The 132,342-nt window shown below is 40.0% G+C and overlaps 5 protein-coding genes and 1 long non-coding RNA gene across 10 annotated transcripts; 1 reads left to right on the top strand and 5 right to left on the bottom strand.

Moving 5' to 3' along the window:
- Positions 1-13,715: 13,715 nt before the first annotated feature.
- zmym2 (zinc finger, MYM-type 2) lies at positions 13,716-43,074 on the bottom strand. The gene is made up of 26 exons (XM_025903922.1): positions 42,602-43,074; positions 33,896-34,588; positions 33,301-33,469; positions 31,844-31,998; positions 31,213-31,361; positions 30,854-31,016; positions 29,697-29,909; positions 27,048-27,198; positions 26,481-26,596; positions 25,744-25,869; positions 25,137-25,287; positions 24,596-24,768; positions 24,337-24,502; positions 24,112-24,140; positions 23,511-23,652; positions 22,401-22,522; positions 22,091-22,241; positions 21,782-21,913; positions 20,685-20,881; positions 20,484-20,624; positions 20,201-20,393; positions 19,906-20,048; positions 18,883-18,997; positions 17,805-18,047; positions 17,246-17,387; positions 13,716-16,882 (listed from the first exon to the last, which is right to left on the bottom strand). The coding sequence occupies exons 1-26, from the start codon at positions 42,818-42,820 to the stop codon at positions 16,660-16,662; spliced, it is 4,617 nt and encodes a 1,538-aa protein (XP_025759707.1). The 5' UTR covers positions 42,821-43,074; the 3' UTR covers positions 13,716-16,659.
- Positions 43,075-52,831: 9,757 nt separating this feature from the next.
- Positions 52,832-77,318, bottom strand: mphosph8 (M-phase phosphoprotein 8). 3 transcript variants are annotated; one of them, XM_005475317.4, is made up of 14 exons: positions 77,002-77,301; positions 75,359-75,520; positions 73,758-74,771; positions 73,463-73,559; positions 71,241-71,489; positions 70,988-71,110; positions 70,584-70,672; positions 60,820-60,960; positions 60,563-60,649; positions 60,221-60,375; positions 59,853-60,004; positions 58,361-58,485; positions 57,868-57,951; positions 52,832-56,146 (listed from the first exon to the last, which is right to left on the bottom strand). In XM_005475317.4, the coding sequence occupies exons 1-14, from the start codon at positions 77,101-77,103 to the stop codon at positions 56,105-56,107; spliced, it is 2,622 nt and encodes an 873-aa protein (XP_005475374.1). In that variant the 5' UTR covers positions 77,104-77,301; the 3' UTR covers positions 52,832-56,104. The 3 variants fall into 3 exon arrangements, with proteins under 3 accessions (XP_005475374.1, XP_019208652.1, XP_013120424.1); XM_019353107.2 differs by lacking the exons at positions 52,832-56,146; positions 57,868-57,951; positions 58,361-58,485; ... (2 more) ...; positions 60,563-60,649; positions 60,820-60,960 and adding exons at positions 62,416-65,915; positions 66,118-68,338 and having other exon boundaries at positions 71,241-71,477; positions 77,002-77,318; XM_013264970.3 differs by lacking the exons at positions 52,832-56,146; positions 57,868-57,951; positions 58,361-58,485; ... (2 more) ...; positions 60,563-60,649; positions 60,820-60,960 and adding exons at positions 62,416-65,915; positions 66,118-68,338 and having other exon boundaries at positions 77,002-77,317.
- Positions 77,319-77,716: 398 nt separating this feature from the next.
- ttf2 (transcription termination factor, RNA polymerase II) lies at positions 77,717-89,812 on the bottom strand. Of its 2 annotated transcripts, none has more exons than XM_019353399.2 (23): positions 89,685-89,812; positions 89,366-89,471; positions 88,995-89,093; positions 88,815-88,884; positions 87,427-88,296; positions 86,487-86,607; positions 86,024-86,206; positions 85,762-85,919; positions 84,935-85,016; positions 84,597-84,722; positions 84,330-84,480; positions 83,661-83,766; positions 83,303-83,487; positions 82,621-82,774; positions 82,350-82,441; positions 82,160-82,245; positions 81,786-81,928; positions 81,480-81,659; positions 81,052-81,110; positions 80,770-80,923; positions 79,128-79,210; positions 78,713-78,787; positions 77,717-78,562 (listed from the first exon to the last, which is right to left on the bottom strand). In XM_019353399.2, the coding sequence occupies exons 1-23, from the start codon at positions 89,710-89,712 to the stop codon at positions 78,418-78,420; spliced, it is 3,456 nt and encodes a 1,151-aa protein (XP_019208944.1). In that variant the 5' UTR covers positions 89,713-89,812; the 3' UTR covers positions 77,717-78,417. The 2 variants fall into 2 exon arrangements, with proteins under 2 accessions (XP_019208944.1, XP_003456658.2); XM_003456610.5 differs by having other exon boundaries at positions 89,007-89,093.
- Positions 89,813-90,214: 402 nt separating this feature from the next.
- Positions 90,215-103,845, top strand: cpap (centrosome assembly and centriole elongation protein). Of its 2 annotated transcripts, none has more exons than XM_005475315.4 (19): positions 90,215-90,359; positions 90,823-91,247; positions 91,893-92,019; positions 92,138-92,350; positions 92,952-93,096; positions 93,192-93,297; positions 93,506-94,249; positions 94,554-95,376; positions 95,554-95,686; positions 95,883-96,048; positions 96,292-96,423; positions 96,557-96,679; positions 96,930-97,029; positions 97,894-98,036; positions 98,304-98,393; positions 98,582-98,722; positions 99,540-99,624; positions 100,431-100,551; positions 100,948-103,845. In XM_005475315.4, exons 2-19 carry the CDS (start codon positions 90,864-90,866, stop codon positions 101,138-101,140), a joined length of 3,969 nt encoding a protein of 1,322 aa, XP_005475372.1. In that variant the 5' UTR covers positions 90,215-90,359; positions 90,823-90,863; the 3' UTR covers positions 101,141-103,845. The 2 variants fall into 2 exon arrangements, with proteins under 2 accessions (XP_005475372.1, XP_005475373.1); XM_005475316.4 differs by lacking the exon at positions 90,215-90,359 and adding an exon at positions 90,383-90,549.
- LOC102081869 (uncharacterized) lies at positions 98,819-99,636 on the bottom strand. The gene is made up of 3 exons (XR_269926.4): positions 99,504-99,636; positions 99,048-99,128; positions 98,819-98,945 (listed from the first exon to the last, which is right to left on the bottom strand). It is a non-coding gene; the product is annotated as an uncharacterized LOC102081869 (long non-coding RNA).
- A 74-nt stretch (positions 103,846-103,919) lies between the features above and the next one.
- rnf17 (ring finger protein 17) lies at positions 103,920-128,018 on the bottom strand. Its single transcript, XM_005475314.4, has 38 exons — positions 127,863-128,018; positions 126,394-126,506; positions 125,906-126,003; positions 125,127-125,205; positions 124,727-124,816; positions 124,140-124,243; positions 123,387-123,555; positions 123,140-123,216; positions 122,864-122,938; positions 121,154-121,437; positions 120,941-121,030; positions 120,592-120,753; positions 118,863-119,034; positions 117,888-118,029; positions 117,350-117,540; positions 117,083-117,212; positions 116,556-116,718; positions 115,371-115,486; positions 114,858-114,975; positions 114,638-114,755; positions 113,085-113,336; positions 111,997-112,144; positions 111,483-111,595; positions 110,982-111,072; positions 110,699-110,820; positions 110,230-110,416; positions 110,001-110,112; positions 109,539-109,702; positions 109,006-109,125; positions 108,676-108,756; positions 108,462-108,584; positions 108,320-108,376; positions 107,935-108,045; positions 107,688-107,811; positions 106,325-106,460; positions 105,549-105,735; positions 104,552-104,678; positions 103,920-104,163 (listed from the first exon to the last, which is right to left on the bottom strand). The coding sequence occupies exons 1-37, from the start codon at positions 127,927-127,929 to the stop codon at positions 104,583-104,585; spliced, it is 4,782 nt and encodes a 1,593-aa protein (XP_005475371.1). The 5' UTR covers positions 127,930-128,018; the 3' UTR covers positions 103,920-104,163; positions 104,552-104,582.
- Between the last annotated feature and the right edge of the window lie 4,324 nt (positions 128,019-132,342).

Raw genomic sequence — 132,342 nt, 5'->3', positions numbered from 1 at the left:
TGCTCTTTGACCTTCAATCCTCCGCAGTTCACTCCCTCACGCTGCCTTCCGACAGCAAATATTAAAAAGTGGCGCTGACTCAGAGTTACTTCATAACCACATCAAGACATAATTAAAATGGCACGGCTGTGTTAGTCTTGCACCTGAGAGTCAAACATCTACAACAAACACTCTCTGCACAATTACAAGAACTGAGGATTTACAACACTGTGCGGTGCATGATATTGATGGGTGAAATTTACAGCTTGGTGTGAACTTCCTTTGAGCACAGTGAGCATCAGCAAGCATCAACCCAAATATATGCACAGACATAAAAAGAGAAATAAGCAGACTTAACTAAATGTGTACTTCAAGTACTTTAAAGTAAATGTAAAGGAATGCACATTTGGGTAAATGGAGGTTGTATTAATGGCGTGTTCAGCCTTATATAAACCTTTTTACATAATATTACTTAAATAATAATTATTTTACAAAGAAACTCACTTAATCTCTGTGCTGAAATTTTAGTGGCCCTGAATAATTTCTGAAGGATTAATAGTGATGTCTAGTACCCAACGAGAGCCTTAGTACATATGTCAGTTTCTAAAAGCTTAGCCTAAGGAATAATTATATTAAATAATGATATATTAATGATATTTAAAAGCGTTAGTCATAGAATAAAAGCTGAATTGTTTATTTGGGACTCATGTCAACTAAATAAACAACAAGGGACATCCTCAAAACTGCCTGTGACATTAGCAAAAATCTGCCCATTTGGGTGGTTTTGGCACAAAGCAGTTGTCCAGTGAGAATTTCGGATAAAAATCAGTATATCTGATCAATCTATTGTAATAAAATAAGCAAATTCACATGTCTTTTAACATTTTTTAAAAACATTTGAGCTTATAAGGTTATAAAAAGGTCTGACACCCACACAAAGTTCTTTAACATACAGCTTTACTTACATATAAACATATCATGTAATATTAATATTAATGGAGCTACATTATATGGACGTGTAAATTATATTCCTGTTTCATTGTGTGTACTTATCTGTAAACCATGTAATCGGTAAAATCCCTTGGTGGAGACCGTATTAGTATGTTGGATGGTGCTTTGTGCGTCTCTTACGCTTAAACTTTTTCTTATTGTCTTCTAACTGGCAAATGGATGATGCAGTCTAATAAAGTTGTTGTAATAAAACTTCCTTGACGTTCAAGGTCGGATCGTTCAGTGTCAACATCTTTGATCTGATTTTTTCTGTGAAACTTAGAACCATAAACCAACATAAAACTGTGACAATGGTGAAAAGCTTTCTACTATAGGAGGTAATTCTGATTGCAACAGCTGATGGATAATTTGCAATGACTGCTGAGTGGGAAGCCTTCCTAAAGGGGCCCCACTCCAGCTTTGTGCAGCAGCTCATTGTCTTACTGGGGCTCACTATGAATTCAAACTGTAAATGTAAATGTAAAGTTATTTTGGATACTGATGTTAGTATTTTCAGCTATTTCGCTATTTCATCACCGTGGCTGGCTCAGTTAGCATCACCTCTGCTCGCTGGGCTCAGATTGGACCTTTGGTGGTTATTATATACACATGATTCATATCCTTAATGCTACTGTGTTTTATATATTTATTTAATAAATATTAGTCAATGTCTGTAATAATATCAAACCGGATTGAAGTTAAAGACTAGTGTCGCTGAAACATTGTAGCTAAATGTTGCCAAATCAGCTGTGTATTATGCTTACATGTCCTCTTCCTCCTTCCACAAGTGCAGTCGTGCTGCAGGCTACAATCAGTCTGTTCTGATGCCAAACCAAGCAGCAACCTCAGGCTGAAAAATCAAAGTGCCAAAGAGCTTTATAGTTTATGTTTCCCTTTTCATAACAACTCTGTGGGGGCTGAAGTTTGCTACCTTAACTGACAGGTGTCCAGATGCAGGCATCTATAGATGATTGCTGTGTGCTAAGCCTCACCACTGCTAATTCAAGTCACTGAACTGGATCTCTCCATCATGTTTGTGCCTTTTGAAGCATTTTAATGATACAGCCTGCTTCACAGGGGTGGGACAATAAAAACAGCCTTTCCAGTTTTATTATGCTGTTATCAAATGTAGGTTACTTGAAAAAAAAATGACAAAAAAGACAGAAAGAAAATAATGATATACCTAGTTTATTTCCTGCTATTAAAGTTGATATCACTGAAAATAGATGCATATAAAAACCAAATACGATTTTGAAATCTATAATAATCTGCTTTAACTGGCTGAATGATTGATTGACTGGAAGTCCCACTGCTTTAATGATTCTCAGCAGAGGTGAGCAGAAGCATCTTGAGAGTCACTCTTTAAGAGCAAAACTTGGTCAGGAAAGACAAATAAATATTTGTGTGAACGGTTGCCTGTGATCTGACCTGTCCAGGGATTTGAACCAGCTTTTCTGCAATTTTATTACATTACTACCAACATAGGACAGTCTTGGTGGCCAGGAAATTTTGAATGGTGGCCAGTGCCCCACCCCCACCCCCCTTGGTAGCGCTCCTGGCTGTGAGAGACAGACCATCTCTGAGGTGTGTACTTCAGTTTGGGTGAGTGAAATTGTAGTAATTCCTTAGACTGTTACTTAAGCATTCTTAAGCATATGTAAGAGTGCGATGCCCCCCTACAGTTCAGTGGTGCAGCTTTCTAACAAATCTTGCTAGTGTTAGCTGATAACGTTCTTTCTAATCTGTTGTCTAAATATGGTCACTTCTAGCTCCACAAACATGGAAGCAAAAAAAGCTAGGTTTCATGATGGAGAGGCCAAAACCAATAGGTGATATCACCGTGGTTACAATCTTCTAGGTAGTTGCATGTCAAACAAGCGTTTTGCCCGCAGACTGCTGTAACAGAGATGTCTGTAAAGTAGTTGATGGGACACTTCTAACTGCAATCAAAACAGTGCTTTTAATTTTGTTATGAACTTTTACGTAATGGAGGCTTCAAATATGCAAACGCCCACTAGCATAGAGAAAAGTTAGTTTTTTCATGATGAGTGAGGTCAACACTAATGAGACTATAAGAGATTAGACTACATTTTCTAAACCCTAATGTTTTCTTGGCACAGCATATTTCTGCATATGCATACCTTTAAAACGCAAATCCAAAACAAATTGAAATCGGATGTCTCTTTGAGCTCTGTAATTGTGGCAGTAAGAACTTTTTTTGTCTGTCAAATGGAAGCTATTCTTTATAAGACATATGTTTGTTTGTTTTTTCATTGTAAACACAAGCTCTGCAAAGCCAGTTATGTTTGCAGACACGGTTTACTAGTCTCTTTTCTTTATCTGTGAAAGGACTCCAAAAACCTCAATGAGTAAGAAAATGAGCACTGCGTTACTTAGTGCAGAAATCTGGCAGTGTGTCTAACAGGGGAGTGCAGTACATGAGTGCTGCGCTCTTGGGTCCAGTGGCTGAAGAGTGATGGGAGATAGATGATCTTTTGGCACGACTAACAGGAGGCCTCAACCCATCACTCACCAGTGGCTTTGTTTCCACTGCAGGGCCAAACAGACATTTTCTAACATTCGTAGCAGGATTCATTTGATTCACGTTGTTCCTGTTTTTGTGTCTGTTCTTCTGTAAGTTAATAATGCACAAATGGAAGCAAGGTACTATACACATTCATTTAAGTGTGTTCCTTCCTTCCTTCCTTCCTTCCTTCCTTCCTCGACCATGTCTTTGCCATTTTATGTTTCTGATCCCAAACAGTTCAAAGAAGTGTTTTTAGAAATGTTGTTAGAAAGAAATGTTTTTTTAAGTCATAATAAAAATAGAATAGAATAGAATGCTTTTATTGTCACTATACAGATGTATCTAATTGTAACTGTATAGTGACAATAAAGGCATTCTATTCTATTCTATTCTATTCTATTTTTATTACACCTTTTAAAAAAAGCTGATTGAATTTGTTACTTTTGTCTTACAAATCATATTAAGCTCACCAGCAGAAAACACAACATTTTTTGACTTATTGCAAACTACATTGGTTCTTTGTTAACTGGTAACTAGGCAACAATAACAGTCCTGTGCTTTTCAGCTGAAATCTTTTTGAGGGCGACCAAAGGCTAGCCTGTAAATTTAAATTACACTTTCTTGTTTCTTTTTTGTTATGATTTTCCTTTTTTTTTTTTTTGAAAAGGCTAGATAAATTATTTTGAGAAATCTTTTTATTTGCTCAAACAGCAGCTTTAAGATTTTGCACAGACTTTGACTAAAACCCAAACCGCCTCACACTGATTTATTACAAATAGCCTGTTAATGAAAAACATTTGTAGAATTTAACAAAATAATAAATAATGACGATCCATCCAGAAAGTAAATACAGTTAGACCCGTGGTCACGATAATGGTTTTAATCCACTCTGAAGCCCCACTTTGCCCCTGTGATGGAAAAGTGACTTCTCGAGAACGAGAACGTCTGTCACTGAGTCACCAGTCTGCAGTTCAGGGCAGACAGGAGGCTATATTTAGCCTTTAATCACCTAACAAATTCACACTCAGTCCACAGCACAAATACCTCAGGCCCTCTTTATGTATTTCAGGAGTGTGATGAATTTGTTTCTAGGAGGCCTGACCGCTGGCTCATGGAAAGATGTTGGTTTGTTTGACAGAAGCCTTTCTAGCTTGGTACCAGACTTATTGGTCTGACTGCATTCTTTAAAGTCTAGATCACAAATCCTCGGTTATTTTTAACAAAGAATTAAAAAATAAAAGGAATAAGCGGTCTTGTGGTTAAAATTTCATCAGAGCTCCATGCCGCTTCAGTCACACACATTATCTACACTACGTAATTAAGTAATTATAGTAGTTATCTTTTTAACTAATCTAAGCAAAAAGCCCCATGGTAACCAGCATCAGAAAAATGTATACACTATCAAATTCAGTCTGCCGCAGTCTCTCATTTAAATGTTTCATTACTAAAGACACATCAGTGATTTCAGAGTTAAGAATCCAAATGTCGTCTGTGTATCCTGGTTTCTTTAATACTTCTTTTTCTTTTGTCTGCTCTAAAACATCAATCTAAAGGTGATGAACAAATAATAGTGTCTGAATCAGCACATTAGGTGGATTTTGTGTCAATAAAAATGTACACATCATCTCGGGACATTTCAAAATCAAGTAGAGATGTGATGACCTTTGTGTTCGGTCCTGTCTTGGACTCGGTGTGTATCAGCTTTAGACTTCTGTTAAAACTGAAGTAGTCAGATAACAACATTTAAACTTGAAAGCCATAATTGGTTAAATAAATTCAATAACTTTTGAAAACTCCTTTTGATAACAAACTGTTTAACTATGACTTGACAAAACAAAGAATTTAGTCAAATCTGATGCAAACATTGCTGACACATGTTAAACATACAGTTCACCTAAACACAGCGCTTTTCCATAAACTCAGTGCCTCCTGATCACATATATGATGTAATGTTGCAGCACTTACTCTTTGTAGTCATGTGGGGTGGCTTGTTTTGACTGTCCATACAATGAAGGGAGGGGCTCCACAGGGAGAAAAACTATTATGAGAGTTATGTGAAGGGAAGGGGGGGGGTTCAGCTCTGCGGGGACACCTACAGGCCAGGCAGGGGCATGGACATGATACCCACAATGCAACTAGGTGACTCCACCTGGCTCCTGAATGCAGCAGGTTGCTCTAATCACCCAGTGACTGATACTGAAAACATATTTGTCTGTCCCCCTCCTCTAAATAATCAATGTTAAAGTTTCACTCAAATGGCCACATAGACTGCCTTTTTTAAGAAAAAGTCAAATGTTTAACCTTCAGTGACTGCGTGGCATAATTTGTGACCACAGCAGATTATTTATATGGCGTGTTCTGAGGATTTTCAACTATAAAAATATTTTCTGTCATGAATTTGTCATTTGTTTTGTGGAAGAATTGCCCCGTTGGTTGTCAGGAATAATAAAAAGTTGTGCAGATATTTAAACCGAGCATTAAAAGGGGAAAGAAAGGTGATTACGGTGAATTTGAACATTGCACGGTTGTTGGTGCCGGACGGGCTGCCAGAGCAATTCAGAAACTTCTGAGAAAATATCGAGTGAGCAGAAGTTCTCTGGAAGAAAATGCCTTGTTGATGTCAAAGGTCAGAGGAGAATGGCCAGCCTGCTTCGAGCTGATAGGAAGGCAACAGCAACCTGAATAACTGAACGCACAATACATCAAACCTACAAGCCTACAAAATGGGAGACCACACCGGTGCCACTCCTCTCAGCTAAACAGGAAACTGAGGGAATAGAAGACAATAGACAAAAACATTCTTTCAATAGCAGATTGCAAAAATGTTGTCTGGTCTAATGAGTGTCAATTTCTGGTGGGGGATGGTGTGGGGGACATTTTCTTGTCACACTTTGGACCCCTTGGTACCATTGGTTTTAATAGCTATTGTTGTTAACCATGTCATATCCAGTGGTCTGACATACGTTATGTCACGGAAAAGGTGTTAAAAATAAGAATGAAATGAGATATTTACTGATTAAAAACACCAGGATGTTTTCTGCAGCGCTTCCCTTGAAGGTCATCTGTGCTCTGTTGATGTACCCATTTTTGTATTTTAATGGTGTTTAATAACCTGCGTGTCTGACGTATCTGAACGGGCTTTCACGTAATTTATAGCAACACATCATATCTGGTGTGATTTGTTTGTTTCCGGCTGGATGAGCTTATTCAGACTGCATCGTCATGCTGCGTTTGTCATGTTGTCTGATCTTCTTGATTCTTCGCATGTGATATTAATATACAGCAGATGATCGGTGAATTCGAGATGTCCTCGAAATGCTTTCACGCTTTCTGTTGTCAGACGTTAATGTTAAAGTTTATATTGTCCAGGAATACTTATGCATTTAGACTTTCAGCTAGCATCAAACTACACTAAAGTCTCAAAAACAATTTACATGATCAACAGACCTGTTTCATATCAACTTTTACTGTGAGGAAGAGGAGAGTTGCTGCTGGCGACGATATGGGAGGTGAAAGTGATCTTGGCTTCAAAGGACAGTGGCGTACTGCATTACTCATGTTACGAGAACTTAAATCTGTTTACACAGTGACATAGTGGAGACTAGGCTACCTTTTGTGGAGAAAAAGCAAGTCCCCATAAAATAAATCTTCTTCGTCTTCTTTTTTTTGTTGCCACAAATGCCTTTAGAGACGAGAGGGTTGAGAGAGAAAGTGTCCGATAAATGTAGCAGACGAGGTGTTTTCAAAGACTACAAGTGTGCGTTCTGATACCTGAACTAATGTACAAATTCAAATCTGAAGTTCACCACCGATGAGCTGTTGGTATAATTAGCAACCCAGGAATGTGCCAAAGGTCCTTCTAAGTTTCCCTTTGGGCATTTGCTGCTTTTTCACTCATTTTCAGTCCTTCTATATTAACATTTTCAGAGGAATGTTTTTGGTTGTTAAACCAACAATAATGGCCAGTAAATCAATCAAGGATGAAAAGATAGCTAACTCAAAGGATGAACAAGTGTTGTTTCAGCACATAACAGACAACTTAGCAAAGGGCTAATTTTACTTTGTATCTTTAAGCACTTTGTCACTAACAGCCTGTCGTAAAAACATGTCATTTGTTTCTATTCCTTTAGTTGATTCAATAAAAAATGCTAAAGATAACATAGTTTCATGGACATAATCTGTCATAGTTTGGGGCTGCATTTCATGCACGTGGTGTTGGTGATCTTGTCAAAGTTGATTAAATTACAAATCCAGAGGATTTTTGATCCACCGTACAATACCATCTGGAAAGCATCTGATTGGCCGTGGCTTCATTTTTCATAATGACACCAAACACACTGCCAGTGCAGTAAAAGCAAACCTGGATAGAAAAACACACAACTGACAAATCAGTCCTTGACTGGCCTCCCCAGAGACCTCAACAATATTGAAGCAGTAAATGGGACAAAAGGCAGCCAACATCCATGTATCCTTCAGGAAATCTGAATATTTCTGAAGATTACTTAAAGAAATTACAGGAAAGCTCCCTAAGTTGAGACAGTGCTGAAAAATAAAGGAGCTCAAACCAGTAGTTAGATTTTCAAACTCCATTTTTTCCATACATCCTGAATTTCCATGAATATTTGCACCTGTTTCAATGAATGGCTACACCTACCCTCACATTTCCCTAGTTAAATACAGAGAAATAAGTGGTGACTAAATACTTTTACACAGTAATATATATTATCTGTGGGTTGATTCCTTTAAAAGAATGCTCCAAAATGGCTGAGAGGTCCAGTCGAGTGAATTGTGGAGAAGCCTTGCGGACAGTTGACTAATCTGCATTATTAGAAGCAGACTAGGCAGGCAAAGTAGCCATGATTCTAAGAATGATAACTTCAAGCCTGAATAGCTCCTGTACATTTTCATGAAGGGAGATCTTAGCCATAAAAGCCAAAACCATTACTTGTACAGGGCTGTAAACATGTTTATTTCTTATCTAAAGTTGGCTATTTTAACTCGGGGACGGGGAATGATTTCATATTGAAGTCAGCCTCAAGCGGCCATTCAAACAACTGCAGTTATTGGCACTTCCAAGGTGTCTTCTAAAAACTGGACACAAATAAATTTGGTAATTTCTAAAGAAAAAGGCTCAAGACTGTTCATGTACAGTGAGGCCATTCTGGGGCTGTTGGGGGGCAGTTTTAAGGTTAAACCCTACACTGACTGTACCCACCATGTGTCAACAGGTGGGCATTTGGGAAAAGAGGAGTTTGGTGACCGCACTGAGGGGATTGATGCAGTCAATGCCCACCATGACTTACCAAATAGGATTGAGCCATCTGAATTTTAGCCTCATCCGAGCCTCCGACTCACCCACAGCAGCAGTCGGAGCCATAATTACACTAATCTGTGTCTGTGTGTATGTCTGAAGCTGTTGTCTATCAAATGTATTCCAAACATTCCCAGCCATAGTTTGGAAATTTGTATAACAGTTAAGTAAAAAAGAATCAGTAGACGTCTTTTGTAGGTGTGTGAGTAAAATATTTGTGCTGCCCTTTAACCCACATCCAAGCGTTCCCAGCTAAACTCTTGCCCATCCCTCAGCCAGTCCTGTGCCATGTGTTGAGGCACACAACCTGAGAAATGCAGTTGTCATCCATTCCTTCTCTCTTGTCCTCTCTGCAGCTGTATACTACACACACATACACACACGCGCACACACAGAGCAGCAGCTCTTGCCTCCCAGGCGCTGTTGTTTTATCAATAAATGGCGACATTAGTTCATATCATGTGATTCGAAGAGGATTCGTTGCACATTAGAGGCCCTAATCGCCACCTATAGTCTACCCCCCGGGCCTCGCCCACATGACCCTGCTGAGCACAGCGTTTTCTTTATGCCCCCTGAAAGAGCTGGGGATTGAGCCCAAACAAAAAAACCCCACGAGGGTGAAAAAATGTTTTTACACCCACCACGCTCCCTCGCAGGCCTGGCTGTGTGGGCTCACCGAACCCTTTTAGCTTTCGATCAATGGGGCAAGTTACTGGAGTCTGGCCAACTCTGACAGATAGCACAGAAAGAAAAAAGCTTGCCTCTTCAAAAAATTTGGGTTTTTTGTCACTGTGTTTTGTACCTCCACCCATCCTCACTTCAAAAAAAGAAAAAAGAAAAAAATGCAAGGTGAAATGAGGGAATGCTTCTTTCATTTTCCCTTAAAGATTAGAGTTTTCTGTGTGGAGGGTGAGAAGGCGAGGCTGTGGGTGGAGGAACAGGAGGAAGAGGAGGGCAGAGGGAAAGCTGCTTTGCGTCATCCGCAGCAGATGAACGTGGGTTCCTGACATGGAAGCTGGACAAAGCAGCAGCTCGTCCCACAGCTAATGATGGGTGTTATAATTTAACAAAAGTCTGGGGGTGATTATGGGTCTGCTGATGAACCAGGAGCCGTGGGATACGCAGCAGTCTCTGGGGACGGGTTCAAAACGAGAGCGCAGTGCCCCCCATTGGAGTAGAAAACACATTGCTCTTTTCCACTCAGACTTCATAGTGCTGCTGATAATTTAGTACACTCCATGTAGGGAGTTCCCAGATGATATTGGAAATTGCTGAACTGCACAAAATTAAACTAATAGTACATTTGGCACTTTTATCATATTCATATACAGTCATTTCCACAAGTATTTGGACAGTTACACCACCACAGTGCATTATAAACCAATTTATTGATTTAAAATCAAGAATGAAGTGCAGAATTTGAACTTTGTACACAGTCCTCCATTTTCAGAGGCTCAAAAGGGATTGGACAGATGACCAATAAACAGTTTAATGGCTGGTTCCCTGATTATTCCCTGACAAAATGAGTAGATAAAAGATCTGAAGTTGATTCATGTGTTAAACTTGCAAGCGAACAAGGCCGAGGTTAGGCTGCAAAAACCTTTAACAGTGGCCAAATTAATAATCGGGTTCATTCTTAAAAAGAAGGAATGCTTTGGTCAGCTTAGCAACACCAGAAGGCCTAAAAGACCACAGATGACAACTAAAGTTGCACGATGACAGAATTATTTTCATGGTTAAGAAAATCAGCATCAAAATATCTAAACTGGTCAAGAACATTCTCGAGGAGGTCGACGTGTCATTGTCACAGTCTAAAGTCAAGAGACGCCTTCATGAATGGAAATATTGAGCATTTAGAACAAGGTGCAAACCACTGGTTACACTCGAGAAGTTTAGATCCTGGGATATCAAACTCATAACGAGGGCTGTCTTAATCAGCAGAAAATGCTGTAAAATTAAAACACATTTAACAGTCCAAAAATGTAAACCCTCCTTTACATTTTATAAACTCATCCAGCGAGCACACTGGAATCCTATTCTGGCCCCGCAAACCTAATGTTTCACACCTCTCGATTAGACTTTGCAGAAAAGATCTTAAAAAATTTGGATGGGTCTGAAAAAGTAGAATAATAAGAAGAGAACAGTATGGAGAGGAAGAGAAACAGGTCATGATCTGAAGCAGTTATCTATCAAACATGGTGGAGACTATGTTGTGGCATGGATATGTATAGCTACAGCCACTGGAGCTGGGTCACCTCTGTTTATTTATGATATCACTGCTGACAGAAGTCGCAGGATGTATTCTGAGTGTACACGACTATATTCTGTGCTCAGCGAGTCACAGTACGCATGGTTAATGATCCAACCCAAGAGTTTCTCAAGGTGTATGTTCCTGCATTTTTCTATTAAAATGATTTTATTTTAGATTAATGCATGATCTGTTGGCATATGACTGTGGTATTGCATTTTAGTATAGTTTTATATCATATGGACTCCAATCAGTCCCCATTATATTCTAGAAATAAGCTCGAACATACCCCCTGAGTCATGAAATCCCGTCTTATTTTTAATGGGTGGTCTTATTCAAAACAAAGTAAGTAAACAAGGAATATTGCAGAAGAAGTTCCCACGGAGGCAGATTTTAACATCAAAGTCAGACCTGAGACAGGAGACACTGGGACAGCCTAAATCTCCAGGCAATTTCTCCAGCATGCTTGGAACATCCGACCTTTCAAGTACCTTAAAAAGCTGCGCACAGAGTGCTGGCCGTTACGTCCTATGACCCTGAGGCTCGTCTCCCCGGCCACTACGCTGACCCCGGGTGCTGACAAGCCACACCTCCTCCTCTGCTGTCTGTCATCTTGCAGATAACTCTCCCTGCCTCAGTGTCATGTCCACCTGGCACCTTGTAAAAATGGGACATGATAGCGAAAAAGGTCAGAACACGGTGAAGAGGCCCCCGTGTAGAGCTGTCTGTTGAGCACAAACTACGTCTCTAGATAATGGCATTTCTAGGGAGTGTGTGGAGGCAGCGTTACACTTGTTTATGGAAGAAGAGGGTCTCTCGGTTGACATGCAGTGTGTTACATTTTTGTGTGGCTCCTCCACAAAAATGCCCAAGTGCTTTCATTTCTTAGGCCTTAATAGCTCATTAGGATTTGTAATGCAGGTCAGTAATTGGTCGGCTGACATTTCCAGAGCGTAACTCTCTAAACTTTGTGGTAAAAATCAAACTAACTGTGGTTTGTAGGTGACTGATGCCTACAAAGATATCAAACCTGAGACAGGTTCGAAGCAACATACGGGCAGGCTAAAGTTATTTAGAAACAAATGCTGTGGATATATTCTGCTCTTTAACCACAAACCAAAGGTATGTTGGTAATATTTGGTTTGAGTGCCAGCCAGTGGCAAAGGAGAAAGTGAGAATGAATTCCACTAAATATCAAAATTTTCTGGATGCAAAAGTCATCCAGTTGTGAAAGAAACTGAAAAGAGACGGACTTTTAGGAGAACGAACCAAATCAGAAGACCTCTCAACAACTGTCGGAGTAGCTCTCAGAGTAGCTCTGCCGAAACTGTTAAAGAAGTCTTAAAAGTACAAATTTCTAACTTTTTCAAACTGGAAACAGTAGTTCCTTTCTTCAGACTTCAGGTTTAGGTGACCATGATAGATATTTCAAGAATTATGTTACAAAAGAGTAACACCATGCATACAGGTTTCGAGATATCCACATATTTGTGACCCTGTAGTGTGTATAGTCGAAGGTTCGTCTGATTGTCATTCCCCTTTGCTCACTACTTGCTTCTATTTTGCAGATTTTGCAGGTAACCCTGATTCTTTAATAGGTCAGTTCATTAAGTTAAAATATAATATGATGTACACTGCTCAAAGACATTAAAGGATAACTTTAATCACACATCAGATCTATTTTCTCCTGCTTATCTAGATTTTGACTGTGGGGATAGCAGTTTAAGTAGTTTATGTCCACATCACCCTCTCCTCAGTCACCTCCTCCAGCTCATCCTGTGGGACACTGGGGGGGTTCCCAAACTAGCCAAGAGACATAATCTCTCTAGCGTGTCCTGTTGCTCCTCTGTGGCCTTTTATTAGTGATACATACCTGAAAAACCTTATCTAGGATATTTCCATGAAGCACCCTTGGTCAGATACCTGAACCATCTCAACTGGCTCCTTTCGATGTGGAAGAACAGTGGCTCTGCTCTGACCCCTCCTGAGTGACTGAACTCATCTTATCTCTATGGGAGAGGCCAGCCCAGCCCCGGAAACTTCCTTCAGAGGAAAGTCATTTCCGCTGCTTGCATACTCAGTCTCATTCTTCTTCAGTGACTACCCAAACCTTGTGGAGATAAGAAAAGGTAGATTGACTGGTAAAAGTCCACAGCTTTTCTTTTACACTCAGTTCTTTCTTTACCACAACAGGGTCACTGCAGATGCTGCACTAATCTGTAAATCTCCTGCCCTCTTTTCTCAGTAGTGAACAAGACCCCGAGATACTTTAAATCCTTCACTTTTGGCAGCAACTTACCCTAAATGAGCACTCCACCCTTTTCCGGCTGAGGACCATGGTTTCAGACTTGGAGGTACTGATTTTTATCTCAGCTGCAAACTGCCCTAATGCATGCTGAGCCTGAGGAGGCCAGAAGAACCACATCATCTGTGAAGAGCAGAGATGGGATTCTGAGGCCAGCAAACTGGAGATCCTCTGCCACTTGGCTTCGTCTAGACATTTTGTCTATAAAAGTTATCAACAGAATCAGTGTTGACTGAAGCACTTTTTCCATGAAAAATAAATAAATAAATAAATAAATAAAGTTTATAAAAGCAGTATAATACACTCTCTACATTTGGCATTTGTCTGTGTATAAATCCAAACACCGTCAAGAGGCTGGTTAGAAAATGACTTCTTTATTTAACATGACCGTATCAGCATATCAGCCCACACACATAGCATCAGACTCAAGTCACAGTCACTCACTTTCAGTATATACAGATAGGCACATTCACATTAGGCATTAAAGCCAGCCACAGCATCTTCTGTAGGTCCAAACCTGTGGCATATTTGGCTGCTGCCTATGAGTCAGCCATGTTAATTGGGGTCCTCTGATCCAAGGTCTGCTTCAAACTTTCACAGACGAAATTAATGTTCTAAACACACTGATCTGGAGTCAGAAAATCTGACCAGTGTTCTCCATCCAAATCCAAACAGTTCTTCCTGAAATGTCATGCTGCAGTTTCACCCTAATAAATGCAAACAGTTGTACAAATGAACAGGAACGCCTGTTCTTTTGGGAAAATAAAACTCTGGAAGTGTATTCCCTGACTTTGTTCACCAGTTAAATCCGCTTCAGTCAGGTGGGTGTGATGTGGATTGTGCACGAGGACAAGTTTTAGATTAGCAATACATTTTAGATGTTGATTGCATTCATGGAAAAGTCAAACTCCGCATTAAGAGGACATTCCTTAAATTTTGAGGAATGGCTGTGGAAGCTTTCACACGATCTCATATTCAACTCCAAATCTTATATTACTTGGAATTTTAAATGTCATTTTTACTTGATGAAATTTAATCAAACTTTAAAAAGTAAAAAGTAGGGGGAACAAGTAAAATGTAAAAAAAAAAAAAAAAAAAAATATGATAGTGTAACTTCAAAAACAAGTTCAGCTCACAAAAAAAAAAAAAAAAAAAAAAAAAAAAAAATTTAAAAGATCTAGCACCTAACTAATTATATGTCATGAAGCAAGCTTTTGCATTGCAGTGCTACCGCTCTACAAAAGCAAAGAACAGGACACTTAACACATGCTCATCACTTAAACTAAGTTAAATTGAAAGTAAACTACAAATACAAACACAGGGACAAACAATGGGTTGTTAAACTAATCCACGGCCTTCATCGTTCACCAAAATTCTTTTAACGGGCGAGGAGGGTGCAGGTCTGCAGCAAATTCTGAATGAACGGCAAGAGAAGGAAATGATCCCCACTTAAAAAACAAACAAGAAAATCAAGCCCATGTGTAAAGAGGATACAGTCAAACTAATAAAAAGAAATAAATAATCAGCTGTATTTAAAAAACAAAAACAGAACAAGGCTTCTCAGGAGGCGGGTTTTCAAATTCATTTTCTTTATCCCAAACTACAGTGTTCCTCTGCGTCGTCTCCATCTCAAACAAGCGCCTCGCCTTGGAGATATTTACACATCAAAGCAACCCAATTTGGGCTTAGTATGCATGTAATGCTACATTGCATGAATGGAGGTTTCCCTAATGTCCAATAAAGAAACGCAGCATGTTGGCAGGGTGCCTTTCCACTGCACCGCAGTGAGTCAGACCCTTTCCTGTCCTGGGATCAGTCCTGACTCCTTTCCCTTGTGAGCTGAAGTCCCCCTGTGGTGCAGCGGTTTTAGCCTGAGAGCAGTACTGACAAAGGAAGAGCAGCGTGTGGGTTCATGGGAGAATGAAAGCGGCCCATAATGAACATGTGGGATACAACAGGTCGCAGTTAATGGGACAAAGAGGGTGCTGATCTTGTGCTGCATTCTCACATGTACTGGAAATTCTGAAATTCCACTTTCCAAAATTTCTCACACCTAAAGTTTTCAGTTTGACATCATTGGTGGTACACATTTACAATACTGACAAAAACTAAAAAAAAAAAAAAAAAAAAAAAAAACCCCACTCAGACACATCTGCCCTGTCAAAGGTTAAGTCTGACCATCTGACCAGAGCTGGAAAGCAGGAAAGTGATTCTTGTGTGACACCAACTTAAATACAAGGAAGGAAACTGACACAGAAGTGCAGTCAGACACTATTTAGTCAATGTTCATTTCCAGAATGAATCCAACTTCCAATTTTTACCCCGTGTTTGTGTTTTGCACAAAATCTCAAGGTGTTGGCGATTCTGTCTTCTTGTTTTACAACGTGTGTGTAAAGGACTCGAGCAGCAGTGGGGATAAATGTTAGCGCTCTCCAGACGACTGCTGCCGTTAGCGATGTGATTGAATGGGTGAAAACAAGACTAAAAGCAGTCTGACTGCACTTTAACACCAAATTTCTACTTAAGCATGAGACTCCGGTCTAAACCAAATGTTACTTGAACACAAAAATGACACCCTTACTTTCACTGAAAAAATGTCTGCGGTCAAAGCTGCGATCTTTCTGTCAGACACGGAAATGCTAAACTTGAACCAGGAGTGTTTTTTTTGTTGTTTTTTTAAAGCTGAACTGCCAATTGCTTCAACGATGGGATTCTGAACAGCACAGCTGGGGAACACTTCTTCCTGCTGTCTTCCCCATTCTTGGTGGTAAATTTGGTTTCAACTGTGTGCCTTTGCCTCTGTGCTGCTTGGTACTGCCCTGTGGTATCCTAGTGGCTGCTATAACTTCTTAAAAAGTGGGATTCTGGCAAATCTTTAATGTTTTTACGCTGCTTGAGCATAATGGACACACTCAGACTCCATGGAAATGCACAACAGAAAATTCTGTCATGAAAATATAACTGTCAATACACGTTTTCTACCTGATTTAATTGTGACAGTGAGCTCTTCATCCCCTCTCATCCTCATATTTATCGGAGTTCATCTCTATGCCGGTCCTCCTCAAGCTTCCTCTCTGAGGCAGAAGTAAAAGTTTGGGCTGCTTTTTCACCACTACTTTTAATCAGCCTCTGCTTTTTCTGTTGTGGATGTTCCTCACCTGGAGGAAACAGCAAGTCAGTGAAGAGGGAAACGAGGACTACAAGATAAGACAGGTGAAGAGGACACATTCTACTATATACCCTACGTGTCCCCCTCCCCTCCTGTCTTTGCAGACTACCAACAGAAGTCCAAGCAACTGCTACTCCCCTCCAACTGTTTCACCCCCACCCTCTTCCTCCGTGTTTTCCTCCTGAAGTTGTTTGTCTGAGTAAATGTCCCTGACGAGGAGGACTCTGATGAGGAGGCTCTCCAGGATTCGTCGGTCCAGCGGTGTGGAGCTGAACCACAGCGGGTCATCTGGGCTGCAGGCCGGATCCGGCTGAACATAAAACACATCTAGGCTTTTCTGCAACGAGAGAGGACTGCAGGGAGGTAGGGAAGGAGGGGGAAACAAAATGGCAAGTGGAAGGAAGGAACAAAAAGAAAAGAAAAAGTATTAGAAACAAGCAAAAAGGGGGTATTGTAGAAAAAGGGAGAAAAGTGCAGGGAAAAGAGCACAGGAGAGAGGGAGAAAATGAATGTATGTATTGGTTGCAGTTTCCTCTTGAACAGTTAGGAGAAAATTTTGATGATGATTAATTTATAGCAAGTCCTCATCTTTAAAGAGTCAACACTGAAGTTCAGGATGTGAACAGCAATGAGTTCTAATCACAGGACTCGAGCCTTTACTTTGCAGCCACTCTTAAGAATTAAAAGATTTATTCCAGTAAAAACACTGAACCCACCACTTGGATCTGTAGAGTTCATAGAGGTGACACTCGTGCTTCTTAGCCGGGCAGCGTTGGGCGGAGTCTCCAGAGTTGCTGTCGCGTTCCTCCTGCTCGTCGTCCTCGACCTTTCGTTTTCTCTTCCTCGACTCTGTTTGCACTGACGGTCCAACAGACAGAAAGGAAATCTTTATAAAATTTTCTCAAGGTTTTGTGTCCAAAACTAAAATATGCAGAGACCACTAACACTACAGTAAAATTGCTTTTTTAAGTTTGAAATGTAGATGATGGAAAATCATGTTGAAAGACACAAACAGAGGTCCACGGGCATTTATGGTTTTTAATTGTTTGGCTCTGAATGTTAACATACTGGATATGAAATCAGAAAACTGATGTTTCAGCATCTAATGTGGACGTAAAAACTATGAAACACTGAATGCTAAATTATGCATCTTGTGTTAATGTGCATGTGTAAATTTCACAAACAGGAAGTTCAAATCGTCCATCACAGGTAGATGAGAATTTCTATGGCCAATATATACGAAGCATATTAACATGATGCATTTTCCAGCCTCACCATGGTGATCCTGAGAGATGGAAGGCACGTGGATGCAGACTGTGGTCTCCTTGGTAACAGGATGGAGTGTGTCCGGGCCGTAGACGTTAGAGAAGGAGAGGCGCAGGTGCTGCTCCACGGTGCGCAGGCCAAAGTATTTGGTGTTCAGGTAAATGAGCGAGCGCAGCAGAGCGGCGGGACTCTGCTCCCCGAGATGACGACTGCTCCACAGGCTCTGCTCTTCCACTCGACCCCACAGCGAGCCTAAAGAGAGACGACCCAATACCACAGTCAACATCTACAACACTCATCAGTTCTTTCTAGTCTTTATCCACCATTTACAGCTGCCAAATATAATTTTCTCCCTGGTTACTACTTGTGCAGACATGGAACCTGTTCGTGTTGGAGCGGTGTCCTCATATTATATCATAGTGCAATCACAACGTGTCAGGATGTGAACAGCAGAAGAGTTATAATCACTGGACACGGCTCGTAATATCGAGAAACACAACAGGTTGTTTAACAGCACCGTGCCAGTAGCTGGTGATGACAAGAATATATTCAAACACACTTTCCAGTGTCATCGTTATCAGTGTGGGATGAGTTTCTTAGCAAGCATCATAGCTTCCACATTCCACACTGCAATGAGATACTGTCTCACATCTGAGACAATCTGTTTTTATTTTTGCCTTTTTGTTTGTTGCTGCTGAAAAAAAATGAGGAATTCAGGATTTATCAGTTTATGTCCTAATACAATATTTAAAATCTTGAGTCACCTGAAAAACTAAGACCATCTTGCTGTGAAAGTGGCAAAGTTAATGAGCTTTCTGACCACGGTCATGTCCATGAAAGAGTTATAGAAACTTCATGAATACATAAAGAATGAGAAAGACTGCATGATGAGGACAAAGTTGGGATCACCCTGCTATTTGCAGTCTTTATTCAGTACTCAAACCTGTACAGTTTCATGATGAGACTATATCATGTTAATCAAAGTGTTTCCAGAAAGAAATATTAAAACTTGACAAAGTACTCAAAACTGTGCTAATTCCAAGTGGAGCAGGGACACAAGGAGGGTCTTACTAAGGATTACACTCACCATCAGGAAGTACACTGGGCTGCCAGTCCTTCAGGACCTTGTTAAGCTCCTCTCCAAACTGCTGGTAGCATGGATCACTGAACAGGTCATCCTTCCGGCCTTTGGAGTGAAGATGCTTTAAACAAAGAAAAACTATCAGTTAAAAAAAAAAAGAAGAAAAAGAAAGGATCACACAGCTTCAGCCTGTGGTTGCTTACACAGTTTAAAACCCTCTGTGTCCTCATATTCAAAAGCTCATCACTGCTTTTCAGGATGTGAACAGCAAATGGTTATAATCAATGGACACACCAATCTACAAAGTCAGACAGAGGGAAAGGAAAAGGAATAAAAAAATAAACTTATGAAAGAAGATGACCGCAAAGATGTAGTGAGCACAGAAAATCCTTAAATTCACTTTTTGAACAGTGAGGATTTTAAAGGAGGGAGGAACATCGACAAAGAAGAGGCCTGGAAAGAGGGGCAGACATTTTCAACCATTTGAAGCCAAATGTCCCAACACAACGATAAGTAACCCGAGTAATCAGTTTCCACAAACAGATAAAGTCAGCCTTACACTTCTGTGGCAGAAAAATCACACTCCAGAGCTCTCTGAATGACCCGGCTCTCCACTCTGCAGCCATGCTCGATGACTACTTGCATGTGAGAGGAGGAGGGAAAAGAATGTGCACCAGTACTAAGGGTCCTACTGGAAACCCTCACTCGAAAATCAGTTCCTACCTCTAAAATTACTACAGATGGAATGACACTAGAATTTAAAAAGGTTAATAAGCCGATTCTTAATTTTGTGTATATAATTTAAATATTTAGATTTTTTTTACCTGCTTTTGAATTCTGTTTGGCCACATTTTTTTAATTTTTTTTTCTGAAATGTGTTAATGACAGACAAGTTAAAATTATTACTGTGACAAACCCACTGCTAACATCTACAAGACATGAACACAAAAATAAAAATAAAATGTTCAGTTGTATTTTGCAGTTGCTGATTTGCTGCCTTCTCGAGAGGGGCAGCCGTTTCATACCAACCTGCTGGATCCCCAAACAGAGGTAGAGGATGCTGTCCGGAGAGTAGCGCTCCCCACTGGGCCTGCAGACCTCCCTGACAAAACGGGACAGAGCCACGTTCAGCTCCTCTGAACTCATTGACAAGAGGTTACTTTTTGGCCGGGCTGCAGGAGACAGGAAAAATCACCAACTGATGTTTTTTTTTATATTTTCCAACAAAACAATCAATTTTTCTTGTCCAGCCAAGGAATGCACCTGGACTCTCATAGTGTAACTACTGAACGGGGCAGGTGGGAAATGAAGAGGTTCAGTGTACCTGCTTTGGAGCTTTCCTGTGCTTTGGTGTCATCCGACTGATCAGGAGGAGACAGTGCCCAGCGTTTCCAGGCATTGATACCGTAGCGAGCTTTGAGAGGCAGTGATCGTCCTTCTGAGGTTCTGTTTGTTAAATTTGAAGAAGAGGACGACGCTACATCTGACTTCTCCTCCAGTGCCAGCTTCTTGTTCCCCTTCAAGGCAAACAAACCCATTACTAATACATTCAAACTAAATTTGCCAATGAAAATATTCTGACTGCACACATGTACGTGTGTTATTACTTTTCTCCTGGATTGTGGTCGAGGTGCCGACTCCTTCGGTTCCTCCTTCTCCTCCTCCTTCTCCTCCTCCTTCGGTTCCTCCTTCTCCTCCTCCTTCGGTTCCTCCTTCTCCTTCGGTTCCTCCTTCTCCTCCTCCTTCGGTTCCTCCTTCTCCTTCGGTTCCTCCTTCTCCTCCTCCTTCGGTTCCTCCTTCTCCTTCGGTTCCTCCTTCTCCTTCGGTTCCTCCTTCTCCTCCTCCTTCGGTTCCTCCTTCTCCTCCTCCTTCGGTTCCTCCTTCTCCTCCTCCTTCGGTTCCTCCTTCTCCTCTGTCAGAACTGGAGGTAAAGCAAAGCTCATATCCTCATCCATTCCCTCTGGAACAGGAGCGGGGTCTGAGGCTGAGAGAGGAAATAACACTCCTTCATGTCATATGTTTAAAAAAAAAAAAAAAAAAAAGGAAATCAATCATCCAGGAAATCAAAAAACAAAAACAACAAAACACTACTTCTCGTTTAGAGGACAAGATGTGTACGGGCAAACTAAAGCTGGAAAACGTGGAATTCTCCCAATATGCAGGTTTACATAAATCAGACAGAATCATCAATCCAAACTGTGTCCAGAAAATAGTGTAACGACTTATTAACACTCTTTAAAATATTTACATTAAAACCATCGATGTCAATGAGACACAGAAAAAGGAAGAAAGAAGGAAAATAAAACTTGGATTGCAGGGCCAGTCGATGACTTCATACTCCTCTGAACAGTAAGCCAAAGCTTAAAACCTCTACACTGATAGGCGTGATGACAGCAGCTCCAGGAATAACCAGAGGGAAGAATTTTAATCTCAATTACTCTACTGATCCATTAAAAACCCCATGCAGTCAGATGTTGTTACATAAGACAAGAAATAAAATGGCAAGATGAACACAGAGGACGAGTGAGCAGGTCAGAGTGGGCAACGAAGGCAAACCGTTAAATATACGAAGTCTTAAAATTTCACTAACAAAGTAATCTGAACACCCGGAATAAGGTTTAGAGGACTAGAGGTGGATCTTAACAATCGATCTAATAAAAATAGTTTGCTCAAGCTATGAACAGCCATTATTAGAAATTATCGTTAGGAATTGTATGATTTTATTTTTTTTGGCATCAGTAATTCTTAACAAGTGATGAAAACAACAGTTAAGAAAAAATGCAGTTATAGTTAATGCACAGAATACTATAAAACTGCTTTTACATCATGCCCAGGATTGCTCCTGACTCTGCATCCCTTATCCAGTATTCTCAGGTTTACAGCTACATGCTCAGAAGACGTTTACCTTGAGGAAAGTCTGCCTCCAAGTCCAGGTCAGGCTCATACTTCTCCTCCTCTTCTTCCTCAGAGCTGCTGCTGGTGCTGCTGGAAGACTCCTCGCCTTCAGGCTCCCTCTTCACCTTCACAGGCTTTACATCTGAATCATAAAGAAGGGTAGATCCTCACTGTCATGGTTTGCTGCAGCTTTCTTCCACTTCTCTCTTTTTATCAGCATATATAAAGAAACTATCAGAAGCTAGTATAAGGGCTGTATTTGGCACCTTTCTGATAAGTAATCTTTCAACCCGGATATTCAATCCTGGCGTGGGCTCACCTGGCTTCCGATCCTCTGTTATCACCTCAGCCATTGTGATCAGGTCGGCCTCCAGAGGATCAGAGGGCACCTTGTTTTTCAGTTCGTTGATGGTCTGGACGATCTCTTCTGCCCCCTGCAGGGTAGTGGGCAAGAACACAGGCACAGGAACCTGGAGGGGACAGGGTATGAAATTAATTAGTAATCAGATCACCGACTTGCAAGTTTATCTTTATAGCTTGCGCAAATTTTTGTTTTATTAGTTTCCCCCCCCATTCTAAAATCTAATAAGTTTAATTTTAAGCAAGGATAAATCATATGCAGGTCTTACCGGTACAGGCAGAGAGAGAGGAGTGGGAGTGACCTGTGAATACATATTCATAGGCATGGGAATGAACACGGGCACAGGTATAGGTACAGGCACGTACTCCCTCTTCACACCATCATCTACATCTGTGGGAACACACACGTCAAATCATTATGTAAGCCGAGTGTTTCAAACATATGGCTTGTGGACCAGAGCTGGGCTACCAGAGGGTCTAACCTTCAACCAGTGATACCCGTTCGCCTTATCGTATTCACAAGATTTAAAAACAAAACAAAAATACAAGAAAAACGTGCTCTGACCTTAAGGTCAAGGTCACCGGCATTCACACTCATCTGATTTTTTTAGTAGATGCAGCAGTGTTATCAATTTGAAGCTCCTACGTCACCACATTTTTCAGTTGTCACATTTACAAACTTGGGTGTCTGCGCCACCCACCATCCTGGTGGCGTGACGATAAAAATCCCATCAGCCTTTTACGGCGGAGGGGTAAAAATTATTGGAAGAAAAAATTCAATTCAATGTTTTTATTATCAGCCTGAGATCAAACTGGGCTGTATAAGACCTTAGAACTAAAATGAGCTATACGCATCTGCCATAAGCAAACTAGTACAGCATACCTCTCTAAAGTTGCGTTTCACAGTTCACGTCCTCGATCTTTCACGCATTTTCCCTTAAAATCTAACAAATATTTGTTCCCCCACAATTCTGCATAAACTACAAATATCCTCCAATTTAAAAAAAAATTTAAAAGAGGAAAACGCGGCTTGGGATGGTAAAATGTCCCTGTACTGAGAGGCGGGAGGTTTGAAAGTAGCCAATCCAAGAGCATTATTCATCTCTCCTTTCTGCATTCCCGGCATGTTTTACCGAGTGTTCCTGTCTCTCCTGTTTTGTTCTTCTTAAAGCCCTAAGATGCCACCAAAATGCATATTTATATTTATCATATTATAAAAACAGGCATTCATATTCATTTTTTTGACCACATCCAAGATTTGTGAGTGCTCTAGGATCGTAAACCCTGCAAATTTCAGGGGGTCGACTGTATTAATGGGTCACAACGAAATGATTTTAAAATTATGAGTGCCAGGAATTTGTTAATGATTGTGTTTTTACCTGTCTGTAAGAGCTTGCTCTGCATGTGTGGCTTGCAGTAGGTAGCCTTGGTCAGTGTGAGTGGTTTGCAGAGCACCGCCTTGTTCTTTACATCTCTCACCAAACCTCCGCCAGTGTATGCCGCTGTGCTCTGGTTTACCAGCTGCAACATGGAAGACAAAATAAATCATCAGAAGAATAATTGATTTTAGATGAACTAATAAGATCTGTGTTTTTCCAGGAAGTAAATCAATTACACATGCTACATTTCAAAACTATTAGGTGGCAAATACATGAGCCAGAACATTAATAACGTAGCTGCTCATCAGGCTTACAATTTATCCCATTTCGCAGGTTATGGCACATAAAGCAGCAAACATGAGCTTGACCACAGTTTGGGTGTAGATCCACTAGGTGGTCAGTGAGTATAGGTTTGATTACATTTTGGCCATTACCCTAGGAGGAGCATCAGTTGTTGTGGACAGATGGATAGCTCGCCATGACAAAAACTCACGAGTCCTTAGGCTACATGAGCTAAAAACGCTTTCAAAAAGGCAACTAGTGCTACATGATTTAAAAACAAGTGCTCTGATCAAGTCCCCTTTTAAATATTCTTACTTACCCCAAGTTTGGCCCCTGGCACATCAATCCCTGTGAGACAGAAATGGAATATATGTCACCTAAATAAGCATGACTTTATTTCCCTTTTTTTTGGCACTGGATAACATTTCCTGATACTTGCGCTTAAAAACCAACTTCTGTTACAAGGATGTAGATATGTCCAAGAGCAACACTCTGAAGCAAAAAACTTGGTTCTTTTAAGGACACACACACACACAGTTTTTACCTAGGGTCGTATTCTCAGGGCCCTTCTGTGTGACCATGATGGGCTCATTCTGCTGGCAGTAGAACCTTAACAGGCACTCCTGATCACAGAAATGCTTCACCTCTGACCTCCACATCACGGACTCTGTCAGGTTACCCTGCACCTTACAACAGTCACACCTCGCCGCCTAGTGGACATGACGACATAGTGTGAGAACATTAATGAGAGCCGTTTTTCCACATAGACAAAGACATATTTCACGGAGTGTGTGTCAGCAGACCTTATAGTACCAGTCGTTGAACTTCTTGGCACACGCCTCGCTGCAGAAGTCCCGGGTCATGCCTCCGAGCTGTCGGGTTACACCTCTCTTACAGAGTTGGTTGCAGTGGTTACAGCTCACACATTTCAGACCCAAACGCTTAATAAAATCCTGCTTGAATAACAACTTGCAACCTAAGGAGGGAAGAAAACAAAGAAACAAAACAAACAGAAAATGAATTAAAGCTTACAAACAGGATGGGGGTGTGTGTGTGTGTGTGTGTGTGTGTGTGTGTGTGTGTGTGTGTGTGTGTGTGTGTGTGTGTGTGTATATATATATATATATATATATATATATATATATATACATACACATATACACATATACACATATACACATATACACATACACACACACACACACACACACACACACACATATATATATGACTTCAGATATTCAAATGACAAATATGAATGTCTAAATGGGCCAACAGCCAGCATGGGATGATGTCAAATTGCCAATTCTACTTCAAGAACAGAAGAGGACAGGCGATGAGTACCTTCACTGCAGAACGGTCTCTTGACCCCCGAGAACTTGACCATCTCATGTAGTGTCTTCTCCTCTTGGCAGTACTCGCAAAATGTCACAATACAATGAAGCTTCTTGTAGTCTTCACAACACGTCTTACTACAGAACTGGTAGACCTTATCCTGAAGGCAGACACATTCAGAGAAACGTACTGCAACTATTCTGGATTAGGATAGATCAAAATTACATCTTCACACAGTAGAAATGCTCCCGTGGCTTCTGCACCTCTCCATCTTTTTTCACTGCACATGACATCACTCACTATATTACAGCAGTATTAGGAACTTATCTTTACATCATGAGGTACATACCTACACATCATGCTTTCTAATGCAAAATCTAGACGTGAATTTGTACAAACTTTAAAGTAAACCGTCTTCTCTTACATTCATCTTGTGCAGGCCTTTAAAAGAGATTGGCCGTTATGCTGCACAACGGGCAAAGAAAAGTTCAGTTCTCAGTCAAGTTCAGCAGATTTTAAAATAGTTTACACTGCTTTAGAGTGATATTTGTAGAAAACAAGAGGCACTCCGTGTTCCATCTTTATGAACGTTGGTTCACTTCAAGGATGGTCTCACCTCCCACTCCAGTATTTCAGGCTTCAAGCTGAACGCTCCTCGACAGTAGTTACATTTCAGCTTGACTGTGCTGTTTGTGGTGGACAAAGGTGCCTGTCCATTGGTGGCTGTCTGAAGAGTAGCATTCTGTTTGAAAAAAAACAACAACAAGTTTTAAACATGCATGCTTTCATAAACATCCTGATGGTTAATCCAAACACATCACCAGCTTCAGCTAGACCCACAAGCTCATCTCTACATGTGTTTGGTATTACAGAAAAATTTATATTATAAAAATACATAAAGTCACAGTAGTTTTTACAAAATCTGTTTCCTCGTTGATACGTAAATGAATGCAACATGAGTCTTAAAAACTAATCAGGCCATAGACGCCACAGAAGAAACCTGCGGTATTTGAGCTGCTGAGCTCAATGAAAAAAATAATCTTGGTTTTATTTTCTGCAACTTTGATTCTCAGCTCCACTGTTATGATTAAGATCCCACATGTATTCAATCTTCCTATAGATAAGTATGAACATAGGCGTAAGTATCATAGGCATCAGAGCAGAGTTTAATCAAGTTATTGAAAATATTTACAGAATGGTATTAATATACCCGTTTTCCTGTTTACCTCATTTCAGCAGCATGCTGCTTCATCATCAAACACATAACAAAAGGGGTTTCATTCAGATACATCAAACAGCTATTGTGCCAACATGTCTTCTAAAGAGCCCAGATTTGTTTGAAATGAGTCTCACCTGGAACTTGGTTACACACTGTGAGCTGCAGAAGTTAAGGACATTTCCCTCTGATAGCGTGGCCTGATACTGTGGTAAAGAATTCCTCTTACAGAAATGACAGGTGGGCTCTGTGCCTGCACACACAGGTGTTAGGCATTAAAACACAGAAATAAAAGCATATCTGAAATGCAGGTCTTTCTAAGTAACTCTCATACTCAATTCATTTTGTTGGTAAAGTGATTCGGTTTTCTGGTATAAAAACTAATGAGCAGGTGTGGATAAACTAGTTCAAAGGAGCCATTTTCTGCTTCCAGCAAACCAGTCAACCTAAATGCACTCGCACAGGGAGATCGTTTGATTGAGAACACAAACAATAAGCAACCCAGCACTTTTCAAACTAAATGCCTATTATGTTGCTCCCCACTTGCAGTGTTAATTATCCTAATGCCTGCTCAACATCTTATGGTACCTGTGCAGAAATATGGATCTCTAGGTTAAGTCTCTGGACTAAAAAAGCCTGAAAGTGAAAGCTAAGTTATGAGAGAGCTGTTTCAAAGTTACTGCTTGTGTATTGTGGTTACTCACTGATGAAGGATGTTGTTGTCAGCTTGCCCTTGTTCATACAATTAACAGAGCAGTAGGAGACCATGGTGCCACCTGCCCCGACGCTATGGAGTACTTCTCCCGTCTTAATCAGTGTTTTGCAAGACAGGCAGCTCTCAAGTTTACTGTGAGCCTGAGACAGACAGGGAAAGCACCGCAACTTGACAAGACATCGCTAACTGATCATGCTAACAAATTACAAAATGTGGCAACAACAAAATGTTTTGAATGTTTTGTAAACCTGGGAAGCTAGCATCTTAGACTTCTGTTGAATGCTTTCAACAGTCCACATGTTTATTTTGAGATCCATTTCCCACCGTTTGGCCCAGAGATTAGAACCATTTTTGAAACTTGCAGTGGTGACCGCAGGCTGTAAAACTACTCACTGGTTTTCATAATAAAATGAATGTTTAACCTTTGAAAGACAAAAAGAACAATATGTTCACAAATGTTGTGAAAATGGAATTGAATACTTGAGACTATGCCTTTTTCCTTGTTATTCGTTTTTAAAAACAGTTTGACAAAACAAACCCCCAAACATTAACACGATGGCAGAATAATAAGGTTTGGCAGATCGCAGGGTCATTCCCATTCACTCATTTGCTGGGGATTTATCCTTCAGTTGGACACCAACACTGAAACCCTACAATGTAATCTATAGTGTAATCTGACTTGCACCTCCCTAGAACAATAACTACGCGTGGCGTTGACGCAGCCTGCAACTATCGTGACTGGTCGGTTCAGTGCTGTTGAGTCCTCGGGTGCTTTTTTTGCTAAGAGAATATCACCATCATCTCATGCTAATCATAGCATTAATATACACTCACAAATGTCAACAAAATCAGAAACTCAGAATGAACATGAGGGAACGTAAAAAGAAGTGAGAAAACAAACTTCAAGACCAAATATATTTGCCCCCCAAAAAACTGACTGAAAACAAGGAGCAACGATCCAGGGGGAAAAGAAGACCGGGCATTTTATTTGTTTCTATTGTGTGGCACCGCGTGTAAAAACACTGGGACACAATCACATGGTAATTAACACATAATGCACCAGCAGAAGCATAACTAAACGTCCACCACTTACGTGGGTTAAATCATAGACTCACAAAGATTCCCCACAGGAGTCTAAATCAGGCCTCAGGTGGGGATTCTGCCTGAGTAAAGGCATGTAGGAGGCAGGATGCACAAATCTTCTGCACTCACAGCAGCAGTACTAAGACTAACTGGACATCACACACTTTGTATTAAGCAGTTGGAAAATTTAAATCTGTTTAAATATTTGCTATATACACAGCTCGGCTGGTTCAGGAATCCCCTGCATGTGTAAACAAAGCTTTAGTGGATTATATTCCACAGTGTGAAAGAACTGTAAATGGACTTCAATTCTAAAACAGACTTCTTAGCTGCATAAGAAAATTCACAATCTGTCTGATAAAGAAACAGTACAGCCCAGAATTGGACACACAGGCCTGTTATCTGCATGTTTTCTAACACTGACAGTGTCCAAGTGGTTTCCTGCAATTATTAGTGGAACGTCCAATAGGTTGCCGTTACCAAGCAACAAATTAAATTTCAACCTGCAATTTTTCACAAACATTTCTCTGCAACACAATTCAGCTGTACAATGTTCAGAAAAAATGTATTAATAATTATGAAAGCTTGAAGGAAAAAAAAGCACTGGCCTGCTCTGCTTGGATACTAACATACAACACAACAGATAGAAAGGACCGACCCACATCTCTGACCTGCCATTTGGTTAACGGCTGAGAGGCAAACAGCGGTTCCTGAATTCTCTAACTCTACAAAACAACATGATGAAGACACAAACTCAAAAAAATATCCTCCTAAGTATGTAAAATAAATATAGTAGAACTTTTGAAATGTACTCTAGAAATAACTGTGACACGACTTCATAAAATTCAGAAATCTCTAAAACGGCTGGTGGTGTAAGACAAACTAAAAGCACCAGTGTTGCTTCTGTCTGCACTCCTCCTTCAAGCCATGTGTGAAACATTTGATCACCTAAGCAGCCATTTTGCTTTCTGTACAAAATTTGTAGGACTGACTCACTCCTGCTTTCATTCATTGTGTGCCTCACTTGAATATTTATTGCTGATAGCACACTAGTGTTACTTAAATACCAACTTCTTCTTAAATAAAAGGTGGATGAGTAACGCAGGGTTTATACTTCTACATGGAATCTGCGACAGATGTAAGTCATGACTGAAAACACTTCTGAAACCCAACACCATGACTTTACGTGCGCCATACTAGGAATGTAGCACACATACAGCACACTGAATCAGCCTGCAATGACTGAGTATTCACTGCTATTTTTACATTTACAGCTATTACTTCTCTTGGTGCTATTTTTTTATTTATTTTTTTTTTAAATCTCCCAGAAGAGAACGGATCAACTCGAAAAGAAAACAGCTTCCTGTTTATCTATGTGCATGTGTGTGTTGTAGGAGTAAAGAGGAGTTTCACCACAGATAAATTAAAATTCCTCAAAGTTCTGGACATGAAAGCAGCACCATGATGTCCTAAAATCCACTGAATAAAATAAGAGGATCACAGCTTTCCCACACCACGAGGCTATGGTTTGGGCTTTTTTAAAATCAGGGCTCACCTGTTTGTACTCCCTGATGCAGTTCTGGCAGCAGAAGCGTTTCTGCTGACCGTCAACCAGAAGCGAGTGGTTGGCTGATGCCCGGCTGGGAAGGTAGTCACCACATTGCTCACAGCAGTTCATGATCAGACCGTTGGCCCTGCGGTAAACGTTGAAACATGCGTCGCTGCAGATCTTATGGGTCACAGTCTTAAAGCTAACCTCATGCCGGATCTGCAGACAGCAAAACATCAGAAGGATCAAGAAGAGATGTTCACATTTTAAATGACATTTCTCTGAAAAAGTACACAATTAGGATCTCCAACTTGTTTTTCACAAATAGCGGTGTTGCTAAAATAATCAACACAAATATATGATAAATCCTGAATTCAGACTATAAAATCTAATGGACTACTGTTAAACTAACAACAGACAATGATGGCAGAGTGCTCAAAAACAATCAAGAATGACATTTTTTTAATCTTTTTAACCAAAAAGTTTGTTTTTGGATGTGATAGTTATGAAGACTCAGGGAGTTGCAGAAAAGCAGGGTAGGTGTGAAAGGCTAAGCTTACAAACAGCAAAGCTAGGCAAGAGATAAATACTGAATGAAAGTGTGGTGAGGAGAAACATAATAAATCAGATAACGAGGAAGAGTGAAATAGTGAGAAATGGTGGTATGACAATGTTTATTAAGAGTCAAGGAAGGGGAGGGGGCTGATAAAGTGCAACAGGATTCAAGCATGAAATATTTATTTATTCAAAACAAACATCCAAGCCAAGGATGTAAATAATGAAGGGATGTTGAAGCCCAGCACAACAAGAGCCGTGCTAGCAGCCCCGAGGCTCCGTGTGCATAGCACCACATTACGGTCAAAGGTGTTTGGTTTTGTGGTGCTTTTTTTTTTCTTTTGCATGCTGCAGGAGCTTTCTTGTGGAGTTGAGAGTCCATCATCTATTTGGGTAAATGATGATGAAATTTACAGACCGTGGATACCACAAAACACACAGACAGACCTGAACCTTTCCACTGTGCAGGTGTACCAAACACACTGCTGAGTCAGTGTCAAATTCATGTGTTTAATCCCAGTGTTACTTTGGTTTTACTCATTGCCACTGAATTATTTATTCCATTGTTGTCATCAGAACCCAGTGCTAAGAAAGTTAGACAGACTGACCTCCGTGTGCTTGCCACAGACGGTGCATTTGGTTTTGAGGTTTGATTTGGGAGGATTTTGCTTGTTCTCGTATGCGCCTAAGCAGCCAGTGCTGCAGAACTCCTGGAAAGACTCGCTGGAGTCGACTTGGGCCACAATGGTACCCTTCATGTTTGTGATGTCCCTGGAAAACAAACAAAAGCTGTGCTCATTCATGTTTATGATAACTGGAAATTAGATTTTTTTTTTTTTTTTTTAAAAAACCTTAGCTTTCAATAAACTCTTTGTTGTTACGACTTTACTCCTTTTTAATGAACTCCAAATGCGCTGTATAATCGTAAATCCTAAATATAAAATATCTCCTTCAATGTGAGACTCACTTTTTGCACATGGTGCAGCTCTTCTTGGGGGCAGGTTTGTGTGAGAAGGCAGACAGACAGGTGGTGGAGCAGAACAGGTGTGTGGAGCCTTTACGCTGGTAGGCTGTTTGGCCTTTTTTCAGAGGCTTTTTACAGTTTGCACAGGTCACCTGGAACGAGCAAACATAGTAATGATTGAACTGCGGGATGTTTCTCAACAGCAATAAGTAACCTGTCCCCCTCTCTACATACCTGGATTAAAAAAAAACAGTACAAGAAATATAAAATTACAGTCCCAATTTTGCTATTACAAAATCTTTTCTGTAAAACCGGCTAATCTACTATAAACCAAAGCAATAAAGGAAGTAATGAATACAGGGAAATGGTCTTAAAAATGTCTAAACTAAATTTCAGTGCACTGTTTGCATAAATTACATACAGCATGTAGTATGAAGTGGTTAGCAGATTAGATTAATATACTTAAATATGTTTATACTTTAAACATACTTTTACTAAAAATATAAAAAGGGTAGACGCAAAAAGTTACTCTGCTCCAACCCTGGATTTAAAATTCTGAAATGTAAAATTTTACAGATTGTTTGCACTATAACCAACGTAATTGCACAGGACTTGAATGACCACAGTGGATCACCTTGACTGTCCTGGGCTGTGGCTGGGAGCCTGAGGAGGAAGTAGTTGAGGAAGACTGGCCTGGAGGTTTGGGCAGCGAAGTGGCTGGTGATGGAGAGTCCACCCCTGTCTGTTTTTGGTTGCGGGGGACTGAAGCTGACTGAGAAATCCAAGAATCTGCAGGGAAAGACAGAAAGAAAGTTACCTGGAATTCTTTTTTTAAATATATATAAATATATATATATAATGCTATGTCTGCACTAAACGTTGATCTGCTATACAGACATGAAACAATGACAACAATAATTTTAAGTAAATAAAGACATAAATGTCCAGAAGTCATATTTAGAGCATTAGCTCCTGACAACAGCACCATCTAGAGTCTACATGGAGGTTGACAGGAACTGCCAAAAGGCTGGCATATAAACTCAAGTCCAGAAAGTGTATGATGAGCAAACACCAAACTTCCTGTAGATCTGCAATAACGCACATTTTGTTTAAGCACCAAATTTTCCAAAAAGTAACAGAGTGTAGGAGGAGCTGTTAGTCAAGATGGATTTTAAAACTAATTTGATCAATTCTTACAATCACAACCTAAACAAAGATTCCATCAAAAACATGCTTTTGATTAGCCAATTCAATGCTTTGCTGAATGACACACTGTGCTGCTACAGACGTCGAGCTGTGTTAAAATTTTCATTCAGACGGATCTGAGTTTGAGGAAATCATATTAGACAATACATAAAGAAATGCAGTCTGAACAACAACTTAACTGTCTTTCTGGTAATTCCAACTGAGAAAAATTTGATGCTAATTTACATAAGGTTTACATATGAAAACACAGTGAGTGTGTTCACATGGACACTGTTATCCAGGTTATCAAGCTGTTGTATGGGTATGATTACTGTCTGCCGTATGTGCTGGTGTCTGGAAAATTTACAAACCCAAAATCCACACTTTGACATACATGGAACCATGTAATCAGAAAAATTCGTTGTGGTTGTTGACCTGACATTATCCTGTGACCCGTCTAAACAGACAAGGACATTTTTCTCCCACCTATGTATTATTTAATTCCATCATTAGTTAAGAGATCACCGATCTCTTAAGTTAGGAGTAAAAATGACTACAGAAACAGAAAACAGCGTCACCAATCTGAATAAAATCCATATGAACACAAAAGTTGTCTAAAGTTTCTGGCCAACAATATTAATCAACTTGACTGACTCTAGGATTGTGATTATATTAATGTCAATGAGACATCCGGTACCCATTTTCTTTTTTTATTTGAATTAGTAAGAGCAACCCTCCATTCTAAATGACTTGGTCATTAAGAACAGAGCTAAAGAGCGATTTCAAGTATTGAAACACAACAATTTCACCATACTACAGACACACCATACTATAACCAAATCCAAACATCAATTCCTTTTATGCCAATTTCAGCATTTTAACATGAGAAAAATGTTACGTTTCTACCTGCTCTATTGTGTGTGCCCATGTCCCCATTCTGTACCAGCTGGCCCATGGGACCTGAGCCCCGCCCAGGGTTAAAGGAGGCGGTTGGTCGACTAGATGGGGTGTCAGGATTCAGACTGAACGTATTGTGGATCTGTAGACCATTTTCTTCCGCCTGGCCCTCACCTGCCTAAAAACACAAGTTAGTTATGTTAGTGTCAAAACATTAGAAACAAGATGATGATGAGGAAAACATAACACAAACGGGTGTCGTATTCACTGCGATACACAAAACCAAAACTGAATCCAACTACATCAACTAGAGTAACTGCTGATGCATCTGATAAGTAGATACTGGCATAGCAGCTCGCTCAGGTGTCATTACAAAGAAATCATTATTTTCTTTGCCAAGAATAAAACCGCTGTGCCAAAAAGGAAAAAAAACACAAACACCTGCCTTCACCAACATTTACTAGTAGACATCATGAAAACTCGGCACTAAAATTAGGTGGAAGCAAAAAAATAAATAAAACTGAATTATACTAAATATTTTAAAAAACAACAACATGAAAACATAATGAAAACTTAAAAGAAAAAAAGTTGTGGGTGTTCTTACTGCTGCGACAGCTGCTGCTCCTCCTTGCAGTGATGTCACAGAGGTTATCATCAGGTTCATGTCTGGCTGAGCATCCTCTGGATGTGGAGGGGAATTTACTGTGGAGCCTCCTTTCTGGCTAGCAGACCCTAATGTAGTGACACTGGCTATCCTGATCTCAGAATCTGGCTCAGTGCTGCTGAGTGCACCTGGGGAGTGGGATGCAGATGTGCCTTCAGGAGGCACCGGAGTGGACGAGGACGTGTCTCTCTGTTCAGAGTCCTCCTCGTCATCAATGACAATAGGCTCGGTTGTTGTGGTTGGAGGCTTCGGAGGTGCTGCTGCTGTTGTAGATGCGTTGGAAGACGCAGGAGAGCCTGGGGTCTTTGCTGCTGTGGACGTGTCTACAGTTGCCACAGCAGCTGCCAGCTCTGGGCAGTCTGTGCTGGGCGTGTCTTGGGAGAGGGTTGTGGCAGAAGGCTGGGGAGCTTCCTCCCCTACGAGAACCACATCATCATCATTGTCCTCTGTGCCACCCTCCTTTGTGGCTCCATCTTCCGTTACCATGGAAACTGCCTCACTAGACTCTTCGGAAGGAGGCGTGGGCTTTTGCTGGGGAGAGGGAGTGGCATCCATGGGCTCCACCCGCTCCCCTACATCTTCTGCCACGACAGGGTTTGGTTCCGACTCCCCGTCCATCACAAAGGCAACCACCTGACAACGCACACAAAAAGCCAGTTAGGAAACAGCTATGCAAAGTTGGCGTTGCCAATTAGTTTAATGACGTCTGACAGCATTACAGGTAGTTCAGGTGTCCCCAGACGCAAGCTTCCCCCACACAGCCAACTCATGCCCTACAGCTGTAACAGTCATTGTTACAATCACCACCCTGCTTGTCTTTATGCCTTTACTGGCTTGCTTTTGGCATTTGTATTTAATGGCTACTTGACCATTCACAACATCTAATAAAAAGAAGAAAAAAAACAAGTCCGACCAGATTTTCCCTTCTGTGGGGCATTTTAGGTGAGCTCACTCTTTGAAATGCCCGCCTAAATGTCAACCACTTCCAGATGTGAGACCTTCATTTCACAAATACAGCCATAACTTTGATTCTCTGCTTACATCCACAGCAAAATTGGATGCCTTGCTGATGCTGGGGCAGTGATGTGAATGCTTCAGCTGTGTTGCTTCATTTAGGTCACGAATGTCTGTGAGCACATTTGCCATCAAGATGGAAAAACTGCTATTCCAAGAAAAAATAAAATAGAATAAAATAAAATAACTGCAAAGAACACAAAAATTAATGACAAAAACATTTCAATCAATAATTAGTTGGGGGGGTGGACCTGGTTAAGACTTTCCGTTAACTGGGTTTTCCCTCAACAATGACTCATATTGCTCCAGAAAGAGCACGTCAAGGAGTCATTTCAGAGCTCTTCAGCTGTACTAAACACAGAGGTTCAAATCTATTTATCAGTCTAACAATATGATAACTCCTATGACTTTTCTCTGCACTTCATAAAAATCTGTTCATAGTTTAACAAAGCATGTAAACAGAGCAGTCTTTCTTGGTCTTAATCTACTACATTTTTTCCCCTAATGATTCTAATACTGTCAGAAGAGTATTTAAATGATAGGGATGTAGGCCGGTGAAGGGCTTTGTTCTCTACAGATAAACCTCTCTGGTTGCATTTACCGCAAGAAAGCGGGAATCTAATGTTCAACACATGCAACGGCAGAGGTGACGTCTCCATGGGTGAGCATATGTGCCTGCCCAGCAACGGGGGCCCCTCCTCCTCACCATCACGCCTCTTCCTTTCATCCTCTTCTTCTCTCTTCCCGTTCCCTTAAGCTCCTTACCCAACTACAGGCAACTCTACTCCTTGTTTTCACCTGCTGCCTTTCACGTCTCTCCCGCCCTCCCTGCTTCTTACGCCTGTGTATCACTCAACACAGCTACTCTCTTGTTGTCCTTGGCAACCAGCGAAGCTACACCTTGGTTGCCGTGGTGATGGTAAGGCCCACCACCACCACCACCACCACCACAGGGACTTGTTTTGTGCACTACATCTGGGGTGCTCTTGAGTTGACCAACACAACGTTTAAATGGTTGTGCGCTTCATCTATGTGTCTCGTAAACTAAACGGCAGTGACGTACGTGCGCCTAGTGTAAAAACATACAAACCAGTTAATTCGTTAACCATCTTACCCAATCCAAAAGAGAAGAAATAGGACAGAATATGCAGTGATCTGAACGAGTGCCACATTCTGAATCAAATAATATTCAAGGCACTTTTGGGGAAGTCAGCACTCTGTTGATCCGTCTCTGTCAAAATCTCCTTTTCATGTAACACAGCAGTGAGGGTGGCTGTAAGCCACGTATCACATCACTGCTGACAGCTGCAGCATAGACACACACACACACACACGACACTAACAGATGCTCGCTCATAGACACACTTCTATGGTGACAATGATCTTTGTAGCTCTGCTAATTACTCCAACAGTTGCCCAGAAGAGGAAGAGCCTGAAAGCACCTGAACACACGATCTGAGTTGTAAAAGAGCTACAGAGGAAGCCAGACATCACTGTGGTGGCCATTTTGGTCTCAGCACTGTGGGGCGCATCAAATAAAACTCGCAGCAGTAAACAAGCATCTTTAAGGATGCAGGTAAATGACTTGTTTATTACAGTACATATGAAGAGAACTTTAGCTGTTGCCTCGTTAGCTTAATGAACAAGCTGATTTAGCCAGACTTCAGTATGAGCAGATTCTGCCCATATATTTTTACCCTGGCTTTCCAGATTTTAAGCCCAGTATCAGAAATGGCAAAGGTGCTGAGCTGTGTGACAAGGTCACCCTGACCTCCAAACATGCACCTAAAAACCAGTGACATCTCACAGCTTTGTATAGAAAAGATGTGCTTATAATTACCGCTTTAACCGTTTACAGCCAATTTGAATGGATCCAGACCAATATAGGCCTTTTAACACCGACACCAATACTGATTTTAAAATCTGATATATCGGTTGAGAGTCTTCTTTCAGACACATGAAACATAAATATTTGTTATGCGAGTTAAACTTGCTTCATTGTATACCTCTCAGTTGGATACACTATGCAACTTGAACACTCATAACATGGTGAAAGAGTGGTTTTATCCGCAGTTATAAATGCCAGTACAGATTTATTGATAAATCGCCAATATCCAATTTTTAAAATATTGGCACTGAAAACTCTTTCACTGCCATGTGTGGCTTATTTCCTTGTCATTTCATGTCAGCTTAAGGTGACAAAAGGTCATAAATGTACCGCAAATGTTGAATTAGTTTTTAACAGTGATTCATGGGAGCTCTCAACTTGGAGTGCAAGAGGTGTAGATTCAAGCAAAAGGCATGGTTTATTCTTACAAACAGTAAGACACTGTTAAACTAAGACCTGAGACCTAAGAGGCCACCGCAGACAACATTCGTGAATTTTCATTAGTGGACAGAACATTAGGAAGAAAAAACATAATTAAATAAATAAAACAATATAACAAAGCAACAAAACTTACAAACTCCGGATTTGTTAAGAGAAACCACCCTTTAAATAAGTGTTTGGCACAGGAGTAGAGTCATTAACGCTTTAACATGTTATGTTTTCAGGCTACTTGTGTCACTTTTGACACAGTTTTTCCAGTCAACATACCAGCTCCTTGGCTTTAATGTTCCCACAGGACAGCTGTGAAGTAAAGCACTCCATTTGGACATATCTTCCAAAGTTTGTGGCTGGAGTTATGTCCCACCCAAGAGACCGACAAAAGCAAAACTAAACAACTTCCAAACTGCAGACTTCTGATTGGCAAGAGTGCTTCTGGTGCTTTTTTTGTTCTTATATGTATTGCAGCGATGGAGCTTATCCCAGCCGTTAAAAGGCTGTCGTGCTACTGGGCTGCAACTAAAGATTATTTTGGTAGTTGACTATTCTGCCAATTTTACCTCAATTAGTCAATAACTACTTCAATAACTCATCTCTGCTTCCTGTGGGCAAACCTCCTATTCTAGGCTCCAGTGCCTCACCTGCTCAAGTCTGCCCACCTGTGAATATCACCATGTAGTCTCATCCCACAGGAAATTAAAATAATGACCCAGGAAACATGAATTTGAAAATAATCAAAATGTATGTTTAATATTACTCAAACCATCAGAATAAAAATTAAATAAATAAGAAATATTAAGTTAGATAAATTCAAGTGTTAGTAGTACTTAAAATAAAGAAAATTTCAAATAGGAAACTAAAAAAGGCTTCTGCCCATAAGTTGAAGTAAAGCTTCAAATTAAATAAAAAAGATTTTATTTTCCATTCCAAAATAAGTTTCCAAAGTTTACAGATGATTCAGTTCATGAATTCATGATTGCAGTGAACATCCTCTGGAGTAAGGCTTTCTCTTATCCGTGAGATGATGTTCCCAGCTGCTGATAACCATGCTAAAGATGACTCTGTCATGACTTTAGCCATTCGAAAGGTGCATGGGCCTCTTTACAGGACAAACTCATCTATACACCTGTGCTTAATACTAGTAAAACAGAACAAAATAGAATTAGAAAAGACCGTTACTAATTACAAATTTGGTTATATATTTTATATAGAAATATATAAAAACTAGGAGGCAGTTTAGCTACTCCTGCTTAATGGTTTGATATTGCATTTGACTCATTAGTTAACAAAACTAAAAAGGTGTTTGCTTAGCAAGATTCATCCTGAGAGGTTTTCAACAGGCAAGCTAACATAAACATTACTTTACAAACATAAATATTACTATTCAGACATTAACATAAACAAGGTATCAATGCAGCGCGATGACTTAACTCTCTAAAACTGGCCCATTCAGAGCTGACGTCACAGCTCTAGGGTGCCGGCGTTTTAAATGCTTGTGCGCTGCATTAATGCTGTTGTGGAAGGAAAGCTCTGCTTTCCACAATCTGCATTCAACTCTGTTTTCTTTGAAATGCTTTGACTTTTAAAAAAAATAAAATAAAATCTGTTTCCATTTTCTTCCATCCTCCTGTTTTGTGGGTCACACTACATTCTTCTTCATTAGTTCTGACTCCAGTCTCGACAGACAATAGAGGTGATACCGCCCCCATATGTTCCTGTAGTGTATTGCAGTTACAAAAACGCATTTACGTGGTATTAGTATATGACGCATTGACAATAAAAGTCAGCGATTATGCTGACGAATCACTGCAGCCCTACTTGCTATCTGGTTAGCTGGCATTACTCAAGAGGCTGTTCGGCAGTGTAAATTTGTAGAATTCCAATTATAGCGTTTGGGCATGTATGTCACGAATGGAACCGGGTCACCAGTTCTTATTGATGATGTGACTACTGATAGAAGTAACAGTGTACAATGCTATAGCCTGCTCCATTTGAACCAAATGCTAATCTCTGTAATAAGATTTGCATTTGGTTGAATTCATGTGCAGAAAAAGTAGGAAAGGGAAGAGGACTGCTGGGTGTTTAAAGCTTTCTGATATCCATTTGTAGTGAACGTAGGAACCCCTGGTACTGGGTATTAGCTGGCTACACCAGAAGCCCCCCTCCCCCAAAGATTGGCTGCTGCTTCCAGAGGCCCAATTAGCAGACGAGTCAATGAGTTAAACAATTGATCAAATGCTGCAAAACTGATTGGACAAAGAATCACAATAAAGAAGTACGATGACACAAAATATACAAGAAGGATCCAAGAGCTGCATAAGACAAAGATGTACAATTTTCTCAAATGAGTTAGTCCTCTGGCTTTTACCCGTCTCAGCCGGCTGTTAACATATTGAAGATGAAAATTATTTGAGGAAGGCCAAAATAACCGAAGCTACTGAAGGTGGCTGTAGTTTAGGCCCAGAAAAGCTTATGATCAATAAGAAGCCCACTAATAGATGCACAAATGCAAAGGTGACAAAGGCTGGAAGACAATGTGATTTCTGACCAAGAACATATGACAAGGGTCACCAAACCAGTGACCAGACTCAAGAACAGATCGATGAAATTAAGATCAACCTGTACTAGAATGATGGCAGATAAAAGTAGCGAGAAGCCACGGAACAGACGACAATCTGAAGTGAAAAATGGAGGAGGCAGTGTAATGTAAGAGCATGCACGGCTTTCAGTAGCAATGGGTGACCAGTCTTCCCTGAAAATGTGACAGAACACAGAAGCAGCCAGATGACGTTTACTGGGATACAGTGCTGCTCAGATTCAGCCAAATTCAGTAAAGTTGATGGATAGTGCTTCACAGTAACAATCTCCAATGACCCAAGACATACTAAGAAAACTGGAGTTATTCATGTGGAATATTCTGTAATAACCAATTCATTCACCTGATGTCAACCCAATCAAGCTGTACTTCACTTGCTGTAGACAAAACTAAAGGCAGAAAGCCCTATGAACAAACAGGAACTCAATACAGCTGCAGCAAAGGCCATGACAGAGGAGGAAACTCCTTGTTTGGTGATGGTTCCAGATTTCAGGTGGTTTCTCCCTGCAAAGGATTCTCAAAGTATCAAACATGAAACCCATCTCTGGGATTATGTTCAATTTTCCACTTACATTTGAGCCAGAGAAAATGTGTCAGGCTTCTGTCACATTGTAAGGAAAGACTAGTCACCCATTGCTTTTGGGAGCCATGCATGCTCATACAATACCCTGCCTCTACCACATTTTACGTTGACAACACAGCTCTATGAAAGTTGAATTATTAAATTTGGTCAAATATTAAGGGACTCAACAGTATATTGGTGCTGAAATTAAAAATGTTTGACCTGATTTTCAAATAAAGTTTTTTAACTATCGTTTTCAATTCTCTTAGCACCATATGCAGCACGTGAGACACATGGTCGTGATGTGGAGTCAAGCAGTGCGCTCACATTAAGTTTCCAACTAATTCAGGAAATCGGCTGCAGGATAATTAACAAAGACTGACCCCATCCCATGTCTTTCCAAGATTTTTAAGCAGATTAGCAGAAAAAAAAAACAAAAACAAATTATTTCGCCAAATTTCTTCATAAAAACTAAAAAGTGACAAAATATATTCCCGCTACAAATTCTCACAGTCTGCTCTGATGCTTTCAAATGCCCCGTTTTGTCCAGCCAGGCTGCCATTTTGCTTTACAAATGACTAAAGTGATCTCATGCTTATTTAAATTGTACTTCTTCATTGCAAGTGTTTTCCAAGCAGAAAAAAGACGAAGAAAAAAATTTCAATATGCAAAAACGGGCTGCATATCTGTCCTATACTTTCTATCAAGGTACAAAGACTCTCTGATAACTGTATGCTTGGTAGAGAAATATAGGAGTTCACATTGTTAAAAGCCACTGCTGCAAACTCAGCAGAGTCATTATATCAGAGCTGTATATGTTTGCTGCTAATAAAGAGCTGCTCCACTGTAGAGCACTAGTGCCGAATAAGGAACACTTACTTGCTGTGACCATGTGACAGGAAGTACAAGGCAAAACAGAATGACATTCAAGATCAATACAATATGCTTGACTGTTCAAAAGAAGGATTGAATTCCAAGTCACTGACTTACTATAATTAGGTTCTTCCTTTAGAAGCTATAACCCAAGCTAACCTCTACAAACACAACTTGTGCTAAGGTAATAACATATGTCCGTAACCATGGTGTTAACTGGAGTCCAAATACTAGCCAGGAGACCCAAAGGCACCCATTCCCCATTTGCAAGACCTCCCAAAAGCAAAGCAAAGCTGTGCTGCAGATAGATGCTTCATGCTTTTCTGGCCTGATATTCCACCAACAGAGGAATCTATGTGCAAAGCAACTCAATAGTGCTCTGAGGGGGGGAAAAAATAGCCTGGTCTAGACTCAGTTCAGACTGCAATGCAGAGCTACGAGACAGCCTGCATTCACGTGGATGAGATGAAAACGAGGACCCAGCATTAATGAGCTCTGACATGCAACCTTGACTCCCAACGTCAACACCAGGTGGACGGAGAGGTGGGATGGCGCTGTGGCCGAGCCTGCCTCCATGCAACACACACACACCTCAACAAGACTAGCAGTTTAAATCAACGCCTGCGCCACATCACCACCTCACAGAGGTGCTCATCTACCTTTCCAACTGCATCAGTTTGCGCATGAAGCCACAGAAGTTGACATTTTTTTCCCCCCTCTCTCCCCCCAGCAGGTCACAAGGTGGAGATGTGAAAGCTGTTTGCGCCAGTATTTGTGCAGACAACAGCCGATTAATAAAATATTCAAATTAAACGCCTGGGATTATTATATAAGACTTATGTCACTGAGAAGTGATGCGTAATGCGCAGCCATCAGAGCATCCCCAAGCCAGCTGATGGGCTAAAAAAAAATCAAAAAAAAAAAAACCCCAAAATCAAATGGCCCATTCCGGTTACCTGAACGCAAAACTAAACCCTGCTATACATAGCTGAGGAGACCTCCTGTGAATTATTAGAAAACACCCAATGAAGGACAGGCTGTACGAAGCCTTCGGGGGCCGCCGGAGTCCCACTGGTCGTGCCCTTGATTATCAACACCGCTTGGAAGGACCACCACAGCACCAAATCCGGCCCATGCCCCCGGCTACAACGGTGACTATCACTCGACCCCGATCTAGCTTCCATTTCTCTTCCCCGGCATTGATATTTAACAAACTTGGCAATAAAAAGCAGGTCCAAAACTTTGATCAGTGAGAATAAACGGAACCAGCACTACCTGAGCTGCGCAGCTCTTCCATAAATAACCCGGGAAAAAGGAGAGGCTAGACTGGCTTCCAAGTTGGGGTCCAGGAGAAACGTGGTTCAGGGTGTTCCGTTCCGCTCCCTCCCCTGCCGCAAACAGCCATTGGATTAGCGGCAGATCGAGGGGAGGAGAGCAGACACAGACTGCGCCATTGTTAAAATACCAACAAAAATCATCGCAATTTACTCGCATAAAACAGATTAAAATAGAAGCAAATGTTTCTCAAGATAGGCTAATGCAGTGTGCCACTGACAAGCACAGTCCCCAACACCTAAAAAAAAAAGGGAAAAAAAACGTGTTTCCCCCCTTCCACAACCCCTGTTCTTGTCCAGATTATCTGCTCTATAGGCGCACACATGTCCGTGCCAGCGAAACAGACCCGGGTTTCGAATAAAAAACCCGATTTCTGCGATACCTGTGACGATGGGGGTTTTAATTGGAAAGTTACCCTACGCGGAGTCCACCCTGGCGCAATCACTGGCAAAATATACTCGGCAACCGCAAGGGGCGCCCTACTCTCATATATCACATGAACTGGCTTCATTTGTGTCATGCGGTGGTAAACAACAAGACCCAGAGAAATTCCCTTACCGTGTTTTAAGTGAGCATCCTGTGAGTTGCCTAAACTGTAACTAGGTATGAACCCATTACTATAACAACCGGAGCAATTCTGTCCCCACCCCCCACCACACACACACCTCCCTCCTCCCCAGCGGAAAACAGCACTGCCTGCCGTCCGCCATTAGCCAACTGAACAATACTGAAGACTAGAGGCGGCAGTAGCTACAGCACGCAGAGACGGAGAGGACCAAATCTGTTCAAATTAACTGTTTATTCATCCCTTAATGAGTCTTCACGCCCCAGTGTGAGTACCGAGAAACTCCCTGGGCATCCGGCTAACCCCCCCGCACAAGTTCCCGAAACTTTGGCCAATTAGGCGTAAAAGTAGAATACAAAAAACGGCTGTGAAATTCGCTTACCGGAGTAGAGCTCAAAACGGTGTAGCGCCACTTTTGTGCCTTGACATTAATCCGCGGAAGCGCGTGCGCACAAGTTTATATCCAAGATCATCTACTGAGCAGAGCACTCACTACGCGTCATCGGCACGTTCACTCACGTACAAAAACAGGATTTCTGAGAACTCATTTATGGTTTGTGTCTACCTGCAACATATCTATTCACTGTTCTCGGTGAGAGGGGATTCAGAGGAGTGGTTTTATTAAGTCAGTAATTGTTACTCTGTGGACTCATGATAAATGTGAGGGAGGGTATACAGCCAAATGTTGGCTATTATAATGCTGTTGTTTTTTGTTTGTTTTTTCATCTTTACTAAAGAATGTCCTTCCACCATAGTTAATTGTGATGTAGCAATAGGCTGTTTGGGGCATCCTTCAATTTTGAACAGAATATGTAAGCTGTTATGAAATGTAAACCTCAGGATGTTAACATACTTGAGGAAAGCAGTTTAAAACGGCCAAACGATTTTTTGTTTGGCACATTTTCAACACTGAAAATGGGCATAAACTGAAACTACAAGTAAACAATTGCTGGTAAAACCTCAAATAAGAGTATAAATTCCATAATCACCCCTTAGTTTTTGCCCCGCTGTTAACCTTCACAGCTAGCCGTTTATGTAATTATAAATCTTATATTTAATCGGCCTGAGTCTGTAATTTTCACTATTAACAGTTATTACGTATTAAGTTTTATAGTGATGTTAGTCTCCGATATCTAAAACACAGTTGAGCAGAAATTAACGGCTGAAATAAAAATGATACACCGCGAGCTCAAACTTCCTAAAAAAACCCCAAAACAACTACTTCCTCTTATTTTCATTGTAACCGGAAGTAAATACGGAGTGAGAGCTCTTTTAGGATTCACCCTCTTTTCTTTTCCTCCTGCGCAGGCGCAGGAGGTCCAATCAGTGGCTGCATTGGAAGCAATTAAAAATCCATTAAGATGCTCGCACCTTATCCTCGAAGGATATCATGTATCCCAGGTCAAGTGTGGCCAGTTCTGCTAGAAATGCACCTTAGTTATTCTTGATTTTTTTTTTTTTCGGGGGTCCCCTTTCTCAAAGCTTAAACAAGCCGCATTGAAGTACACAGCTCGGATCCAATCAGGAGCAAGGATCCGGGTTGAGAGAGTTCATGTTCTCAGCTGTGTCGGCTCAACATGGGTTTCCTCTCATAATTTCACCCAGAGACTCACCAGAAACCAAACGGCGGCGGGAAATTAATGACGCCCACCAGAGAGTGTTAGAAAAATGCCGCACACACCTTTACAAAGCAAAATTAAGCCCAAATCAAATGACACTACTTTAAGTAACTACTGATTATAGTAGGCAGATGTGCAAATTATTACATGTAAAGGTGGGTAATCTATAGTTTAGTAGTAATTTTGTTATTACTTTTTAAAAAAAAATCGGGGTGGCTCAAAGGTGGAATGAGCCGGTGATCACGTTTGTTAAATATGGCGGATCAGGTGCGTTCAAATGTCACACTGAAACGTGCAGATCAGATTCACTAAAGGGTCGGCTGCCCAAAGAGATCAAAGAGAAAAATTACAAAAGGACCGCCACCTCCTTACCCTCCTTACGCGCAGGCTATCTCTGAACTCACGAGATGAGGGGTAGAAATGGATGGAAGATACACGGATTTATTTCTAAGTCAGTTTGATGAGGCTGAGTGTCTGGTTGCCAGATCCTCTGTCTGTGCGCCGCTGCACAAAATGTCGGAGATTTCAGTTTCTCACAGGCGCAAATCACACTGAAATGATCTCTTTTTAAATACGATCCTCGATAAAGATCGAAGATGATGTGCCACACAGGCTTTGTGAACTCACAGTGTTTATGTAATCAGCCTCTCTGTAACTCACGCGGTTTTAATAAACAATTGTGCGTTTTTTTGTTGTTGTTTTTTTTTGCCCTGAGTTACACTGACCAACCAGCAGTTTATTACCACTAACACACAGAGGAAATGACGCTGACAACTTTGTTAGTGGTGTGATTGGAAACCATCGGTTTGGAAGTTAAACTTTGTTGTACAGTGTGAATACATGCTGCATTTTAGCTGTAGGATTTTATGTCTCTACTGCTCCACTACTTATGAACACATTTCGTAAAAACTGCATTAATTAACAACAACTGGTAGCAAACTCCCTCCTTAAAACATCTTTATTTTAAAAAGTGCAAATTTAAAAAAAAGCTCCATGTCTTTTTCCAGGGCTCTTGGCTTGAAATCTCTTTCATAAGCGTGCAGTGTTGTTGGTCCTTCCTTCTCATATGGATTCACTCAAATAGCTTCCCAGAGAAGTAAAATCCATCATGCTGCTGTGATACATGCTGCTGGTGGTTTGGCATGGTCTTGCTTAAAGATGCAAGACACTGTTTGAAACAGATGTTGGATATTTTGCTTTAAAGCATGTTCATATGATAGTGATGATCATGGGTGTACAAGTTATATGTGCAGTAATAAACCTCCTTGATTAGTGATCTTGGGTCCAGCCTGTGGTATTAGTGGATTTTTGTTTAAATGTTATTTTTTCCCCCCAGTTTGCACTGTGGGTTGGGGATGAACTGTGGTCAATGATGATCCTTTTCACAAGTGTAGCTGAGCCCCTGCTGTGATTTCTGCAACAGAATTAAGTCTGTTTTTAAACTGCTGCTCGAAAGCCTGCCTAGTTTTCCAAGAATTCTCTGACTGAGCAGTGAACCCCTCGCCATCATGACCTCTGAAACACTCAGCTTGACTAGTATGCTCTGTTTATACATGCCATCACCATCGATAACAGCGTATGTCCCCCCCTCGGCCAACGCGGATGCAGCCTGTGACTCTCTCCACTCTGTGGTCAGCAGACTGCAAACACAATCTCCGAGAGCCCTTCTCATAATATCAGGGGACTTCAATCATGCCTCACTGGACTCCACACTGCCCACCTTCACCCAGTATGTGACCTGCCCAACCAGAGACAATAAAACACTGGACTTACTGTATGCCAATGCTGAAGAGGCATACAGTTCATCACCTCTCCCTCCCCTAGGCAGATCTGATCACAACCTGGTGCACCTTGTCCCTGTGTATGAGCCCTTAGTGCGCAGGGAGCCACCAGCCACCCGCACAGTGCAGAGATGGTCGGAGGAGAGCGAGGAGGCTCTTAAGGATTGTTTTGAGTCGACTGTGTGGGAGGTGATCTGTGACGACCACGGTGAGGACATCGACAGCCTTACTACATGCATTACTGACTATATTAATTTCTGTGTGGATAACACCGTACCTACCAGGACTGTACGGTGTTTCTCCAACAACAAACCCTGGATTACTTCAGAAATTAAAGCTGTCCTCAAGCAGAAGAGGAGGGCCTTCAAATCCAGAGACAAAGAGGAGTTGAAAAGGGTGCAGAGAGAGCTTAGGGGACTGATAAGGAATGGGAAGGACAGCTACAGGCAGAAGATGGAGAACCAGCTTCAGCAAAACAATGTTGGTGAAGTCTGGAGAGGCCTCAGAACCATCTCAGGCCACAAACATCAGAACTCTCTGCCTGGGAGGGATGTGAGGTGGGCAAATGAACTGAATCATTTCTTCAACAGATTTGATTCAGCCATGAGGCAGTCTCCAACATCGGCTGCAGACTCACCCACCCCCACTGCTGCTGTTCCACCTCTGACACCTCAGACACTTCACACCTCCTCTATTCACCCTGCTCACTCCTCCCCACCCCCAACAACAGCATCCAATACACACTCAACACAAGGCTCCAGCCTGTCTCTCTCAACCACCCAGGTTCGGAGGGAACTGAGGAGGATTAAAGCCAAGAAGGCAGCGGGTCCAGATGGCATCAGCTCGAGGGTCGTCAGGTCCTGCGCGGACCAACTGTGTGGTGTGATGGAGCACCTCTTCAACCTGAGCCTGAGGCTGGGAAGAGTCCCACAGCTCTGGAAAACTTCCTGTGTTGTTCCAGTGCCAAAGACTTCACGCCCCAAGGACCTCAACAGCTACAGGCCGGTGGCTCTGACATCCCACCTGATGAAGACCCTGGAGCGGCTGGTCCTGGCTCAGCTTCGGCGCCTTGTGAGCTCATCACTGGACCCACTTCAGTTTGCCTACCAGCCTGGCATTGGAGCGGATGATGCCATCATTCACCTCCTACATCGTTCCCTCGCTCACCTGGAGACCGCTGGGAGCACTGTGAGAATCACGTTCTTTGATTTCTCCAGTGCCTTCAACACTATTCTTCCCTCGGTTCTGAAGGACAAGCTGGAGAACTCTGGAGTGGACCATCACCTCACTACCTGGATTTTGGACTACCTCACCGACCGACCACAGTATGTGAGGACTCAGGGCTGTGTGTCGGACAGGGTCGTCTGCAGTACGGGGGCCCCACAGGGAACGGTTCTGGCTCCGTTCCTCTTCACCATCTACACTGCAGACTTCTCCCACAACTCCACCCAGTGCTTCCTGCAGAAGTTCTCTGATGACTCTGCAATAGTCGGCCTCATCACTGATGGGGACGACAAGGAGTACAGAGGACTGACTCAAGACTTTGTGGACTGGTGCCAGCTGAACTACCTCCAGATCAACGCCAGTAAAACCAAGGAGCTGGTGGTAGACTTCCGCAGGCACAAACATCCTCCACTGCAACCACTGAACATCCAAGGTATGGACATTGAGGCTGTGGACAGCTACAGGTACCTTGGTGTTCATCTGAACAACAAACTGGACTGGACTCATAACTCAGACGCCCTCTACAGGAAAGGGCAGAGCAGGCTGTACCTGCTTCGGAGACTCAGGTCGTTTGGAGTGGAGGGCCCACTCCTGAAGACCTTCTATGACTCTGTGGTGGCCTCAGCCATCTTTTATGGTGTGGTCTGCTGGGGGGGCAGCATCTCTGCTGGGGACAGGAAGAGACTGAACAGGCTGATCCGAAGGGCCAGCTCTGTTCTAGGATGCCCTCTGGACCCAGTGGAGGTGGTGAGTGACAGGAGAATGGTGGCTAAGCTGTCATCCCTGTTGGACAACATCTCCCACCCCATGCATGAGACTGTGACAGCACTGAGCAGCTCCTTCAGTGGGAGACTGCGGCACCCACGGTGTGGGACGGAGAGATTTCGCAGGTCTTTCCTCCCCACTGCTGTCAGACTCTACAATAAAGACTTTTGCAGCTGATCAAACACACAAACCCACACATGTGCAATAAGACTGCTATATGTGCAATTCTTCTTCTGACGAAGTTGTGTTTGTATTTTCCTACTCAGTTGTATATAGTATTTGTATTTCTATTTTATTCTATTGTATATATTATTCTATTCTATTTTATTCTATTGTATATATTATTCTATTCTATTTTAAAGCTTCTATTGTATATATTATTCTATTCTATTTTATTCTATTGTATATATTATTCTATTCTATTTTATTCTATTGTATATAGTATTTTATTTTATTTTATTGTATTTTATTGCATTCCAGTGTTTTCTAATTTCTGCTACATAACTTTGCACTTTTGCTGTAACAAAACAAATTTCCCACCTGTGGGACTAATAAAGGCCATCTTATCTTATCTTATCTTATCATTTACTCTGTGAGATGCCTGTTATTGTTTAGCGACTTTCCAATCTTATCATCCCCACCAGAACATTAAAGTATTTAACCATATAAACTTAAATACATCTGAGCTACTGTGTTGTACCGGTTTTTAAAACACATGATTATTAAAAAAAAAAAAAAAAAAAAAACAACACACACACACACACAAAAATCAAATGGTCCATTCCGGTTGGACCTGAATGGACCATTCAGGACCATTCAGGTAACTGTTGGCACGGTGATTAGTACTGTTGCTACATGCAGTTAGTGGGGATGGGTTAATTGGCTAATCTGAATTGCCCATAGGTGTGAATGTGAGAGTGAATGTCTGTCTGTACAGTGGCTTCCAAAAGTATTTGGCCCCCTTGAACTTTTCCACATTTTGTCACATTACAGCCACAAACATGAATCAATGTTATTGGAATTCCACGTGAAAGACCAATACAAAGTGGTGTACACGTGAGAAGTGGAACGAAAATCATACATGATTCCAAACATTTTTTTACAAATAAATAACTGAAAAGTGGGGTGTGCGTAATTATTCAGCCCCCTGAGTCAATACTTTGTAGAACCACCTTTTGCTGCAATTACAGCTGCCAGTCTTTTAGGGCATGTTTCTACCAGCTTTGCACATCTAGAGACTGAAATCCTTGCCCATTCTTCTTTGCAAAACAGCTCCAGCTCAGTCAGATTAGATGGACAGCGTTTGTGAACAGCAGTTTTCAGATCTTGCCACAGATTCTCGATTGGATTTAGATCTGGACTTTGACTGGGCCATTCTAACACATGGATATGTTTTGTTTTAAACCATTCCATTGTTGCCCTGGCTTTATGTTTAGGGTCGTTGTCCTGCTGGAAGGTGAACCTCCGCCCCAGTCTCAAGTCCTTTGCAGACTCCAACAGGTTTTCTTCCAAGATTGCCCTGTATTTGGCTCCATCCACTTTCCCATCATCTCTGACCAGCTTCCCTGTCCCTGCTGAAGAGAAGCACCCCCAGAGCATGATGCTGCCACCACCATATTTGACAGTGGGGATGGTGTGTTCAGAGTGATGTGCAGTGTTAGTTTTCTGCTGCACATAGTGTTTTGCATTTTGGCCAAAAAGTTCCATTTTGGTCTCATCTGACCAGAGCACCTTCTTCCACATGTTTGCTGTGTCCCCCACATGGCTTGTGGCAAACTGCAAATGGGACTTCTTATGGTTTTCTGTTAACAATGGCTTTCTTCTTGCCACTCTTCCATAAAGGCCAACTTTGTACAGTGCACGACTAATAGTTGTCCTATGGACAGATTCCCCCACCTGAGCTGTAGATCTCTGCAGCTCGTCCAGAGTCACCATGGGCCTCTTGGCTGCATTTCTGATCAGCGCTCTCCTTGTTCAGCCTGTGAGCTTAGGTGGACGGCCTTGTCTTGGTAGGTTTACAGTTGTGCCATACTCCTTCCATTTCTGAATGATTGCTTGAACAGTGCTCCGTGGGATGTGCAAGGCTTGGGAAATCTTTTTGTAGCCTAAGCCTGCTTAAATTTCTCAATAACTTTATCCCTGATCTGTCTGGTGTGTTCTTTGGACTTCATGGTGTTGTTGCTCCCAATATTCTCTTAGACGACCTCTGAGGCCTTCACAGGGCAGCTGTACTTGTACTGACATTAGATTACACACAGGTGCACTCTATTTAGTCATTAGCACTCATCGGGCAATGTCTATGGGCAACTGACTGCACTCAGACCAAAGGGGGCTGAATAATTACGCACACCCCACTTTGCAGTTATTTATTTGTAAAGAATGTTTGGAATCATGTATGATTTTCATTCCACTTCTCAAGTGCACACCACTTTGTATTGGTCTTTCACGTGGAATTGCAATAACATTGATTCATGTTTGTGGCTGTAATGTGACAAAATGTGGAAAAGTTCAAGGGGGCCGAATACTTTTGCAAGCCACTGTATGTGTTAGCCCTGTGACAAACTGGAGACCTGGGATAGGCTCCAGCGCCCCCTGGAAAGGATAAGCAGATGGATGAAAAATATAGTTTCTACTGTGGAGATGCATGCACAACTAATAAATGATGAAGTTATGATTTTACCCATTCTCAGTAACATTCAAAACAGTAGGAGAGAAACTTGTAATGCTTTCCAATGAAAGTTATTCGGGTGTAAGCATTACTTACACTTTATTTAGGTAAAGGATATGAGTTTCTCTTCTACCTCTGTCTGTATGCCAAAGAGGGATTCCAGAAATGTATTGACAAACAGATTAGCAGTTCAATACACACTTTTCACCTGTCATTTTTCCTTGCAAAGCTTTAAAATTCCATTATCTCTCTGGGTTTGGAAATAACAGGCGAATTATACACATAATGACCAATAAAATGATCTTACATTATTCAGTCTCTCTCTTTAAAAGTGGGAGCTGTTCTTTGCTACTCTACAATACACTTAGATTTTGTTTATTTGGAATTATATTACTCGATTTATTAAAATGTTAGAGGACACTACCCTACATTATTTAAATGAGCAACAGCTCAACCATTACGAGCTTTATACATGTTGATGCATATATACTAATAATGCTCCATTATTATCAACATATCATATTAATACGTAGCAGGACAAAGCAGAAGGTCTGGCGAGACAGCAAAAACACCCTTCAGCCATATTATGAGTGTTGATGTTGCATAGTTTGGCCACCGGAGGGCACTCTGCAACTTCCCTATTGGCAAGGTGTTTGGAATGCTACAAGCAATAACTAGCTGATTCCAGCAAAGCCGGTCAGATCATAAATTAGTAAATAAATAACTACACATAACAAAATGTTAGGGAAATCTGTTTATGTTTAATTTGCCTGAAAAATCGGCATCAAATAACATCGGCTAGGATGTTGGAATATCTGATTTTTAAGTCACCAAATATCGGTATTGGTATTGGTCTTAAAAATCCTCTATGCTCTGTTCAGCATGTAATTTTATTATAATTTTTTAAAATCTGTAACTGTAAAGTAACCACTAACTAAATTATCAGATAATTGTGGAAAATACAAAGTACAGTATTTCTGTCTGAATGTAGCAGAGTAGAATATGTAAATGTAACTTTTACTTGTTAAATAAATTTCCATCAGAGGTTTTGTTGAATGTTTTTGCTTAAAGACTGCCTTTCCAAGACAGGTTAAGCTTCATGTATCTTCTTTTAAAACTCTCAGGGAATTTTTCTATCCGCCCTCTGAGTGGTGCTGTTTCAATGTACTGCCATCTTGGATAAAAACTGGAATTTGATGGAGATTCCAGGTGCCTCTGACCAAAAAAGACACACATTTGAACTAAAACAAACAAACTGTCATCAAGTGTGAATTAGATCAATTTGTAATCATGTTGGATTTTAGTTTTACAGCACTGATATTAGCTGCATGCGTTTATACATCCCAAACCTCTATCAGTCATATACCTTCATCTGCTCATTTATGTAATAATGACTTATGAATAAAAATCTTAATTGAGATGACTAATCAATCAAAAAAAATAAAATAAGACTGCAAATAATGCAAGTCCATGGAAAAGTAAGAGAAGTATGAAAGGAAAAAAAAAAAACAACAACTTTCCATGTAATGAATGAAACCCAGCATTGTGTGCAAATGTATGCACACCTTTTATTTAGGGCAGAGAGATGGCCTCAGGTAAGCAGCACCTCTACAAACAACAGTGAACTCTTTCACACAAACAGTGCATCTATGTGTGGCAAACATTCAGAGCCAAATAAAAGAGTAAAAGTCAAAGAGAAGCGACTGTACGGGTAAAGGAAGGTGCTGACAAAGCGGTGGGAAAACCACAAGGTTTTTCAAACTGTTATACAGAATCAAGACACAGTTTTCATCATTAAAAACAATCTTCCCATTGCTCTAAAAAACAACTAAAAAACAACTCTATGGTTTAATCATTACTGCTGTAGTTTAAAATATCTTTAATGGTCTGAATCCTTCCTTTCATCTGCTACGTGAAAGTAATTTAGCACTCCTGAAACTGACCACAAATGTGTAATACATTAAAGTGAACACTTCTGCTCCAACACTGACTGACTGACAAACAGTCACAGTAATAGCAATACATGCATTTCGTCCTCATGTAACTTAAGTGATGGTGGACTTAATGTTCACTGAGATGCTTTACACATCTGAAGCGAGTTTATGGAGGCTGTTTTTTTTACTCCATTTGGCAATAAGTGGAAACCAATCACAGTGTGGGAAGCTGGGGGAAAAATATATCAAAAACACAAAACATCAGAATGCATTTCAAACCGTTTAGCTGAAATTGTAAAGCAGAAAACATCAGCGGTGATGTCTGAACTAGATCTGTCTTTGGCTTTTCAGATATTCCAGTTTCACGTCTTCCATCGTATCGTGCTCATCTCTGATATCCGACACCAAAACACCTACTCCATGTACCGATTCCTCACGCTGTACTCAGATAAGAACAGGCTACAGGTGTCTTAAGACAAGGTTTTAGTTTTGCTCCCTTTTAATGCCGTATGGTGAGATGCACTGCATCCATCCGCTGAGCAAAGCGAAAGTAGTCAAATTTGAAATCTTTTTACAGAGTGTCAGCTCGGTGTAAGGCTGCGCTTGATTTTTGAAGCACCTGCATGCCTGTTAAAAAACATACAGGGAGTCTGAAAGCTGTGACACCAGAGGAGCCAGTACGCAGCTCGATTTAAAAAAAACAAAAAACAGCTGACAAGTATATGGCCATAAAGTGACAGAAACACAGAGCAGACCAAAGTTTCTTTAAAAGCACAGATCAAACTGTAGCCAGTGGGATGAGCAGCTGAATGTGAACATCTATTTCCTGACCCGTTTACCTGGTTCAGGATTGCCGGGAGAACTGGAGCCTATCCCTGCTGTCATAAGGCGAGCGGTGCCGGTATCTCACATGGCAAAGAGAGAACCAGGCATCTCACAATCACACCTACAGCAAATTTAGAATCACCAATTAACCTGACATGCATATCTCTGGGAAGAGGCCGGAGCAACCGGAGAAAATCCGAGAGACAGAAATGCCCCAGCCAGCTGTCAAACCCACAACCTACCTACACTAACCGCACCACCAACACCACGCCACCCTGAATGTTAACATGCAACTTAAAGGTAAGTTTAACTACTAAGACGTTACCATGTCAACCCTCTTTTCTTACAGAGCCTGTTACAGTGCAAATACAGCAAATCCCTTTTGTTCTCTCCTAGCTACAACATCACCGCTAATGCTTTTTGTATCATTGTTAATTTAGTCCACAAAACTGGTAGTTACCTATAGGAATTAGAGATAAATATCAAGTGGAGACACCATTACTGTATATGCCATGAGTTAAAACACATAAAAAAAGTAAATCTGGGTATTTTCTTTACTTTCAGTCACTCAGCTTCAACCACAACGCCTCTAAAAGGCAAAGATCTACAAACTAATGTAAAAAGTGAACATTAAGGCAGCATGGAGAGATCCAATTAAACAGCACTGCTGCAATTTAAAGACATATTGCTAGCCTGAGCTGGGTTTGTAGACAACATCACGCAGCTAGGTGTGTTTATGTAGATGAATGTCAATGCCAGATACTTGGATTTGGTATCCTCCAGTTTGGGCTCCTTTAATATCAGATGATAAAAAACAAAGAAGACTGCTTGAGGAGACTGAAAAGGAGCAGTAAGCAGGCTCAGCACAGCAGTGATAGAGATGGTAAATATGGGGTTCTTCAATGTAAAAAAAACCCTTTACTGGCCAGGCAGTTTGAGACATTTTAGCCCAAAGCGTTTCCTGTACAAATGAAATAAATTAACTCAAAAAGGAACAAAAACATTAGCGGTCATCACATGACACCTTATAACTGCATTTATGTATGTATATATTTATATATAGTCTGTACAGAGCAGAAAATATAAACAGCAACTCTGTGCATGGAAGGCAAAAGTCTTCTTCATTCACTAAAAACTCTCTAAGTCACACTTTGAAACAACCTCACACTAGTGTAATGACAAGTGGTAAACGAGACAATGGGCCAGTAGATGGAAAATTTATGGATGCATGTAATGTGTCTGTGCCCCAGAATCCGTGTTTGAACTTCACACCTCTCTACTAAAGTGAAATACCCACCAACAACCCAGATTTAGCACAAATAAAGAGATGTTAATAATTAAGGGAAGAAAACTGAACAGAAATGTTAATATTATTTAAGGGTAGATATTTACAAATGAGTTTTTCATGGGGGGGGGGTTTCATGTACAGTTAGTACATGAAGAAAATCCATAAAGAAATGTGTTACCAAAAACAACATGCATGAAAAAGATTTCCATTGGTCCGAGTAAAATGCTAAAAACATGAAAACCCCCCAAAAACAAACTGTGATTGAAAATCCCCTCTTCATATTCTTCAAATTCACCAGAAAAGAAACAATCATCACACATGTACACACAATCATCACACATATCTAACAGATCCACCCCGACAGAAGGTGTAACTTGGAGAAAGGCACGACACAGGTGGACGTCCGTCTTCAAAGCTCCTCCGGTAACAGTTTCCGATCGCCTCTTTGACCCAGATAACTGCGTAGTGATGGCATCTCCCACAAAGGACGGACTGCTCAAAGGTTACGCAAGTCTCTGTAAGATCCTCACATTTATGCTGCATATGTTGGTCTGGAGTCAGATCTCATCGCTGAACTTCAGTTGTCAAGAATGTGCACTTGCATCTCGGGAAGCCAGCTTTAAATTTCACCTCACAACGACAACAATCCAACTTTTTTCCTCCTTCTCAGAGGGTATTGCGCTTGGTAAAGTATCTCAGCTGCTGCTCAGAATCTGCATGTGGAATGATGTGTTGTCCAAGCTTGGTATGACATTAACATAATCAGAGAGCGCATCACTGCAGCTGCACTCTGTATGCGCAGATGAGGAGCTTGACCTGAGGAGAGAAGATCAGACGGAAACGCTGCTGAGATGGTCAGACTTTTGGATCCTCTCTACTTATCAAAAGAAATTCAGCTTTATGATTGGATGACTGGCAATTCAAACCGTTTCCTGTTTTCTGCTGCAAAATGGTTTACTTTTTTTGACTCGAACAAATACAAAAAGTAAAGCTGATGATATTCTATATTTGAGTTATTAACATGAAAACCAGCAGTGAGGATATCCTATTGAAAAATACTGTGTGCGTTTCCAAAGTCTGATATTACTTTTTTGCCCAAAATCTACTAAAACACATCAAAAGCAACTGCAAGGTTACACTGACGTGTTTCTCCACTGACAGTGAGGGCAAAGAAAGATAAAACAGTAAGAAAACAGTCCCTAACAAAGGCATGCAACCTTAGATTGTGCCTGTTTTCATTAATGAAGCTCTTATATCTTTTATAACTTTCCTATGAAGGTAGTCAAGGCTGTGTCAGCATTTCTACACTCTCTGCTATGGGGAGGAATATCATTGTCATTTCAAAGGGAAGGATTGGCAGTTGGGGTTAATAAGGGAGCCACATTACCAAGAGCTCATAAGCAGATACCATTGCACTAATTAACCAAGTCATCGATAATTGAAAATGTAGGTGCTGATACAGGAAAAAAATAGAGAAGAGATCTGAAAACCTGGCTGCACATTAAAGATAGCTGTCTGTGTAGTTTGCTTCGGAGAAGAAAGCCGTCCCTGTAAAACTGTGTCAAAAATGACGCATTGGCGGTTAGACGCTAGGACAGAGGGGTGTGTGGGGGGGTCTATACATAAACCAGGAGTAAAAATAGGTTGGGCCTGTGGTTAGGTGTGTTACATTAGACTAAAAAAAATTTTCAACGTTAAGAAATTCTGTAGCAGATATGATAGATCATCAATATGGAAGTCAACAATAGCTGAGGACAGACTGAAGAAATCATTCTGTGCTTGAAATAATGAAATTTAACAAGCCAACAGATAACAATGAAATGAACTGAGAGTAACACTACAAATGAAACCCAGAGCATCCACTTCATTTATTAACTTACTTATAATGAAACTATATATCAGTGACCCACTTTAAAGATTTATACATGTTCTGGGGACAAACTGGGTTTGGATTGAATGCCAGTGAGAGTAGCACACAGACAGGCCCAGGTATCATCTTTGAGGATGAAGTGTCTTCTGTCACGGCTGAAAAAGACAAACCCACTCAGCCGCATGCAGTATCTTTTTAAAAATGGTAAAATCGGAGCATGAGAGCAAACGTTACAGGATTCTGGATGCTTGACAACATCAACTCTGACACAAACAGAAGCTTTGTTATTTGTGGTAGCTGGCTAAACTTAGATTGATGCTGCAGCCAAAAACCAAAGATTGCATTGAAAGGTTTCTGTAAAAAAAACAACTTTGTATATTTCTTTGGGTTGCCTTTAAGATAATGGACATGCCTGGTTCTACATGTAAATCAGTAATAATGACCGTTTGTGGTATTATTTATTCTTCTTTTAAATCATGAAAAATAAAATCATATTCCTCAGTTTCAAAAACATTTAGTCAGACTTCCCAATGGGCTGGTTAGAACCAGTGACCCTTGTATGCCTGATTAAGATGTTTGTGTCTCACTGTGTGTGTGTGTGTGCGTGTGTGTGTGTGTGTGTGTGTGTGTGTGTGTGTGTGTGTGTGTGTGTGTGTGTGTGTGTCACCTTGGCTGCTGGCGCCTCTGCAAGGCGAATGAAGAGTTTGTTGACGCCTGGATTCGGGCTGAAAGAGTAGATGAAGTGACTATCCTGAAACGTTGAAGACAAAAAGTAGAAGAGAATCAGCAACAATTAGCACTCTGGCCTAAATTTAAACGATTTAATGAAGTGAAGTACATTGAATCCAAACAGTGACATTAAACATGGCTGCATGGTCTCCTGTGAACTGCTTGTTCATTTGCTCAAAGCAGGAATAGTAAAAAGTAAAACACTGTAAAGAGAGACAGCTAGTGAGGGTAAAGAACAGACAAATGGCCACTGTGAATTATATCAAAAGAGGGTTTAATATAATAAAAATCAGATGGATTAAAATCGTTTTTCAGTTTTATTTTTGTTCATTTGTTTTATAGTATATCAAATTTCTTAATTTTATATTTCATTAATCACTTGGCACATTTTGTTTTTAACCAACTGTTGTATAATCATCATTTCAACCAACCAGGAAAATGGGCAGCTGGAACTTATCGTTGAGCACCACGGCGTGCACGCTGCAAGGTCCGCATAGCCTGGCTGTGATCTCATTCAGGAAGTTGGCATGGAAGATGAAGAGGAGGATACCTGAACCTGGAAGTAGGAGGGATGATAAAACTTTACAGAAAGGTTCGATTGGAATAGAAATTTATAGCCAACACATTAGTGGGATAATGTTCTAATGACATTTGAAGCCATTTTTGCACATCAACTCTGGAAAAACGTCGGGGTAATGTCCAGACCTTTCTCATACGAAGGCCCGGACACAAGTGATGTGCAGGAGGTACGATGTTTAGCCTTTGACCATGACCTCAAATGATTTCATTCTGGACTATAACCAGTGCTTGTCGCACAGCAACACAATCCATCATTACACTTTGTACTAGCTGAATAGCAGGTTCAGTTTACAGTTTAAGGTGAGACGGTGCAGCTAAAAACTGCAAACACTGGTCAACTTTGGGAGTTTGGGCTAATTTGCTTTCATAACAAGTCTTCTTACAGACTAATGGAAAGAAAATGTTCAAAATATGAATTTACATCTTTATTTCATAATACCTCATAATGTCTGCTGGAATTTACATTGTATGGTCTATGCCAGGGGTGGGAAACTCCAGGCCTCAAGAGCCAGTGTCCTGCAGCTTTTAGATCTCACCCTGGGTCAACACACCTGAATCAAATGATTAGTTCATTACCAGGCCTCTGGCGAACTTTAAGACATGTTGAGGAGGTAATTTATCCATTTAAATCAGCTGTGTTGGATCAAGGACACATCTAAAACCTGCAGGACATATGTATGTTCACTGGTAGCATCTGCTCACGTCCCTATTAATCTAAGCTGTTGCAGGTGTAAAACTGTCTTGTCCGCAGTTCCCTCATCTTTGGATATTTTCTCGTGTTTTGAAGCTAAAATTGAGGGTATATGTATATTTAGTTTGTAAATTACCTTTTCAAATAAATATGTATAAAACATCACAGTACAAAGGCAGTTTTATTTTCTCTCGGGATGTCATTTACAAAACATTTTATTAATGTTAACAGCCTAAAAGTTTAAGCTTTTAGATTTATGTTCTTGGAAAGACTGCAAATCAGCACAATGTTTAAAACAAATCACCTCATTTGAATATTAAAACGTACGTAATATGAATCAATTAAGAATTCTAATGTAAGTAGTGTTCGTCCTTTTCATCAGTACTCAGTATCTGATGTCTGCAGTGTTATCCTCCTTTTATCTAGTCTGTAACATCTAGTAAAGTTCAGTGCTGCATCGCATGTCTGTAAAAAACGTATCAGTAGCACAAAGCTACTAAAAGAGTAGCATCCTCGCCAAGCGTGGCCAGACATTGTAAAAACAAAAAATTCATGAATCTGTCTGGCAACAGAAAAACAGACGACCACGTCTCAAGTGAGGTGATGTATTTGCATATCAGGTAATGTAAAAATATGTAAACATTTGGGTTTACCCTCTGGTTGAGGCTGTGACTTGAAGGTAAAATCCATAGAGAAGTCCGGACCCTCACAAAGCCTGTGGCAGGCCAGAGGGAAGACGGGCTCCAGCAGCACCAGACGAGACTCAAAGTATGCTCGGATGGTGTCCTCCGCCACACTGGACAGCCTGCAACATAAATTAGTTTTAACGTGCTGTGTAACTAAATGTATTTGGTAGTAAAACTGGTCAGTATTACCACTACAGTGCAGGACAAAATTGACTGACATTCCCTTTGAGGACAGAAACCAAAGTAAATGTTTGTCTCTTTAAATATTAATTCACACTATGCTCTCTCCAACAACATCACCAAACTGATGAAACTATGATGTGGTTAGCACTCACATGCTGATGTGGTCCTTGATGAGGTCACACACCGTCAGGTTGTTGCTGTGCTTGGCGAAGTACATAGCTGTGTTCTGGTGTTTGGACAGGATGTTGCAGTCAGCTCCATACTCCAGCAGGAGGCGCACAACATCAGCATTCCCTCTTTTGCATGCCTAAAAGGAAGGACATAATGAACTTCTCTAAAGAAACCTCATACCTGTACAGGTAAGGACTATAAAATAAATATATAATTTCTGACTGAAGACCTGCTGTGAAACAGCACCATTTGTAATCTGCATGCAAATTGTAATTTTGTACTAATTAAAACCAAAGTGACCGTTAGTGTTTGTGTAGTGTTACCTTCATCAGCGCCGTCTCTCCACTCAGTGTCTGAGCATTTACATAAGCCCCGGCCTCCAGTAGGATTGCAACAGTTGTCAAACAATTCTGGGATGACACAAACACGAATCAAGTGTTTATAAGATGAAACAAAAGAGGCAGATGCCTTTATTTCAGAGTCTTTGACTGGTTTGGCTTTCACTGAGAATTTGAATTAAAATTGTATGCACAGCATAGTTAAAGGCTGCAGGATTAACTTACATAAAAGATAGAGTTACCTTTTCAGCAGCATGCATCAGGGCTGTAGTGCCATTCTTCTGTCGTTTATTCACTCTCACCCCCTTTTTAATCAGTAACCTGAGGATGTCATCCTGCCCCCCTATTGCTGCCAGCATGGTGAGGGTCATACAACTGCCATCCTGCACACAAACAGATAGACACAGAACTATAAACAAAGGCTGTAAAACAATACGCTTTTCACAGACCTGCAGTGGAGTCCATAATTTGCCCATTGCACTGTATAGAAATGCCTAAAAAATGAATTACCATGTACAGTTTTCTGGGCGAGTTTTGTACACAACACTGTGAAGAGAAGCTCCTTGTACAATGCCCCATTTGCAAACACAATGAAATCATTATTCGTATAATAATAAAGTTATAGTGATATCCCTGCTAAATACTTACCAATCCCGATTTAGGTACTAACCAGTGCAGGCAGTCAATATTCTGTAAGTTTTAGTTAGATATTTACCATATACCACAAACTGTATATAACACAGGCTTGGTTTCCTAATCTGAAAACAAAACTTAACACAGTTGTATCTTAAACCTGCATTCTTTTTAAAGACTTCCTGACCAACACGACCACCTTAAACAATGGATGACGTTACAGTGGCCATGTCTATCTTGGTGTCTTGAGAAGTACCACAGATATCATTGTTTACAATTTTACTTACAGAAGACTAACTGCTCAACTCCGGCAGCTTTTGAAGATGACAGTGTACTGATTAATAACCTGCTTATCAGTGTGCAAGTTTAATATCAAGTTTAATATCCTTGTGCAAAACTGAAGCCAATATAGTATTACGTAGTGATATATTTACTCGAACGTCTTCACAAAAATATGGGTAAGAAATAGAATTTTTTTTTAAATGTACTTGTAGTCTCAATATTAAAAAACTAAACAATAAACAAAAAAAAAATACTTGTGAAAAGGATAGTGAGAACCACATTTACATATGTGCATGACAACAATAATAATCAATATTTACTATTTAAAAAAAATGTATTAATTAATTATTAATTAATACAGCCTGTTTACCAAAGTAGCCTTGAGATTCTAGGAATATGACGACTTGTCATTGCACTGCTTTGGTGGATGAAATGTTTTGCATTTTTATACCATTACTTTTGCACAGAGTATAGATTCTTTTCACCCATATCTGGTTTCGTCTGCTGCTAGAACCACACACATCTACAACTACCTGAAGTCAGGCGCTGAAATGTGTAGGCACTGATTTGTGAGAATGAATTGGGCTTACTTGTTCTGACATTTTTTTTTTGCTAACTTTATCATCAAATCAGCATTTTATTACGTGGTTTATGACAAATGCATGCACCTTGAGATTTCCTGGAGTTTCAGCTATTTTAATGCTGTTTAGCAATAGTTACTTTGCTGACATGTCAATCTCAGATATTGAACATGTGTAACATGTTTGCACAGCCACTTTAAACATGGCTGTGCAAACATCAAAATATGTGACCAAGTATAATTTTACTGTTAGCATGAGTATAAAATAGTCTTGTTTATCAAATCAATACAGCTTGCAAACCTTCACCCACTAAATGGGAAATCATTTAACACTTTTCACCAGTTTTCAAATTTTAAGCCAAGAAGCATTTTATTGTACAAGCAGAGTTTTGATATGAAGTGTTAACTGAAGGCAACATGAAGACTAATACATAAAGTGCTTATACAACAGCAATAAAAACTATGTAACTTCTACGCAGGGAAAAACATTAGTTTTGCAACATTAAACAACAATGGTAGTGTCTGAACAATCATTTGTATACCATTCACAGATTCATCTTCCAAATACAGTTGTATATGTAAATACTGGTATACACTGCAACACAGATGTACCCTTTTTAACAAGGAGGCAACAACACAGGACAGGCGTGATGAAAATCACATGCCAATGTGCTATCTAACCTGGCTGTGTAACCTATCGCAGTCAGTCTTATGTGTGTCCAACACTAATAGCTTTGGTACGAAAGGGCGAACACTGGTTTCTTAAAAACAGGTTCACTACAGCTACTATTGATCTTAACAGAAAAGCTTTTAAATGTGAATGAAAGCAGCAATGCTGTCCAGTCTTTGAATATTTACTGGTAAAAATAACTCAAGATTAAATTTTCTTTGCAAATGTCCTGTCTATGGCATCTACAAAGTTGACTGACCTAAACAACAGATCATCAACACCACGACTCTTGTTGAATGTCCAGTCTGAAAGAAGCAACACACTGAACATGATGAAGTGCTTCACTAATTTCTTTTAACTGAAATGTGATCACTTTTTTTAGTCATTAGTCTCCAAACCTGTATCCATCACTCTGGGCTGAACTAACCAAGCCACAAATTCCTCCTTAAAATGAAATGCTAAATATACTTAGAAACCGTAAACAGAAACGAACATCCTCATCCTCTGTCTAATGTCTGCTAGACAATTATGCATACATTATATTGCCAAAAGTATTCAGTTACCCATCCAAATATTCCAATCGCTTCCACGGCCACAGGTATGCAAAAACAAACACCTAGGCATGCTGCGTCTGCAGGTATTATGACAAAGTGGAAGCCAGTGTGAACAACAGCAACCCAGCCATAAGGCAATTTGTTCTTGGCAACTGGATATTAATGTTATAAACATCTAGAAAATAAAAACATACTATAAAGTAATGTAAATGAGTCAAATGTAGTGTATTTTGACTAAAATTAGAGTACACTAAATACAATTAAATACTAAAATGCTTTACACAGACACTGTATGGGTATACAAAAATACAACACACCTTTTAGGCAGATTGTTAAAGATAAAGATAACAAAGGATAATAATAGATAAGTATTAAGTGGATCTTTAAAGAAAGAAAGTGCTTTTTATATTTCAGCTATAGATATACACACAGCTCCTAATTCTCTATTATCAGCAAGGAAGGTATATCATTACTGCTGCAAGCTATCTACACTATATGCTACTGGCTAAAGCAGGAATATAGTACACCTGGGCTTGTTTGGGTAAACAGCAAAGTAAATCTATCACGCTGGACGGTTTCACTGCAAAGGTTTGCTGGTAGGCTTTTGATTTCTAATCACCAAAACACATTAAAAAATGCTACTAAAATTGGTACAGGCAGTAAGACGGATGCATAAAGTACATGTCAAAGACAAGTAAAAATCCCCCTATAAACGCCCAGTCAGAGGCCATCTTTGCTCTAAAATGGGCTGCCCTGTTCATAGTGGAGGTGGGATTTCCAAACAACAATTGGTGTTATCATTTTTACAACTACAGTATGGGAAAGCATATTTGGGTGGCACCACTTGTCACCCAAACATGATTTCGCTAGTGAAACATTACAGGCAAAAAAAGAGGTTCAATCTCCTAAACGATCACAAAACCCAATTAGAATATTTCCTAGAGACAACCTGACAGTGTTAGATAGTATATGCATTCTAAGCTTATTTTCTTGTAAGCCAAAGCTACAGTACAAACATCCCTAATTCCACCCATTTAGTGTATATTTGTGCAATTGATTGCTTAATTTATACTTGAATGTGATCCGGGATACTCTGGGGTCTTTAATTTGAAGAATAAAAGGGCTGCCTATAAATGTCTTGTGGCTAGTGACACCAAGACTAAACGATGGTATGTTACACTAATTTCCATCAGTTTAATTTTTATTCCTTATACAAATTGAGGTAAAGTGATGTCCCTCACACATCTAAGACCTTGCTGATAACGTGTGGTTATACTGCATGTCAAATAACTAACATTTACAGGGACAGATAAACAGGACCATCCCACTCAGAGTTTGAATTATGAGTCTCTGGATCTTGTCCTCCACTTTGTTTGGATGCGACAGTATGACCTCTTCTTTTGAGTGACTGAATAGAATTATGTACAAAATATTTGACCTCCCTCCATGTTCTGCTGCTTAAGGCAGGTTCAGCAGCTAAACACGCATCACAGTCCTTTTTGCCCGGCACTTTTACCAGCTTACAGAAGTCTCCAAGCTGTCGCCTCACTGCTGCCTGTTCTTCCTCACTCCACAACCTTTTGTTTCTTTTTTGAGGCTTGACAGCTGGATTGATTCGTTTTCCTGCAGAAGACATAGGTGTGTTTTCAGGTACCACCGGACTTCTGTCAGAAAGACTGGGTCCGTGGATTGTTGGGACAACCTGTGCGGCTGCAGGGCCCCTCGGTGGGCTTAAGGGGTAAGGTGGTGAACTTGAATGATTTAGAGGTGTAAACGAAGACATAATAGGCCTACTTCCATCATTAAGTGTTGAGAATGGATTGACCATTGGAGAACTTATAGTATTTAACTGTGTGAATGTAGGAACCATTGAGGTACTTGGAGTATTAAGAGAGGTAAACGAAGGAATCATTGGTGACGTTGTAGTGTCCTGTGGTACATACACAGAAGGAGGTGGCATGTTTGTAGCATTCTGTGTATATGAAGGAGACAATGGCATAATTCTGCTGTTTTCTGAAGTGTATGGAGGAGGCATTAGGGCATTTGTAGTGTTGTGTGGGGTAAATGTAGGAACAACTTGCGTATCAGTAGCATTCAATGGTGTGAAAGTAGAAATCAATGGTTGACTTGAATGGACCATATCTGTACTAGATGAGCACAAGGATGCGTAACTTGAAGTAATCTCTTGGCAGAATGGTGATGCATCTTCCAAGTTGGCTGCTGGTGGCGGCGGCGGCATTGTCATGCAACAACTTGAACTTTCTCTCAAGTTATCTGGGTCGACTGCTGTCATAGTACACACAGTGCTTGTGTCTTCCAAAGTTGCCTTTGTGGTTTGGACTCCAGCTTTTGATCTCTTTGGATTCAAAACATTAAGGTTCCCCTCAGACTTCTGTATGTTATTTCTCCTACGTATTGTCTGTAGTGTGTTGTGTACATAGTTTTTAACGTCTGTCCAAGATCTTCCTCCGAGATCTGGCTCAGCAGCTATGCAAGCATTGCACTCCTTTTTGCCTGGAACCTTCATCCTTGTGATAAATTCACTCAAATAACGCTTCACTGCAGCCTGCTCATTCTCACTCCAAGGTCTTCTTTTTAAAGCAGGCTTCTGTGCAGTTCCTAAAATGACAAATATTGAGAATCACTGCAAGATAAAATCTTTATCCGATTTAGAATGCAGTTTAAATTTTTTTTTTGCTTCATTAAACCTGGTAAAATTTCTGATCAAGACCTTGTAATAGAGTAAAAAGTTCAAGAACAAAGTAAATTGACTCAGAGAGCAGCTATCAACAATATTTCGATAGAACAAAAAGGTACTTACCATCTTTTGCACTGCTGACTGGAAGTGATGGCAGCGTTCGATCCATCTTGAGCAGCTGTTTGCTCACTTCCTCTAGCTGGGATGCGTTTTTTAAGAGTCTGTAACACTCCTGGCTGCTCTTTCCCAACAACTTGGCCACTTGATCCAGTTCATATTCACTAAGGCTCATTAGCTGCCAGCAGCTGGCAATTTGCTCTCTTAGTGATGAAGAAAGAAGTGCTTCTGGGTTTTTAACTCCACATTCCACTGCAGCCCGTCGGAAACAATCCAACGCTCGGATGAAGGATGGACCTTCAGTCCGTGCAAAAAGGTATGGGTTTGTTTTTGACACACCTGCTCGTTCTCTATTTTCAACAAGCAAGTCAATAGACAAAACCATGCGTTCTGTTAAAAGAACCAGCATGTTCCTTCCATACTGACCTTCTAGTTCCAACCTGGTCAAAGCGGAACCAAGCTCCAGCTCTAATTTTGTGCTTTTCCTTATTTGATCTGCAGAGGGCACAAATATTCCTTTGCTCTTTCTCTGAATGTAGGTTTGCAAAAGCAGTCTACCAATATTTCCTACCCTTCCTCTGTTAAACAGACAGACATCAGCTAAAGTTGCTTCACTGAGCTTTTTCCACGTTGACAAACTAGGACTTTCTTTCAGCTCCTTTCTGGCTTCGTCTCCTTCCTCTGTGATAAACCTGTGAAGTTTCATCAAGTCTTCTGTCACGGTTGATTTGTCCAGTTCCACTTTCTTGACTTCTTGCTTTAGAGAGGAGGCAAGCGTTTTGCGAGAAAAACACTCATTCCATTTTGTATCAAGAAGTTGTATGAATTTTTTCACTTCGCTTTCTGATTCACTGTCCTCTGTCATGCGACTCTCACCAAAAGCAATTTCTGCAGCTCGTTTCAAAGAGTATCCAATCTTCGTGACAAGGGAAATGCTTTTAAACTTACTGGAACTGGGGTCAAATCCACTAATCCTTTTGACCCCTTGAACAGCTAATTCAAATCGGGATGGCAGACATATTTCATGCAAGTACTTTACACTCCTGTCCAGCTCATTTACGGCAAGCACAAATCTACCCAGTTCCCTCATTTTTTGTGCAATGTAAGCAAACTGAGACTTGTCATGCTCATATTTAACAGACAATGCATTGCCATATTTACAAATAAGGGGGTCATTTCTGATATGCCTCGAGATGTCATCTTGATGCATAATGTGGATGATTTCCTCACAGCCACCAGTTAAGAACTCTGACATTGGAAGCAGCCGGGAGGCAGCACTGTGACCTCTCGTTCTTTTTGTTTTCTCAGAAGATTTCTCGTCTCCTTTTCTAGCTTTACATGACCTTTCGTGTCTCCATAAATCAGTTTTGCGATAAAATGCAAAACAATGTTGACAAGGTAAGAAGTCACGAACTGATATGCTGGGTTTCTTGACCTGTTTCTTGGTCACAATTTCCCCCTCGCCACTTTTAAGAACCTGGCAATTATGTTCATAATCTCCTCTATTGCGAATTTGATCAAGCAACGCCTGTCTGACTTTGGAGCCTTTTGGAAAGTGTATTGCATGGGCAACATCCGTTTCCTCCGCGTGTTTCCTTTCCAAATGCTTTGCAAGTTGAGTGAAAGCCATTTTGCAGTATAAACAGAAGTGTTTCTTGCATGACTCTTTCTTCTCTTCATCCAATATGCGAGTTGTCATTTGATGCACTTTCTTACAAGTCCTTGATCTTGTTGGTACTCTCTTTTCCACAGTTTTTGTGCAGCGCCGTAATCTTTTAACCGTTTCTTTCGTACTTGATACAGATAGAACCATATCTGTAATACCTGCCCCTACATCTCCTGGCTCGTCGCCTGAGTCATTTGCTTGCTTAGGGAGGTTTTGTTTATTTGACAGTACTTGATCCGAATGATCAAAATTCAAACTAATTTTACTTGACAAACCACCCATTGTGTCATCTGACGTCTCGTTGTCTTCTCCATCCTTTTGGTCTTCCTTTCCTTGACTTTTCTGCTTGGTAGGTGAACCAAATGCTGTGTGTTCTGATTCAGTAATATCCTCATCATTTTTTTGATCATCCGAATCTTGTGGGATATTTTCTTTTGCAGTGCCTGCTTCATTTCTTGCACTGTCAGTGTTAGAAGTCAATCTAAGAGCATCACTCGAACTTCTCTCTTCAATCAAGTTCCTCTCTCCTTCAAATGACTTCTTCTCACCAATAGTACACGCCTGTAAAAGAACAAGTATATGTAAGACTCAGAGCCAAATCAGATCCCATGAATAATTTTGGTAAATTTGAAACACAGACTCTTGGGGAAAATGTAGAAGGGGATGCTTAAATTTGTTTTTAATTTTGGTAGATAAATGGTTCTGACATTTTTTAATCATTCATATATTTTTATACTCCTGTTTAGCACATCAGCACCTTGGCAATGCCCCCAACCAAGATCCAGGCCCATTCAAACAAGAGTCAATGTGATGGCCCAAGGTTTAGTAACAAAACTCCCTCCTGACACCTCAAGTCTCAAGTACAAAAACCACATGTGACCCATTCAAGTACAGTTAATGGCTTTATTGGATCAAGCAGCGTTTTGACATCATAAATATCTAACCAAGTATATGTAGTAATGGGGTGTTTGATGAAATGCTACATGAAGAAAACAGAATGTGCACTGACACTAGACCTACATCCCTGGTTTGAAATAAACAAATACTTAAAGATAAATTTTGGCTGGGCATACCAGTATTTTTTACAGAGCTCACTGGTAATTTAACACATCATGCCTCCAGAACCAGGCCAGGTACAAAAGTAAAATATGTTAATACCATGTCCAGCCATTCACATAATAACAGTGACGATGAATTTTGTCATCTATGCTTTCAAATGTTTCATCTAAAAGAAAATGTAATAAATGGTGGCTACAGGTGCATGCTGCGCATATTGTGTTATGGTAATGATGATGACACATATTCTGAAAGCATACATTATGTACCTGATTCAAAGGGTTCATCTTGTCCAAGTGCTTCATGTCTTCGGTGTTTTCAATCACTGGCTTGTTCACTGCAATGTAAAATGATATCACAGTCTCTAAGGTGCACACATTACAATTTACATAGCAATTAGTGAATGTTAGGTCTAAGTTAGCACAAATTTAAAGATTCATTTTAGACATCAAAATAGTGCAGGGTGGTGGTATGTAGGATTGCATGCACCGAGATTTTAACCACATAAAATACAACTTCAATAACAATAATTTATATACACTAATAATGGCTCTATCTGTCCTACCGAGCCTTGAATTAAGATGGTAAATTAAATAAAAAATGCTCCTGAACTTGCTGAAAATACCTAGCAATAAGAATTAATTTAATCACATCCACCTCTGTCATATTCTTTCTACTGTAACACTGTAGTTCAGTCTGAAAGTACATAACATGGCTCTGTAACTCAAAGCTACTCAAGTATAATTCAGCTTTAAAACTCTACTAATTACAACAGTGTAGGTTCTGCTATATAAGAAAACTTTTATAGTATACTTTCTAGTATTACACTAGCATTTCTAACAAGCCATATTTATGTTCACCAGCATTTGAGACCACATCCTTACCTGGCTTTGTTGCAGAAGGTGCTTGGAGTTCAAGAAAACATCTCAAGGAGTTGGATCATTGGCGGACATTAAAAAGTAAAGTCTTTGGATGCGGATCTTGAAGAAAAGATTACTTGGAGCACAATACGAAAAACAAAATTGTTCTTCCATCTAAAAGCGATGTATAGTTTTATCATTAGGATGCTTCAAACGCGATGGGATAAGCTATTTTTTTTCACGTTTTCTCATCAATATTTTCCTTTACTGCTGATTTACTAAAACATTTTACATATCGGACACAAACGTATTATTGTAACAGACAGGGAAAATTGTTAGTTTATAAGTAGCAGTTTTATGTCATAATAAATATCTTTTTGATATTTTTGTAAGAAGTGTAAAGACTGTGCTCAACAAAGCTAATATTAGTTTATATGTTAAACACTGTTTAAAGTGTCAAATATGCTTTTAACGATGGTTATGCCTAATGTTTTCCAGTTTCCATTTATTTAAAACAATGGTTCTTCTTTCGTAAAACCAAATGTAATTCTGATGCAATGCTAATTATGCATTTGTAACTAGGGGAACTATAGGGAAAATATTCATGTCTACAAGTGTCATATGTGACAGACATAGTGTGATGGACCATAGTCACCAACTGAATTCATATACATTTTTAATAACAGTGCAATCCCTTCAAAACACACACGCACACACTCACTCTTGGGGCCAACCAAGGTGCAAGCTGTGGAATTCTTTAAAATGTGTTTGTGTCTTAGATTTGAGTGCTCAAAGTCTTGAGATATATAAAAACCAAAAATATATTGAAGTAGGGCAGAAACTAGCGAGGAAATAAAACAGACAGCTGGGTAATGTTTATTAGAACATACCTCTTGGTCCAGATTGTAGTCCTCTTTGGAATTAAGTGCCAGTTTTACAGCCATGTAATCTCCACTTTTTACAGCATCTCGCAAGTCATCTGACAGAAACAGGTGAGGAACAAATGAAGTTTAGAGATGAAGTCTTTATAGAAAGATCTATAAATATAGAAAAAAAAAAAGCCTATTTATTCAAATCTCATAGATCCTCCTTAAAATAATGATGTGACCTACTGTGGACACAGAATTCTTTTTATTACATTAACGGACATAAAACAGTTTTTCCCTATATTTTTGGTAAACTGCACTCAGAACGAATAATTTGGATGGTAAACAAGTTGTGGTTTTCTCATGGCTTGTTGCAACTAAAAGCAAAAGTCTTCTAAATACCAAGATAGTCATAAGGAAACACTCACTTGGTGACAAAGGTGGACCTGACAAGATCTCATCCTCTCCGTTAAGATGTTTCTGGAAATCATCCAGAGTCATCCAGTCCAGATTAAGGTCCATTCCTAGACTCAAAGTGGCCTGGCCCTTGTCTGTAAAACAGACAACACAAAGTAGTAAACTGGGATTTCACTCAGAAAATAAATCTAAAATCAATGCATTTGACAAGTGAAGGGTGACTGTCATATTTGGAGGCATTTGTTTAGCCAATCAGAAACATACCAGATTTGTCAGTGCCCTCTGGTGGGTTCTGGGTATCATCACATGCCATAAAGAGTCTAGGCTCACTGTCCTCCCTTTTCTTTCTCCTGTCATCAGAAGGGGTTCTCCGCTCCCAGCTTTGCCGCTGTGGTTCATCCGTCTTATCCCTACGCTCCCGGGTATCATCGCCAGGCTTCGATTTTGCCACTGACTCCTCTTCCCGCTCCTCGGTGTCCAGGCTGAAGCCATAACTCTGAACTGGTCGGGAAACTGACATTGAGGGCGGCAGACAAGATAAAAATACTTTTTGAACAACGTGTCATAAAAATCTAAGACATCAAAAAAACAGCTTGTTCTTTTATTGTTCCTATTAGGAGTAGACCTAATACTCACTTATAACCCTGGACATATGTTGGAATAGAAGAAAAAAGGTTTGAAATCTCAGGAAAGTCCATACATGTCAGTTTAAAGAATAAAAACCTGCAAACATGGCGAGTGTGTGCGTTTGTGTATACGCACTCAAATGCTTTTGTTGCAGTTCCTGATTTTATGCAAGTTTGCTAACAAGGAACTACAGTGTGTCACAATTAATTAAAAATACTAATAATGAATGAGCTAAACATAGCTATTTGCAAGCTATTTGTGATTACTCTGATCATCACCAAGTCCTGAGACTGCTGTCAATCACTGCGACACACATTCCTGACACATTTTGTCTTCAGACAGACAGCTGGTCAGCAGACGAACTATATAAAATACACAATAATAAATAAAAAAATATCTTTTGATTGTTTGACAGATCAAATATTTGACCAACACATCTGATTTCAAAGAAAAGATGTTTCTAATGCTGCATGTTATGCTCCTGACATGCTGCAATGTGTTACATTTACTTTAAATCTTCTTACAATACAAGGAGATGCTGGATGATACTTTTTAATTACAAAATACTACTAATTTAAACCCTTTTTCTATGATGACCATTTATACAGCACAGTTCTTTGTGTTCATTAAAAGGCAAACTACACCCTGGCATGAAACACTTGGGCAGGAAGGGGTTAAAGATGCAAAGACGTGTAGACTTTGTTTTCACACACCATAGTCTATTATAGCTCTAGGTTTACATTTCTGTGATCTGCTCTCATCTGGGACATGTACTATGAAGCAAGTTTAACATATTCAGGATCTATTTTCCTCATCTGGCTTCACTTACAGAAAGTGAAGCCAGATCAGCGCTCCCACTAAGAATTCACTCGAAGATGATTATCAACTTGATGGGGATTCCTAATATGGCTATAAGCGTGTTCACATAAAAATGGTGCTGTTGGCACCACAAGACCAATGACAAGCATTGAATTAGCCTGCTGACAGCAGAGCGGCTGGTTTTACAAAGGAAGGATAAAACTATAATATTAGAAAATATCAAGAGGTGAGAAACAGAATAGAGACTGAAATCAACACAGCTGCTGCAGATAAATAAGAGACGTGTTTGAAGGGAGCAGTTTAGTATTAAAAGCGCTGTTTGAAGGTGCTTTGGTCGCAAAGACTGGAGCTACTACATTAATAAAGTTTAGCTTATTTGAAGCCAGCAGGAAAAAGCTGGCAAAAGTGTTTTTTGTAACTTAACTGAGTATCACAGCTGTGTCATTAAGACACGGGAGAATCTGACAGATTACAGTTTTTATTCCACTCAAGTAATTTTTATATGTGCTTAAGGCAATTTTAACTTTACTCAGTCAGTTGCAGTATAGTGGCATTTCACGGTCTGAGAGCAAATTCCCCCCCCCTTTTTTTGTTGCTTGCAGCAAACAGAAAAAGAATAAAGCTGCCTCTAAGAATCTATATTAGTCACTAATGCTCATCAAGGAAAGACAAACGCTTTAGCTGCTCTTACAAAGTTTTAGACTATGATTACTATCCGTGCACTGGGGTCTGAGCGATCTCGCAGGAATGGTGACACCATTTTCTGGAGAACTGACTGATTGGTATATGGTGGTATTTTATACCCTGGTATAAAAATGAACCATCTATTTGGGTTAAACCCTCACAGGCCTCTGGAAGACAGAGCTGTTATTAGAGTTTTATTGTAGGGCAGTAACCTCCTTGGCCCTTTAAGGTCAATTTTTGGAGACCGAATAGCAACTAGTTTTTTTTCCTGTCATGGATAAGGTCCTTTATGCCCAGCGGGATTTGTCTGAAGCCACATTGTGTTAATCTGATTTAAGTTCAAGTTTCATGCATACCATCTGATTGCTTGGTCCTCTCCGTCTTCTCTGGCTCTTGTTTCTGAACAGGAGACTCTTTGGTTGTTTTGGGAATCTTCTCAATTTTTCCCAATACCTAATTGTTGGAAACAAAACAACAACAACAACAAACTGTTAACACGCTGTATTTCTTCTTTAGAGGAAAACCTCTGAGTAGCATACCCTGTTTAAAATAGCAAAGAACATCATCTGAAAGATCACGTTATGTTTTTTGTTTTGGGTTCCATTTATGAAATACTGGATGAAAAAGTTGAAATGGAAACAAAGTATACACCTTTGTGGGTTTGCTGCTGCTCTTCTCTGTGGTGGGTTGATTCCTGCGGGGGGCGCGATCCTTGGCCTCGCAGTTTAACAGGAACTTTTCAAAAAGGTTAGTTGAGCCTGTGGTGTCCTTCTGTCCCATTATCTCCTCCTTGGTAACCTCCTCCTCCTTACTCTTGGTGACACCAACAGCTGTAACAGAGGACGAGGACGACGAGGACGATGTAGATGGGACTTTGGGTGGTGCAGACGCACTCTCCTGCCCTTTGCTCTTTGCTTTCTTATGTAGGGTGGAGCTGTCACTGGAGTCTGATTGTAACGCAGTATCCTCTTTTGCTTTAGAACTATGACTCTTCAGTTTTTGGAGGCTGCTTTCTTTCTGAGCAGAATCTGTCTTTTTGTTCTTTTTGTCGTGGATAAGGTCCTTTATACCCTGCAGCTTTACTTCCCACTTCCCCTTTTTTTGTCTGGACTTGTCGTCCAAACCGGCTTTTTCCACCGATTTTGTTAAAGTCTCAGTTGATGCAGAATCATCCATTTGGGACTCTGACGGGCCTTCGCTCACGTCATCTTCCAGCGGAGCAGCGGCCTCGTCTTCAGAGGTTTCAATCTTCCTCTCTTTCTTCCCCTTCTTTTTCCTCCCATTGTCACCCTTTTCTTTTTTATGCTTCCCTCCCTCTTTTCCCTTTTCCTTCCTGTGTTTCTTGGAGGGAACAGGGTCATCCTCTTCCTCTTCAGATTCAACCACACGTTTTTTTGATTCAGTCTTTCTCTCCTTGGGTGGAGAAGTTGGGGCTCTGTCTTCTTCCTCGTCGGTTTCTGGTGCCGGTAGGGGCCTTAACTCTTCTTTCCGCTTGTCCTTCTTCTTTTTCTTTTTTTCCTTAAGAAGCGATTCTTCTTCCTCCTCTTCTTCTTCCCGGACTTTCTTCTTCTTTTTCTTCTTCACGGGTGCCTCTGTTGGTCGGTCTTTGTCGCTGTCACTTTCCGAGTCAGCATCAAACACGTCACTCTTTGGAGGCAGTGGTTTCTAAAGAGAGAACGAGAAGGGTAATGTCACATTTTGGTAATAGAAATTACTTTTTGACCTTCTGACTTAAGGCTCTATAATAGTTTTTCATAAGCAATTAGAGGTCAATAATGCTGCCAACAACATTTTGCCCCTTCATTTTCAAAACGATGTCCAGACAGGTGGGAAAATAACATCGATAATAATCTTAATAACAGACAAAATTTGTTTTAATCTGTTGTGCATTAGTTCTATAATCGAGAAAGTAAAGATCAGATTACTTATATTAAAAAGGCTTTAAAAAAAAAAGTCAAAGTTACAGGCAGTTTGCTTCTGGCTTAGAAACAAAGATGTTTGCTTGCAACATTTAAAAGAATAACTATACCAAGAGTCAGCATGGCACTTCATAAACACTATACCGAAACCCAAGGGCGTAACTTTGGGTTCAACATGCGTAAAGCTACATCTGTGCAACAAGACCAACCAAGTCCCACATAGTCGGGTGTGCAAAAAAATGTATTTGCTGCTTGATGTGTTGGCAGTGGTTACAATGCCTCATGCCCCTGTAAATAATGCCCCTGCCTAATTGCTTGAAAGATCAGACTTACCACACATTTCTTGGTTTCTGCCTCTTTCTTGGCCTTAGCTTCAGCCTGCGACTTCTTAAAAGCCAAGAGGACTTCGCGACAGTCTTCTAAATGGGCCTCCGGTTCCCACGTGTCATCGTCAGAGCAGTAGTTCTTCCAGCGAACTCTGTACAGCACTTCACCCTGAGAACAAGAGAGCGAAGATGTAGTGCTTAGCATGACCTGCCCCACTGACCTGACCTGACAGTGAGATCACGAGCCAACAGGATCTATAGAAATCAGAAGACTTCCACATGACAGCTGAGACACAAGCAAACACGGCTGACAGGCTAGCGATAGTGTTAATTATGGTATTTTGAATGATCCTGTCTGTCTTTATAAGTTCTAATATCAAAACGTTTAGTGAGGAGGAAAAATCAAAACATAAAGCTGCAGTGAGAACTTGCTGAAAGAAAGTGTGCAAAACAAAAAGTGTAAGAGTTGCAAAACACTGCTAGTTTCACAGCTGACTTTTGTGGATTAAGAGTGACTGAACGTGAGCAAGAAAGATGCAAAATCCTGTAAAGCAGAAAAAGGTGTGAATATTTTCAGGCAATCTTTCCAGGGGGATGACGACAGCGCTGCATCAGACTGTACACATATGAAGTTAAAGCACCAGATATCTAAAAGGTGCAGAAGTGCCCACTGGGCACTCCGTACTGTTCAGACGGACCACAGCTTAACTTCCTGTGCATGTGTTTACTACGCAGGTGGCACAGCCCAGAGAGACTCCAGAGTTTACAAAGACCAGCGGCAACAAGTCTAAAAGCAAGGTGTTGATAATATCTTAGTAGAGATAGTATTACCTCACATACTACCTCAACAATCAATGTGCAAGTCACAGAATTTGATTCAAGAGCTCAACTGGTCAGTAATCCAGCCTGTACTGTCTCGCTGCTCTACTGTGAGTAGTGATTTCTCCTTTCTTTTGGTGCTATTCAACCAAATTCACTTATAGCTGTCTTTAAAAACAGTGCAATTTAACATTTGTAACAAGACCTGATACTCACAGCAATCTTCACAGCAATCTTAAAAAGAAAAGGTAAAAAGCCAGAAAGATAGCAAATGTAGCTAAATGTTAGCTGCTGGGGTCATCTTTGTTTATGCACGGGTCTAAAGCATGTTTGTCCGCTACTTTATACAGTTAGAAATGCAGCGGTCACAGGGCTCACCCATTATTAGCTGGTGTAAGTAAATTCAGTGTTAACAAACAGAAAATCCCACCAATCTTCTCACAAGCTGCGAGTCATGCATTATTCGGGGATTTAGACGATGTAGCGCTGCAGCTAGGAAAATACGATGAAAATATGTGAAAGCCTGCAACGGGTCCGTCCTTGGCCTCAGCAGGGGAGAGCCGAGCGGACATCATGGGACAAGTTGTGCTTGGAAAAGATGTTATGTATGGAGGAACAGCGAGCCACGACTAAAACCAGAAAACGCATGTAATAAAGTAACACACAAGCAATTTTGTGCATGCAAATCCACTGCAGAAACGCGATTCCGCTAACATAAACGGTCTGTCCGCCGTTGTTGGTGGGCTATGCCTCGTGAAAGTGGACTGAAAGAAATGCCAGCCATGTTTGCAAAGCTAGCCAGGCGGCTACGTAGCACTTAGCTATCTTTACCTCTTCCACCCGCATGTCAATGATCTTTTCCACTTCGTACACGTCTTCTTCCTCATCTTGTTCGCTGTCCGCGGGCTCTACCTTGTCGGTTTCAGCCGCCATGGCTGCGTGGTAGTGTTGGTTTACTAAAATCTGCCTGTTTTGGGTTTTGCACTCGAAAAGGCCGCCGTGTTGACAGAGGTAGGACGCTGCCGTACCTAGTGGTACTACGGTACTACAGACTGCACTAGCTCTGCAGCTCTGAGAGGGCTGTGCTGAACGCAGGGCAGTTACCGCCCGCAGTCACGAGAGGCGTTCAAATGCTGCTCTTAACCGTCGAACGTATCATTCCTAAATAGTATTTACCAAAAAAAGCAATTTATTTTTGCTGATATACTAAAAAAAGGCCGCTACAAGTTTAAAGAAATGTCTTGCATACATTCAAAAAAAAAAACAAACAATAATTTTAACGACATATTTTTTTTTTAAATTTTCTCTGTATTGTTCTGTCATTTCGGGCGATGACGCCCAAAAGTTCGAAATTTACTAAAGGCATCAAAAGTCAGTGATTGATTTTGTGTATATATTTGCGAGCACTGAAAACACGTTGCCTGGTGAAAACAGACGGTCAGAGCAAGAAGTCAAGGCATACGTCTGATAACTAATTATGCATATTTAAATATAGCACACATCTTTCCTGCACAGAACAAAACAAAAAACACGTCATCCACTCACGTTTTTAGTCTTCAATTTATAATATTTTAATAATCACAAGTGCAATATTGAAATGCCTTAAAAGCCACAATATTAGCAACATGTTTTTCAACTGAGTAAACTTTAAGCAGCTTTAGAAAATTAAGTAATCGTTTCAGTTTACTGCCTAAAACAGAAGTCACTTCTAATAACTTTAATCGCCTGAGTTTACTGTAACATTACATCACAAACAACACAAATACAGCAATACTAGTATAAAATGATGATGATAATAGTATTAATAATAATAATAAAAAAATGTATTTCTTTATATAAGTATAAAGAAATAAACTATCAGGTGGAAGAAACAGAAGACCAAAAATATACAGAGGAAAATATTATGTAATTTTACAAAATATAGTAAGAAACTGTTTAAATACTGTCCAGCTGTGTGTCAGCTGTGGCATTTGACCATCTGCAGTTTAAACAGTCAAAAAAAACAAACAAAAAACTAAGAAACAAAAAACTAAGAAACAAAAAACTAAGAACCCCCCCCCCCCAAAAAACAAAAACAAAAACATGGTACTTTTAAAGTAATGCATTACCCCAGTGTTGTTGTTATTATTATTATTATTATTATTATTATTATTATTATCATCTCAACATTTTCTAAAGTTACAGCCTAATACATTCACACGTGAATGCATGTCTGAATAGCTGTTGGTCAGCTGGTACAGCTCTTTTTCAGACTCCAAAAATGATCTTGAGATCTGCCAGAGAGAGTTTAGAGAGGGTGTTTCCGGTTCCCGACAGCACGTTCTGTGCCAGCTCCTTCTTCTTTGCCTGCAGTGTGGAAATTTTCTCCTCCACTGTGTTTTCACACACAAATCTGTTGACAATGCCACACACACACACACACACACTATTAGCACAAAGAAACGCAGTTTACACATCATTGTTACCAGTACATGCTTAGTAAAAATTAAAAATAAAGATGCGAACTAGAAATTTTGTGGAGATTCAGAAGCTGATGCGTCACCTGTGGATGGTGACGTCTTTACATTGTCCCACTCTATAGATTCGGTCACAGGCCTGATCCTCCAAAGCTGGGTTCCTGTTGAAGGGTTAAAGTTGAAACTGGACTTTCTTCTATCTTACGGAAATTTTTCTTAAGTTTGGAATAACATAATCTCTGCAAAACTTCTGATTGTGTGATGTGTGCACATGTTTGTTTATAACTGCCCTTAAATTGTCCTTTGCCATTCTTCATAATGCAAAATGTGAAGGCACAAGATATTTTAGAGGATAAAAATTAAATTAGAGAGGATAAAATGTGGAAAAAAAATCTTTGCACAACAGATAGATTTCAAATGCAGCTTGCTACATTAAACGGAGAACGGCAAACAACAGAAGTGATACTTTTCTGGCTCTTTGAATGACAATGTGGCTCTCACCAGTGCATGTCAATCAGGAACAGGTGATTCCCACCGATCAGATTCAGTCCAACCCCCCCGGCACAAAGAGAAACCAGCATCACCTGAAGCAAAAACCAGACCAATTAGGCAGCACTATACATTTATAGCTGTGCAACAAAACAGTTTGATTACGCTCATTTTCATCATTATGACTTCAAGCTTAGTACTCAGCTGCATAGCACACTTGGTATAATGATCACAGCTAATCTAGAAGTCCCATTATCATTATCATTATTACTACTATTATTTACATTTCAGTGTTGCAGCAATTTCTGTTTATCACATATATTTAACTTATTGTTGTTTACTTTTTATTTAACTGTATTCTTCACAAATGGAGCAAACATTACAAAAACAGGAACAGTTGGCCTTACATGTATGCACAGATTATCAGTGCAGGCACAAAAAAAGAAAAAGAGTAAAGTAAAAAGCCACTTTAAACACAACGCTGTTTTACATAGTGCATCAGTGTCTTCACAGTTTTTTGTAAACTGATAAGTTTGTTAGTTTAAAGAAAAGAAAATCTCTTCATGTCTTTGATATTGTTCACTGTGCCATCCAGTCATTCTTAATTAGGGGTTCAGGTTTTAATCATTTACGGGTTATTGCTTTCCCATTGGCTGCGCAAGCAATCTTCTTAATAAGCATTTGTCTTTTACAGATAAGTTGCTCGCAGTGTTACATAAATAAATCCTACAGAAAGAAAAGTCCATCTGTCGTTGTTTCTCCTATTTGTACACAGTTTAATTTAGGGGTTATAAAATATCTTAACAGGTAGATATTCTGCTAATCGTCATCTGTAATGGAAGATCTCAGAGTCTTTCTCCAACTTAGATTAGTTGAATGTTTTTCACTGACCGGACGTCTGAATAAATGAAACAAGTTTCTTATTGTTGTTGTTGTCTTATTGTTGTAAATTTTAGTCTTTTAGTATTTCAAAATTTTATTTCAATTGAGTGGTAGAAAGTGGCACCAATTTCATTCCAATATTTAAACCTCCCATTGATTCTTACTGGTGTGATAATTTTATCATTTTAAATATAGGTCCTCTGCTCTTGATTTAAAAAGTGCCATGGGGATTTTCCTTGCAGCTAGTTGTATAAAAGTTGTTTTCATTTTTTATAAAAGTTGAATACATTTATTAGTGAAACTCTGTTAAATGTGCAGAATGGATTTCCATCCTCATTACGATTATGAACATCTTAAATTCTATATTGTTTTCATTCATGTCAACCCCTTTACTTGGTGCATTACTGCCACCTGTTGGTTAGAAGTATGGAAACCATCCATTGTGCCACCTCATATTGCTTAATTTCTGCTCCTGCGGCTGTGTCTATTTGTGAAGGTAATTGCCTACAGGGAGGAGGTTTAAACATGCTCCTGTGCAGTTCTCCAAAATCTAAACTTCACATTGCTTGACGTGTATGATGATATGAGTCGTTCGAAAGGTGATTAGCTGAGAAGTGGACTGGAACAGGGAAGGGAGAGAGTGGTTCACCAGGAATGGGAGAAATGCAAAAAAACCCCATCAAACCCCCCCCCCAAAAAAAAAAATCTAAATCATAAAAAGCCCTCGGCTTCATTCAAACATGCTCCATTTGAGGAAAATATAGAAATTTACCTGTGGTCCTTTTGGGTTAGTGTTGAATTCTTCCACCAGGTCCATGCGGCGTTTAGGGTTGACGGTCCCGTCGATGACGCTGTACGTTAACCCCATCAGCTGAAGATGAACCGCTACAATTTGGAGCATGCTGGTCCACTGGGACACGATCACACTGGACAATAAAGGCAGGACACACTATGAAGACCACACATGAGAAGGTAACATAAAAATTGGTCTATTAATTGTGAAAAAAAAAAAAAAGACATGAACTCTGAGTTATTGTGATGTGTAATATTTTACCTTTTGTGATCATTACTATTCTCTCTGATTGCCTTCAGCTCAGAGATGATAGCAGAGATCTAGAAGGAAAATTCATCTTTTAATACTAACAAACAGACTTTGAACTGGACCACCGTGCGCTCTTATCACACACATTGTGCATTTTCCCTGGTCTCAAAGACAAATGGTCAGCTGTGAATTTTAAAACATTTAGCATGAAAACAATCATGTCAAATCACGATTTAGAGCTGAATCTGTGTGGCAAAGATCCAAAGGCTCCAACTGAGGGCAAACAATCCACACCCAGTGACTTCATTGCTGACTTTATTGTGACTTTTGATCAACAAAAACAATCATACCCTGATCCTATTTCACCATCTATATCAGACAGCACACATTTTCACACTCTGCCAGTAACTGTGATGTTAGTGTGCTGATCGTTTGCCCACCTTGGTGCTTTTGCTGGTGCCCTCAAACAGCCGTGAGGGGAAGCGTGTGCCATTGAGGGCCACAGTGTCTTTGGGATCAGGGCCAGATGGCGAGGGGCTGGAGGAGAGCGACAGAGCATTCAGCTGCTCCTCCAGAGATAAGACGATCCCATCACCCTGCAGCTCCGATGAGTCCAGAGTCTGAGCACAGGAGACACGGAAGGAAGGAAATACTTGTGTGCAGTATTCAGTTTGTATCATTATGTGTTTCTTTTTAAATTATAGACAAAGCTGGAAAGCCTCATGAGAGCATGTGAAAGTGTGTACCTTCTTAAGAAGTGACAGGTGACAGCAGCATTGTCGGAGGCGAAGCAGCAAGGACAGGATGTGGACCGTGCTGGACACCTGCTTAGCCTGCTGGGAGCTCGACAGAGCAGGATCAGCCTGGGACAAACCAAACTCCTGGGCCACTGGAGAGACAGAGAGAGTGAACATCATTTTAAATCACCATTACTGCTACTAGCAAACACTGATTGCTAAAAGAGTTTGACTCAAAAGGCAAAAGTGCCATCCCAGCTTCCAGTTTAATTTTTGTTGTTGTTTTCTACACACAAATTTAATTATGCACCTTGTATAATATGCAATTGTGACTGCAAAATAACCTTTGCACAGATTAAATTTATTTATTGGTGAGGCCCCACCTTTCTCAAAGGGATTAGAACTGGACGTGCTTCCCTTCTTCACATCATTTCCTTCATGTTGCTTTAGGTAGCTCTGCAGAGTAGATCTAGAGTAGAGAAAAAAATTAAAAAAAAAAATTAAACCCCTAACTGTAACACTGCCTTTGCATTTCACAAAGGTCCATGTATTTCTGAGAAGACAGACTTTTACCTGGACTGGGCAAATAACACATCATACACAGCCTGCTCATCCTCAGAAAGTTTGAGTCGATGCACCTCGGAAGTCCGATCAGGAAGAGACACCTGAAACAAAACTGTTTTAGTATCTGGTTATATTTTGTAATTAAACATACACTCCCAGAAGCTAACAGATACTTTACCACCATTAAATTAAAAAACAAACAAACTCTTAATAGTGAGTGTATTTCCTGATGTGCTACCAGAAAGACAGATGTTCATGGAGTCTGTGTGTGTGTCTCTACCAGTGGTTTTCCTTTGGCGTCCAGTTGGTCTTTGGTTCGTCGGAGCAGCAGAGTCCTGGTCAGGATGTTGAGTCGCTCTCTGCCTCTCTTGGAGCCGTTGTCCACCTGAGCTTTCCACAGTTTGTACTCGTCGAACGGAGAACAACGGAGAAACCTGAAAAGACAGAGGAACGCAGTGAAAGAACATGATCTCATTCATGAAATACATATATTATTCATAATGTATTTATTCCATTTGTGCTTCCTCGTCTCCTCCGTCTTCCATGCTTCTGCTCGTGCAACAAATATTAAGCTCAGTCCTCCTGACTGAAAACTGTATCTGGAGGACAGAGGAGAAAGAAGCCTTTCCAGAGGAGCTGTAATTGAGGATGCACTGGTGTATCCTTTGCATGTTTTTATCTTCAAGTATAAAACAGCCATGTCACACAGCTGAAGTACACAAGCCAAGGTGAGAAGAGGATTTGTCAGACGTTGTTTTAGTTATTTAAGATGCTCAACTGTGTGATCAAATATTCCAGCCTTCATGATTTATATGTAACTTATTAAAAACAGGCGTATTATCTTGTCAATCCATATTATTAAAATACTTAAAATAAATATTAAAAACGGACCACACATGTGCAGCAGGCTAACAAAACACAGGATGGGTTAAAAACTTGTATTCACTGTGCTGTTGTCTTACTTGAGCAGCGAGTACATGTCCAGCAGGTTGTTCTGAATGGGTGTACCAGTGACAGCCCAACGGGCTCCGGCCCTCAGCTGACAGACGGCCATGGAGGTCTGCACTTTTGGGTTTTTGATGCTGTGGGCTTCATCCAGAATTATGCGGGCCCAGGACACTCGCAGGAGAGGAGCTGAGCCTGGACGCTGAAGAAAAATGATGGGAAGTGTGTTTGTAAGTTATTTAGTTTTGCTGAAAGTGATGTTTCCAACACTTAGTAAGAAATCACGAAAACAGTATTTTTTTTTTGATGCTGCTGCCAGCATCTTCAGTGTTAACACTCAGAGGCTTTGCTTCCGGTCGTATATGTAGTATTTACCACATCGTCCTTATCCGGGTTGGGTTTATCAGCCTCTTCTTTTTGGACTGGAATCTCCTTGGACACTAGGCTGTAGGTAGTCACCACCACATCGTAATTGGCCAGTCTGGTGGACATACGCACAGCACTGTATTTAGTTTTTGTGACTCAAATGTCCTTCAAATGGGAAAAGAACAGCTGTAATGAAGATCTTTGACATGTCAAACAAACAATGACAGAGCTGCTCTTCACTGCTTTGCCCGAAATAGAAATAAAACATTTACTTTACACATATCAATTCCCCCGTGTGTATCATTTCATTTTGTCTGTGCAAGCATGTTTTCCCAAGAGGCGTGTTTTGCAAAAATAATGACAGTTATGACAGTGGAGCTGCTTTTTGTCCACATTAGTCACGTTTACGACTGTACTGAGTTTTGGCTTTTCCAAGCTTTCTCTTTTAAAAACATTTGCAGGACACTCTTGTTCCTACAGTGCTTTACTATGGCCTCAAATACCAACATTTTAACATGCAACTGTTTGGCATAAAGGTATAAAAAGGTCAACTGTCACTACGGGAACTTTGTGTGGCTTCAAAGAGAATAAGATGCGACTGCACCATCAAAAAAATGAGATAAAAGCAGAGCGAAATAAACAGCAATGTGCGTGTGAAAAAGTTTGCAGCTTTCTTACACTCTGGCACTTCTCTCACGGTTCGGGCCGTGGTACAGGTACACCGTCAATTTGCCCGTCTTGACATGTCTTTCAATCTCCTTCTTCCAGTGGTGCACCAGGGAGGCAGGGCAGATGATAAGAGTGCCCTTAGACAACACAAGGCTGCAGTCTGGACACAAAAAAAGGAAATAGGAAAGGAAATAGCTAAAAAAGGAAGAACTGTGTAATTTTATTTAGCTGGATTATATTTGACCCACTGAGTCAGTGACAAAAGGTTCTCGTTACCAGTTTTGGATAACCAGCTATCCTTCTTCTTCTCTTCCATCTCCTCCTTGTCCTTTTTTGCCTTCATCTTCATGGCCAGTATGAGAGAAATCATTGTCAAGGTCTTCCCCAGACCCATGTCATCCGCTGATTAAAAAGAATACAAATGAGATATACTAGAAAAAAGATGAAGAAATGATAAGAAGCGAGGTGTTCCTCTCTTTGTCATGTGAGCAAACTGACTGGCCTGAGGAGACCATTTCTGTACATAGAATAGCAAATTAAATGTAACAAACAGACCCCACGGGCTTAATTCCAACTTTAAACAGAGGAAGAAAATCACATGAAAAAACACTCACCCAGTATTCCTCCACAGGGACTCTGCGTTTCTCTCCAGAGCAACCAGGCCAAAGCTCTCCTCTGATGGGGCAGGAGAGGCACCTGAGCAACCAATCACAATGCAGCAATCTTAGACTAACATCATCGTCCAATCAAAAGAGGAAATATAGGCTGTATCATTCTAAATTGTGACAGTTTTGTGAATAAAAGAAAATGTTTTGATGCAAAAATGAAATACTCTACGAATTAAAATATATGGACACATAAAGATTATATTCAGATGCAATTTCTTAGAGCATAATAATGTAAAACTCTGAGCTAAAATTGGATGCTCTATTTCTAAAGCTGACCTTAAAATGTTGCTGCAATACTAGAAGCAGAAAACCATCCTTAAAATGAGGAGTAAATAAATGGCACTCAGTCAGACACCAGGTATTTTTTATGCAGTACAGCCTCAGTCTGAGCAGTCAAATCAGAGTAAAGATGGCGCTGAGTGTCTTGTAAAAAGTGCTGATAGATGAATTTAAAAGTGGGGTTTCATATCTTGAAATTTTGGATCATGCTTTTTGGTGAAACTATTTGTGTAACAGTTCAACCTCTCCTGCTAGGAGTTGTCTCTCATCCACTATCTTCTATATCACAACACCTTAAAACGTAACCAAAATGTAACCATTGACTGACAGAGCTGAGCACTAAAGCTTGCAGTTTAACTAAAGCCTTGTGTAATCAGTCAGAATATCTGAGTGCTGCTATGAGTTTCCTTTATTTTTGAAGTTTTTGTGAAAACGTAGCCGTTGTTGTCGGATTTTTTTTTTGCCACAGTAGTGAGTGAGGCAGTGTGTAACACCTTGATACCCTTGGGATCAGGGGCCTCAGCCTCGGCATCAGGACAGGACTCCAGGGACTTGTGGAGATGGTCGATGGCCTCACAGGTGGCATTTTTCACCGCCAGAAGACGGTCGTCGGTCATTCTACCCCCATAAAATGTCTGTGCCTGTGGGTATGCTGGAAACATTAAGGATGAGTGATTAGCAATCTATATTAATTTCAAGTTTTAAAAAAATGATTACACATTTTATAGAAGTGTTTCTCTTTCCTATTTGGCATACCTCCATACATCTGAGAGTATCCCTGGCTCAGCTGGAGCCCCAGAGAGCCACCAGAGGCCTGATGATGGTGCAGGGCTGGGGCTGGAGGAGCAGGGAGCAGGATGGTCCCACCCTGCCGGCTGAATGGATTCATCTGAGTGGTGCTGAAACCAGAATCAGTGCTGCTACACGCTTTCTCAGACTCTGAAAGGGAGACACAGACATCCAGCCAAATCTAAAAAACCTTGTTGGTTTTATTATTACACTTTCGCCTGCACGTGTGTTTTTCAGGGACAGAAAGAATATCAAAGAACATCAAATTACACAGCAACTTACTAAGACAACAACAACAAAAAAAAGTCTCTCAAGGTTTTGCCCATGTATGCATAAGGGCTTAACTGGGAGTATAGCTGGGGTACATAGTGGAATAACTAATAAGCAGTTGAATAAACCATCTATTTCTATTGTGCAGTGTGACTCCTACCAGGCTGAGAAGCAGCAGTGAGGCTCAGTGACTCCAGGGCTTCCTCCAGCTCTTTAACCTGTGTCCTCAACCTGTCTCCTTTATCTGGTAGCGCCTCCAAGTTTACCGAAGATAGAGTGGCCTGAGGACAGAGTGAAGACAAAGAGCTCTCATAAGCCTGAGTATTAAACTAACCAGCTGCTCTGTAGTATTTGTTGTTGTGATGTATACAGTACTGGAATGTGTAAAGTGAATTTTGATTTTGGATGTTGATTACTGACCAGCAAACTCTTAATCCAATTTTCTGTGTACTAGTTGACTGACCGATTAAGATACAACCCGACTGATGCAGGATTTTTAATGCTGATACTGACAGTTGGCCATTTAATTGTATTCTTTTCCAAAAACTCAACAGATTTTCCTAACATTAGTTGTGCCTGGTCATTGATTATCTTGTTTACTTTATGCTCTGTCCTGATCAACTTATAACAAGGTTGAAAGGCGTTTCTTCCATCTGGTCTTTTTTTCCCCCCACTTTTATTTATGGGCTGTTAGCAGTTAGCTAATACCAGCCAATTAGATATCAGCCCAATGATAAATCACATTGCTGGACTTGTAAACTAAACTGTACTTAACAGCTACCTCAGCCTACTTTGTCAGCTAGTGTAGCTAACAGTGTCAACTTTAACATTTAAAGAGAAAAGTACATTCTGAGAGCTTGCAGATTATTTACTATGATATAATTACAAGTACTACAAATATTCTTCGGTGTTTTGGGAAACGCAGCCTAAGAGTGACTGATATGAGTATATCGGGGCGGTTAATTAACAGATTTCTTAATGCGGACATGTTTGACATGCATATAATATATTTTTTTAAATATTATAATAATATTTGTATGTTAGGTTTTAAATCAATGCAGTGCTCATGCATGACATGTGTTGTCTCCTCTTCCCCTCACCTTTTTCTGCTGGAGCTGAACGGTGAGCAGGTTCTGCAGCCCTTTGGGGTTTTCCACCGGCTTTTTGATGTTAGAAGCTGGCTGGAATCCTGGGAAGTTGGTCAGCGTCTTTTGGACAGTAGAAACAGGAGGAGTCTTCTGCGGAGCAGGCTTCACAGACACCAGTACCACATCATCATCATCGTCGTTGTTTTCGGGACTGTTGGGCTGACTGGACTCTGACTGAGTTGGTTTGTCAGGTATGGGGCTCCTGCTGCTGTCAGAGTCTCTGGATGCATGGGTGCAGCTGCTCTTTTCTAGTATTTGTTTGGTTTCTTTCACCTGAGAGGTTTCGGCATCAGATGGTTGCTGAGTCAAGTTCCTGTGAGAAACTGGTGCAGTTTGATTGATTGTTTTGAGTTGATGTTTGTTTGATGACTCAGAATGAACAGTCTTGACGCTGGAGGAAGAAATGCCTTTTTCTTCTTCTCCTTGCTTGATGCGGTTCTGCTCGGGCGTGTCTTGAATCTTCTCGGTTCTTTTTTCAACACTGTTTTCTTTGGGACTGTTGTTCTCCTCATTTGAAACTCTCTTTTTTAACTTCATCCCCAGTGGAAGTTGTTTACCCCGGTAAGTATCCGACGACCTGTGCTTATCATCTGCCTTTTCTTCCACTCCTGCACCTTGTTGCCTTTCATTTTCTTTCTGATAACTTGCTCTTCCTTCAGCCTTGTGACTTGCTTCTTTCTCTTCATGTCTATTGTTCTGCAACTTTCTCCACTCAGAGTCCTTGTCTGCCTGGCTTGGTGCCTTAAAGGGGTTTCGTACAGGTGGAAGACATGAGGGCTGTAGCTGTGTGTCAGACAGAGGGCTTCTCTTTTCTGTTTCCGGCTGCAATCATGGAAGACAACACACTTTAAAAAAATATGTCATAGAAATTTACAGAAAAGTGTCTAATAACAGCTAATCCCTCATGTGGTGTTTAAAAAAAGTAAATAGTTCAGAATAGGAAAAATACTTGTTCATACCATTTAGCTACATCCTATTTAAGGCTGCAACTTATGATTGTTTACATAATAAATGTATTAATCAATGCATACGCCAGGAAAACCGTAAAACATTTACAGTTACACAGCATTAAAGAAAAAAACAACAAAAAACAACAAATACAAAAGAGGTAAGGATTACTTTTGTTTTGAGTGACTGACCAATGAATTGACTAATTCATACAAGCTTAATTATTAGTGGAGTAGTGAGAACACTAACTTAAAACTTTAACCGCATTTTTAATAACTAAAAACTATCTTTAATAACTGTCTCAATGCGATGGCCAGAAACCGTTGGTGATACAGATACTGAATGTATATAAAAAAACAAGTGTGTGTTGGGAAATCTGTGACAGCACTTACTGCAGTCCAGGGTACATTTCCACACCACCTCTGGCCTGCTTTTTTACCTACTGCACATCGGTAGAACAACCTGGAAAACGAGAAGGAATTTGCAGTTAAATACAGAGTCTAACCAACCTGGTATCTAGTCATATAAGCTGCGTATAAGCATGCAATTTCAGATTTCTTTCTAATACATACATACACACACACCTATAGCCCTGCTGTGGCTGACTGTAGCTGAGAGCCTGGAGTTCCACCATTGAATCTTCATGATGGAGGCAGTGTGATGGTGAAATGCTAGAGATATGATAATTCACATCAATAAAACAAATATTTGTGCAACACACACATTTGTTTATCAATAACTTTAACAATATGTCAGTGAATAACCTCAGATGTTTGGAGAGGGCCAGTGAGTATAGTAAAGTTGGCTACTGAGATGAATGGAACAAAAGCAATGTAAGGATATGGCCAGTGAATAGTTAAGAGACTATTATTTGGTTCAAACACAGTGTCAATGAATGGTTCAGGTCTGAAAATACAGAGGCCTATTGTCATCGGGGGAATACCTGGTTTGCTGACTAAAATCACAGCCTTGCTTGTCAACGCAGACGTAGAAGCTCTTGCCTTTATTGGGTCCGTCTTTTAATCCGGTTTTTAACATACACACGCCGCCTGTGACAAAAAGGTCTCTCTTTAGAAACACGTAAAAACTCGAAGTGCGGAATATTTAAACCGAAGGTTAAACTAATTATTAAACTATGTGGGCAGCAAACCTTTTTTGTCCTCAGGATAAAAACACAAATATAACCTCTTTAAATCAAACACAATATCCAGTTTACCATTTTATAACACATAATTAATCACCACTGACCGATTACCACTTACCGTGTATACTACATACAACCTTTTCCATTTTATCAACACATTTAGTTCAGTTCAGTTACTAGAACGTGAAGGGAAGGGCTGTATTTTGTATAGACCAATCGCAGCTCTCGGATAACACATCCGCTCTGCAAACGTCAGTATAAAAGTCAAGGTCCGAGTTATTTAGCAAAATTGTATTATGATGGACAAAGACATAATATATAATGATGTATTAACATTAAATACCGATAAATATTAAATACATAACAATATTAAAAAAATAAACTCAACAAACGCCAAATTGCATTTGCTTGATGACTGTTATTGTGAAATATATTTAACTTTTAACCGGATATAATATAAGCTAGTTCCGAGAACTTCCGTAAACCTGTTCCGTAGAAATTTTTTTTTTTAATACATGTATGCAGAAGTGACTTTTCTGTTTAAAAAACGTATGTTTTGTATATAAAAATCATTATTTATAATTTCTATGAAATAAAAAGACATTTAAAAAACAGTTAGGACCAGCGTGATGTAAGACTACGTTACCCACAATGCAACAACAACTTCATCGTTGGGTTTTTTGGTCTCGCGGGCTTTGTTTTGATATGGCGGCAGGCTTCGAATTTTTTGTTTGTTGCCTTTGTATAACGCCCGATTTCATCACAGTAAACCTGCTTTTCTCCTGAGTTACAGGTAATGTCGATGTGTTTTGCGATGCTTGTTAATGTTGTAGTGTCGTCACTACAGTGTAACATCCGGGAAAAGTTTTTATGAAATAAATAAAACGCAGCCTGCCAATAACGGGAGAGTGTCGACGAGGAAGCCAAGCCTTTTAAATAAAGCGACATTTGAGGAAAATGAAAAGAGCACTTCCACATTCCACGTGAGCCACATGTCATAAATGCCACCATTCTCTCCTATGTTTTTTTTTTAATAGACATTGTTAAGATTATTGTTCGTAACCAAATATCTGGAACTGACTTCTGTGTAGCAACCAGGACGGAAACCAATCTCGTATTAAAAAGGCAATGTCTTTTCTATATATAACGTCCCTATGTATAGCTTTATTGGACCTGGGCGTCAGCTATAGGGTGTTGGACGGTGTTTATTCGTGGCGTGATTAACCCTTAACCTGTCACCATAATCTTTCTCTTAGATCCCGGATTAGACTATCCTGCCTGCGACATCGCAGCCATCATGTCATCTCCAGCTGGCCTTCAGTACTCCCAGGCAGACTTGTTGGCCCGATGGATGCCAAGTAGCACCAGAGCCGGAGTGATCCTCAGTCCCTCTCCGGATTTGGCTGGACCCTTGCGGCACACCTCTGCCGTGGGATCGTCGCCCATGTTGCCAGACGATTCCTTCGCTTCCGACTTTGCCCCGTTGCCCGCTTCTACAGACAGCAGCTGCCTCGGTGTGGATGCATTTAGACGGGCAGCAGGAGGAGAGATGACTGAGTCTGACAGGCCGGTGAACGGTCTAAACTCTGTCCCGACGAGAATTGCAGATGGACAGCTGGACACTTTGGACGAGATGGCAAGCAAATCACAGGATCTGCCCCTTATGATGAAGCTTGAACAGGTATGGACATCAGTGCTTTTCAGAAGCAGTTGTCTCCTGTAACTTGAGACAATCAAGTTGTTAAAAGTAGAAAATAAATTCTTAGTGAAACCAAGAACATATGTTTGGCATATGTGACTAGCCCTGCTGTGCATCTGAGGAGATGGACTTTCAATACCTAACATACATGACACAGATACTGGGAGGATCTTTAGTTTTACTGGTTTATAGATACAGGGGTGAGACAAAGCAGAAAAAATGAACCTATAATTTATTTATTAATAATGTAAGAACATTTGGACACTATAATGCCACAGATTTCCTAATATATGCAAATTTTGGGCCCTGCGTGGACTTCATTGTTGATTACATCACTGCTTCCTGTATACTTAATGCACCTCCATCACACACACTCCTTTACGTTTCTCTGCTATTAATAGAGTTTTTCCCTAAGGCAATTATGTTGGCTGGGACACAGATGCAATTAAACACTTAGACTATATGTCAAATGGCAGTATGTGCAGCGCATGTGGATTGACACTGAGCTGAAACTAGTGGTACTCAGAAACATCTAGGTTAAATGTATCTTAAACCATCTGAAAAACATAGTGGGAGCTAAGCTAAACTACATATCGAATTAGAATTTAATGCAATATGTGTGTGCAGTTAAAGAAATGGCAGCAGCACATGCAGGAGCAGCTAAAAGCTCATCAGCTGGAGGAGCTGCTTCATCTCCAGGAAGAGCAGCAGAAGCTACTGGGAACGCTGAATGGATCCCAGCACTGCACAGGAGGTCAGAGAGTGAAATTACACGAACAACTGCGAAGTGATCATTTTGAGTTCAGGGTGAATGTGGTGTGCAAGTATGTGTCCTGTTTCATAAACTGAAGTGATGATAACCCATCTTACAGAGAGTTCAGAAATGTCCGGACCAGAGTGGGTTGAGGACACGCTCCACAGGTCATGTTACACACAGTGCTCTTACAGTCCTGATACAAACCACCATGGAGTCCCACGGGGCTCTATGATTGGCCGTCAACCAGAACAGCAACTTTCACTAGTTGTCAGACACGAGCAGCTACCCAAAGGTCAAGCACCTGAGGAGGGTGATGATGAGGAAGGGGGTAAGATATATTTAATATTTTAAATGTAAGTTTCAAATGTAAGGCCCAGGGGCCAGAATCGACCCACCAAAGACTCCAAACCGGCCCACTGCACAGCTTCACATGTGTGAAATGTGAAGGAGTACATTAGATTTGAATCATTTCACTGTATTTTCATAGGTTTTACAGCTCTTCCTATTTATAAAGACCCCTTCCATGTCCATTCATACTACACAAAAGTTGGTAACTAATAGATAAACAATTGAATGACACTATCTACCATAGAAATGCATTTTGTTTTTTTTTGCAGGTAGTCCACAGTAAAGAATAAATTTGACATGATATTTTATTACTACAGGACAGTCTGGGCTATACATTTCCAAAACATTTTCTATAATTTGACATATCTGTCATATAGTTTCACTCTTCCAGTTTACTTAAGATCAAAGTGGGCTGTATGTCTCCTACGATGTAAAACAAGTTTGACATCCCTGGTTTAGAGTAAGACATTTCCACAGTTTCTTGGTATTTGTGTTTTCTATAGAACAGCCAGTGTGGATTTGCCCTGTCTTTCATCACACGGTTCACATGTTTTCAGTGGTTAACCGCTTTGTTTCTGTAGGCTCACTGGACTCCAGAGAAGATGAGGAGGAGCACAGTGTCAATGCGAGCCATTTTTCTGAGGAAGATGACACGTTAATGGAACATAATGCTGTGGCAAGGACTGAAGACGACAGCAGAACAGAAGACAAAGTCTTTCACGACAGGTAAATAATACATAGTCTTGTATTTATGTAGTTCTAACATCAGACTGTCTCGACAGATCAGTGTTTGAGTATGGTTTTGTTTGCCTCCTCTCCAGACCTATAAGGCCAGGTATTGGGGGTCAAAAGCAGACATTTGAGGAGCTGCTTGAGGAGCAGCTGAAGCTGGAGGAGCAGAGGCTAAAGTCTGCCCAGCAACAACAGGTCAGAGGATGTGTCGAGTGCTGAAAAGTATCAATAATGAACCATTCATTTGAGTTTGCATTCTGCAGGTGACAACCTGATATAGGAATGTAATGTCTGCACAAATGGAGCCTGTCTGTATTTTGCAATAAAATACTTTATTTAACTGGAAAAACTAAAAAAATTCCAATTTACATTGAATTCAAATCTTGTCCTATTCCTTCAACAGAGTCGAGATGGAGCCAACGCTGCGCAAGCCCCTCCTAAGAGAGCCTTCTTGAAGCGAGGAGAGGGCCTTTCGAGATTTACAAATAATCGGAAAGCTATGTTCCAAAAAACAGATGTAAAGAAGGACTCCAGACCACCACCGCCTCAAGCCAGAGTAATCTCTCGCAGCAACTCGGAGCCCACATATATTCAGAAAGGAGCCGCAAACAGTGCCCCACGGCTTCCTGTCCAGCGTAAAACTGCTACACTCAACAAGGAGAACCGGTTGAAGGGACTCAGTTCACCACCCCACGATATGAGAGCAGTGACTAAAGTAGCACGGACAAAGGTTTTAGGTAGTCATCAGAGACAGAACACAGCAGGACCAGAGACTGTCCAAACTGATCCAGGTGGCAGACCAGCCAAACATCAGCTGGGGAAAGTTCTGTCAGTTCAGGCCGTGAAAGCCCCTTGTCTCAATGTTCAGCCGTGTCCTACAACCAAACAGGGCGGGAAGTTAGGACAGGCAGGGGCGGCTGAAAATGAAAAAAGCTGTGGTTCAAAAGGGGAATTAGCAGAAGCAGGAGGGGTTTCTAAAGGAGGAGACCCAGTTATACAGGATTCCTTCGAGTTGTCTTTTCAGAAGAAGCTCCAGCGATGGGAGTGCGACCGACAGCTGGAGAGCATGGAGCTGGGAGAGTTTGAGCTGCTGGAGCAAGCGGCTGAAGAGCTGTCCTTCTCATCTAACTCCTCCTTTGTCATGAAGGTGCTCTATTTCACTCACCAACTCATCACGCTTTAATTCAACACTTCAAATGCTGGAATGTTTGGATGCCTACTGTTACAATTTTTTTTGTCACACAGTTTTTTGTGTTGGTAGTATCTGTTTCCTTGTTTGTGTTGTTGGGATTCAGTATTTCTGCTGCCCTCAAGTGGTCAAAATCTGCTATTGCATTTCTAAAGAAATTACCAGATTGGGTTGCCTTTCTCCAGGACTTTACTGTTAGTCTTGTGTTATGTAGACATAACCCCTCTCTCCAGAAAACTATTACTCTGCTCATTCCTTGCAGGTTCTTCAGATGGATCAACAACGACAGCTGCAGACTGTGAAGGGGCTCCACCAGCGACGCCTCTCTTCAACTCCCATTAAATCACCTCCTAAAGGTGTATTTCAGAGGTGCAATAGTGTTGGAAACACAGGTGGCTTAGCAAGCAACTCTTTGAACTCAGAAGCATTTGTAAAGACAAGAAATGATATACTAGAGAACAAAGAGAGCATTAAGGAGACACAGGACATTGAGAGAGAGGACAAACATGACATCTCTGACACGACACCCTGCAGCCGCTCTGAATGTGGAGACGACAAAGTGGTCAAAAGTTCTCTCTGCTTCCCTGCACCTATTAACCCACCATATGACAAGCGGTCGTATGAAGATGAGGATAGTTTCAGGGACTCATCTTCAGATGTGGCTGAAGAGGATGATGTGGAGAGTAAGAGTGTCCACAGCAATAGGGAGGACTCCACTCTGATAGAGGGCAAAGACGGCGAGCAGGGGAGAGTTGTGTTTGATGATGACGACACATGGAACGACCTGGAGGACACTGCCATCGGCACAGCCGATGAAAGCAAAGAGCTCAGTCCGATTTCCAAACCGACAGCCAGAGAAATTTCTCCCCCACAGAAGACTTTGTTGAGGAAGGTGGCTGTGAGCAAAGGTGTGGAGCTGGGGAAGGCCACAGGTATCGGTTCAGTCAATCTGGAGCCTGATCATCCTCCTGCCTCCCAGCTCATGACAAAGTTATTCCCCTCCCTGAAGCCAAAAGCCCAGAATGCACCACTCCCTCTTCCTCCAGCTGCTTCTGTTGAGTCCAAAAAGCCAGAGGAGGATACAGGTTAGACAAACACTTTCTTTGTTTGTTATTGCGTTAGTAGAATTAATGTTGATTGAATGTTAATAAACTTATACAAAATATCAGCAACTTTATTAAATGAAAAACTGATAGAAAAGCCAGTTAAAAACCACACATTCCTCTTATTTATCAGTTGTGTATGCATGTTGTTGCCCTCAGGCCAGCAGATCCAGTCGAGACAGCTCAGGGAGAGACTGGCTGAGCTGGAGATTGAGATTGAGAGATTCAGGAAGGAGAACGCTGCGCTCACCAAACTCAGACAGGAAAACGAGAAAAAACAGGAAACTCTCAGGTGATATGTTCTTCTTTGCATAAGCAATTCAGTAAGGAGAGTATGCAAGTGTGAAAACTTAATAAAAATATAAAGACACTGCATCTGGTATTTGGAAGTAGCGCTGTTTTCTTTTGGGAGAAATATTTTCATGAAATGTGTTATTCCTCTCCTTCCTCGTGTAATGCACGTTTGTACTTTGCTGTTTGTGTTGTAGGGCAGAGCGTTTGGAGTTTGAGCAGATGAGAGCAGAGGAGATGGCCAAGTTTGAGGAGTACAAGAAAGAGGAGACGAGGAAGCTGCAGAAGGAGCGCAAATTGTTTGAGAAGCACGTGTCAGCCGCAAGAGCTATTCCTGATAAGAAGGAACGAGAAGAGATCCAGGTGAGCGTGGACATGACGCGCAAAATAACCACATGCATATCTGCTCGATGTGTAAATAAGATTTGATACTCCTGTATTGCTTATTGTTTAATGAAGTTATTAATGCTAAAAAATAAGGTTTTTGAGATGAATTATTGTGTTTGTGGCACATATCCACAAAACCCTAAAAAAAGAACACATTTAATGAAAAAAAAAAAAAAAGGGTCTCAAGAAGAAGATATTTATGTGTCTGCCTTTATTCAGGAGTTGAAGCAGCAGCTGAGCTCCCTGCAGGAGGAGCTGAAGAGAAGGGAGAGTCGCTGGTCCTCCACACAAAGTCGCCTGCGTCAACAGATCGACTCCCTCAGACAAGAGAACAGCTCACTGCGTGACGAGGTGCCTGACCCCCCTAACGCTTTCTCTGGTTACACACGCGTAGCTTTAAAGTGCACCCTTTATCTGGATCGTAAAGAGTGGGCTAAGGCTGAAAACTGAACCCTGCATCTTCCTGTTTGTCTTTGAATTGAAGATCCACGTGCTGGAGAAGCTCCGTCTGAGTGCCTGGAAGAAAAACCCTGTCACTGCTGAGAAGGAAAGTCCCAGAACATTTGAGAACAATATGCCATCTGTGACCAAAGGAGTTAAATTTGCTGTAAGCTAATTTATAAAGTCTGTTATTGTTATCTAAAAATTATGATCCTGTGTTCAAACCTGAAATAAATACCTTATATCAACACGAAGAGAAAAACATGGGAGAAGTTATAGTTCCACAACACTTCATTTTGTTTTTCATGATCATCAGTGCTTTGACAGTCTTCAGAGCTTTAGCTGTGCAGGAACTCTAATTATTCTACTCATATTTCAACACTGCTTAAGTAACTGCAAAATCACTTTGTTTCCAGAGTCCTCTCGACTCCAGAGGGAGTGACAGCAGCCCTCCACATGTCAGCTCTGCTGCAGCCACTAGAGGGAACTCCAGAGACGGCAGTCAGGGTGCTGCAGGTACAGTCAAGTGTTTCCAGTCGGTCTAAATCCTTTGTGACACATGGATGTTAGAATAAGAGGTTCTTGCTGACATGTAACTCCATAAAACAAGATGCTTTGTTTTAACACTGAAAACTGATTTCAAGCAAGCATTTTCTGCAAACCTGACAAACAGTGCTTTGCTGCTGCCTCTTTGTTCACACTTACACCATTACTCTGTCCCAAAGGTTTCACTGTAATACTGCTATAAGCAGTATGTTGTCAGTTAAAGAAAAAGTTCTTTTGTGTCCCGGTGGCCACTGAAATGGAAGGTTTTTTTTTTAATCTTTCAAAAAAAACTGTCCAAATAAGTGTCCAAAGCCATTCAAGAAGAACTTTGGAAGCTTGAGGTTGTTGTCTGGCTTATCTGGCAATAAGTCATCTTTAGCAACTCTGAGCCAAAAAAACCCCAGCTCAGCATAAGTAGTGTGGTTAACTCTATTAACTTTTATACTGTCAGTTTGAGCTAAAGCAGGCTAAAGACCCAGTGCACGTAGTAGCTGGTGGACATAATGGAGTATATGGCATGTGTATATCGAGAGATTTTATGTCTGTTTCAAGTTGAGACTAGAACAGTATTAATAGAGTGATTAGACCTAAATTTGCCAGCTGGACACAAACAGGACTCCAAATCATTGATGTTTGTGTCTGCTGGGTTTGTAAATAGCTAAGTTTACAATATTAATAGATTTTAATCATCCAAAAAAGCCCGGGATTGGCTCAGAGTAAAAGTTAAGGAATTTTTAGAGTTTCTGTCAATGATCATCATTAATGATTCTCATAAACACCTTGAATAGTGTGAGTGGTCAAGTATTTATTGTCCATATTTTTTATTCTCTGCAGGAATAAAGAGCAGCCTGAGGAAGCCAGCAGGGCCAGGCTCCTCTTCCAGCTCCGTACCCAGCAGGAAGACAGAGGAGAGGTCAGCACCTGCCAGCAGCCAGGAGAAACCACCAAACCAAGAACACTTACACAGCTGCTCTCCAGTAAGAGGCATCATCAGTGTCATACAAACACTGCAGTGTTTCCTGTACATGATGCAAAACACCTACTGACATCCAGATAGAAGAAGAGGCAACATTTATGGCACAAATTTAAGATACATTTGAAAGGTCAGATGTTTATTAGTCCGATTCTGCATCAGGAACAGAACAATTAAAGTCTTGTTTAAAAACAAACAAACAAACCAAAACAAGTCTGTCTGTACGTGCTGCTCTGTCACAGACCTCATGTTTAAAATCTTCGTATTGCAGAACACTGATTCTCCGACAAATGAACTTGAGCGAAGTAAGGCTGAAGAGACCGAATCAACCAGGGAGGTTATCACACATCCTGATGGCAAGGTGAGCAGCAGTTACATACAGCTGAGTTTGGCCCTGTTTTCAACAAGGAGTTATTTAAAGAGGAAGGTTGCACTACTAAGTACTAAGTGTGAGCAATTCAGTCACTGTGGAATAACCTCAAACTTACATTAGCTTTTATTGTTGATATTCAGTAGAGGCTGTTGATGGAGCTGTCCTGATGTTTCCAGGTAGAGAAGGTTTTGGTCAGCGGTGATCGTCTCATAGTTTACCCCAACGGGACCAGGAAGGAGGTTTCAGCAGACGGACTGACGGTCAAGGTCATCTTCTTCAACGGCGATACTAAACAAGTCATGGCCGACCAAAGAGTGGTGAGATGCTTGCTTTGCTTTAAACTCATATTTTCAGTAAATACATGTACGCTGGACCCCTGGACATGTGCTGTGTGTGAGGAGAAATGCTGGACTATTTCCTCCTGCTTAAAGGCAGGATGTGAGGAAGGAGGGGAGGGGTGGCTTTGTCAGGCGTACACCACTGTCTTAGGGAGGGGGTGTCTACCAGACTTATCTCATTCTGACGTATTGAGTAGAACACCTGTTCAGAGGGAAGCAACGTGAAGATATGAAAACATCTGACAGATTCAAAATTGAGAAATAAACGAGATCAGGACAAACAAAGTGATGCAGGCAGACAGACCAGGGAGGCCTTTCACAGCCTTTTGAATCCATTAGCCTTCCTGAATCACAGCACCGGAGAAAGAGCTACACAGACACACTGCTGGATGTAAGAGTAAGAGATTAACACAGATGAGTCCTTCAAAGTCTAACTGGAGTATCGTCTTGTTTGCTGAGATATGAACACAAATGCAGTCACACGTCAAGTTAAACAAGAGAATGATTCAGGAAATGTTTAGTTTTAAATAAAAAAAAATTTAGAGCTAATTCATAGGATCCTGAATTAACACTTAAAGGAAAACTTTTCAGGGCTTGTTAGTATTTTAAAAGTGAGGAGGAATGTGGACAGTTCATTAAAGGATAAAAAAATCTAATTAAACTTTTACAACTAAACGTCCATGAAGAGCATGAAAGCAATATACTCTGTATGACTTGATGTAAGAAGTAGAACTTTGCATGGTTCTTCTCTTTATCTTACCTGCTGATAACTAACAGTGCTGCCCCTTGTGCTCAGGTCTACTACTATGCTGAGACCCAGACGACACACATCACCTACCCAGATGGCATGGAGGTGCTGCACTTCGCCAACAATCAAACAGGTGAGAGCAGATGATGAAGCAGTGAAATTACCACGAGACAAAAGCTGCTGGGCTTTTGGTATTAGTGAGGTCATATTCCCATCTCATCTGAGTGCAGAGTAATTGTAAAATGATATAACAGGAGTGATAAACAAGATCTGCGTCAGAAATCTGTTGTGGTGGGGAACTCCAGGCCTCAAGGGCCAGTGTCCTGCAGGTTTTAGATCTCACCCTGGGTCAACACACCTGAATCAAATGATTAGTTCATTACCAGCCTCGGGAGAACTTCGAGACATGCTGAGGACGTAATTTATCCATTTAAATCAGCTGTGTTGGATCAAGGACACATCTAAAACCTGCAGGACACCGGCCCTTGAGGCCTGGAGTTCCCCACACCTGGTTTACTGCATCATGAGTTCTCCAAAGTAGCAATCTTGAAATGCATTGTTGGAAGCAAAATGGCTTTTCTGTCCCATCAAAAAATTTTTTTTAGTACGACAAAGTGCTTAAGTACTGCAATTAAAATATGAGGCCATTTTAGAATAATTCATCATAACAGCTCTTTAATATATTAAAGACTGATTTTTATTAATTAGTCTATAAATTTACAGGAAAACATGCAGTGCGTTCTTAAAGGTTTTCCAATTCAAAAGTCAGATATTCACTTTACTGTAAGAAGAAGGATAAAATAAAATAACACAACAGTACTTAAAGTAGAAGTCCACGAGGTAAGTGTAGGAAAGGAATTTCCTTTCTCATGCTTGTCTTGTGGACTTTGGACATGTGTACTAACTCATATTCTACATTAATTTTTATTCCTGCTTCAGAAAAGCATTTTCCCGACGGCCGTAAGGAAATCACCTTCCCAGACCAGACAGTAAAGAACCTTTTCCCTGATGGCAGGGAGGAGAGCGTACTGACAGACGGTACCATCATCCAGGTTAACTCGTAAGTCAACCTTATATTTCCCTTACTACCTTTATAACAAAATGGTTTTTTGCATGATATCCTTTACTGGACATGTACTCATAACTTAATTTTTGTAGGACTTCCGTACCCTTTCCACTTCTGCACTGGGCCCCACGAGGGATATATTTAAAATGACAAGGGGGGGGACCCCCCAAAAAAACCAGCTAGCAGAAAATAAGACTCATTTTACCATCATACCGCAAAGTCAGATATTGTGAATGTTGGAGGAGGAAATAGCAAATATGTCAGTGATGATAACAGGTGCTGCTGTCTATGTATGTGTCAATAGATCAAACAACTGACTAATGGTTATAGAAATTGAGTATTACCACCACTCAAGACTAACTGGGCATGTATACATGCTGTTTCTCTCAGGGACGGCACCAAAGAGATCCTTTTTAACACAGGCCAGAAGGAGATCCACACAGCAGAGTACAAGAGGCGAGAGTATCCAGACGGCACAGTGAAGACCGTCTACGCAGACGGGAGGCAAGAAACCCGCTACCCCACCGGGCGGCTCAGGATCAAAGACAAAGACGGAAACGTCATTCTGGATACCAAGGTGTAGAAAGGTGGTGAATCTCAGTGACTGTGAAACTTGAAGCATTTTTATTATTGCAGCTATTGTTCAAACTGTGAAAAAATCCAGGACATCAGAGAAGGTTGTCTGGAGACTTTGGTGCTTTGTCTTTATTTATTTTCTTCATGTGATAACAGATACAGGTGAGCTTTGGACATTTTGTTTTAACGATGTAACATAATCAACAGTTCAAACTGCTTTGATATTCTTGAGTTGACACTCCTTGCTTCTGAGATTCACAAATCAGCTTTTGTTGTTTTTAAATACTTCTGTCTGTATGTAGCAAATAGAGTGATGTGACACACTTTTGTGCCAGTGGTTTTACACCCACCCACTAAAGCACAACTGGCAGTGGCACAGGCTCAACAAGCACTACCCATGGGTGTAAAAATGAAACACAGACCAATAAATAAATGCCAGTTTAACACACTGAGTAGACTTGGCGTTATAGAGGAGACAAAAGGAATCCAACACAATACACCTCAAAGTCTTAGACTCACAATGATTCTTAACAGGACCTTCTTTTGCACAAAAATCTGGGATACTTTTTAATAATTCAGCGAGTCCAACAATGTTTTGACTTAGCCCCTCTGGGTTTGTTCAAAGACACCACCCAGTCAGCTTGTTCATGGCCAAAAGTGTCCACCAACAGATTAGGTCTGTAATTTTTTATTATTTTTATGTTTTATTTTTTTTCAATTTTTTTCTGCATAAATTTTTGAACTAACATCAGTTCTTTCCATAAATATAAAATAGTCATTACTTTTTACATTTTTGACCCTTTAAACACCAGTTTGTTTGTACAATGCACTTGTTGGAAGACAACCTCAAAACTCACAATTTCATATATTCGAAGTGCTACTGGAATTTCTTGTATTATTAATAGTAGAGTCTGGGAAATGTAATTGATTTACATTAACATTGATTATTATGGATTATGCTCAAAAGACACACATTCCTCCGATTCTATGTGGGATATCGCCTGGGTAGTTTTGGTGAAGCCACAGACGGACAACAAAATCTTCCTCTGTTGCAACTGGAGGAGCCGGGGAGGTAGCTCTGGGTTGTTTCCCCTGTGCCAGTTTTCATCTGAGGAGTTCCTTTGCCAAGGTGACCGTAGTAAAGACGTTGTCCTTGGAGCTCCTCTGTCAGTTGGAGTCTGAACCCCTTTCCCTTTTTTACTTCCTGAGAACTTCCAGTGTTGTCATCCAACATGCTATGTATTGCTTTATTCTGGTGCAGGCTCACATCTCCACTTCATCTATAATCCTCCAATCCTCACACCTTCACCTCCCGTGCAGGTTTGTAAGGGTGCACAGCAGGTAAAAGATTTCCTTTGTTATAAAATAGTCAAAAATACATCTCAGGCTGCTAATGCAGGGAACTGCATAGAGGGTGAGTCCTGGTTTGATACCAGTGGGCATTGGATTGTAAAGCAGTGTCTCTTAAGTAGTGGGACCCACATGGTTTTCCCTTCACGAGGCATGCACTCAGTCACCGGCTCCTCATTGTCAGAAAATGCTCCGCCATTCTTTTCCATCAGCCGTTCGGCCTCCACCTCCGTGCCACCCATCCCCCAATTCCCCGCAAAGGCACTGGCTATTACTCATCATCAGTGGTAATGCAGTCAGCCTCTTTGGAGATTGTTTCTTCATCTTAGGCAGATGTCTTTTCTTCAAGGGCAGAGGACTGCTTGCTGTCCTTGCTCTCTGACCAGATCATACAGACAGTGCTTGAAGCAGTGATGACCTTCTTGCCATCTTGCCAGAAAAAATGATCTGGAAGCTGTTAGGCTTACTTACAGCAGTAGCGCTGTCTGCACCTGCATAAACCTCAGGACAGATTTACAAACAGTGTTTGTTGTTGTTTGCGCTGCAGCTGCAATGTTGAACTCTGCAAAATGTCCTGTGATTTTTTTTTTGTTTGTTTGTTTTGTTTTTTGAGTTAATATTTTGGGTATGATATCTTTTTATGAAAAGTACAAAAGTAAAAGTGCTTTCAGCATGTGCTTCAAAGCTAAGTCTGACTGGGATCCTCAAAGCTCAATATCCTGCATCAACAGAAATTCACTGCAGCCTGTGTAATATTTGATGTGTCATCATTTATTCCAGTCTATCTGCAAATACATGTTTGTGCTGCAATGTCATGCACAAACACAAACTATTAGATCCTTAAGATCAAACCTATGTCAAAATTGTGTCATTCTTTTGGTCCATTGCAGTGTCGTAAGCCATCAAATGCCCCTATTAGAAACTAGGAATATTACATGAAATTGCTTGTATGGCCAAAAATTGGTAGATTATGTAATTTGGTAAAAAACATTAAACTACAATTCATGTGTTGAGTTTAGAATGAAAGCAATTTTACCTAAATTGCATGATTTAGTACTGTCAATAACAAGGAATCAAAAATTGTTGTTATAACAGGTTTCAATAGGCCAAGAATGGCCACGATAGAGCCCAGAGGGTTAAACTTTCTATTATCCTAGTTTTTTCTTGCAAGACAGCCTGTCTGTTTGTCCCAGGATATTCCTGCTTAATATCCAAACCACGACCTGCTTTCGTCTGCTGTGGATGAACATTTGTAGTTTTCTCGTGTTTGCAACTATTTTTATTTGTAAAAATGTTAAATGCATATTTATTTCCCTAGCTGGCTGTACATATTTTTTTTGTAAAATACATTTTTTTAAAAAATCTTTGAGTGTTTTTGTAGAGACTGTATCACACCATCCTTTTCATTGCACCTTAGTAAAAACACACTGCAGAGGTCAGTGAACATGGGAATATTTTACTTAGCACCTTCATACAGTAAAAGAAAAGAGAAAACAAACAAAACAAAGTGCTACATAAACAGCTTAAAAAACAAGCAAACTTAAATCTCTGCTGTGCAGGAACAATGAAAATGAATAGAAAATTTCAGTACTATATAAAAACTAAGAACACAAATAGAACAATACAAAGAAAACCAGAAGATCACAAACCCTGAACTGAAAACTTAAACAGCCAGGAAGCCTGAAAAAGATGATAAATTTATTATTAGCTTGCTGTTCTGTTTATTAATAGCAAGCTACTATTAAGTCACTTAAATATACAGTTCAAAAGATTCTGCTGGTTAATTTTATTTAATTGCAACATTTAGTATCTGATCCTGTTTGACTTTAGAGCCACAACAAAACGTTGAATCACAATTCTCCACAACACATTTAAACAGCATTGTTTCATCAGCCACAGTCTAATGGGGTCTGTATTTAACTGTGTCCTGTGGAACTGGATACTACTCACTCTCTTTGGTAGAGTTAAGGATGACTGTGGACAACCCGAATCATACAGATGCAGACATTTCAGAAAGCATTCTTTCTAAACTAATTTTGGTGCTTGAAATAAAATGCTAAAAACTTACCTGAGCAGTGTTTGGAGGGTGTCTTTCCACTTTACTCAAGTTCCGCCAGTCCTTTGCTCACCAGAGGCAGATGGACCAACACTCCATCTTCGCTGTACAGCAGCACTGTGAGCTCTGGTTCTTGAGCCTAAACAGAGGAAGACACATGAAGGCAGTGAGATACTGACTGGAAGCAAAAACAAAGACAAAAAAATTCTCAGGCTGTGAGACCAAAGATTTGACAGTATAAAGAGTGCAACACAGCACTTATTCTGCCTGATTTGAATTTATTAGGTAGTCTTGTTCATATACACATTTATTATTTATTAGTTACACAATGGCAGTACCCCTTGGTGGATCCCTTAAGTCAAAATTTATGGTAAAGATTCATTAAGATGCTGGAAACCTTCAACACATTTGGCACCATATCAACATGATGGGAGCTAGCCCTATTCTACGGTGGTAAACGAAATACTTTTTGATTTTTGAATTGTGAGGATTTGTGTATTCAGAACATATAAAACTGCAGCTTGATATCCTTGAAGACAACAAGGCAGTATTTCCACGGCCTCTTTGTCTTTGATTGAATCATTAACCTGTTTTGTTACATGTAACTCCAGGGCTTGGCAGAGAATAACTATGATCACCATATTTTAGTTTTCTTCTGTATGAAAAGTGAATTACTGATATTACATTTGCTCTTTACCTATATATATATATATATAAACGTATGAAAGATTTGTTTGTATTTACAAGAAAATCAGAAGTGCCACGCAGAATAAAAGGGCCATGAAGGCAGTAAATAGGACTGCTAGTAAAAACTGACTTCAGCAAGGACATTTATTATGTTTGTTGTGTTATCTTAGAGCTCACAGTTAAAGATAACAGAGCTAGTTTAGTTTAGTACTGTTTCCAAAAACCTATCATGGTACATTTTTAATGACATTTCTTTAATAAGTGAGTCTTTTGACTGTAATTTCTTAGTTTTAAAAACAGTTATGTTGTGTGTGTTTCATACCACAACAGAGGCTGTGATGTTTTTGTGTAACAGGTCGATCATTTCCATTGCAGCCTTCATGCTCCATTTGGGGCTGTAGGGCAGCACATTTTCCTCCCTTGTGACACTCGGAGCTTTGAAGCCAGCAACTTTGACTTTTAGTGCCCTACATGGAAACTCCAGCAGCTCAGCTGGCATTTGGCGCAGCCTGCCAGGAAACAACAGATTATGAGAACGCCACTCAACACATCCGCATGTCCACATCATCTGTTTATCAGTAGATAAACCCCATTCAGGGTGGGTCTCAAAGAAATTCAAAGTTAAACAAACAGCAGCTTAAGACTGGAGCCTACATTAAAAGCCAGGATATCTTTTTCTTATCTGGCTTCACTTACACCAACATCAGCAGTCAGGCTAAGCGGCCACATGATAGTGTTTATCAACTGGATTGAGTCACCCTAGGGTTTATCAAACTAGCTGCGAGCGTGTTCACATAAAACAGAAAGCAATGGCAGCATATGCTCAAAACTCTACTTGCTGATTAATTAGTTACCATGATGATTTACCCAGTAAGTGAACCACCTATGTAATACTGAAAACCCAGTTTAACCCAGTGATTTTGTGTCAGCATTGTCACCAGAAGATATATCCCTCTCACTTCTTCTCCACATCTTTTCTCTACGACAAGCCACAAATTTAATGCCCATAAAGTTTTCCAACACTTGGTCTATAAAATGTTTGTACATAAACTCATAGTTTTCAGAGGAAGTGTGCTAGTAGGATGATAAGATTCATACTTGCTGGTAGGTAGAGTGTCATCAGAGCCAAAATCGACGTGTTGTACCAGGAGCGTGACAGGTTCCACACTGATGAACTTCATCAACCTGGCTCGATAGTACTTTCCATCACTGTACGCAGCCAGACATGGACCACCTGGAAACCACAGAGCGTTGGGAGGCCCCAACTTAGTGAGTCTTGCACAGACTCGTCTGCGACTTGGTGAGTGCTTGTCATTTGGTAAAAAGCAACAGTATTCCTTGCTTCAACATTATGCACTCCATACTGTACATTAATGCCACTGTTTTGCACATACCAACCTCTGTATATTTTATATTTCTTATTTTATTGTTTACTCTATTTCATTTGTAAAACATGTATATACACACTCACACACACACACACACACACACACACACACACGTAGAAAAACATATTTAGTACACACATTCAGTAATGTATATACCTTTATATATGGTACATATATTTATTACTTTTTAGATTAACCATTTTTATATTTTGCTTGTTGCACGTTATTGTATTTTGCACAACTCTGTTGCTTGTGAAGCTTGCACACAAGAATTTCACTCGCATGTACTGTACCAGTGTACCTGCACATGTGACGTGACAATAAAGGTGATTTGATTTTGATTTGATTAAGTCATCATCAGTGTGTGAACAGATACATGAAACCAAGCATGTCACTGAAACACGAAAATGGGTACATTACTAACTCATTAAGGTGAGTTATTTCCTGTGATTGCACATCTTGACAATTCTAATAGATTTGAATCTAAATGAAGGAAACATTAACACATCCTACTGGTGTATCCATCATTGTTGCCTTCTGTCAGCGAAGAAAGAGACAAACATATGATTTATACATCATTAACAGCACCAAACTCAGAGGTTAAAATGAGCCCTAATGAGCTGCAACAGTGTCTTTGGTGTTGAAGTCCACAAGTTGTGGTCATGATCACCATCTAGCTAATGCACATAGAGTGTAGGACTTATTTTAGGTGACAAATAATTTCAATATTTTGAAATTTCTAAAGGGGTCAGAATATCCTCTGCATTGGTCACGTTGCGCACTTCTGCAACATCATCACACAGTCACTTCTATTTATGCCCACCATTAAGGCACAGGAAGCTGCTGCAGTATTCTCCTGAACGATAGGTGTTGCTGCTTAGACAAAACTGCCACATAATTGCTATTACAAGAAGGTAAGAAGTCAAAACTGGAGGCAAAGACTTTGCAGTGTGAATGAATCTCTAAGTAAAGAATATCTCTGCTTCTAACATCTCTGTTCATTTCAGATATATCTCAATGATGTTACTTGCTTAAATTTTTTAAATCTGTGTCTGGATAAAGTGAAACATTACCCTCGGGGAAGCTGCTGAGTCGTGGCACCGTGTCAATGTTTCTATTGATTCTGGTCAAAGCTTCATCTAGAGACTCTCCGTTAACCTTTGCATCAGCCGTTCCTTCCAAAGGCCACAGGAAGAGCTGCAGGGGAAACAGAACAATCTCTTATTAACAACAGTATTCTTATCCGCTTTGTTTATTATAAACATTTTTTATATGACAACAGGAATTATGTATATAATTTATAATGTAGAGAGTATCTACCTCATTGGGGGTACACATATGCTTGACCACAACTTTAAAGTGCTCTCCCTCCTGTGGCAAGTTGGGGTAGGTAAAGGACCCCAGCATTAGCTCCTCTGGGTCTCTCAAACCCTGAAAACACATCATCATTATTGGTCCTATACCCCATCTGCACACTAGGTGGAGTAGAGACTCTAATGCATCTACATAGGATCTATTTATGCACACTATAACACAGGAAACACATCTAAAGCATAATTTGCTTTAATTACTGTAAAAAGCTTACAGCTTGAGTAATATTATAGGTCTAATAATATCAATGAAAATGGCCCACAGGTGCATGAGAAGATGACCTTGATGGTGAGATTAGCCAAATTTACACATTTCCTCAGTCTTATTATAATACCTCAGTGTTAATATCCCAGTCGTCAAAGACGGGGGCAGTAGGCATCACTGTGAGGCGCTGCAGAGAAGCACACATACTCCTGAGTAAATTACCGGCATTGCTTAATTTTGGAAAAAACAGAGTCTATCACACACAGAGAGACCTTATCTGGAGACACAGTCCTATCCATGGAGGCATGTTCATGTTGGCAGAGGATCCTGCTGAGGCTCAAACCATCTATGAAGAGCTCAACAGTGACGGGTCCCCTCGGATCAGCTGGCAGCTCCTACCACACAAAAACAAATACACACAAGGGATCATATACATATAACTGTCCACATATGTTTATATACACTGACCTATTTGTGCATTTTTACCACAACGTTCATATCCACACTGCGGTTTAGTAACACCTCTTTCATCAAGGCCACTGCATCCTGCTGCCATTTACCACCAACCTGAAGAAACCAAGGTGCAAAAGTAGAATTATTTCACTTTGATTCTATTGTATTCCAGAAAAACATTGTCATTAGGCTGTCATTTTAGAAACTATAAGTGGCTTTATGGAGGAGGTCATCTTCTTCTGCTGCTTTTCAGGGATAAACATTCCATCAGCAGTCTTTTTTTTCTCTTTAAAAAAAACAACAACAAAAAAAAAATATATATATACAAGGTGGATGGAGTGACAGACACAATCTCTTTCTTACAGGGTGGATGCCAAGCAGCTGGCAGGTCATGCAGAGCTGAGGTACATCGTCACACAGGAGGATGGGGTACACATGAACCACCGGGATGTTCTCCACCAGACCATAATCGACATACTGCACCTGGTAATATAAACATGAACAAAAGTTGTATTTTTGTACCATCAAATAAATGTTTTTAAACATTATATGCAATTTAGGATATAATGTTGATGACATATTGTAGTTGAAATATCAGAGATTATTGCATCAAGTTTAACTATTGATAGTAATACTAAATAAGCAATATATATATATATATATATATATATATATATATATATATATATATATATATATATATTACTTTTTATATCATTAAAGCTAAAAATACAGTCAATTTATACTCATTTTATAAAATTAATACTGTCTTACAGAAATCCATCCATTGTCTGGCCAGATTTGCCTAGCAACCATTGTCTTGGTTTTAGGTTTTCTCTTTTTTAAATGGAAAATGCATTTACTTTAAAAGCACTCAAGGAAATAAAAAACCGGACCTTAACATGCCCTCCCAGCACTTCTAGCAGCTGTCCTCGGTACCACAACATGTCAGGTCCAATGACAGCACAGCCCAAGACTGACTTCCAGGTGTAGGGCTTCTGTCTGGGCAATGCCTTCATGCTCTGCTGAATCCTCTCCTTAAGCTGCTCCAGCTGATAATCTGACAGATGACAAAATATACTTTCACTTTAGACAGGTACACTTAATCAACCTAATACAATAGAACAGACACAAACAGCAGCACTTTACAGGCCTATTAATGACTATTTTTAACAACAGGACTGCTCTAAATGTCCAGCCCTGACAGCTAACTTTGACAGTTACTTCTCCTTAAAGCATATGCAGCGCAGTTAATATATTTTAAGCCCAATTTCCTTTCTATGATAAGATGTAAGCTATGCAAGTATGTAGAGGTAAAAAAAAATTAAATAAAAATAATGATGTGATCTTTTGTGTACCTGCATTTTGTGTTCTCACATAAATGAGACCGTCCTCTCCAACAGCAGAAATGCTTATCTGAATGTGACCAAGACATGGCAGCTCTGGGGGTTGGTACAAGGAAGTCTTTACCTGCATACACAGACACACACAAATATTTGCTTGGAGAATTATTATAAACCATATTATCATTAATGACATTTTTGTCTATTTTTATAACACATAAAATCTTGATGTGTGCATAATCACCTTCTCAGCTGTCATAATGGAGCGGGGGGCTGGTTTTGGAGGCATTTGACCACTGACAGTGGATGACTGGAAGGGCAAGGAAATAACAGGAACAGATGGGCAACTGGTTTCTGTCTCGCTCTTGCTTTGTACCTCTCTCACTGTAGACGGTGGATCCATGTCTTTGGGTTGTTGAACATTAATATTGCTGCAACAAGGCAAAGCCACAAACAAAAGACAGGATAAACGTTAGAAACATTTGCTTAAACTGGAATATCAACTAGTGGTCATAAAAAATAAATAAATACAAATAAACTCTGCTGTGTGTTTTTTTTTTAAATATTTACATTATTTCTGATGTTTTGCAGTGTCTACCAGAAATACAGGGATTCAGAAGAGGTTAGAAAGAGATTATTTGGAGAAGGAGAATAAGCCTGTGCACACCAACACACCTGACCCCCTAATGCATGTAGAACAATCACTCACACACCTTGGTTTTCTTTGCCTGAGCGCGAGGCCTTCACTAACCAGAAAGTCTGCAATGCTGATAAACTCGCCCATTCTATTGGAGCAGAACAAAGTAACAGGTACTGGACGCTCATCTGTTAACTCCTTGAAAATGAGAAAGAAGTAGAGAGAAACAAACTTTGAAAAGTAGAAAAACAAACAAACAAACAAACAAACAAACAAACAACCCCCCACATCCAAAAAAACCAGGCAAAAATCAAAGTAGAAAGAAACTGGGCGATAACGGGTGGAAAAGACAGGAAGACCTTGATCGTCATAACAGCCGAGGCTCCTGTCAAATAGTAGGAGAATGAGTCACAGGCTGTATCTGTCCAGGTAGATCGGCCTCCTGCGGGCCTAAAAGGGACAAAGAGTAAATAAAAAGTAAAAGTGAGAAAGAAGCACAAACTGGAGTACACCTTTTATCCAAACCAGAATATCGAAACTGTATGGCAGCAAAATCAAGCTGTCACATTATAGTAAAACTAATGGGTACACATCTATATACACCATCACAAAACTGTAACAGCACATTAACTGATTAAAAACTTTTAAAAAAAAAAAAATCAGAGGTTTACTGGTTAACATAACTACTATTATTATTATTATTACTGTCCAATTGTCATACTGTGACATTAAATTTAAATTAAACAACCTGGCCCTACTTCTTATTGGCAAATATATTATACATGTGTCCTTGTTTGTAATTAAACTCTGTGAGTGTCTGTGTGTGTGTGTGTGTGTGTGTGTGTGTGTGTGTGTGTAACCTGATGTCGTTAAGAGTGCACTCAAGTGCTACGGAGCCAATCAAGAAAGATGGCAACGGTCGCAGGTTACTGACATCCATCTTCATCATCTTTCCGTGATCGCACAGTCTCACCTGGTACCAGCCAGCAGAGACATAATCAGTGTTGTTAATGCTAGAATTATGCATTTCAAGAGAAATTCTAGTATGTCTGGACAGCTGTTATGAATCAATGGTTTGACTTCATTTTGCACCCTTAGAGGTAACAGAAAACAAAGTCATGCATAACAATGTAAATCAGAGCAGTCCTACAACCTTCCCATTAAAAAAAACAAAAAACAACTTTATTATCTGAAAGTACCAAGCTACAGTTACTATTATATTCAGCTGCAAATGATATACATCTATGCTAACATGCAGTTTGTTGGGTTTAAAAAAAAATTATTTACATGTAACACTGACTTTCAGTGGTGTTTAACTCTTGGATTAAAAGAAAGTAGTTTGATGCTGCTTTTTGGGGGCAACACTTGTTTTACCTCTGCACTGTCGCTAGATGTGATGTCAGAGCCTATCTGTGCTCTCTCCCAAACTCCATTAAAGAGTGCAGCACAGTACATGTCTGCCTTCCATTCCACATCCTGGGGCTCCATTTGTGCACACTCCTGCTTAACCAGTTCACTTATCCTGAAAAAACAAGCAACATAACAGTATATATAACACCAAAGGGGTGTCAGGACATCCTTAACTACTATAGAGTAACTTTATGAATTTACAACATAAAGTGCCTTGAGGCCCAACATCTGTTCTTTTTTCTACACAGTTTCCTCAAATTTTTAAAAACATGCTGCACACAATGGCAAGATATGTCAATTTTTCTATTAATACTAATTCTATTAATTTTTTATTTATATCTGTCGACTATTTGAAAATCAACTTGGTTGTGCAAAAATAGTATAACATCTTTAGTGTTTTTCATACATCAAACTAAAGAAATGGAACAAACAATGTGTTTTGGCTGCTACTATAAAAGTTCTGATACAATTTAAAATTAATTATTTGCTTTTCATGCCTTGAGTTGGGCATTTTTAAATGATTGAATGATTCAGAGATCAGTTTTAAGTGACTTAAGCAAAAAACATTCCAATGAAAATGATAAGGTACAAAGAGTGGACTGGAGAACTATCACCCAAGACCACTTAAAAATGACAAGAATGTCTGGAAGTAAAATAGAAAGAAACAAGGAGGGGGTCAAAACATTTACACAGTATTATATTATGGGAGTACCAACCAACTGCTTTATATGTTGTGGTTTGTGTGTTAGTGCTCAATAAGAAGAGGGAGGAAAAAACAAAACAAAACAAAACAAAACAAAAAAAACAAAACAGTTCAAGTCAGCCAGCCAACCTATCATACAATAAAACAGCTAAATCTAATTCATCTATAACCTAAATTACTTGTCAAGATACTAATAACTGCTAACAGGACTAAGTAGTAAAGAATGAGCATTTTGAGTATGAGTATAGAAATGTACAGATAATTCTCGGATGAATGACCTATCTGTATAACTATTTCATTCAAGAAAATGATATAATCATATTGACCGTCTTGCTTTTTAAAAGCTGACCTTTTGAGCTGAGAGTCGTACTGGGCAAAGCGGACATAGAAGCTGCTTGGAGAGTTGACATGGCAGACTCTCACTTTCAGGTCTTTGAGTTGGGCAGGGAGCTTCAGCTGAGGCTCAATTGGTTCCTCTTTTTGGTTTCCAGAGATTATTTGGTCTGGGACATCAACTAGCCCTGTTGCTAATCCAACCTCAAGTGGAGGGTCCCATATGGCTGAATCATCACCAGAGGGCCTGGCATTCTTAGGGTTCACGCTACATCAGAAGGGGTGTAAGGGGACAGTGAAAGAAGAAAATTAAGTGAAATGGAAACAATGTACTTCAAATTGGCAGAAAAGTGCAATGATTGATTGTAAGGAACAAAACAAAGAACAAAAAACAAACAAACAAAAAAACAAAAACAAATAAAGAGGTACAACAAGCACAAGATACATTAAATTCTTAAAGTTAGAGCATGAAAAATACTGCATCATTTGACTACAGACTGCAGTTAACTGAGTTCTGTTTTCTTACCCCTCCGAACTCAAGGACATAATCCTAGCTATGGTGGCTGCTGTTCATCTTTAGTGAATGTAGAATGTCAGTCCCCTGTTTACCTCACATCTGCCAATATGTGTTCATGTCTATTTACTGTGGGGGAGGCTATAAAACTTTGTGAGAAGAGCCCGGTGTGAGTCAACAAGTCTGTGCAGCTCACCTCTGTCCAATAATAGCAATACTGAGGTGAGTTGCTGAGGATATCCTGAACTCTAGCAAAAACTGTAACATTTACTGATAGTTTTACCGGAGTTACTGAAACTTTCTTTAAATTTGATCTAACGTTGTTGGACTGTAAGCAAATAAACTCTAATGCAGTGTGAGAATGTAATGAAATTGTTTTCAGATGAGAAGTGTGACCTTTAGCTCGCATAATGTTAGCTTCTAACCAGCTATAGTTGTTTAAGTACCCCATTGTCAGTTGCACAGAGACAGGAGAGACATGTTTATTCTGCTGACAGAAAGTAATTGAGACAATATCAGGAATAAATTTGCATATTTATGGAACTTTTCTGGTGTTAAAAGTTCCAACGTTAAGTCATGAGATGAGGCTAGAGGTGAGGAGAAAGAGGATAACCTTATATCCAGATACTGGTAACGTTGTCTCTTTTCCTTTGCATTTTCACTTCTTTGGTGAAGGGCGCCCCTTCTCAGATGGTAAAACATAGATCCCTCATATCTCTAATTAAAATCTGCTTCCACGGCAAGTGAATGTCTACAAGCTCTCTTTTTCTCTACCTTTGGCGTGCTATGCGGCTGGTCTGTAGCCACATACATGGCTGGTCTGTAGCCACGATTAGGGGCAATGGTGATGTCCATCTAAGCCACTGTATTCAAGATTTGGTTAACATGGCAGCTTCGACTACCCAGTACCCATTTTTAATTGATTAATTCTAAGTTTACAATCATTTCATTATGATCAATTTGTTGGAAACATTTACCCACTAATCAAATGAATGCCCTTATTTATCATCAACACTTTCTATTGCAAGTTCTATATCAAACTTTGGAGAACCAACCTCTCTTTGAAGCAGGCCAGCTCCTCTTTGACCAGCAGCTCAGCAATGTTGGTTAGTGGCTCATTCACTTCACCTTGAAACAGTTTGACTGGGAGAGGCCCAGACGTAGGGCCTCGTCCTGGAAGGAGCATACAGACAACAAAAGACGACATAAATGGCTTTTTTTTTTGTCTGCTATGTTTACAGTGGAACTTATGTTTTACACTTCAATTAACAGTACCTGTAGCTATAATAGTAACCAGTTTTTGGTTGGCTAGGCTGATGAATCTGTTAGTACACGCATCGGTCCAAGACTCTCCATCCACAGGAATCACATCAGACAAACAGCAGTGGATTGCCTGCACACAGGAAGAGTCATTTCCTGTTGACTTAAACCAACGCTATTCAAAATTTTGACACAATATAAACAAATACACGTACATTTTCATTTTATGATAAAATATTAAAGAAAATGCCAAAATAAGGTGGCAAATACACCAGACCAGCCCACCCAACTAAAGTCTATATGTGGGAAACACTGACAACTTTCAACCTTATCAAGGAATGAGCACACACCCTCATGTTGGACCATTTTAATTGAACTGAACTGGAGCCAGAAATGAACACATTTTACTGGATGATCTTTAGGTATATTACTTACCTGTAGATACTGTAGGTTCTGTTTACATGCAATAAATTCCGATTATGAATAAAAAAAAAAAAAAAAAAACCACATAAAATTTTGTGCTCTCACCCTCGCAGGAAGGGCAAAGAACTCATCTTTGATCTTCCTCAAGTCGCTGACTGACAAGATTTTCCTGTTGCCAAAGTCAACAAACTGTACCTCCACGTTTCTTCCCCCTGGATGCCCTATACAGACGTACACAGACAAACAGTTACATTAGTGTACAGCAAAAAAAATTGGTTTTGCTGAACAAAGGTTTAAGAGAAGGTTGAAGATTAGGTGAAAAAAAAAAAAAAATATGTATGAAGAAATATCTTCATGAGAAAACCATGGCTCTGCTAGTCGATAACGAGTATCTGCAGCCTGAAAAATTACCTAACAACCAAAGAATCACAAGTCTTTGGTGCAGCATTTTCTATGTAACTAATTTGCGTCAGCAAGAGCCAGAAACCACTGCCAGCCATTTTCCCTTAGCAACCGATGCTTAGATCACATCCAATGTGAGATAAATCTTGAGTCGTTTTTGCATGACGTTACATGGCAAACCCCAATACCAACAGCCTAAAATGAAAACCCACAACCTCAACAGCCTTAACTGGTAGTATGCACACTTGTAATCATTTTCTGTAAATGTTTCTGCTGTTTTAACAAAGGCAAATGCTTACTGCCTCAACTGAACAGTTCCAAAGTTTTAACCTAGCCTAAATTAACCCCAGTCGAGGATGAGCACCAGGGAATTTTTTTTTTGCTAACAAAAATGCTGCTGCTGTTAAACCAGTGTTTCTGATTAACATTCAGTTGTCATTTTTTTTAAAACTTGTAACAGTGCATGTTTCAACTATGCAGCTGTTTAACAAATTATGAAAAATAGAAAATGTAGATTTAGCACCATTTTACCTGTTCAGCTGCTTTTCAAACACTTATATCCACTAATTACAGATTATAAAAGCCCAAATAATTTAATGCTGTGTGGGACCGGGTTTAGAATGATTTTCTGCCGTTTTGCTTGTACAGCTGAGAAGAGGGACATAAACTTATTGGTCTCTCTCTTCTCTTGCCAACTGCATGCTAATGCAACCTGCAATGTAGCAGGTGGACTGTGGAAGCAACACAGTAATATCAAATGAGATATTGGGAAAATTACTACTTCCTACTATATTATTATATCAGACCAAGAAGAAGTGCTAAATAATAGGTATGGTAAACCGGTAAATACATTTATTCAAACCTTGACATGCTCACCCACACACTTACCCATCACCCGAGCTCTGTACCACAGCTTATCATCTAAACGGGCAACACAGGATTGTCCAAGCACAGGGCAGTAGATGCTGAGCTTGTCTTCTTCAAGCAATGCAAGATCATTGTAGAACTCTTGAAGCTTGGCTGAGAGCAACATGAACTCCATGTTGTCAACCTGGTGGCGATGTTGGAAGATAGATTCAGTTAACCAATAAGTGTGGGAAAAATTCAAAACGCTGTCTCTCTCTCTCTGTTTTTTTTATTTATATATAAAAAAAAACCCAACAAAAAACAAAAAAAACAAAACAAAAAACAAAAAACAAAAAACACCCAGCATGCCCCTGCGGGTGGTTTATCCTTCAAGCTCGGGTCCTCTACCAGAGGCCTGGGAGCTTGAGGGTCCTGCGCAGTATCTTAGCAATATATATTATTTTTTGTTTGACGCAATGCAATTTGTGTATTTTTTATTTAAATTCTATTGCTGGCATCTGACATTAGTTGGAGGATATTACATATTTATTCATGTTCATGTGTAGTACCAGGTTGATGTAGAAGTTAGCAGGGTTGTTGATATGGGACACCATAGCACTGATCTCGCTGTTAATCTTGGGATATACAGGAGGGTAGTACAGCAGAGGCTTCCTGCTCAGTGTCACTGGAGAATAAAACCTATGAGCAGTTTTGGAGGAAACATAGTCAAGTTTAGGCCATTTTGGTGACAGAGCTTCAAAATAAATTTTTTATTCAGTCCTAATGAATGAGATTGAATTCTTATGGGTTTGGGTTATTTGGACATTTATGGGTACCTGGCTACTTCAATGAAAACAAGATACTCTCTGATAGAGATGAATACACTGGAGCTGAACTGTTCCATGGGAGCTTTTCGCAGGTCTACCAACAAAGACTCTCGGTCCTGACCCAAAGGCCGCATCTCCACTGCTGCAGAGCCAACCACATTGCGGAATTCAACCTGTGCCTCTTTACTCCAGCCCTTTGTCTGTACACACACACACACACACACACACACACACACACACACACACACAATATTTATCCACAATAAAAAACACAACTAACATTTCAAGAAGCAATGAAAAACCAGTATCATCTTTCACTGGGAACAGAACTTTAATAATAAAAACTCACTGTTTTCCTTCATTAGAAATCATAAAGCATCATAAAGAAAGCATATTTAGGTTCTTTCTTGTGACTTCTGAAATACTGGCACGCGAAACTTAAAAAAAAAAAAGAAAAAAAAAAGGAGCTTTTACTATATCCACCTTCCAAGAAAATATTCTTCTAAATACAAATTCTATATCTGTCTATACATTTCGGCAGTCTTACCACATCATAAGGCACCAGGTCCTTGAGTGAACATCTGACGACCATTGGGGCAAAGTGAGCCAAGTCCATTTTTATGGCTCTACCCACTTTTCTCAGCTGGTTGTTCACAGCACTCAGTGAAGCCTCAGTAGCCCCGTCTTCACTGGTAAATTCATCCAAACAATACAGAATTAACTAAAGCTCAGAACAGAAAACTTCAAACATAGGCTATGTCCACACGTACCCGGGTATTTTTGAAAACGGAGATTTTCCGTTTTCGTTTTAAAAAATAATCCCGTCCACACGTAAAGGCAGAAATGAAGGAAAACGCTGCTAGGAACATGCCAAAGCAGCAGGTGGCGCTATATTCCTAACCGTGTAGAAATGTTGGCCAATCAGAAGTCTAGAAGCCTCGGTGGGAAAAAGTAAACAAAGATGGGGCATAGAAGCAGAACCGAGTCGTATATATGAAGGGACAGTAACTGTGTGTGTATATGTAAGCATTTAAACACTGCAGAGAGTACAATTAACAGTAACAGTATTGTAGAAATTCATTTCACCGAAACAACAACGTGGCGCACACTGTGACGTCAAAAAAGGCGCACACCTTTGACACTGCGTTTTCTCCGTTTTTCTCGTCCACACGTAAATGCAAAAACGGAGTTTTAGAAAATATCCACCTTGGCCGGAGTTTTTAGAAATCTCCGTTTTCAGTGACCGAAAACGCCGTTTACGTGTGGACGAAAGGTGCAAACGCATAGAAAAATCTGCGTTTTCAAAAATACCCGGGTACGTGTGGACATAGCCATAGTATACTTATGTGCCACCTCTCTGATGAAAAAGAAATGAACAGCACACAGAGTCAAAATAATCTTATACAATGTCCCAAATTCTTGGGGGAATTGGGGTTCTACGTTTACTGCAGTGCATTTGTATGTGTGTGTGTGTGTGTGTGTGTGTGTGTGTGTGTGTGTGTGTGTGTGTGTGTGTGTGTACCTATTTATGGTGATGCTTTTTGTGAGTCCATGATCAAGGAAGAAAACTCGTATACTAGCCAGCTGGGTGACTGCACAGGTTTTCACAGGCTCTAAAGAGTCTTTCTGCAAGACTTCGACCACTCTAGCCCGACACCAGTGGCCCTCGTTCCACTTTACAAAGATCAAGGATTCTGCAGAGAAACAGTAAATCAAAGAAAACAATCAAACACGATGATGTCTATAGCCATTCTGAATTAAAATTATGGCTTGATGCATTCTCAGTATATGGAAAACTCAAGCATAATCAAAAAGGGAACAAGGAAGCAAGATAAAAAATATTGAAAGCTGCCAGTGCAACCCCTCCGCCTACTAGTAGGTGCATTGATGGCATAAATTTGAAAATCCTAGGTGACTTCCTTGAGTTATCACATGCAGATGACCTCTGACCTTGAGGTCGAACTAACTGAGATTTGAACTCATCCAAGATTTTTAATAGATGCACTAATGGTACCAATTTGAAAATCCAATGTTGCCTCGTTCTCAAATTTTCTCCCAGCTGTTCACTCTCCTGGCAGGGTGAGAGTATAATAAAATGATTTGTAATTTTTCTCCACCCAATATCAAACCAATAGTAATTAGTTCACAAATTACAAAATTGCTAAATTATTGAATATCCCCTTTGCATTAACTGTCAAGTCATTTTTATTCTTATAGTACAAATATCTCCCAAGGAAGCACAATTAAATTCAATGCCACTTTGTTACCTTAACTCATTAACAGTTTACGGAACAATTTACATTATCTAGCTTTGATTAAAAGTATTCTCATGATCCATTCACTTCATAAATCCTGACACGCTGCTCTCTCCTATATAAGCTCCACACTACTGTCTGAGCTTATATTGTTGTTTGCACTAAGGCACGTAAAATGGCATTGTGATAGAAAAACAATATGACATTCTTATATCGTGTAAAAAATTTATACTGCTATTATTACAAACGCTATAATATAGCACAGCTCAAATGCGGAATATGTTTATTTAACCCTGATTTTAACAGCTCCCAAAGAACCCCCACAGACTCACTCTGTGGGCAGTTTGCAGACCACTTCAGGGAAAAAATCAGCGCCATCAGATGTGATATTTTATCTTCTCGTGATATGATTTTAAACACATCTGAGGGCTCGATTGTACCTGAGGAGACACTGGACAGCTTTGTCCTGGTTAATGCTGAGAACCTTAAGAAAGTTTTCTCCACAGTGAGACCCACCACATGTCTTTTAGATCCAATCCCCTCTTCACTTTTTAAAACACTTTATGGATTTCTTGAAGCTGAGCTTTTATACATGATGAATTGCTTTCTTCAGTTGGGTGTCTTCCCTGCTGCCTTTAAAACGGCGGTGGTGAGGCCCCTTCTGAAGAAGAGCAATTTGGATTGTAATGATTTTAATAACTACAGACCTGTATCCAACTTACCCTTTTTAAGTAAAATTTTAGAAAAACTTGTTTTTACTCAGATTAATGAATTTTTGAATGATAGACAGATCCTGGAGATATTTCAGTCTGGATTTAGAGAGAGTGTGGGGAGTGAGTTGGAGGGTGGGGTGGGGTGGGCTGCTTTTAACCATGTAAAGCACTTTGTGCTACACTGCTGTATGAAAAGTGCTTTATAAATAAAGACTGATTGATTGATTGATTTAAACTGAAATGTAAAATTTTCACACAAACTGAAGTACACACACACACAAACCTGTTTCCACTGTGTCCTTTACAGTGAAGCTGCAACCATCTCCACTGCAGAGTTGGTTGATTTTGTCCGAAAGGATCTCACTTTCTCTCCTCTCAGCCACAGACTGGACATAGAACTGACTTGGATTCACAATGTGGGTTACCACCACCCACTGTGTGACTGCTAAAAACGGGAAACAACAAGAGATGGTGTAAACAAATGGTTTGTCTTATTTAGAGCATGTAAACCAGTTAATTTTAAATGATGTGTGGTAGGACAACTGTTTTTTGCTGGTTGACATTATGCTTATTGATCTACTTATGTTGACTTTATCTTTATAACGATATAACACTATATAACAATTCCTTACCACTTCTCTTAGTAGCAGAGAACTGATGTTTTCTTCTCCTGTTAATTCTTAGTTTGTCACTGGCCAGTTCAGGCCCAGTTGGAGGCAGGGCTACAGGAAACATTTCAAAATAGATTAAAGCTTCTCTTCTGCCTCTATTTTAAGATTCTATTTGGCTCAAACATCATTTAAGAAAATCAATGTAAAGAATGTACTAACAACAAAGCAACACACCTTGTCCCTCATCTAAAAAGTCCTCAATAATCACATCTGGGCTTTCAAGGTCTGAAGCTGAGGTATGGCGAGAAAGGTTGAACCTGTGACGAGATCTTGGGCTTGGAGAGGAGCCTCGTGATGATGGACTGTTAGCTCTTGGATCCTGCTGGCGCTGCTTTGGTGGGGTGTGGATTTTGTCACTGCGTGGAATACAGCTGCTGTTTCTGCCATCTGGACGTTTCAAGTGAGACTTTCTGCCAAACCTGCCTGGCTGGTAGCTTTTGGGTGGGGACTGAGCCAGGCTACAACAAATGTCACAAGTTAAGATGCCTTCAAAAATTAAAGGCAATACAGATGGCACCAGCAGTGCACTGAAAATTAATGAATCTCTATTGAATCTTCTTTTGCCCATATTTCAATACATATGTGTACTTACATATGTATAACCACAATGTGTACATGTTTTAATGCCATATAAATTCTATTTATATTGCACCCAAATCACAACAACAGTTACATCAAAGGGCTTTTACAACAGAACAACTACGTATTTCAACACAATCCTATAGCAGAACACTACCATCCCTTTAATAATACATTGTGCCGCAAATAAAACTCACAGAGCATTACTACAGTAATGCTTTGCTTTCAAACAGACAGATTTTCAGGTAGGTTTTTAAGTATTCAGCAGTAGTTCTCCAGGCTTTCTGGAGGTTTTTCACAGGTTTTCTTTGAACATTGTCCACTCTTTGCTTATTTTCAGCCCAGTCCTTCTACTTGCCCATTTTCAGGGTAAGTTTTTTGCTTGTTGAGCAACTTAACATTAAACCTAAGAAAAAAAGAAAGGAAAAAAAAAAAAGCACCTAACTAAAGAGAGGTGAACCAGTGTTGTGTCCATACATAACAGATAGCAGTTAGCAAAGAACCGATTTGAAGTTGTATCTTTAGGGAATTACCTGTTGAATAATTGTATATTTCTTTATTTCTTTAACTGAATCTATGAAAAGAAATGCCAAAGATAACAAGGCAAGTCCTAAAAAACAGAAAATCAGCGGCAACAGGTCTATTATAAATGCCACCATCACGTAATACCATTGGGAAAGCTTCTGATTGGCATTTATCAGCACAACAATGACCCTAAACACATTGCCAGTGCGGAAAAGAATACCTTTCAGCCCACCACGAATGAGTCATGAATTTGGCCTCACCAGAGGCAGAATTGACAGAAAGTGGAAGTAAGGCAGCCAACATCCAAAGAAGAGCTTTGGATGTCTTTCCAGAAGCCCGAAGAACTATTCCTGAAGACTACTTAAAGGTATAACCAGAAAGCTGCCTAGAATAGCTTAGGCAGTGTCAAAGAACAAAGGGGGTCGAACCAAATGTTGACTTTCAAACTCGTTAAAATTGTAGGAACTCAGTTTTGGCCTTACTGTATTTGCACATCTTAATAAATCTCTGCAACCATTTCCCCATTTTTTCCTCATAAAAATATTTTTTTTAAAAAATGAAGGGTGACTTAAGACTTGCACAGTATTGTATGGTAAAGTACAAGTTAGTTAGTACAAGACCATTAGCTGCAATTAATGCATATTCTGCATATAGAAGTCTATGGCACAATACTTTTCTTAACTGCTCAAACAAACAAAAAAGGTAAGACAAATCTTCAATCACTTGAAAGGGAATAATGAATACAAGGGGAAATCTATAAGGGATAAATTAAACACTCACTCTTTTGGGTCGCTGACTTCCATCTTCAAGGACAATGCTAAATTCCCATTCAGACACTCTAACTGGAAAACACAGCTACAACACATAGATATCCCAGTTTTAAAATATGTAGAAATAAAAGTATATCACTCATGCACTCAGACTCCCGCACTTTCCCGCACACATTATTGTTACTATTTTAATATGTTAATATACTATTGGGAAGACAATAAAGAACTTGTTTCATGTATAAAGTGTTCAATAGATATTTCCCCTACAAACCAAACAATAACAAACCTCATTCCAGTCCCCATGGTAATGCATTTCATATCAATCAACTGGTCATCCACAGGAGCCTGCAGTGTCTCTAATACCTATTATTCACAGAGAAGCAGCATATTTCAGAATTCACTATATTGTCTTCTTTGCAATAAATTATCAAAGCAGCAGGTGAAGTCACATCAATTTGTTACAAATTTTACAGAATTTGACATATACTGTGTGAGGAGGAATCTGTCAGGATGTATGTAAGAATAACAAACACCTTATCTAGTATGCAGTACTGCTCCAAAAAGGGGACACGGCGGACTTTTCTGGCCATCTGCATGGCAATCTCCAATGCCTTTATTCGCTCCTGGATGTGGCACACTGCTGCTTGGCTGGATGAGAATTTTGTCTCCAGTTTTGTCAGCTGGCTCATCTGTGCATCTTTCCTGTTTTGGGGAGAGGGGAGCAATTCAGCTGTTTTACTTCATAACAGTTCCTATTTGATTTTAAAAGAAGAAACAATTTAAAGCAAGTAAAAACAACAACAAAAAAAACAAAAACAAAAAAGAACCCATCTACTATTGTTAGTTTCATATCATCCGATAAACCACAGACATAAATTCCCGACCCCATCTAAACCCCAACCTGCACCTTGTGTCAGGCAACCTCAATAGGTCACATGACAGAGTGGGAGAAGGTCTTCGCAGTGGTTTTGTCTGAAACCTCTAGTGGTAGTGACCCACACCTTTTTTTACACCTTGGCCAATGTGACAATGCAACAATCACTTCCTAAAGGACAACCCCAAATAAGATTTTAATATCTGGTACACTCTATCTTTTGATTATAAAACTAAAGAAGTTTCTTGGATGAAAAACCTTCAAAAAAACAACAACAAAAAAATTTATTTTTAAAGAAGTCCAGTCCCCTTCTCTTCAAGCTCTTAAGAAACTCTGATAAACCACTTGTCCAAAGGTGAACACAGGATATCATTAGAAAGCCTTTCTACTGAACTACATTTTGAGACCATACCAGTTTTGAACAGCATGTGAAGCCTTGTCTGCAGCTTGCTTGATCTCCATCTCCAGCCGAGCTACCTCTCTCTTCACTTGCTCTTCCAGACCAGTCGTCAGTGTCTGCACAAATGAAAAACATTTATTTGCAAATCCAACAACAGTCTCCAAGAACATTTTTTGTATTATAATTCATGTTATGTTAAATAAAATAAACAGTTAGTGATAATATTCTACAACATGTGTTCAGGTTGTTTTTATCTTTTTGTACGACACTGTTAAAATATAAAGGCGGCGTATAAAAGATAAAAAACACAATTTGCCTATGTCATCATTCAAAGACTAGGGAGCAACACTTAACCCACAAAATCAATGTTAAGGACCTATTGCTAATAAACCTTATTAGTTATGATTTGCTCTATCAGTTGTGAGCTTTTAAGCGTTACATTTGGTTTTTTCTTTTTGGGGGTGGGGGGAGGGGAGTCTGTTGCAACTGTCAACTATGAAATGAGTTTCAGGTGTGGTATATGAGAAAGGGATTTTTGGATGTTTTCATTTAAGACAGCTTCCACTTTTAAAAAGACAAGTATGGAGTGCAGCTTTTACCTCATGGATGTGCACAAGCTGGGCAACAGTTTCTGCAGCCTGAGCCAATGCCTCATCTACAGTCTTCTGAAACTTCTCAATATCAGCTGCCTAGAAAAAACAGCATCAGAAATCTTACTTCAACAATTATTAAATATTTGCCAATCATTCGTGGTTAGTACTAAAAGAATGTACTACTGAGAATAAGTCAAACATTTATGTCAATAACCTGAGAAAGAAACGTGTAGTGCTATGCTTAAAAGTCATCTCACATAACATGCTGGAATAAATATGTATGTCACAGTCAATGTGTTAATGCAGTGTGCTAAGTAATTTGAAAATTTACAGACATGTTTGACATTAACAACAAGTGGTGTGAAAACAACTTTCATTCCCCACTACTAACCTCACCCAAACTTACCTGCTCCATATCAGAGCTGACATGAGTGCCTGTGGATGGTGATGCCTTGTTCTTTTTGCGGTTCTTTGATTTGTCAAATCTGAGGTTTAAGAAGAGAAATACCAGAAAATTTATCATAACAAGAGTACGCAGAGAGCTCAACTTCATATTTTATGATGTTGTTTTTCAGTGTTGCCTTTTACGGCATCATTGTGACATTGTGTTGACAAAAAAAAAAAAAAGTGTTGTACAGCTATCTCCATGCCGTGTCATATAATACAGTATATCACTCAATATAGTTTCTTCTATCAAACACTTAGCCAACCTAGGTCCTTATGTCACCTAAGGCCTAGTACATTGGTGTGAAATTTGAAGATGATCCATTAAAAACTGTGGGTAATATAAAGTTTTTACTGATTTTCACATTTGGTGTGCCTTTCACCTGATTTTCACCGAAATAAATCAGCTTGAACTGGTATTGGTATCTACCATCACGCAAAATGTGAAAATAATATCCTGAAAACTGTGGGTGCTAGGCTACTAACAACCAGACAAACAAATTGAACTGACAACCTACTCCCTCCCTTTAGGGGGAGAATAAAGACTCTCTAATGATACTGTAAAATCTATGGCACATTCATTACATGCAGAGGAGGCAAAGTTCTTAACAGCACTGAATTTCCCGAAAGGGAACCCACCCGAGGGATTAATAAAGTTTCATCTAATCTAATCTAATCTAATCTATCATTTAACTTCTGATACAGAAGTGTTTTAGCTCAATAGTCAGAGATGCATGTTACCTTTTCATCTTATTCATTTTAGTAGTGTAGATAAGGCCTATGATTCTGCTGTCTTCCTGCAGACCATACACTCGCCCTTCGGGAAGAGTGGTCTCAACCTGCAGGGAGGATCAATTTGATAGCTTACAATCACCCTTTGACTTTTTCTGCAATGAAAAACTTTGATGCAAAACCACATCAATAGCAACTTTTGCTGATTTACCTTGAAAAAAATTAAAGAAAAAGCTACTTTCGGTCTGTTCGAACACAATGTGTGTTATGTAAAACTACTAAAATATCCAGTGACCTTAAACAGACAACAGCCATGTGTTTCTTGCATTTCTTGCACATCTACACCTACCCTTAAGGAAAGACAAACTAATCATTTCACATTTATACGTGAAGTGCTTTACAAATTAATAAGCCACTATGATGAAAGTGATCCTTTTAAATTTGCTACTGTCAACAACTGAGTTGTGGTCTCTGCTGAATGGAAAGACAATTTTTACCTCACACTCCGGGCATCTGATGACACTGTCACATTCAAGAGACTGCAGGCAAAATGTGCAATAGATGTGGCCACATAAAAGCACACGAGGGAGATTGCCAGGGATATCATCCTCTGGAAAAAAAAAAAAAAAAAGGAAAAAAAAAGAAGAAGAGGATAAACTTTGTTTTGTTCCCTTGAACTTTGACCTTAAAAACATATATTATCAAAATACAGACATACATATCTTATCATAACAAAATGTTATCACTGGTTGAATACATTAGTCTGTAATTTACCCAAATTTAGCTTAGTTGTTCTGGACACAGTACTTCAAAAATTAATGAAACAGGAAACATTGTAGTTAAGTTTTTTAAGACAACATTTAGCTAAATGACATGCAACTAATCCAGAGGTTAAATATGGACAACTGCAGCTGATTTATGACCTAAAACTTTGTATTGATCTAAATGAAGCAAGAATATCCTTCATTCTTCATTTAGAACTATTCTGTGCCCATGTATGTACAAATTCCTGTATGATATGTCTGATCACCAAGGGGAGGGGGAAAAGGCCTGGCTAGGACACACAAACACTTGTAACTTGATCTGGGAGTAATACCAATTTTGACAAACTACGTGTGATCGACTAAGACAGGTACCGAAATATATTTAAAAATCTGATATATCAGCTAATTTTCTTTTTCTGTCAGCTCTGCTCAGCAGGTTGTTGTACTTGTGACATTACACTAGTACAACTAGTGTGGCCCTTTTCAACAAAGTTCGAACAAATTTTGGTGACGGTGAAGTTATTTATGGGCAACGTAGGTCGATTATGACACGTGAAACAACAGCAAATGGGAGTGAAACATCGCATTGCATATGCAATCAAACGAATTGTTATGTATAATAATACTGTTTTTTAAAAAACATAGAAGCTGTATGTGTGACGATGTTCGTGCAAAGTTTCATTGAGCTTGCCCCACCTTATTAAGGGGAGATGACCATTACAGTAATGAAATATTGCCAACAGGATTGCAAAGTGCCATCTGGTGGACAAGCTATGCAACACCAACAGTCATAGCATATTTGAAAGGTGTTTCTGTACCGGTTTCTATACCGGTTTTTTATAGCGCCATATGGAAAACGTAACTACGAACTTTAACTTATTTGAGACATGTTTTTCTCTTGTCCTAATTAAAACATTTTTTATGGGCTCGGTCGATATACTTGACAATTTTAATTCTTCAATTTTAGTTCTGTCTTCCTTAGAAGAACTAAAATTGACATGACAGAAGAATACACATTCTGAAAAATTCATAAGTTTGCAGTTAGCTGTTTTCGGCAAAGTTTGATATGAACACATTTGCATAATTAGCTAACTTAGCTAACTGATACCGCTTCTAGCTAGCGAACAGAAATAAGTTATACCGTCATGTAAGACGGAATAACGGCGTGTTAAACTGTAAGAAAAACATTTTAAAACCCCTACCAGGAAGCGTGAAGGTCTCCCCACATAACTTGCAAATTGCAGCGCTGTGGCTTTCGCCTCTGTCCATCCTTGTTGAACTGCCTTCCCTAAACTGATTTATCGAGAAGGCTCTCCAGTTTTTCTTTGTCACGTGACGGTGCAGATGCGTTTACTGCCCAGACATGTTCATTGAGTCATTGAGCGATGAAACAATTTTATTTACAGAACCGTTATTAATTTACTGCATTGCTTTAATGCTCTGTTGCATCAATATCCATTATACAAGACAGGCAGTCACCTTTTAGAGTCATATAGTGTAAATATAAATTAATAATAATAATAATACAAACCAATTACAAAGAACCAAAAACGCTCCAATAGATAGCCAAAAGTAATTGCTAAATAGCTGAAACCTCAATTTTCTTCAAATCATTAGCAGTAAAACAAACCTAGTGCCAAACTTCCTGCCAAATTTTTGTAAAACGATCTACTTAACCCTTATTGTTCCAAGCCTGCGTCAAAATTACCTTACAAGTTCACATATAGATGCTGGGAAAACCACTGAAAAAGTTGATTAAGTAAATATTTATAAAAACTGTATAATTTTGTGAAATCAAATCTAAACCATAGCTGAGAAAATAGAGATCGAATTCACCCATTGGCTATTTAATCAGCAACTACTGAAGTGAAGTTTGTGTTTCGTGAATATAAACCTTAGACATACAATTTGAGGCAATAAGGCTGAAAAATTGAGTCCTGATTTTGTACACTTTTTTGTGAACACTTGGGGGCACCAAAGATTAAGGCAGACCCGTAACGGACGAGTTGGAAAAATATATTCTTACACTCTTTGACGTTCTTTCTTCTTCTTATCTAAAGTAATTTAAAAAGACTGATTATGGAGTGACCATTTGCCTTTCACCCTTGTGAATGTCTCCATAGATCTGCTCTTATCCCTTTAGTCATCCCTCTAGGTTAATGATTACAGGTAAGTGTGTGTCATAGGTGGCAACATTGGGGAGATTTTTCCCTTAATTATAAGGACAAATGCTTGTGTTAAAAAATTGTACTGATTTAGCGTCTTCACTCTGGTAAAGCAAAAAATAATAATAATGTTATATTAGAATAATATGAATTAATTACATGTAGGCTTAAAATTTCTGGTTTATCAAATGTCACTGGGCAGACTATTCTTCCTCTCCTGTCCTGTCTTTCTTGGTGAAGTTACCTCATCATCTCCCATCTCTGGTGTGTATGGATGTTTTGAAAAATGCTTAAATACCCACTGGAAGTTCAGATGTGTTTGATAAGTTTGAATGTACAAACTGCATAAGTTGGAATAATATGAATCTGTATAATTTTGTTTTTAGTGTTTTGGATTTCTCACCCATCTCTTTTGCGTTTTCTCTCACAATATGCATTGCTCTTATTTGCTGTATTATGTATTCTTTTGTTTTCTCTTGAACTGATTTTGAAGTCTCCACGGCAATTCTAATGGCAGCACGTTGCCCCTTCTTCCATCTGAGCACAGCTGCCAGCAGCACCGCTACCCGAGGACAATGGCAAGCTACTCAGTGAAGCATCAGTAACTGGGAGTGACAAGGCAGTGGAGAGCAGAGAGGCAGAGACATCAGATGGTAAAGGTAAATCATCTGGTATGCAACACTGCCAAAATGTAACCTTCAGAGAGTATCCTTCCAAGTCCCTTAAGGGGGGAATAAAATGGCAGCGCATGAAGAGGGACTTTTCATCACGAGCTGGCAGGATTCACCTCCAAACAACAACCTGAAATACATGCTTTTTATTAGCATAACTCCCACCTCTGTAAGTGTCTGAATTAATGCATCTCCTAGCTTTGATCTCAAGTCAAAGCAGATCACCTTAGAGGTGTCACAAGCCTGCAGGGATATAAAAACACCTGCCTCCTAATAGTTAGGAGACAGGAGAATATCCAAGATCCAAGATCAGTTAACACACTGGCTCAAGGATGTGTAACACTACAAGTGCATCTGACATAGTGTTTAAATATTGTTTAAATTAAGAAAACAAAAGTGACTTCAGAAAAGAAAGAAATAGCATTTTTAATGGTCAGTGTTTATAGTAACTCTGCATTTCTTTGCAAAGTTATTTGTACTTCATCATTTTCTTTCATTTTACAAGAGTGACCAAAGAAAAATGAAATCTTTTTCTTTGAAAGAATCTTTTTTTTTTTTTTTTACATTGTTTCTTTGTCTGCAAGCAGGTTTTCAAAACTTTCTACCAAACAAAGAAATATTTCTACCTTTCTGCACTTTGAATCGATGAAGAGAATATGATGAGTCTGATTTGAGGACTGAAGGAATCTGAACATCGGTCAGGATGATAATAGGCAGACTGGAAGGGGGCAGGGACGGCTATATGTGCATATATGTGTATGTACTGTGGCGGGGGGTTGTAACTGTGTTTACCGCAAGTAATGAACCTATCAGCAGGCTGCCCAGGGGAGGATGTAGGGGTGGCAGATAGGGGAATGGGGGTTGTCCCCCCATCGCTCCTCTTCCTAAATGTGGGTCACTTCCCGTCCTCGGGTGATTTTCCTCGTGTTTCTTTAGGAACAATAACCCTTCTGCACCCCCAAAACCTTATCAAATCACTCACTCATTAATGATGCTCTTAATTAAGCTTTGCTGTCTTATTAGCTCTAGCGAGATGCCTCAAACAAGCCTTGAACAACCATCAGCTCACTTTATTGTTGTTATTCGGCTATTTCCCAAATCGGTTATTGTGGGTCACTTCATGCGACAGAAGATGATGTCTATAGAAAGCAGTCGATTTGTGTGTACTTCAAAGGTCTTATTAAAAGAAAACACAAACCACCCCATCCTGTTTGTGTCTTTCATTCTAAGGGTAACCCGGGTCAGAGTATTGATATTACTGGACTCAGAACGTGTATTTTAAAAGTCAGTCGGCTTTGGGAAATCGGTTGAAACAAACAAAACCATTGATCTTGATGCAGTAATCTGGCATATAGATGTTTGTAAGGAAGTATCATAGATTTTTTTTCTACCGAGGAACCTCTTATCTTTTTTTAATCTTTGAGGAAGCCCCACTGAACCATTCATTTCCACCCACCCCCTCCACTTGGGTCCTGACCGACTGAGTATAAAAAAAGAAAACAAAACAAGGAAAGGTCAGTAGACATCCAAAGCACAGGAGATTCATATATTGATTTTAAGTGGTTGACTCCCGCAGGCCACTTGGTCAAAGCATGAAAAGAGCAGAGGCGATGCCAAATGACAGTCGCTTCCTTGTACCTCCTGTATTTTCTTTGTCTGGCCACAGAAAGACCTGCTATCCCATTAGGTAGAATAATACTCCAAGAGATATGCTTTAATTATTGAAAGGTTATACTGCTTTATGTATTTTGAGATGCACTAATGTTTTTTAAATGTGCATAATGTTTTTTGGCCTTGACAAAGTCCATTTCTGTTTTTGACTGGCAGATATATGCCTGAATATAGTTGTTACAATTAGATTCAGGTCAGCTGAAACAAACAGAAACAGGGCTGCTCTTTTTTATGTGTAGTGACCGCAGAAATTCACATAATGATGATACAGGGGGTGGGGAGTGTTTCATATTTGTTCACAATACTCTCAGAATGGACCCATTATATCCATCGCTTACAGATTTCCAATTGACAGCTCCCAGAGACTTTGGGCCAAACAGCCTTTTCAGTAGCAACCTTTTAAGGTCATCGTCTAAGCTACTGCAGGAACATTTGACTTCTCCCTTTTAATCTAGCATTACTAACTGTTTCATAAGTAGTTAGATATATGCTGAATAACCAGAAAAAAACAACAAAAAAGCAAACCATCAGGATATGTGCACACTGTGGTCATAAAGGGATACACATGGTCAGCAACAATACTCAGGTATAATGATATTAATGATGAAGGTACTGACCTCACAGACAATTGTTCTGTCAGTGGGCTGGTTTCAGTCATTGTGCAAATGTACTGTTTATAAGGTTGGGGAAAGCTGTAGTCAGCTGAGACTGAACAAGTCACTTGGATGAGTGACGAAATGTTTCTCCCACTGAAAATGCTACATCCACATAAACAGGATCAACCTTTTGGGATTTACTTACCTGGATGATTGAGCATGCATCAAGACAAGCTGTGGTGTTTAGATGATGCTCAACTGGTACTAATGGGACCAAAGTATGCTGAGGATATTGCCCACACTATTATACCAACACCAGCCTGAGCTTTTAATACAAGGCAGGATGGGTCAAACCAGATTCTGATACTGCCATTAACATGTTGTTGCAGAAGTCAAGACTCATCAGTCGAGGTAATGTCTTGCCAATCTTCTATTGTCCAGTTCTGGTATGCCCATGCAAATTGTAGCCTGAGTTGCCTGTTCTTAGCTAACAGGAGTGGCACTAAGTGTTGTCTTCTGCTGCTGTAGCCCATTTATTTTGAGGTTTAACATTGTTGTGCATTTGGAGATGATCTTTTT

Source organism: Oreochromis niloticus, linkage group LG16 (assembly GCF_001858045.2).
Source record: "Oreochromis niloticus isolate F11D_XX linkage group LG16, O_niloticus_UMD_NMBU, whole genome shotgun sequence".
NCBI lineage: Eukaryota > Metazoa > Chordata > Actinopteri > Cichliformes > Cichlidae > Oreochromis > Oreochromis niloticus.
Note: the sequence above shows the minus strand (reverse complement) of the source record. Positions and strands in the feature narration are given on the sequence as shown.

Coding starts and splice junctions, on each gene's coding strand:
- zmym2 (XM_025903922.1), bottom strand. CDS start 42,820: ATGCGAGTAAATTGCGATGATTTTTGTTGGTATTTTAACAATGGCGCA. Junction 23,653..24,111: donor TGCCAGGGGCCAAACTTGGG/GTAAGTAAGAAT, acceptor TCCATGTTGCAG/CTGGTAAACCAGAGCACAGC. Junction 17,388..17,804: donor CATCTCTCAGGATCACCATG/GTGAGGCTGGAA, acceptor TTGGACCGTCAG/TGCAAACAGAGTCGAGGAAG.
- mphosph8 (XM_013264970.3), bottom strand. CDS start 77,103: ATGGCGGCTGAAACCGACAAGGTAGAGCCCGCGGACAGCGAACAAGAT. Junction 74,772..75,358: donor CAGAAACCAAGAAATGTGTG/GTAAGTCTGATC, acceptor TTCTCTCTTTAG/AAACCACTGCCTCCAAAGAG. Junction 71,111..71,240: donor AGAGGGCACTGACAAATCTG/GTATGTTTCTGA, acceptor TCTGTTTTACAG/ACAAGGGCCAGGCCACTTTG.
- ttf2 (XM_019353399.2), bottom strand. CDS start 89,712: ATGGAAAAGGTTGTATGTAGTATACACG. Junction 89,094..89,365: donor GATTTTAGTCAGCAAACCAG/GTATTCCCCCGA, acceptor TCATATCTCTAG/CATTTCACCATCACACTGCC. Junction 84,723..84,934: donor TCCCTGTGGAGGAATACTGG/GTGAGTGTTTTT, acceptor CTTTTTAATCAG/CGGATGACATGGGTCTGGGG.
- cpap (XM_005475315.4), top strand. CDS start 90,864: ATGTCATCTCCAGCTGGCCTTCAGTACTCCCAGGCAGACTTGTTGGCC. Junction 93,097..93,191: donor GACAAAGTCTTTCACGACAG/GTAAATAATACA, acceptor CCTCCTCTCCAG/ACCTATAAGGCCAGGTATTG. Junction 97,030..97,893: donor CGGCAGTCAGGGTGCTGCAG/GTACAGTCAAGT, acceptor TATTCTCTGCAG/GAATAAAGAGCAGCCTGAGG.
- rnf17 (XM_005475314.4), bottom strand. CDS start 127,929: ATGGACAGAGGCGAAAGCCACAGCGCTGCAATTTGCAAGTTATGTGGG. Junction 110,821..110,981: donor CGGCTGTTATGACGATCAAG/GTCTTCCTGTCT, acceptor CTCATTTTCAAG/GAGTTAACAGATGAGCGTCC. Junction 110,417..110,698: donor CTCAGGCAAAGAAAACCAAG/GTGTGTGAGTGA, acceptor GCCTTGTTGCAG/CAATATTAATGTTCAACAAC.